The sequence below is a fragment of the Carassius carassius genome, chromosome 45 (genome assembly GCF_963082965.1).
Source record: "Carassius carassius chromosome 45, fCarCar2.1, whole genome shotgun sequence".
Lineage (NCBI taxonomy): Eukaryota > Metazoa > Chordata > Actinopteri > Cypriniformes > Cyprinidae > Carassius > Carassius carassius.
In genome coordinates, this window is record NC_081799.1 from 22,271,504 (window position 1) to 22,407,861 (window position 136,358).

Sequence of the window (136,358 nt, forward strand, 5' to 3'; positions counted from 1 at the left end):
TTGCGACAGTTTAAACCTTGACACGTTGCCTACTAGAAGCCTATTAATTTAGATTCTAAGTAAAAAGTCACTAGTGAGGAAAAAGTCAGAAATCTGAGATAAAAAGTTGCAATTCATTTTTTTTACTTTATTCAGTGCTGCAGGGTTTCAGATTAAACTATAAAACAAATCACCTAAATTAGCCTAACTTTGTTTTAAATGATTTTTAAAGTGTCTTTGAAATGAGAAAGACACACAGCTAGATATACAGGAAAAAGGTAGCCTACATAACTAAATGGTTCCTAAAATGGTCAAGTTGGAGCTTCTGGCTTCTAGCTGGTTGTAGACATCTTTAAGTGGCAACAGAACTTTGATAAACAACAGCTAAATGAACACAAAAAAGTTAGTTAACGCGGATAAACGTTCGCTTTTAAAAGTAATAACTGTATAAATAATTGTATTTACAATAATTGTAATAAGACGAAATAGCGATTAGGAGAGAAACCGGGAATTACACACACACACACAATATGAAAGCATTTCGCGCTAGTATCGGTGTAATGTGCTCTTTTTAAACAAAATAATTAATTCGCGTGGCCGTTTTACCTAAAAGGCGGTTAAATTTGCGATCCGTCAGTTATTTCTGAAGTGCTTTTACAACATAACGAAATGACCTCTTATCTTATAAATTTGTGTGCTTGTTTTGACACCTGCAGCCCTTTGTGTAAAGTGGGCTTTTCTTCTTAAAGAATACCAGGAAGACGAGGAAGTCACACTGTTGCCACCGTCACTCTGACTGAGTGATGTGCTATGATGATGTGTAGTCTTTTCCAGTGGCTCTCACTTCTGATTGGCTGTCGGGAGCCAAACTGCACTGCTGCACTCTGATTGGCTGGAGCCGTTCCTCTTTGTTGTGAGTGCTCTTATAAGAGCATCCTCCCTACACACAAGAACAGAAAACTCCATCGCTTCTCATCCTGCAGCGTTGCCAAGCGATGTAGAGATACTTCTGCTCTGAACACCTACTTTGAACAAAAATACTTTTTTTCTAGACTTTTTAAACTGCATTAAAAAAACGTTACAAAGATGATTTCTGCATGTCTGGAGATGATTGGCCTTGGCTTGAGCGTCACCGGGACCCTTTTGGTGATGGTGGCTTGTGGGCTGCCCATGTGGAAAGTGTCCGCCTTCATCGAGAGCAACATTGTGGTGGCGCAAAACATCTGGGACGGGCTGTGGATGTCCTGTGTGGTCCAGAGCACGGGTCAGATGCAGTGTAAAATGCATGACTCCGTCCTGGCATTGACCACTGACCTTCAGACCGCTCGGGCTCTGACGATCATTTCAGCAGTTTTGGGTGTCCAGGCTCTGATGATAACCATCGCTGGCGCTCAGTGCACCAACTGCATCATCAAAGAGTCCATCAAAGCCAAAGTAGTCAACGTTGGAGGGGTGATATACATCATCGCCGGCTTGTTTGTGCTGGTGCCTCTGTGCTGGATTGCCAATAACATCATCTCGGACTTCTATGACCCTCAAGTGCCTTATTCAAAGAAGAGAGAAATTGGAGCTGCGCTCTATATCGGATGGGCAGCGTCTGCCATGCTTCTGCTCGGAGGAGTGATCCTGTGTTGCTCTCGTCCACATGATGAGAAAACCTCATATCCTCTTAAATATTTATCTCCACCTACAAAAAGCACATCAATCAATGGGGACTACGATAAACGAAACTATGTGTGAAGCTCAACGTTCAACCATGGAACTGTGCATATGGACTTTCAAGGCTGTAAACTTTAATATTTGGCTAGTTCATCAATAATTGTATTTTTCATTCAAAAACAAGATATAAGGTTCAAATATATATATATATTTAGGTGCTATGTTTCGTATAAATGAGTGTGAGAAATGATTTTTTTTAAGTTCAAATATTGCAAAACTGTATGTTTAAAATAGTTTTAGATTAAATAATGTAAGTCACATAACAGTCAACTACCTAGTTGCATGCAACAGGTCTTCTACCAAACTCAGCAAACATTCAGATAATCAATTGACAGAATGTATAAACTTTGTGTATGTATAAACTATGTTTGATTATATTTTTTTCTGTCTTTAGCTCTTATAACAGTTTGTTAATAATGAATTAGATGTACACGGGTATTTTTGTCTTATTGATATTAGGGTCAGCGGCCCACTTGTTTGTGTTTGATTTTAATCACTGTGGCGTAAGGGGGGTGAAGGGAGGGTCTGTATTACTTGTTTTTGCTCCGCTTTATGAGTGTGCACTAATTAGGCATGGTCTGTGCTTCAATAAGACACTGAATAATGCCTATTGTTCTGCCTATAGACTCCAGGCTGCAGCTTTACATGAGACTGTTCTGATCATCTAAACCTCCTGATTGTAAATAGTTGTATGAAACCATTTTTCAGTAAATCTGTGCATTTTCAAAGTAATAAATAAAAGGTCTTTTGGTTATAATGTGTCCAGTTCCATAATTATGATGGTACATAAATGAGGCATGTTTCATATGCATGAAATGTCTGAAGTGTACACAAAAATTGTAGAAAATTCTATGATATTGTTTTAGATTTCTTATATTTTTCAAAATAATCTAATGCAATGTATTCATGAATGTTTTTATATATCTTTGGTTGGCCACTGTAACCAGTAGAAGTTAAAGGAATATTTCACCAAAAAATAAAATATTTCTGAACATTTAAGGCCATCCAAGATGTAGATGCTTTTGGTCTTTCACCAAAACAGATTTGGAAAAATTAGCTTTACATGACTTGCTCACCAATGAATCCTCTGCAGTGAATGGGTGCCGTCAGAATGAGAGTCCAAAAAGCTGATAAAAACATCACAATAATACACAAGTAATCCACACCACTCCAGTCCAGAAATAACATCTTGTGTAGTGAAAATCTGCATGTTTTGGGGGGAACCATTCCTTTAACCTTAGGCATTGTTTAAGCAAGGACAATAAAAGTCAGGGTCTGTGACCTTTATCCTCATAAAATTCATCACCATCATTTCAGGTCTCGGGAATTCTGGAACTCTGACCCAGTTCTGAGTCCTGTGGGAAAACCTCACATGCTCTGAAATGACTGAAACGGCACACAAGATATGATCAGCCAAGCACTCATTTCCCCATGAGCTAACAAACAGCACACACACACCAAAAAATGCATACGTTAAATAAACAGGGCTCTTTAATAGGATTCTTTAAAGTTATTTTAATTTCTGAAATGAAATATGCAAATATGAAACAAAGAAATATTCATATTAAATAAGCAACTTATTTTATGATTTGTAAACCTAAAACAGAAAGTCTGTCAAATAAATAATATATATTCTAAAATATATATATTATATATTATAATAATATATTCTGAACTTTTGTAGGTCACTAATCAAACTTGAGACTTTTCTTTTGATAATGCATTTTTTTTTTATTATTAAGTAGTGATCTCAAGACGTTTGGAGCCCACTGAAAACTGTTCATGATTTCAGCATTGTATTATTTAAGTTGGCCAAAGAAGCAACTGCAACATGTATCAGTGCATGCTGGTGGTTTTAAAACCCTCAAACTTTGCCCCACAAACCATTTCCCTTTAGCCATAATAAAAAAACAAATTGTATCATCAGAGGATCTTAGAATTACAATAAGGTGTTACAATAAACCAACTTTAAACAAATAGTAGTATTAAAATGTGATATCATTATTTATTTTAAAATGCATATCAAATAAATACAATTCATTATGGTACAATCAGATATGCATTTAAATTCCTAGTGAAGATTAGTCCTTACAGTCTGATACAAAGGCAAATGATGCAGACTCTCTACTGCACTCTTGTGGCAGTCACTCAATATGTGATACAGCAACATTAATACATCTTCAGTGACCAGTCACAGTAACACAGTCCTGAGATCTGTGACTGATCAGATCAGCCAATCCAGGCACAGTGTCTTAACAGAGCGAGTTGATGTGAACATCAGCTCTCCTACTACTGATATTCTTTGAGAATGTTGTTAGCGATGACTAATCTCTGGATCTCGCTGGTGCCTTCATAGATCTCTGTGATGCGGGCGTCACGGTAGTGTCTCTCAGCAGGCATGTCTGTGACGTAACCCATCCCGCCCAGCACCTGGATGGCCTTCACATTTCAACAAAATACTCATGTTAGTGCATCGACACAGTATGATAGCTTTAGGAATAAAAAATCTATTTGATGATTACCTGGTGGGAGACAAACGTAGCAGCCTCAGATGCAGCCAGTTTAGCCATAGCAGCTTCCTGCAGTACAAACAAACACACACATTTTTCATGATATTCACTGACCTACTAACCCCAAGTTTATGAGAAAACAGACTAACCTTAGTGAAAGGTTTCTTTGCGTCTCTCAGCATTGCAGCTCTCCAGGTGAGCAGTCGAGCGCTCTCTGTGGCCAAGGCCATGTCTGCCAGTTTAAACTGCAAGAGACGTATTTATAGAAAAACGTCAGCAGCTGAATCATCCCAGATGAATGATGAAAACACTAAAGCGTTCCACTTTCCCTCTGAATGTCACACAGGGAGTGTTTGTGGTGAGTTATCTCACCTGTATCGCCTGCAGTTTCCCAATGGGAGCGCCGAAAGCTGTTCTTTTATGAGCGTAATCAGCCGCACAGTCCAGCGCCGCCTGAGCGATACCAAGAGCCTGTGCTGCGATACCAAGCCGCCCGCTGTCCAGAGTTTGCTGTGGGATGGAAAACAGCTGTATTAGATCCCGTGCAAACAAAGCAAATGTGAAAGAGCGTTAGTTTTATAACTTGACTAAAATGAAATGGTTTTATTTACACTAACTGACAAAGGTTGAAATGGTACTGCATTCCAAATTCACAATACTGAAGAGAGTTGTTCCTCCCGAGTCCTAATCCTTCCTCCTAAGTCTCCACAATCACACAGGTTGCCAGGTTGAGGACACGCAACAGGAACATGCGCAATTGACAATAAAAGGTGATGATCCTTACACTGTAAGTTGATGAGCTGATTTATCTGCATTTTGATATGCTTCTGGGCATAGGGTTTTTTAGATGGATGCCTAGGCTTTTCATATCATGAAGAATTTGCATTGTCTGTCCGAGTTTATTTGTTCGATTCAATGGTTGCCCTACACTGTGTTTTCCACCAACTGGCAACCCGGAGGTGCAGAAATACAGGTCCTTCTCAAAAAGTTAGCATATTGTGATAAAGTTCATTATTTTCCATAATGTAATGATAAAAATTAAACTTTCATATATTTTAGATTCATTGCACACCAACTGAAATATTTCAGGTCTTTTATTGTTTTAATACTGATGATTTTGGCATACAGCTCATGAAAACCCAAAATTCCTATCTCAAAAAATTAGCATATCCTGAAAAGGCCATCATTGACTCCCTCAAGCGAGAGGGTAAGACACAGAAAGAAATTTCTAAACGAATAGACTGTTCCCAGAGTGCTGTATCAAGGCACCTCAGTGGGAAGTCTGTGGGAAGGAAAAAGTGTGGCAAAAAAGATTGTGGAGAAGGACCGATTCCAGACCTTGGGGGACCTGCGGAAGCAGTGGACTGAGTCTGGAGTAGAAACATCCAGAGCCACCGTGCACAGGCGTGTGCAGGAAATGGGCTACAGGTGCCGCATTCCCCAGGTCAAGCCACTTTGGGCTATAGAGAAGCAGCTCTGGACTGTTGCTCAGTGGTCCAAAGTACTTTTTTCGGATGAAAGCAAATTTTGCATGTCATTCGGAAATCAAGGTGCCAAAGTCTGGAGGAAGACTGGGGAGAAGGAAATGCCAAAATGCCTGAAGTCCAGTGTCAAGTACCCACAGTCAGTGATGGTTTGGGGTGCCATGTCAGCTGCTGGTGTTGGTCCACTGTGTTTTATCAAGGGCAGGGTCAATGCAGCTAGCTATCAGGAGATTTTGGAGCACTTCATGCTTCCATCTGCTGAAAAGCTTTATGGAGATGAAGATTTAGTTTTTCAGCACGACCTGGCACCTGCTCACAGTGCCAAAACCACTGGTAAATGGTTTACTGACCATGGTATTTCTGTGCTCAATTGGCCTGCCAAGTCTCCTGACCTGAACCCCATAGAGAATCTGTGGGATATTGTGAAGAGAAAGTTGAGAGACGCAAGACCCAACACTCTGGATGAGCTTAAGGCCGCTATCGAAGCATCCTGGGCCTCCATAACACCTCAGCAGTGCCACAGGCTGATTGCCTCCATGCCACGCCGCATTGAAGCAGTCATTTCTGCAAAAGGATTCCCGACCAAGTATTGAGTGTATAACTGAACATAATTATTTGAAGGTTGCCTTTTTTTGTATTAAAAACACTTTTCTTTTATTGGTCGGATGAAATATGCTAATTTTTTGAGATATGAATTTTGGGTTTTCATGAGCTGTATGCCAAAATCATCAGTATTAAAATAATAAAAGACCTGAAATATTTCAGTTGGTGTGCAATGAATCTAAAATATATGAACGTTTCATTTTTATCATTACATTATGGAAAATAATGAACTTTATCCCAATATGCTAATTTTTTGAGAAGGACCTGTAGTAGGTAAACTGTCAGTGGGTGGAATTACACAGACCAAAACAAAAACAGCGATTCCAACACGAAACGTACATTTCAAAGTAGAATAACAATTTTTATGCTTTGGTACAGTAGTACAGTAAAATAAAAATGACATTCAGCCATACCATTGCAATCTTAAAGCCCATTCCGCGCTCTCCCAGCATGTTGCCGAGTGGGATGCGGCAGTCTTCCAGAATGATATTTGCAGTCGATGAAGCTCGAATTCCCAGCTTGTCTTCTTTCTTCCCTAAAGACAACCCTGGATGAGGCATCGGCACTAGGAAGGCACTAATTCCCTTAAGTAAAATAAAATAACGAATATATTGAATAAATAATTATACAAGTAGGGATGGGACGGTATGAAAATTTAATATCACGATTATAGTGACTAAAATTATCACGATTATCAATATTATCACGGTTTTGTTGAAACGAGATGAAAGTGTTCAAAAATAGTTGATGCTCACACTGAAAACATTTCAGCAAGTTTTATATTTAATAATCAACAAACAACTAATAAAACAAGCAACTCTATGCACTTAATTTAAAGAAAGATTCAATTCTGTGGCATTTCCTTCCTTACAATGAAAAGTGTAGAAGCATAGAAAAGCATAGAAAAGTCACTGACTTTCGCCATTCCTTCTCGAAAAAAAACAAAAAAAACATTGTGCGCTGCGCTTGCGTCAGACTGTTGCTGGCTGGACATGATTTAATAGTGAGTTATTAAAACCGCGATAATCAAACACGGTTTTAATGATAATTCATTTTTAAACGATATTACTAACCTTCAGCACATTTTATCACGGTTATCAAGAAAACCGGTTATCGTCCCATCCCTATATACAAGTAAAAATATCATGTTCCCAGTTCACCCTATGAATACATCAAATCAAAACTATTTCAGCTCTTTACATTTTTATGAACTTAAAAAAAAAATACTCCATATAATAATTTGTTTTCAAATCAGTTCATTCGTGGCGAATGAACCTTGTGTTTTAAGCTCTTGTCTGTTGTGGCGAAAACAACGGTGGCGGAAGCATCCCAGCAGTTGGTTATCCAGGCTTTAGTTCCATTCAGAACCCACTCGTCTCCCTCCTGCTGTGCCAGTGTCGACGCCGCACCTGCATCGCTGCCGTTTCCTTTATAGCCAAAAACATCTGTTCAGCACAACCTTTCATACCACAAGATGAAAATGAGCCCTCACTGATGTTAGCGTAAAAAGGGCAACTCTATGGATCTATAGATGTAGAGTATAAATGAAATCATCTCAATAATCCACAACTGGTTGTTGTGTGAAGGAGTATTGGTGCACCTGTGTTTATAAAGCAGACAACTGCAGCTGTGTTTACCTGGCTCACTCAGAGCAAAACAGCCAACTTGTTCCCCCGTGGTGAAGGGAGTAATCCACTGCTTTTTCTGTTCTTCTGTGCCAAACTTCAGAATTGGACCCAGGTACAGTGACTAAAACACAGCAATTCGATCGCATGCAGAATTAAATCTCAGCTAAATGATGATGAAAAGGGCAGGTTTGATACTTAAAGTCCACGTGAACCGGAAGTTGCTGCCGACTTGATTTTAGTGTAGTGACGTATTTCCATCTGAAACAGAATATTGACTAGAGGGCATGGTTTTATGTTTGTGCTCCTCCTCTCTGTCGCTCACTCATTGCAATCTAACGGTTGGTGGGGTGTGTTTAAGGATATTCTGCCCAAGCCGTCAAGCTGGCGTCGTCAGAAAAGAAATGCCATTCCAGAGCGGAAGTACATGTCCAGATTTTGATTAAATTATTTTATATTTAAATAATTTTTTTCAGCAGGTTAACTTGCACGGATTAATTGTTTACATCAAGACTAGCAATGCGCGCTAGTAAAGTAAATCAAGTCAATTTTGATTTCATGTGGACTTCATGTGGAGATTCAGTTCAGTAATCTGTTAAGTATGGGCAATATATATAGTATATATATATATATATATATATATATATATATATATATATATATATATATATACATATAGTATATATAGTATATATATATATATATATATATATATAAAAAATCATGTCTCAAAAAATTTTTTGTATATAATTTTATTTTATCAAATCCATGGTGTAGGATTGGAAGATTGGAATTGTATATTTAGCAAAATGTGTAAAAAAAAAAAAATAATAATAAAAAAAAATAAAGGTGCACATGCACATTTGAAACAATGATTTTATGCAGTGCCATTATATATTTAAAAAAATATATCTGAAAATATATATTTTACTATAAATTGCATGAGTTATTCAGGCACTGCATAAATTCATTGTTTAACCATATATATTCAAATACAGATTGAAGTGTTAAATGTGCACTGCAGAATTCCCTGACTCATGACTCACATTATTCACACTGACGATGACTCCGGTCGAAGCACATCCTCTGCTGAGCTCTTCCACGGCCAGACAGTATGCCAGATAATCCATCCCAGCTCCACCCAGACTCTCTGGTACCTCTACAGCCATGACACCCATCGCTCCCAGCTCTTTTACCTACACCATCCAAAAACCAACCGCAATCATCCTCATGTGCTCTAAACGAAAGACAGTGAATACTGTGGAGCTCCATGGCTCAAGCTCCTTTTACCTGCTTGGCTGGGAACTTGTGATCTTTGTCCAGCTGAGCAGCGATTGGCGCAAGTTCTTTTTGAGCATAGTCCCTACATGTCTGCCTCATCATCTGGTGCAACTCTGGCAGCTCCGCAAGCTGGCTCAAACAGCGAACGCCAGGCCCTACCACCATGCCCAGAGCTGATAAATACAGGAAAGAACATGATAGTAACATATATAATGTATAGATTTGCTAAATGAATCATGATATAATGAAACAGCAACATAAATGTGATCCAGAAATAGGTTAACAATAAAGCAAGTGAAATCATAGATACATGGCAATAAATTATGCATAAACTGCAACACTAAATCATAATCTAATCAGTAGAAAATATTAGCATATTACAGCATTTAAATAGTAAAATAAAAAAAGAAAATCATGAAACTTCCATGGCTAATGTACAAAAAACGACATATATATATATATATATATATATATATATATATATATATATATATATATATATATATATATATACACACACACTCATATTGGACTAGTAGCATTGATGTGTTAGTTTAGCCTGCGCATGCGCAGAAGCTGTAGAGTAAAAGTAGGTAAAAGGTCATTGTGCGCTTTCACACTATCCAAAATAGCAATAATGAGAAAAATGCATTAGAATTGTAGATTTGTGCTTCTGTATTATGTATAATGAGTTACATAAACCAACTCTAAATGCATAACGCGTGCATTTCTTTAAGAAACCAGTAGTTTGACTAAGTGACATTTGTTTTGAATGAAATAATGTCAGCTGTCAGGGTAAAGATTAACCCCACATATGACAAAAAAAAAACATCCAAAACAACACAAACACAGCAAACTAATATTTCAGATTTCATACGTGTTAGTGCCTAGTCATGGAGAATCCATTTCAAGTGAATTTTAATAAGGTAAACTAAGCAGGTGATTATTCTAATTATATTTATTGACCAATTTATTAATGGCCTTAACTTTTGAACTAATCGAAACAACGTCATAGAAAGGAAACGATTAAGTTCTACGGTCAAATTCAATATTCAATTACCAAAAAAGATTTAGACGGTCGTGCAAATGAAGATAGGTTAACGATTGGGTTCCTTAATAAACTAGCTGCAAATGTATCCAGCTGCATATTACATGCGCATAGAGTCGCTCGTGAGCTGCGAGTGACACTGTTGTAAACATACAGTAAAACTCAGAAACATTTCTATCTCTGACCTCTTCGTGCTTTGAAAAGCGCCGCCATCTTGGCTCTGATGTATCTGCTTTTGCAAACAGGAAGCGGTGTGTGACCGGTGGGGTCATGTGATCATGACGTAACGGAGACGTTTTATTTTATTAGATTTGAAAATTAAATATACATTTGAATTTTGTGTTATTAAATTGTTTAATATTAATTTTTAAATGTCAATGTAAATCAAAGTTTCACTCTTTATTATGATAAAAAAATTACAGTACAGAAACTGTATATATACTAATCCATAATCTGATGAGTAATTGTTTTACAGATATTAAATTGTAATTTATTTAAGGCTTCACTCTTTATTATAATAAAGCAATGAAATTATAGCATAAAATACATTTTAATAAAAGCACATATAATGCATAATATGATGAATAACAGGCTTACAGATATTAGAATTTTTTTAAATATAAATGTATATTATAAAAATACATATAATATTATAAAAATTCAAATGAAATATTACATAAATGTTTATAAAGAAAAGATTTATATTTAATTGCTATATTTAAAACACATAATTAACCTAAATGATACACATTATGTTCAAATTATGGAATGTATTTCCCATGAGAATTTTGTTAAAACCAAATAGCTCTATTAGCAAAATGAAGATATTTTTAATATAAAATTTTTCCCTGGTAAATTTGTGTGTGTGTGTGTGTGTGAATTGTATATTTGTATTGTAGCCTATATTTATGTATTTTAGTCCTTTAAATGTTAGGAAAAAAATGACAAGCGTTTTTGTTTTTCCAAAACATGTTTATTATTGGCATCATAAAAAGTCAGTTAGATGTCTGGGACAATTTAAATGAATCTATTCTGGGGGAGAGGAGTCAGAGAAAAGGGGGCGGTGCGGGGATAAAAAAGCGCCATGAGAAGGCTAGTCGTTATGCTACAGGACCGCAGCGGGATGAGTTCACTGTTTAGCGGTGGTCAGATTGAAGCAGCCGCGCTTGTGGAACTGCATGTCCCTCACACGGCGCATGGACTGAATCTGAGGCTGGAAGGCACAAAACTCATTGTAGTGTCTGTACTCGCCGCACTCAAACAGATACTGGTAGCCTCTGTAGCCGGGGTACTGGTATCCCACCCAACTTCAAAAAGAGAAACAGAGTGTGTAAGACATGGGTTAGTATTGCTCTCAACCGTTAACTGAGGTTTTGATTTGGTACTCACGATCCACCGGGAACCCTCACGCTGCCCACTCTGTCACAGAAGCCATGCGCCCACAGGGTTGGCACGTCATCCTCCTGGATCTCCATCTTGTTGCCCTGGAAGTCACAATGCTCATACAGGCAGATCTTGTGCTCCATGGGGTCCTGTAGGCATTTGGACCAATTAACAACATGCAACATGCATTTGAATACAATAAGGAGAAGTTGCGATGCTCTCCCGAGTGTCCTACCATGCGGATGGGTCTGAGGGACATGAGACAATCACTGCGGTAGCTGTTTGACCAGGTGTCCCAGCGAGGATACTCGCCCTTCTCCAGGATAAACATCTCGCCACGGAAGTTAGTCTGCTCGAAGGCAACAAAGCTGAAGACATGGACAACAGGGACAGATGTGTACCAGAAAAAAAGAGGGACGGAGGGATGACAGCATGAGTATGGAGGGAAAAGGATGGTACCAACTAGACATAGATCAGAGTTATAGTTACAAAAACTGAAAATTAAAACGTGAAAATACATTTTCACATATTAGAAAAAGTATTTCATTGAGTTTAACTTGATATACTAAAATAATTAACTAAAAGAGTAAATACTATATAGGAATATTTTTAAAATAATAATAAAAACTGACAAAAACACAAAACAAAATACTTGCTAAAAGTTTAACAAAGTGAAAGTGACATACGGCCAATTAAGGTGACCCATACTCAGAATTCGTGCTCTGCTTTTAACCCATCCGAAGTGCACACACACACACACTGTGAACACACACCCAGAGCAGTGGGCAGCCATTTATGCTGCGGCGCCCGGGGAGCAGTTGGGGGTTCAGTGCCTTGCTCAAGGGCTCCTCAGTCGTGATATTGAAGGTGGAGAGAGCACTGTACACGCACTCCCCCCACCTACAATTCCTGCCGGCCCGAGACTTGAACTCACAACCCTTCGATAGCGAGTCCGACTCACTAACCATTAGGCCACGACTTCCCCAAGGAAGGAAGTCAAAATACTGATATAAACTCTTAAAGTATCTCACTGATTTAACTATAGCCTCTATGTTTTTCCAATCCACATTAGAAAATATCCATGACTTACGGGCCACACTCCACAATGATACTGCGGACTCTGTCCATTCCGCGTTCACAGACGTTCATGCACTCATTCTGGACCTCCATCATCCTGCCCTGGAAGTTCTCCTGGTCGAACAGGAAGATCTGCAGGAGACGAAGAATTATAGCATGACCAGGTCTCCCACTTACTTTCTTAATTCTACAATTTAGCCTGATTTTGTGGATACTCTTAAAAAAACCTGCAGCGATGCCACTGAAGAACCATTTTGGGCTCCCCAAAGAACCTTTTTAAAACCATTAAAGAACTTTTTCTGATATATAAGTTTCCATGGATGTTGAAGGCTCTTTGTGGAACTATAGAAGCCAATGAAGTTCTTCAGAACCTTTTTAGAGAACAGTTCTTAAAATAACTTAAATAAATCTTAAAATAATTTTCTTGGTGTGAAGTATTTTTTTTAAACTATCTACAGGATGTTTTTGTACTATAAAGAGCTTTTTGTGTAATGGAGGTTCTATAGATCTTAAGCGTTCTTCATGGAAGTCGAAATTAACTCATTTAAAATTGTCTTTATTTGTTGAAGAATCATTTGGGTTCCTCAAAAAACAGTTCTTTATAAAGCAATGGATTTTCAAGTTCTTTGTGAACCATAGATTCCAAAAAAGATACTTTACTTTTAAGAGTGTAGGTTTCAGGCTAATCACAATGTTTGTAAGTGGTCTGTCTCGCAAAATCTGATCTCTAAAACCAGTTGAACGCAGATACTTACTTTGTAGTTACCCATGAATCCGGGGTCTCCGGTCTTGGAAGCCTTGCTGGTGGCGGCAGGGGCGGGAGCTCCCTTGTCCTTGGCGTCAGTGCCCTGGTTGGTGGTGGATTTGGCGGTCTGAGACATGATGAAGGGGTTCAAGAACGTCTGTGAGAAAAGAGCAAAGGGTGGGAAAATGTAATGAGGCTTGAAACTGGTGCGTATACTCCAAAACATCCATGTGGGACTGGTGTTATGGGACGGGGTTGAATGTTAGGGATGGTACGGTTTGGGCTTCACATTTCAAATGGATCCAATCCCGGAAACACCAGTGAATCCAGGGCAATTCCCTGCTAGATCTGTGAGATGGTGAAGGGACTCAGCTTTAGCTGAATTCGTTTTACCTGGGCTCTTACCTGCTTGAGTACAGCTGTGCTGGGTTGGCTGGCTCGTGCTGGCCCCCTCTGACCAGTGCTCTAACTTTTATACCCTGGCAAGGGGAGTACAGAGGCGCTCGGGGTACAATAGAAACACGTCGTCATCAGACTTTGCCTGTGCCAAAGCCGCAGGGTCATCGCATAGCCCAGAACGCTCTCGCCGCAGCGCCCGTAAGCATTTTACTCTCAATGAAAAACCCTGACAATGCCACTTTCCCTCTTAGCCAGTGCTCTATATGCTATAGGCTACATATGGACGGGGGTCAGGGGTCACTTGAGCCTAATCCACTCTACTTTGCTCTCTAATGTGCTCTCTGACTGCCAGTTTCACAAGAACTACACGCTGTGATGTTTGCACTCTGAGTTACAATCTGATTTCAAATGCATTACAATATATAATATATATTTTGTGTGCAATTGTTATTTTCATCAAATTAATTTAGATATAGTTTTTTATATATTTTAATTTTTTTTTAGGTTTAATGCATTATTAGTATTAGTAGTAGTAGTAGTAGTAGTAAATACTAGAGAGTTTGTGATGTTTATATATATATATGAATCTTTATTTTAACATAGTGCATTATTATTACTATTGGCCATGAGAAATGTTTTTATACATTTGAAATACTGTGTTTATTATTATTATTATTGCTACACAATGTTGGCCATATTAAAATCCGTATCTGAAATCTATTAATGGTTTGATCCCAGTCATTCACATTCTCATGATTTTTAGGCCTAATATTACATTTTCAGTGGCATCTTTTAGGTCGTGTTTGTGTCTTGGTATGAGTGATGGCAGACACAGAATGAGCTTGCTATGCAACAGAAAGATCCCACATGGAGTTGCACAGAGTCTCAGAGGCACTCTTTGAACATGCGCTATGAAATATATGACTACAATCTTCTCAAATGACTGCTGCAATAGCTCTGTAACAACTGCAATGATTCTTCAGAGAGCCTCTCCTTACTCTGACTCACTGATTAGCAATAACCTTTGAAAGCACAGTGACAGAAAAAGAGCATTGTACAAACCTTAACATGCTTTATCTTTATAGAAGCCTTACAGTTTTCATCTAACTGTTATATAAAAAATGTTTTTATATTCTGACTTTTGCTTGCATTTTATGTTTGAAATTTGCTATACAATTAAATGTATTCTTTTTCTTATTATTAAAGTTGTTTCGTCACAGTAAAAAGTTTTTTTTAATATATATATATAAAGCAGCACAGCAGTTTTCAGTATTATTACAATAATAATCAATTATCTTAATTCTTAAGAAACTTATCAGCTTATTACAATGATTTCTGAAGGATCATGTGACACTGAAGACTGGAGTAATGAAGCTGAAAATTCAGCTGTGCATCACAGGAATAAATTACATTTTCAAACATATTTAAACAGAAAACAGATTTTAAATTGTAATATTATTTCACAATATTACAGTTTTTACTATATTTTTGGACCACATATTGATGAGCATAAGAGACTTATTTCAAAAACATAAAAACATGCAAAGCTACTGTAAAATTCATTAGGCTTATATTGCGTTTACATTTCACATTAACATTATTTAAGATGACAGGTGATACTTCCAGTAATTAATTTAGGTCATAGAAAAAAACCTTGAACAATATAATATAGGAAGAAGATGATAAATACATGTTTAATTTAAAAATATCTATATTGTTTGATTAATAGCCTTTTTCACTTTTTGTTTTCATATCTCCAAACTATAAAACAAACCATGACCAAGATAAATTATTTTCCTCAACATATTTAAAGGTTATCTAACAGTTTGATTTACATAATTATCCTGGGCCACAAACAAGGCATATTTTAAAACTGTATAGTATTTTACAAAAGCTAAATATATCATTGTGTAAATCCTAATACATTTGAATAATTTAGTATCTTTTATTATGTTATTTACTGTGTATGACATCTTCACAGCATCACTGTAGACCTCCCCTGCTGTCAATCATTATTTTCAACTCATCCACTGAACCAAAACAAGAGCATTATATATGGAACGTGTCCAAGACCAGCACATCTCCCCCAGCACATGCACCGTCTCAGATCTGGGCTGGCCCTTAACACGTATGTGCTTGTGACTCGCGTGCATCCAGGTCTGAGCGTCCAGGCCTGGATCCAGGCATGGATAGTGTGGTGTTTGCACTTCTCCAGCTGTATAGATTTAACCCATCCTTTGTCACCTGGACAATGACAGGCCCCTCCCTCGCTGCTGAGCTGGGGCTTTTACTGGGCCCTTTGCCAGGGGAGGCTTTAAAAGGGTACATGCACATGCCCAGCTTTCACTCTCACATCAGGACGTCCCAAGGGCATCGAAGCGAGGTGAGTTCTTCTCCGCTACGGGCCCGTTGTCTGTCCCCCCCACCTCCCTCATATGTCTAAACCTCCACAGGCCTCGGCTTCTTTTAGAGAGGCCTTCCTGTTCGGTCCGATAACTTGAGAATGAGTCAAAAACAGAGCACATAGTCAGACCGTGCTGATGTAATTCTCACTTAGTCTAATTCAGATATGCATCCATGCTTGTGGTGTTTCGTGTGTGTGAGAGATGTATAGGATGTTGATTTGTCATCACTATTATTTTTAGTGACTAATTCTATTAATCTGGAACTTTGAACTGTTTGTATCGACTTGCTCTTTGTTTTCAAGCAGACGAGATGACTCACCATTGCACCAAGTTCTCTGGCCATTGGAAGGTATGCTGTAAAAAAAAATAATAAATCTGAAGTTGTTAATGAAAAAGAAAAAATGATTGATTATTTTACAAGAAAATACTATTTCAGGTTATTTTTTACTCAGAAATGTTAGTTAATTCATTGTGTTACTTCTCATTTATTTGTAATTGTTTGTGAAATTTGCTAGCAATTTCTGAGTGAAAATTAATGGGCACCATTTTTAGTGTATTTCATTTTTTTTGTTTTAGTATCTATAAAAAAATTTTTTTACAATAAGTGCATTTTACAAGAAAATACTATTTAAGATTTTCTGCATACAAATTTCACGTTTAATTTAATGTTACTTACGATTTCTTTGCAATTGGGAAATTCACTTGAAATTTATGAGTGAAAATTGTCATTTATGAGTCAAATGAATTATAAATCACACAATTATAAAAAAAATATTGAAATAGATTTTACAAGAAGATGTTTTGAGTGTTTCTGCTTCTAAATATGACATTAATTCAGTGTTTCACTTGCCATTTCTTTGTATTTATTTGTGAAATTTCCTAGAATATTTTTTTTTTCAAAGTTGTAAATCAAACAACGATTACTGAAGTTTAACAAGAAAATACTATTTCATTTTCTCTCCTCCAAAATTTCACATTAATTGCTTCTCATTTCTTTGTAATTGTGACATTTACTAACAATTTCTGAGTAAAAATTTTCAGCTTTTTCAAAGATGTAAATCGAACAAATATGCAAACAAAAAGTACATTTTACAAGAAAAAGATATTTCCATTTCTCTAATATCATGTTTAATTGTGCTCTTTCCAATGAAATTTACATGCAGTTTCACTCATCAAGATCTCCAAAGATCACAAATTGTTGTTTTCCAAGAAATCTTACATAAGTCTGAAAACAATGCATTATGATTGCAGGTGCTTCAGGAATGTGGACGCGTTTGCTATGATTTAATAGTATAAGTCTTCAAATGTGTCCTCTGGTGTTGAGTAACTCCTGCTTTTATAGTGCTTCACATCCCATTTGGCCTTTTCCCCAACATGCAAGTCTTTAACTGTGCCCTTGAAATCTTTAAAAGTGCCCAACCTCTGTCTTCCAGATCATCGTGTACGACGAGGAGTGTTTCCAGGGTCGTCACCATGAGTTCACCTCCGAGTGCTGCAACGTCATGGAGTTCGGTTTCGAGAGCGTGCGCTCATTGAGAGTGGAGAGCGGAGCGTGAGTGATTTCTCCAAACTCTTTGTCTGATCGTTTACATAATTCCTGAGGTTTGTGCCAATTATCTCCAGTAGCTGAGACTCCAAGATCTGACCCACACTCACATAAAAAACATGCTCTATAAGGCCAAAAGCAGCATATATCACAATGTTATGACTAACAGAGCTGGTTAAGTGACAGAAGTTGGGGGTAATGGTTTGTTAAAATCACTAAGTATGAGCAATAGTATTCTTGATTCTTGGTCAGCAGGGGCGTGTCCTCATTCCATGTGGCATTTTATTTATGTAACCTTAATTTGATCAGGCAGGTCACTTCAGAATATGTTTTGATGTACATGGACTGTCTGATTTGAAACGTTCATGCATTTATCCACGATGGACACTGATGCCACAGTGTTGTTTTATTAAAAGATGATTTTTCAATGGTGTAAATAAAACATTATTTTGAGTATGTTCTTTAAGAAAATACTATTTCAGTTTTTCTGCTTCAGTCTTCAAGTTTAACTCAGTGTGTGATGTGTGATTACTTGGGAAATGTACTAGCAATTTCTAATTGAAAATTGTTTCAAAGTAAATCATATGTGATTTTTTTAAGAACTATATATATATATATATATATATATATATATATATATATATATATATATATATATATATATATATATATATTTATTTATATTTTAAGTTTTTGCTTTAATTTTAGCACAATATTTGTTTGATATTTCTTTTTAGCCTTACTTTATTTTTTATTTCACTTATAGCTATTTTAGTTCAATAAATTTCATTGTAATTAGTTGCCAAGGCATATATATTTTTGTTTAAGCTTTACATTTTTTTTCTAATCTAATATTTATAGTTTATTTTATTTCAGCTTATAAAAAAAAAAAACTAAAACGATTTTAAAAAACATTTTGTATGTTTGACAAGCATCTGATTTCAGTCTTTCTACTGCTAAATTTCATATATGTTACTATGTAATTATTTGTGAAATTTCTGAGTGAAATTCAACACCAAGTTCTTTCAGTGTATTTTTTGTATATAATATTTTGCATTCACTTTCAATCCTGTTTTCAATTTTATTTTAGCTCAAGTCTAATTAATTTTGTTATGTGCTGTCTTTTAAAAAAATATTTTTTATTTTTATTTATTTTTATTATATTTTTTGTCATTTCAGTCCTTAAACTTATTTTATTTCATTTAGTTGCCTAGGCCAAGTTTTTTCATCTAATATTTATATTTAACTTCAGCTTTATTTTAATTCACTAAAAGATAGTTTTAGTAGTCGATAATAAAAACACGGTGGCACACAAGTTCAGCCAAAGTTTAACCCGTGTTTTTCTTCAGGTGGGTGGGCTACGAGCACGGTAATTACCAGGGTCACCAGTTTGTGCTGGAGCGTGGTGAGTACCCTCAGTGCGATGCTTTTGGAGGAAGCAATGCTTACCACATCGAGAGAATGACCTCCTTTAGACCCATTTCCTGCGCTGTAAGTTCACAAAGCTTTAAAACCACATCACGCTTCACTGACCCAACCTGCCTTATCTGACCTCATTTTGTACCTAATTATAATGACCATTTTTTTGGTTTGCATTGGAAAAAAATGCTCATTGGCTGACATTATGTTTAATATGATTCCTCCCAGAACCACAGGGAGTGCAGAATGACCATCTATGAGAGGGAGAACTACCTGGGCCGCAAGGGAGAGCTCAGTGACGACTACCCCTCTCTTCAGGCTATGGGATGGTGCAACAATGAAGTGGGCTCTATGCGTGTTCAGTCCGGAGCGTGAGTATCTGTTGTGTCATTTTTCCTTCCGCATTTTTCATTCACCGCTGACTGTTCTTCGATCCGCACGTGACAGGTTCGTGTGCTACCAGTTCCCTGGTTACCGTGGGTACCAGTACATTATGGAGTGTGACCGCCACTGTGGGGACTACAAATACTACAAGGAGTTTGGCTCCCACTGCCAGACCCCTCAGATCCAGTCCATCCGCCGTATCCAGCAGTAACGGATTTCTCCTCGCCCCTCTCCTTGCAAAAACTCTCATGCCCCTTTCTGCCCAATGCAAAATAAACTGTCTTTCTTAAACCTCACTGACCTCCTGTTATAAATCTGTGTCCAAAAAAAAAAAAAATAAAAAAAAGGAGTGCATTTACTAACCTCAAAGCAATATTGAGGAATGTTGGACACTTTCAAACAAATTAAAAAAATATGAAATGCTGTGCCTTTTAGTAGAAATTCTTTGAATTTATATAACGTTTCTTTTTAAAAGGACAGTTGACACAAAAATGTAAATTCTGTCATCATTTGTCAGATGTATGAGTTTATTTCTTCTGTTGAACACAAAAAGAAAGTATTTTAAAGAATGTTGGTAACTAAACAGTTGACGGTACCCATTGACTTCTATTATTTTTTCATCCATAATATGGAAGTCAGTGGCTACCATCAACTGTTTGGTTACCAGCATTAAAATATATATTATTTTGTGTTCAACAGAAGACAGAAACTCATACAGGCTTGAAACAACCTGGTGGTTTTTACTAAATAATGACAAAATTTTAATTTAAGGAAATAAGATGCACTTTCACCAGTTTTCCGCCAGAGAGAGCAATAAGCCTACAAGCTAAATGATCATCAATAAGAAAGGCATGCAATATAAAATAATCAGGTTTCTCGAGAAACAAAATATCATAATTCTCGATGGAGAATAAACTAAAGCGGTTCATTACATGACTTAACTTGTTCCTAGAAATGGGTTAAAATATCATTGTTTGTCAGATTAAATCATACGACCAGGGACAGCAAGGAGAAACCCAAACAAAAGACGCACTATGCTTTTTTGGAGATGCACTGTTGATAAAAGATGCGCTTGCTTACACAACGATTTTTATTTAGATAACATGGCGCAGCCACTAAACTTCGCTACTATGATATAGCCACGGGTTATGAATATTAATTACGTACAGTGACGTACGCCAGTAAGCCTAGCAGATTTGCTGAAAGGTGAGTGGGCGCTATTCAGACAGCGAATGAAAAATCCTTCTATGGGGAAGGTTCGACTTATGAATATTAATGAGATAACGTGACTGGGCGCTTCAGGAAGGTTACTAAGCAACGTCAGCCAGATCTATTTAATATGCATAACTCAGCCTTCACCGTAGTACGTACTTTTTTACGCTTTTTAATTTACACTTAGTCATTTTTATAGTCAGCCGCTTTTATTTCAGCAGAGAACATGTATTGCATAAATCAATCCAGTTAAAGAAGTATAACAAAAGGGCACTAAAACAACTCGAACAAAATAAAATCAAAAGGAATTCAAGACTACACACCTCAAATACTTTGCTTTACGCGCTCCAGTTCCTTGTTTTGCGGCTCCAGCGCCGGGTTTTGCGTCGACTCGGCCGCTGGGAGGAAGTGCAGCTCTCAGAAAAGCCTGAATTTCACTTCACGACGCGCCGCGGGACTCAGCTCACTCACACACAAGCACTAAAACAAGAAAATAGCCGTCTATTCCCATCTGGATTAACCGCAGGGAATCCTCAAGAAGCACTCTCTCCTGGAGGGACCGAGCGGAACCGGACTGGAGTGTTTTATGTGGACGGATATATTGTTTTTTTTGAGCGATGTCGGAAGAGATCAAGACTTGGATCTGCGACCCAAACGCGGATGGGAACCAAAAGAGTGGTTTCTCTCGGCAGTAACATCGAAAAACCCAAAGTACATTTGAACCCCCTAAACGAATCGTGTCGGGCTTAAAAGCCACGTCGTTATTCTCATATTCTATGGTGAAACTCAGTTTCGTTCATATAAGCTTGAGTTTGAGACGCACAACCATGCATATGAAGTTCCGCAAGATCTAGCGCAGATATTTCAGGGTGAACTCTTTATTTTGTGTTTTTTTTTAATCACAACTAAAGCTTTGTTTTTATGCATATTCCTGTCTTGCAGTTTCATCTGACCACGTTTTGTGGCACCATCGCGACCTTTTTTTTCTTTTTTTTTAGAAAAAGGAAACTCGGATTTCGTTCACATTTCGCTTATTTCCTTTTCTAGCGCCCCCCTCTCTTCTGTAGGTTACAGTGGAGCAATATCTCAGTCGTTTTTTGCTTAGAGCACACCTCTCATTACATAAATACATTGACGAGCAAGCAAATCCAGTTTAAGAGAGAAACTGCATTGCACTGCACGAGGCAATGGACTTGCCACATCGAAACTAATCCAGTTTAAATTTGGCCCTTTGATGGGCTTCTAAATTCAAGACGACCAGCTTGGATCAGCAAAGAGGAGTGACAGATATCAAACATCGAACCACAAAATGGGGATTTGTTTGTGATATTATCAGGATATTCACACAAATGCATATGCTTTTTCGATCTTGAATGCTTTTTGGATATTCAGAAAACAATCCAGCCGCCCGTGTCGCATCGATAGCCATTATTTATGTTTCTCCAACCACTGGGCTTCAGATTTCCACCATCTTTCCGCCTTTTAAGAAGAGGAGGATTCACATTACACTTGTTTTATGTGGTCTGTTTACGTGCTGTCAACTGGTTAATGTGATTGAACAGGGAAATATCGGCGTCCATTTTCATGCATTGGTGATTTGTCAGTTTTGCAGCGAGCTGGCTTGCTTTATTTGAATGCCTTAAGGAGATCGTCTTATCCGCTCGTTTACGACTTATGTTCTTTATCTTGTTGGCTTTAACGGGATCGCATCGACGTTTTGAATTGAGCGTCATCCATTTGTGACACTGACTGGCCAGCTTGCATGTATTTGTAGTTAACCAGTCCGTTATTTCCATTAATCTGCACAGACAGTGGCTTAATGAAATTAACTTGCATGTCATTATTTTGACGGTAGTTACACCGGCAGGTGGGTCGTTGGCGTTAAACTCACCCAAAGGGGGTGGGTGCTGGATGGGGGGGTTCGATTAATCGATATTCTCGTTATACCCATCTAGAAATATCATTGTTTTGGAAATTTCTGGACTTGGAGGTGATGCCATGCACGTATATTTCTCCTCTCTGAAACAAGAAGCCATTTCTGCAACTCCAGTTGGACTTGAGGGTGACGTTGCTTCATAAATAAGCAACCTATAGATTTTCTATTCCGGGTGGATTTTTTGTTGTTGTTCCTCCTTCTGCTTTTTTTCGTCTATTTTCAGCCGCGATGGTTGATTTCTGAGAGACTTTTGAGGAAAAAAAGATTATAAAAGAACTGAGGCTGGGATAGATGTTCGCGCCTCTCACGCGCATCACCACCATAATCATCATCACAGCTCCCGCGCTCGTCTCGTGCTGAGTCCGCCCACCGTCCCCTCACTGCCGGTTCTGGTACCGTTAGCGACTCGGTTCGACCCAGAGGGCTCGAAGATGGCGGACCTCGAAGCGGTTCTCGCCGATGTCAGCTACCTGATGGCGATGGAGAAGAGCAAATCTACTCCAGCGGCCCGCGCGAGCAAGAAAATCATCCTTCCTGAACCTAGGTAACGTAAACGAAACCAATCTGTCAGACCGTTAATTCATACTACGTACTCCTAATATTTTGTTGTGAAGCAGTGGGTTGACATGTCAGCACATTGAAGTATTAATTTACACTGCATTTTGACTGAATATTCGTGTAATTTGGTGTTAAATAAGCGATTTTGAGTGTTCCTTGTCACCATCCCAAGCAACGGCCTCTCGTGTAACGTAACGTTAAACACAAAGATTTACTGCTTTCTTTTGCTTACAGAAAACACCATTGTATTTTTAGACTAATGTTAGCTAACGTTACTTGTATATAGCTTATTATTATACCATGTTATTTAAAAACTTAAGAGTAACATGTAAATACGATGTTATGAATATGATACTGACGACTAGTAACGTTAGTATGATACCGTGGCAGCTACAGTAACGTTACTTTTTTGTATGCGTTGGCTAAGTAAATACTCATTATTATCCTAAAAAGCTAATGTCACACATTTTGTGCTGTGTTTGGTGTTTTTGAGGTTGTTCAGCAATTACTGAGGCCTGCTGGGAAAATTCCCCCGTGTTAATCAATGGCTCTTATCACCTGTAGATTTGCACAGGGTTGAGGGTGATGTTCACTGTAAAGAGGTTCACATTCTGACATTGCCTTCACATTTGGGTTTGCATACTTAATAAGGCATACAAATGCCCTTTGTTGGGCTTTTGTGTGACTGTTTTGAATGCTTAGACCTTGAAAGCGTTGAAGCAGACACTATCTATTGTATTGGAGTTTAAATGTAATATGTTGAATGTGTTTCTTGCACCTCCCATCAGTTAATGTGCTTTTGTTTGTCTTGATTAATAATTTTTAATTTAGAGTTTTTAACTTCTGATTTCAAATCGTAAGCAATAGGTTTACATTTTAACCCATTCTTTCCACACAGCCTACATATATAAAAAAATGTTTTTAAATTTTTTTATTGCTTTCATATTGCACATTGCTTGGAGGACAACATTGGGCAGGATGTGGAATAACAATTTTGTAAATAATTGATGGAAATTATTATTTTTATTATTTTTCATCCAAATAAACTAGTCAGTTAATAAAATAATCTTTATATAAAAATCTTATATTTGTCAGATTGATTTAGTCTAGCTAATATGAATTGAACATTCAACAATTCTTGTCCCACTGAAAGCAAGGAATCTTATGGTGTCTAGAAGTACTAAACCTATACTAAAGATAATTAGATAGATGGGCCTAAAATATTGTTAATTATGGTCTTTGTTGGAGCTTATTGTACCCGTCTTCTTGGATATCATTTGAGGAGTCCCTTGTGTGTATTGGATTTTTTTTTATGGCCACCGTCCGAAAACCGTTAAAGTGATAAACTGACTATGCCGTAACATTTTATGTAGTTATTTGTCCGTTTTCTTCCCCCATCGGCTGATTGAACATTGTAAATGTTATTTAGACCTGCTTTTGAAACAAACCAAGGCCCAAGAAATAGGAAATGGTATTTCATATTTCACAGTTTGCTCATCTCATTGGATTACCGTGGTGACACGGCTGTCAGTTTACAATGTAAAGCCTGTGTTCAACACAAAGCTTTTATTGTACAGTTTACATGAGCATGTGTCTCAGTATAGCCTGCACATTCGTGGAATTGCAGTAGTTTGAATGTTTTTAAAGTTTATATAACAATTAACAACAAGTGATTAGTGATCTCTCAATGTAGATGCAAGTTTTGTTGTAAACAAAGGTAAACAGATAAGACTGGTTAAAAATGCACGGGTAGCAATGCATCCCATTCTTTGAAATATGGGCAGTTAAGGTCATGTTTAGACTTTTCTCAATGTTTAATAGGACTTTGCGATAACTCATTAAACAATGCAATATTCAATATGCAATATAATAATGCTTAAAGTGCCACATGCTCAGATTAAACAGCTTTACTCAGTTCTGTACTGCTGAGTCAGTTCTGTAAACTTCTATAACTATCTAGTGTCATATGTATATGTATGTGTGTGTGTGTGATATATATGGTGTTTTTGAGAGAGAGCGCGAGCACCCCGGCCGCATGCTCACCTTCACCGTCTTCAAACAACACGAGCGCTGTCTTGCTCTCTCTCCCTCGCGCATATTAATCAAAATCAATAGACACGATGGTGTCAAAAACAAACAAACAAAAAAAAACCTGTCCAGTGATTAAATGTTTTCTGTGTTGTCAAATCTTGTACGATATCCTAAACTGCAGAGATAATTACACAACGCGTGCTGTACACTTCTGATTCGCGAACTAATGATTCCTTTGAACCGATTCAATTTAATGAATGGTTTAAACAACTGACCTGTCCAACACTGAACTCACGAGACGTCTGAATTGGTGTATAAAAAAATCTGTAACCCTTTACAATAATGTTCTATTTATTAAACAATTTAACTACATTATATAACATTTACTATTACTAAACAGCACTTCTACAACATTGTTAATTTCAACATTTAGGCTATAGCCTTCATTGTTGAAATCAAAAGTTGTACAGTATTTGTTAACTAGGGCTGTCAACGAATATTCTAAATTCGAATATAAATTCGAATAGTTTTAAAAAAACGAATTTCGAAGGTGAAAATTAATATTCGAATAAAAAAAAAAAGTGGAAAAAATGTCCGCGGTAGTAGAGGCGTGGCTGTCTGCTTTGCGAGTGGGCGCGCTAGCGTGCCTGTGGGTTCAGGGACAGGTCACAGGAGTCGCACTGTCTGGCACAGCATCACTGCTGAAAGTTGACGCGTCTTCATGAAGATGGCAGCAAGTGCAGAGCCCAACTCGACCGCAGCATAGAGAGTGAGGTAAAATTGTCGACCACTAGCAACATGAGGTCACATCTCAAAAATGTGCACCCAAATGAGCATGGCATAATGTGTGGAACTCCAGCTAAACAGTCACGTCTTGACACTTAACGTTACTTTGCATCGCCCGCCACAAGCTCTTTGTCTGCAACACGACAAGAGTCCATAACGGATAAATAAATTTCGTTCATTTGTAAGGACATGAGACCGATCAGTATCGCGGATGGGGCAGGTTTCGGGGAGTTCTGTCAAGCAAGGGAACCAAGGTTTGATTATTCATCGTTTCATGTCAAGGAACAGTTCCATGTTTACCACAGCACAGCTCGCTCGGAGCATTCAATGTCAGTTCTATATGCTGTAAAACTTCAATTAATATTAATAATATTTGTTTCAATCACTGAATAAAGCCTGCTATATTTGGGACAACAGTCGCGACCTTAAATTGCTTGCACAAAACTCTTGATCAGTACTCAAAATGTGTTCGTTCATTTAAACCGTTATGCGCAGAGAATGTGAGGGTGAGAGAGCGTGAGGTCTGCAGTCTTGGCCATTAGTTGATTTCCTTGTTTTTGTGTAGGTAATACATTGTCAAATATGTTTAAACTTAAATAGACTATCTATACAAGTAGTTATGTCTCTTTGTATTATTTTGTCCTGTTATTGATGTAATGCGCGTCATTGACAACATGTGCAACCAGATGTTCGAATAGTTCGAATATTCGTGTTTTTTTTAGAGGGAATATTCGAACATCAATTTTGAGCAATTTTGACAGCCCTATTGTTAACATAGTTAATGCACTAGTGTTGTCACGGTACCAAAATTTCAGTATTCGGTACCGATACCAGTGAAAATCCACGGTTCTCGGTACCAATTTCGGTACCAAAGCAAAACCCAAAAATATGCTAATTAAAAAAAACTTTTTAGCACTAAAAAAACAAGTAAACAAGTTTCACCAATTCAATTTAATATGTCTTTTAATTTATGAAATTTAAACACATTTTATTTCTGGTAAATAAAGGGGATTTTCTATTAAAATTAAAACATGTAAGAAATATTGTGATTTATTTCTTTAAAAAAAATAAAGTTTTATAAATTTTTTCAACAGTAGTAGCAGTATCACATACATTTTACTAAATAATAGTAATATTTCTAGCACAATGCCTTTATGTAAAAATTAACTTTTAGGCCTAATGAATGCATATTTGTCATTTTAACTGAACTTAAAACTGGTGGTGATGCTTAAGATATTTTTGGTCATTGATGGTTTCTGTAAAAAAATAGTAATAGATCATATTAATTATTATTCATATTAATTATTATTAAAAGATATAATACTACTACTAATTCTACTATCATACTAATGTATATCCAATGCACTAAGAATTGATGAGCTGCTGGGTTCATGAATATTAATCACGTTGTCTGCGTTCGGTCAAACTGATTTGCTGAAATCAAAACAGGGAAGGTACTAAATCAGCGCCAGCCAATGAAATTGCCATTTGCGCATTAGCTCCGCCCACTACCGGATAAACCGTTATGTCTTCTGCTTGTTCAAAAATTAATATGAATAATTCTAAATGAACTCCATTACAGGAAAAGACAATAAAGAATAGTTTACATATAGCATGTCGATTCAGCGTGGTAAGACTCTCGCTCTCTCTCTCTTTTGCATGTGTGAGAAACTGAAAAGATCGCTTGATGGAGAGAGAACTCTGAAGCTCAGATGCTGAAATTGATGCAAGCGTCATGCGCTTCAGTCTATGTAGTAAACAAACCCGCACGTCTCTGCCATTCATTAATTCACACAGTGACGCGCAGAACACGGATTCATATTTCAAGCAACATTTGCGGCTTAACATTTAAAGATACTGGTCCATATGGAGATTTGATTTGATTAATTTATGCTAACTTTGACAAATTCCATGACTGTCCATATTAAAATGTAAGTTTCATTTTCATGACTGGATTTTGAGATTCCGTCTTCGTTTTCTGCTTCGCGGAAGTCATAGCGCTGAACCGGGTTTGAACGGGACCTCGGTACTACCGGTACTTAAAGAAACCTGGTACCGTCACATTTACATTTTTTTAGTACCGACTTGGTACCGAAGTACCGGGTCTTTTGACAACACTATAATGCACTGTGAAGTAACATTACCAAACAATGAACAGCTGTGTTTTTATAAACTAAGATAAACAAAGATTAATAAATATAGTAATAAAAGTATTGCTCATGGTAAGTTCATGTTAGTTAATATGTTAACAATTCAAACCATATCCTAAAGTTACAAACAAATAATTGACTCCAATTTAAGTAATACTCTGATGTTTAAATCATTTAAAATGAGAATGTAAGTGTGCTCACCCCATTTTTGTTTGTAAGAAAAAATTAGATTAGATTTCATATCGCAATATATATCGCAGAATAATAAAATATCGCAATGTCATTTTTTCCCAATATTGTGCAGCCCTAATATGTATGTATGTATGTATGTATGTATTTCGCATAAAACGAAAGCACCCCTACAACAACTTCTCAAAGTGAACAGTAGTGTTTTACTCTAGCATTGCATAAAAATGTAAATTTTCAACAATGTAATCATTTAAACATTTTTCAGGAACTGAATAATAAAAAGGAAAAATAAAACACTGCTTAGTATTTACTCTATGAATTCAACGTACACTGATTCTTATTCAAGCTACAAAAGTTATTTAGGTAAGAGAAGGAAGTGATTTTCTCTTTTGTTCATGGCCCCAAATATTGCAAGCTGTGTCGATATGCATATTGCGATATGTACATGTGATATTTTGATAATTTAGATGTATTGCACAGCCCTAATGTTTAATTACCTAGAATTTAGTGAAGGTTTAACTCAAAACTAGGACAGTATTGTAATTTAACTAATGTAAAGTATCACTTATGAAAAATTAACTTGTCATTTAAAATTATTTTGGTGAAATTTTGCAGGGCAAAAAGGTCCATTGTATATTGTCAGTAGTGTAGAGATGCATGAAGCACAACTCACACAGAAGTCACTTTCAAATCAAACAGGTCATTTTCTATCGGTCATCACAGCAAATTTTTGTGAACCATTTAAATCCGTTGTGAAATCTGTGTGGGGAAATCTTTTGCTTTCAAGCAAGCAATAAAATTATTATTACATTCAAATTCTTTGGCTGCATCTTTGCAATTGTAATATATTTTTGCCTTAGGCACATTAATAATACAATCCTGATGTTGTATTCTTGGGATGTTCATTTCCGTTATTTCTCCTAACTGACAACCAACGGTCGTTAACACTTTATTAACCGTTAACTGACAAGATTATTTTAAAATAGAATTGAATTAAATTAGAATGAATAAGTGTGTTACCCATTAAAAAAAACAACATTTGCTTTCCAGGGATTAATTACATGCATAAAAAGTAGCAAACAACAGCACATGAGAATTCACTGGTCATTATAGCTGTGCAAAATATCAAATGCTATTGTCATTTGCATCTCATCAGTAAAACCAATTCATAGTAAATCTCCATCATCTGCTTTTGAATGGAGCAGCATTTACTACAAAGAACTATAATTCACTGACAAGAAACGCAATATCGTTTTATAATCACCAAAAATTAACGTGATGCAGTGTTTCCCACAGCCTTACACTCTATTTGTGGCAGCACTCCCCCGCCCCCATATATACATGTATATGCAAATTCATTTTCTGCCAGCAGGAGACGCTTTAAGAGCAGGAGAGATAGAAGTTTCTCCGGTGACTGCAGTAAAGCAGCGCTGAGCTCACAAACGCTGCCTTATCAAGCATTACATGCAAAATGGGATGAAAATGAAATTGAAAATCCAGTTTCTAAATACAGTTTATACAACAAAATGGGCCTATACGAGAAATATATTTTTACTTAAATTAAGACGACAAAATAAAAAAAAAACTGTTTTAAAGTAGCCTAGTATGCAGAGTTTCTGTTCATTTTTGTGTTAGGCAAAAGGAAACCAAGATGGCAGAAAACAGCATGCTATTTTCCTTTAGGTCTATTTTACAAAAGCACAAAGATTTGTTTTTATTGTGAATGTACACAAATAAAAGCAAACCTTTTACAATTCCAAATGATCTTTATGACGAAAATAAGTAGTTGCTTACACTGTTAGAAGGAAAAAATTAAAGTGATTACGCTGGCGCCTCGTAAACGCGCATAGTTAAGCTTTGCTACCTTGACAGTGCAGCCTATTCATTATCATAATAAAATACAGTCTGTCAAACCTATTTAAATTGAGCAGTGTGTTTTTTTCCATATGTAGTAAAATCTGTGCCGTTAAGTGTTTAAGGGTGTTTAAGCGTTAAGTTTTTTTTTTACGTGAATTGGATTGGATATTGGAATGCAAGTGAATACATAATATTTTGGGATTCAAATACATTACGGATACAGAAACATTTGATTTTGTTGAATGAGAAACCCAGTGTTGGTTTCAGTTTCGTTTTAGCCTAAATATATTTTTCTAAATACTGTTAAATTAAAAAAGATTTGTTGTGGAGTGAGGGGAGCTAAAATAGCCTAGCTATGTTAACAGTGTTTATTATAATGTTTGTAAATTTTTCAAATCGGCATTAGGTCTATTTCTGAATTAAAAAAGAAAAAAATATGATTCATACGCAACTTTTTATATGCATAACATATTTTAACCATGCAGCAAACCTTTTAAAATATTTTGATAAATTATTGAATTATAATTATTTTTTAACCGTTTAACTGAGTGTATTAATCGGTCAAAATTCTTACACTCGGTTAATGGTTAACCGGTTAAAATGAGCATTTTTTCCCCTATTGTATTCAAATCATTTGGCTTTCTAAAAACACCAATCTGAATGTGAGACAATATCACAACTAAACTGAATTTGGTTTAAAAAGTCCATAAGCAACAAATCAGTGCAAACACTCTGTTCGGTATGATCCCTGAAATTTAATGCGCTTAACTTTAAAATGTACCATGCTCCATAGCTTACAAACGTTTTTGGGAAACGCTGGTATAGATGGAATAATTTTGTTTACCATTTTTCTTTAATTGCTTGTTAAATGTAAAGCTGCATGCATTAGCCTCAGTGTTCATGCCTCTTTTTTAGCATGCTAATAGAATTTGAAATTGTGCCACCTCAAGCTTTAAAGAAATTTTTGTTGACATTCTGAAACCTTGAACTGAGAATATCTTAAGTGTGTTTTAAGCACTCAGTTTTATTGCTGACCTGCCGATTATTTATCGAGCTTTTCTTAATTGATTTTCACGTGTAAATATATAATCCTGTAAAAACATTCCATAAGGCTTTTTGAAGAGTCTTCTGTGAGTCGGCCAGCATCAGGACACAGGCAGAGTAAACTCGTGGCAAGAATCATTTACAATTAATCATTTTCCTTCCAACGGCAAAGCTAATATAAACGTCTCACCCTGGGTCCGAAATGATGCATGTGCCGGTGGGCTATTTAGCCTCCCCGGATGAAGCTGTAATGCGCGGTACGAATCTGAAACCATAACAAGGGTTGGCTTTTCCATTCGGCAGAGTGGTAAACCATACATCCGCTCCTCATTGTGATTAGTCTGCTTTAGTGGCTCTGTTTGCTCTGAGGGATTACTGTAGTCCGCAGATCGAGTGAAAGCATTAGCCATTGACATCAGTGTCCCCATCATTAGCATTATTACAGGATCTATACGCTTGGTTCCACTCCCAGCTGCACCTTTTGACTAATACTGTTGTTTAACTTCAGAATCTTCTTGTGACACTCAAGCACTTGTTTGTTGTTCAGTAAGCATTTTTAAACCTCTGTTATGTAAGAGAACCGTATCAATATCCCATATTGACAGCAGAAATGATCCAGTGTGCATAAGAAAGCATAAGCTAAATGGTACAACGAAGGCATTCGTTAATAAATGGAAGGTAATTTTGTCCTTTGCTGGCAGAGAAAGTAGGGGCAGAGAGAGATAGCGTGGCTCTGCTACATTCTCCTCAGGCCAGTTGTGAGCCCGCTGGCAAAGAGGTGAGATTTTGACAGCATGACTGTAAGTGTTTGAGGAGCTGGTGGGATTGTTTGACAGCGAGACGAGTGGAAGAGACTGGAGATTGTTTCAGTCACGTAGACATTTGACCGTGGAAGGGAACTGATGTGATTGCAGACAGACAGAGAAAGAGATGAATGTGTCTGAATCCGGAGAGAGACAGGCAGCGAGGGGTCGCGCATGTTTTTGTTGAATGCAATATCTCCTGCATGGGTGCAATCCTGCGTTTTAAATTGTATCTATTAGTTGGTGGTTTTGAACTAGTTACCACTTTTGAGACGCTAAAGGCCAGTTAATGTGTCATAATAATGTAGACCAGGCTATAAAATGTGAATGTGGTGCGTGAGTAAAACATGTAGTCATTAATAAATGAAAAGTTTGTTTATGTCTTGAAAGAGCTCATCGCAGGCTTGAGCTTTCAGCCACTCATGTGATCCAAATATTAGATTTAGCTTTTTACAGTAATCAGAATCAGAATCAGAATCAGAAAGAGCTTTATTGCCAAGTATGCTTGCGCATACAAGGAATTTGTTTTAGTGACATAAGCTTCCAGTAAAAAGAGACAACAACACACAGACAAAAAAAAAAAAAAAAAAAAACAATTTACAGGAGAATTACAAATTGGCAAATAAATAAGTGTATAAACAATTGTGCTATAAATGATAATGGAATAGGATTGAGTGAGATGCAGGAATGTTCTAGGATGGAGGGGTAACAAATAAATATAAGGATATTGCACATTTTTGCATAAGCATACGTTTAAGTGGGAAACATTTAACTGTTCATGATTTAGATTGCCTGGGGGAAGAAACTATTCTTGTGCCTTGCTGTTCTTGTATTTGCGGCTCTGAGGCGCCGGCCAGATGGCAAAAGTTCAAAGATGGGGTGACTTGGATGTGAGGGATCCAGAGTGATTTTCTGAGTCCTTTTCCTCACTCTGGATGTGTACAGTTCTTGGAGGGTGGGCAGGGGAGCACCAATAATCCTTTCAGCAGTCCGAACAGTTCTCTGTAGTCTTCTGATATCTGATTTTGTAGCTGAACCAAACCAGACAGTAATTGAAGTACACAGGACTGACTCAATGACGGCTGAGTAGAACTGTTTCAGCAGCTCCTGTGGCAGGTTAAACTTCCTCAGCTGGCGAAGGAAGTACAACCTTTGTTGGGCTTTTTTCACAATGGAGCCAATGTGATTGTCCCACTTCAGGTCCTGAGAGATGGTGGTTCCCAGGAATCTGAATGACTCCACTGCAGCCACAGTGCTGTTCATGATGGTGAGTTGGGAAAGTGCAGGGGGGTTTCTCCTAAAGTCCACAGTCATCTCCACTGTTTTGAGCGTGTTCAGCTCCAGGTTGTTAAGACTGCACCAGACAGCCAGCTGCTCAACCTCCTGTCTGTAAGCAGACTCGTCACCGTCCTGGATGAGGCCGATGACTGTAGTGTCGTCTGCAAACTTCAGGAGCTTGACAGAGGGGTCTTTAGAGGTGCAGTCGTTGGTGTACAGGGAGAAGAGCAGAGGGGAGAGAACACATCCCTGAGGGGCACCAGTGTTGGTGGAGCAGCTGTTTGACATGAATTTCCCCAGTCTCACTAACTGTTGCCTATCTGTCAGAAAGCTGGTGATCCACTGACAGATAGAGCTAGGAACAGAGAGCTGGGTCAGTTTGGTCTGGAGGGTTGTTGGGATGATGGTGTTGAAAGACGAACTAAAGTCCACAAACAGGATCCTCACATAAGTCCCTGTTTTGTCCAGATGTTGCAGGATGAAGTGCAATGCCATGTTGATTGCATCATCCACGGACCTGTTTGGGGGGGTCCAGTAAGGGTCCAGTGATGTCCTTCAGATAAGCCAGAACCAGTTAATGTGTTAAGTCATTTACTAGGGCAGGGTACTAAAATATTATTTTAAAGCTTATATTGATTTGATATATTCCTATTTATGTATTTGATCTGAAATTACTTGGACGGGTTTCTGTTGGAATATATTTTACATTGTTATTTATTCAGGTGATGCAAAGCTGAATTTTCAGCTTCAGTGTCACACGATGCTTCAGAAATCATTTTAATATGCTGATTTACTGCTCAACAAACATTTCTTAATATTATCAATGTTGAAACCTTTGTGCTGATTAATATTTTTGTGGAAACCATGAAACATCTTTCAGAATTTTTTGATGAATCCCGAAACAGCATGTATTTGAAATATAAATATTTTGTAATATTTTAAATGACTTTGCTGTCAGTGAATAAAAGTGTCAGTTTCTGAAAAAAATCCCCAATCTCTTGAACTTATTAAAATGGTATAGTGACTTTTTTTATTTTTTGTAATGATTCAAACATATAGTTGAGACAGAGCTATGAATTGATTTCGATGAAATAACTTAATGGCTAAATATAAATTGCATTGCATCTTCATATTTACAGCATTGCTTAATTTTATATCACCAACGAGTTTTCATCATCGCACAGCACTTTTTATATTAGCAGTCCTGATATAAGCCCTGTCGGTTTACTGTAATGTGTCAGGTCACTCACTACAGGGGTGTTCATGTCTGGTCCAGCACTGCAGGAGCATGTTTGGGGACACTCCTATCTCTCCCGACTTGCACTCTGACTCTATGGGGCTGTGGTTGGGTGATAATGAGCCCTTGGAGGTGGTGCTAATTGATTCAGTCTCCCAAACTTGCTGCTCATTAACACCCTCTCCCAGGGCAGCACGGCAGTGCCCTCCGTTGGGAAGCGACGGGCAGAGAATTGAGCAGGTGTTTGTGGAGAGACCTAAACTAAGGCCGGGATCGAGGTGGAAGGGCAGCGCAGGAGGCTGGCTTAAAAATCCACTTGCCTTTCTCTCAAGGCCAGATGGCTCTTAGCTGATGTGGGGTTTGGATGGTGTTTGTTCTGCATGTTTTGATCTAAGGTCATTTTTTTCCCATTTTCTTGCAGTATTCGGAGTGTCATGCAGAAGTACCTGGAAGAAAGGGATGAACTGACCTTTGACAAAATCTTCAACCAGAAGATTGGTGAGTTTTCTCAATCTTTCATGTCGCTTTGAGCCCGATTTGCCTTGTAAAAAGGTCCAAAGTTTTTTGTCATCATTTCAGATTTGTAAAAAGGCCATTATTGCAAATGAAGTAATTCTTTGAATAAGCTTCTAAAAAAAACACCACATACCCTTGAGGAGGAAATTCTAATCACCATGAAGTTAAATAAGGATCTTGTTCTTCCTTTTTTCTTATCTGCCGAGTCAAAGACAGCTCTTTGTTCTTTGTAACCAATGGCCCTTATGTCTGCTTTTTTCTATTAGTCACCTGAACAATTAAACTCTTTGTCAGACAGCGTGTCGTACAAATGCTCATGTGTTGTGGTGTGATAAATGCATATGCCCAAATAACCTCAGGTACATAAGTGAAAGCATGCTTTTTTCCACTTGGTGCTTTTGAAGAAAAGGTGTTTGCTGAAATGTGTGAAGTGTGAGCTGTGAAGGCACCATGGGAACATGGCTGAAGCCCCAGATTTTGATTAACTTTAATTTTTACTTACTTCTGTGTCTGAAGTCCCAAGTGAGGATCTGCTTCAGTGGTTTTTCTCTGTCTTGACTACTTTTTTGCCCACATACACAATAGCACTCCGATAACGCCTCGCTAGGGTAGCTGAGATTTTTATAACCGGTTTTTACAAACAAAATGATTATATTTGTTAGAACCGGGTTTCCCCACCTGGGGTTTGAGATTTGATGGAAAAACTAGTAATTAATTAAAGGAATATTTCACGCAAAAATTAAAATTCGCTGAAAAAAAACAACTTGTCCTCAGGCCGTCCAGTGTAGAAGATTTTTTCATCAGAACAGATTTTGAGAAATTTAGCGTTACATCCTCTGCAGTGAATGGGTGCCGTCATAATGAGAAACCAAACACCTGAAAAAACATTGCAATAATCCACAAGTAATCCACATGACTCCGGTCCATCAGTTAACATATTGTGAAGTAAAAAGCTGTGTTTTTGTTGTAACAAAACTGACATTGATGCTTCAGATTATTGTGCTGATTTTATCAGCTGTTTTGATTCTCGTTCTAAAGGCACCCATTCACTGCAGAGGGTCCATTGCTGACCAAAGGATGTAATGCTAAATTTGTCCAAATCTGTTTGGTTGAAGAAACAAACTCATCTTAAATGGCCAGAGAGTGAAATATTAAACTTTGAACTTGAACTAACCCTTTAAATGTTGGTTATACTATTCTTTTAAATCATAAACATGAAAAATAAAAATAAATGTTATATTTGTTTAACTGCATGTAATGTGACCATTAATAGACCATAGAAAAGTAAACATGCAAATGTGTTAAATTATTAATGTATATGAAGATGAAAATTGTCCAGACTTCTGATAATGGTTTGTTTTCTAAAGTTCTTGGAGTAGTTGTAGGCCATTGTGCACTGATCTACCTAGATCACCTATTTAAAGACACTATAATACAGTTCCTTTTTTTGTTCCCATGGAAAAAGTGAAGCAAAAGTAGTCAGCAAGTAGGGCTGTAACGATATGCGATATGAAATCGAAATCGCCATACGCAGGTCCACGAACCTGTATCGCGATGTGAGAAGGCAGAATCGCGACACACCCCTCCTAGAGTTATCCTTCCTGTCCAGATCCAATGCTATCACATTTTTAAATTACTATAAGTATTATTTGAAGTTAACATTATAAAATACATTTGAAGGAGTCGATTAACGCGGATACGCGTTATGAGTAATTTTCTCCTGATAACCCCGAAAAGAACTTAAATTACACTTTCAGTTTTAATCGTACAGATAAGAGCAATACATCAATAGAATCTGTAAAGGGTCTATTTTTTTTTTGGATACAGACATAACAACAAAACTTTGTGCACTTATAAAATAAAGATAACAAGCAAGGTGTGCTGTCTGCAGCCTTTGTCTGCGCTGATCTTCATTTACAAACACGTCATTAAAATGAACTGTAACTCTGTGAATACTCAACGAAGAGACATGAGAGAGATATCTATAGAAAGCTTGACATGTCTACTTTTAATCTAAACAAGTGCTGCCGAAAACAAATATTCTGTGATAAAGTAATCCATATGAAAACAAGGCTATGTCCGTTTTTTACGTCTCCCTTCATTATATCTAATGTGACCACGCCCCCGCGCTGAACGCGCTATTCAGATTCAAACTGAAGCGCGCGGCTTGAATACGCCCACACAGAAGAAAAAGCAGCGAGACTGTTCAAGTTCTTTTATTTTACTGTTTGCTTCGCGATGAGAGGAATAAGACATAATTCACCCCAAAAAGATGTGATGTGGTTGAGGATTTGAGAAATGGATTTCCTCAGAAAAAAAAGAATGAAGTCCTCTATTCAGCAAAGATCATAAACATGAGTAAGTCTCTTTATATTTATTTATATACTTGTACTAGTTTTCACATAACGTGTAAACATTTTACTAGTTAGACTCCAAGCTATAATTCCTGACTAAATGTATAATTAAGTGAAATATTATGAAGTTTCAATAACAATATACAATACTATATCATTCAAAAGCTTGATGTAAATAATATAAATGTAACAAATAAATGTAACTGTAACAAATGTAACAAAAAATGTTGTTCTTTTAATTTATTCCCCCTAAAAAAACTGAAAAATATTCTCAGCTCTTTTCAACATTAATAATAATAATAATGATAATTATGATAATAATAAGAATGTAAGGGTTACATTCTTTCCTGTAACACCTCCCTCTCAGTGACACAGATGACTGAATGGCTCATTATGCAGCTCATTATGCGTGTATTTGTCTTCTCAGGTGTAAATCACAATGATATTCATGGTACAACCCGAATTCCGGAAAAGTTGGGACGTTTTTTTAAATTTTAATAAAATGAAAACTAAAAGACTTTCAAATCACATGAGCCAATATTTTAATCACAATAGAACATAGATAACATAGCAAATGTTTAAACTGAGAAAGTTTACAATTTTATGCACAAAATGAGCTCATTTCAATTTTGATTTCTGCTACAGGTCTCAAAATAGTTGGGACGGGGCATGTTTACCATGGTGTAGCATCTCCTTTTCTTTTCAAAACAGTTTGAAGACGTCTGGGCATTGAGGCTATGAGTTGCTGGAGTTTTGCTGTTGGAATTTGGTCCCATTCTTGCCTTATATAGATTTCCAGCTGCTGAAGAGTTCGTGGTCGTCTTTGACGTATTTTTCGTTTATTGATGCGCCAAATGTTCTCTATAGGTGAAAGATCTGGACTGCAGGCAGGCCAGGTTAGCACCCGGACTCTTCTACGACGAAGCCATGCTGTTGTTATAGCTGCAGTATGTGGTTTTGCATTGTCCTGCTGAAATAAACAAGGCCTTCCCTGAAATAGACGTTGTTTGGAGGGAAGCATATGTTGCTCTAAAACCTTTATATACCTTTCAGCATTCACAGAGCCTTCCAAAACATGCAAGCTGCCCATACCGTATGCACTTATGCACCCCCATACCATCAGAGAAGCTGGCTTTTGAAATGAACGCTGATAACATGCTGGAAGGTCTCCCTCCTCTTTAGCCCGGAGGACACGGCGTCCGTGATTTCCAACAAGAGTGTCAAATTTGGACTCGTCTGACCATAAAACACTATTCCAATTTGAAATAGTCCATTTTAAATGAGCCTTGGTCCACAGGACACGACGGCGCTTCTGGACCACGTTCACATATGGCTTCCTTTTTGCATGATAGAGCTTTAGTTGGCATCTGCTGATGGCACGGCGGATTGTGTTTACCGACAGGGGTTTCTGAAAGTATTCCTGGGCCCATTTAGTAATGTCATTGACACAATCATGCCGATGAGTGATGCAGTGTCGTCTGAGAGCCCGAAGACCACGGGCATCCAATAAAGGTCTCCGGCCTTGTCCCTTACGCACAGAGATTTCTCCAGTTTCTCTGAATCTTTTGATGATGTTATGCACTGTAGATGATGCGATTTGCAAAGCCTTTGCAATTTGACGTTGAGGAACATTGTTTTTAAAGTTTTCCACAATTTTTTTACGCAGTCTTTCACAGATTGGAGAGCCTCTGCCCATCTTTACTTCTGAGAGACTCTGCTTCTCTAAGACAAAGCTTTTATAGCTAATCATGTGACAGACCTGATATCAATTAACTTAATCACTAGATGTTCTCCCAGCTGAATCTTTTCAAAACTGCTTGCTTTTTTAGCCATTTGTTGCCCCCGTGCCAACTTTTTTGAGACCTGTAGCAGGCATTAAATTTTAAATGAGCTAATTAAGTGGATAAAAGTGTAAAATTTCTCAGTTTAAACATTTGCTACGTTATCTTATGTTCTATTGTGAATAAAATATTGGCTCATGTGATTTGAAATTCCTTTAGTTTTCATTTTATTAAAATTTAAAAAACGTCCCAACTTTTCCGGAATTCGGGTTGTAGTTGACGCCTACTCGCATATGACTTTTACCAACAAAAAGTGTCTTAGAAAATTTAAATCAATATATTGTTTTCTTTGAGTGAGTAAACAAGATGATTTTCACATAATTTAGAAAGAAAAATTCTAGGCTACAAGCTCCAGTTCTCAAAAATCCCGGGAACCATTGTTCTTTGTGTGTTTTTTTTGCCTTATTCAAGTGTTTTAACATTTTTAGTTTTTCACTAACCACGCATAACATTTTTTTTTCTCTCGAACCGAATCGTGGGTTTGGTGTATCGTTACAGCCCTATCAGCAAGTGTTTTACGTGCATGTGAACTTCTTCAGTACGTTTTGAGAAGCATTCCAGGATTCACCTCTTGTAGTTAAGAATCTATTCTAAAATGCAGAAAATAGTAGAAAGTGGTCATATTTATGTGTTCATATTTGTTTTCATAGGCTGCATGTTTTAGACTCAGTGTTGTTACAAAAGTGTTACTGTAGTATAAGATGAGTCACTGTTTAAGACTGTTATGCATATATAAACAAGTGGCCTATTTGAGTGGGAAACCTGTTCGTGATCTTAACAGGGAACCTAATCCGCTATGCATGAGACATGTTGAAGGGTCTAAACAAACCAGTACATTAATTAAGTGAAAGAAGGATTTTCACTAATGCAAATATCTGAAGCTTGCAAATATTTCAGGTCCTCTCTAAAGAGAGATGTTAAGCAGGAAACCGAAGTTCGCTGCTGTGGTGCCGCTAGTTCACTTGGTGAATTTGAATGACAAATGTCTCTGTTTTGCATCTGACCAGTGGAAGGAGATAATGAAGGTTGCATAATCAAATGCTTCCCTTCTGTCTTTGTCTTTTAACCCTCGTTGCTGTGGCATTTCATGTTTATTCAGTGAACCAAATGATGTTGCATGATGTAACGATATGCATTACTGCTGGCCTTTCCTGGGTTAGTTCTTTTAGGTTGTGATAGCTGTGATCTATTGATCTAGTTTTGTTGTTTTTGATGACGAAAAAAAAAGCTCATGTGCATGGTTTCTCATATGTTCAGTTTCTTTTTACTAGGCCTTCTTAATTTATTGCATGAATATGAATATGAAACTCCTTCATGCTTCCCACTATGAAGACCCTACACTCTCTGTGATCATATGAGACCTAATAGGGATCAACAAGTAGCTTTTACCAATAAAATTGCATGAGAAATTAATAGAAACAAATATTGCTTAGCAGGAGGAGATGTAGAGAGCAACACAAGGATGAAAAGCTTAGGCTCAGTGGTGTCTGTCGGCCCAGAATGACAGAGGAAAATGTCATCCTCCTCCATTGATATAATTAGGTTTGACAGTAACAGCCATAAAGAAGTTTGCATGGAAAAACGGAGCATTTGATGTCTGACTTTATTGGCGGAAGAACTCTGTATTTACTGGAACATCTGAAATGGTCTAGATCAGTGCTTCCCAAACATGTCCTGGATGCCCCCTACCCTGCACCTTTTTTATGTCTCCTTTAAGGCCCCGATATACTTCAAACGAAATCAAAGAATTAACTGATATGACGTCATTTCAAACAAAATCAGGCTGAAACAAAGTTCGTTTTGAGTTTGTTTTGGCAGTTCGAAACTTCTGACCAAAGCGAACTTTCTGAGTTCATTTTGGCTCCTAAACACCTTTGAGATTCCATTGGTCCTTGGCGGTTACGCAGTTGGTGGGTGTGTTCTGAAACTCCACCTTCTTTGACTTGCCTTTTTTTTCTGTTTGTTTCTCATTCAACGAAGGTCAGACAAGAGAGAACAATTTCTCCAGTCTAGTCACTAGCAACATGAATACACTGGAGTTTCGAATAGCTGAGCTGGCACAGATATATGCACCTGTACTGTCGCTCGCGTAGAGACTTTAAAGATTCAGAGAAAGCCTTTAATTCCTAGAAAGAAATTGCAACCAAGCTTGGTGTCAGCGACCCAGAGTTATGCAAAAAGCGATGCAGAGAAACATCCAAGTTTTCTAAAGTCATGAAAGAAAAGAGTTAAGATATAACGTAGCAAGTACCAAATACATGTTTCAAATAAATGTTACACCATACTGTTGCTGCTGCTGTTGTTTTTTCAATAAGTGAATTTAAATGTTATACAATAAATGCCAAACGTACATATAATAATAAAACTTTGTCTTTATCAAAAGTAACATCACATGTCATGTTTTCAACAGTCATGACATCACATAAAATATAAAAAGGTGTAACAATTTATCCAGTTTAATAAAATAAATGAACACTAATAAAAATAAACTAACAAACTGACTCCAATATTTTACAAAAAGTTCTCATTTCGATAATGGTTTACAGTCCTTCTGAGCTATGTGACCAATAACTGTCTGGTGCAATAGGAGAAAAAGCTTCATGTTCCTCCTTTGATTGTGCCAGACATGTGTAGCATTACACAGCTACCATTAGGGGTGTGCCATGTCATACTGTCCACGATAATACCGGTGTAAATTTTTACATGATAAGTGTCATTGCGATTTCAATAATATAGCAATGCAGTGACGTATGGCTGATATACATTCAATAGCACACACAACAACACCACCAAAACCCAATAGGTATGTTCGACTTGTAGCAGCGCTGTACATACAAAATTTTCACAAAACCTGTCTTTGCTAGTGTCCTCGAAAAATGGTTTGTTATGGCTTAAGTCAGGGGTAGGCAAGTTCGGTCCTAGAGAGCCGCAGGCCTGCGCAGTTCAGCTCCAACCTTGAAAAAAAAAACCCTCACCTGCCTGTACCGTAGTAATCCTGAGTGGATTGATAAGCTTGTTCAGGTGTGTTTGATTAAGGTTGAAGCTGAACTCTGCAGGTCTGCGGCTCTCTAGGACCGAAATTGCCTACCCCTGGCTTAAGTGAAAGTAATCAGTTGAGAAAGAAATGGCATGTGTATCATTATATTGGATTTATTATCTCTTAATACCACCTTATGACAATAGATTTACATTTCAAATTTGGTAGTCTGTCATCGATGACAGTAGCTCATTGGAAAAGGATGGAAAATGCCCTTTATTTTGTTTGCACTAATAAATGCTGCCGCCTGCCAGCTGCAATCACCAATAAAATGTTTTTCCATGTTTTTTTTCTATAAATATATAGTCATAAATATTATCACAAATATTCTTGAAATATTGTGATATAATTTTGAGGCTATATCACCCACCCCAGCTACCATTGTTCTCTGTCTACCCTCACAGGTTTAACCGAAGTCATTTTGACTAACTCTTCCATGACCTACATGCACCAAAGATCTTGCATGCCCTGCAGATCGATAAGCTTGTTGCATTGTTGCCTTTTTATAAATCTTTGTCCTGTCTGGGAAGTCACGACTGACTGTAATAAATAACGCAGGGTAGCTATGTTTAGCCAAAAGACATTGGTGAACTGGTGAATGCACGCTTGTGTGCATGTATCTGCGCAGAAACAAGACAGTTTGACCGCAAGTTTTGAGCTGATAATGATGCCCCCCCCCCTTCATGACACACAATTTATTGGTCTGCGATGTTGGTGTATCATACAGAGGCTACACTGCAGTGCAATTCTCTCTCGTTTGCAATCCCTTTCTTATACTCTTTTTCTTGTTAGCATGATTCACTTTGTGGCAGGTGACATCAATTTCATTTTATTGAGGCCAGCGGAATTTTTGGAACAAGGTCTTGAAACCTGTACAGAAATAAAATGCTATGTTTACTGCAGTGCTACTTCTCAAATATTAACAAGGAGATCAGAGATGTAGATGGGGATGTTCAAAGAGTAGTTAATTGAAAAGTGAACAATCTTTGTTCCCTTCATCATTTACTCCTCCTCATATATTATATAAAAAAGTGACATTTGTGACTCTAACCACAAAACTGGTCATAAGGGTCATTTTTGAGAAATTGAGATTTATACATATGATAAACATCATATGGCTTAGATATAGCTATTTGAAAATCTTGAATCTGAGGGTGCAAAAAATCTAAATATTGAGAAAATCGCCTTTAAAGTTGTTTAATTGAAGTTATTAGCAATGCATATTACTAACTAAAAATGAAGTTTTCATATTTATGGTAGGAAATTTACAAAGTCATGAATATATTTAATGTTATTTCAGATGTTAAATCCTGTCTCTTCATTTGTCCCATCAGGCTAAATACCGGCAATAGCCATGATTTTTTGCTGTGATTCAGTGCATTTTTTTATGAAACGCAACCATTTTTTTTAATTTCCTGGCCCAAACCATCACTTATCATGCATTCCCCGCCTCCCTCTTTATCGTCAGTAATGGTTTCACGATGACAGGCCAGAGCTGTCAAAGGACACAGCACACACCGTCCCTGAGCACATGCATCGTAAAACTATCTGCGTATCTCCACCATCTCTTTGCGTCGGTTGGCTGCAGTTTATTCTTCTGTATGCGTCTCATTGCTTTGATGCCGGAGGGAGGTGTTCATGGCTCCTTTGGATCTCCCGATCTGTTGTTATGATGTTATTCCTCTATCTGCTCTCCTCCTGCTTTCTTCATTTGTGTTCTGCCTGTTCACCCCTCCTCCCTCATTCACATCTCCCTTTCTCTCTCTCATTCCATCTGTCAGAGTTCTGGAATGGATGTTTGAGAGTTTTGTGTTGCCTAGCAACTGCTGTTGCCATGGGAACATGAAGATATCCTGTGTTTGCTTGACGACCAGGAAAATGAAATTAAAGGATGAATTAAAGAAGGAAATAGATGATTTCCATTCAAACAAAGCAACAACAACAACAACAACAAAAAAGCCCCTAACAGATTATTCACTCATATGTTTGGATAATTACACCCATCCTCTTCCTGGCCCGAGGCTGGGAGCTCTGATTGGATGGATTGATCAATGGCCGTTAATGGTTTACGTTTCATTTTCAGCGTATTTAGATGCATGTTTGACCTTTTTGTGTAATGAGAGTGAAACATATCGATATGTGTCCTTTGCGAGTGAGTCAGACCGTCTGTGCCCAGATGTGTTTGTGTGTGAGTGAGTTCATGCGTACATGCGCATGTGTGCACTAGCATTGCATTAATTGACAGTTGTTTGATCCACCAGCCTCTGTTAATTGCTTTGGGATTTGGAGAATTAATTGGCCAGTCAATGTCATTATTTCCACCCCACTCGCCCTCTCTCTGTCCCTGCACCAGGGATGCTCAAATCATGCAGCTTGAGGGACACTTTTAGAAAATGCAGAGTGACTGGGGTCAGTGAATAAAATTACTTGGTAATATTAGATTTGAAGTGTGCAGTGTCTTTTATCAACTTCATTTTTACATTCTCATTCAGTCAAAACATAATAATGTACTTGGTATGAATTCAAGGTCTTCTTGAAGTGGCAAAAATAAAGGCTGGATTGTGGAGGCGGACCGTTTTTTGAGTTTAGACCAAAGCCACTTTTTAAATTTGAAGGCTGCTTGTCTCTTCCCAGCGCTGTGTGGACCGCTGGGAGAGAGGCTCTGGAGATTTGGTGTTTCCAAACCTGCATGTTTTCTTCCTGCCAAATTCCATGGCAAAATTGCATAAATTTCAAGTTCGTGAAAGCTATCTATTTTAGATGTGGAGCGAAATGAGAGAGATCTTTGTTACAATGATTTCTATTTCAAATAAATGCTGAACTTTACTAAAAAATATATCCGTTTCCACAATAATATTAAGAAGCAAGATTGTTTTCAGAATGTTTTTAGCATTGATAATAATGAAATGTTTCTTAAACAGTAAAGAATATTAGAATGATTTCTGAAGGATCATGGGATACTGAAGACTTGAGTATTGATGCTGAAAATTCAGCTTTACATCAATGGAATAAATAAAATTTTAAAATCTAGGCTATTACTGTAGAGAAGAGATCTTTTAAATTGTGATAACTTCTCACAATATTACTATTTTAAAGGGTACATAACATACACAGTTTCACCTAATCTCATGTTAATCTTGTGTACCTATAGAGTAGTACTGCGTCCTTCATATATCCAAAAAGTCTTTAGTTTTATCATATTTATAAAAGAAAAATACAGCTTTCTGATTCTTTCCGTAAAAAGCCGAGTTTCTGGAGGCGTGCCATGAGCGGAGCTATAATACTAACGTTTCGTGTTCTTTCCATTAACATATATTCACTTATGTGCTGATTTCCAACAAAATACAGAAATCTGATGCAATTATACTTACATGAATGGGGTCTTTTATCACAGGGATGTCTCCATGTTTTAATAGCAAACGATGTGCAAATTCAGCATCGCAAATTTGTCACTCAAATGACCAGAACACACAAAGGCACTTGATACACTCCAGGAATGGAAATTAGCACATGCCACCAGCCAAATGCGGGTGATTTTGTGCTGTGGCGGGTAAACTTGCTTCACCTACCGGCCACCGTGGCGGGTAAATAAAAATAGCATACTGTTTCACCCGGCCGGATGACAAAAAATTAATTTCCTTCCCTGATGTGTGTACGACACGCAATAAAGTGTAATATCATCCGAAGCAGCTCCGTGGAGAAAGGCGGTGTAAACCGGGCTTGAAACGGTGGCGTTGTTCCCAGTACAGTGTTTGCAGCTGAAGTTAGTGCCGCCGTCGGAGTGATATATTTGTTGGTTATTTACAGTATGTTTTATAGCACGTGCTCATGATATACGAGATCACGTGAAGTTGAATTTATCGCGCACAAGTTTCCGCATACTGTCACGTCTCTGTCAAACCCCGGTAAGTTCATTTTTCTCCAGCATTCTGCAACATTTAAGATTATATGGACAGTTTGTGTTTATCGCGCGTGTCTAATAACTGCTGTCCGGGGGATGCATTTTATTTCCAGTCTTCAAGTACTTTTTCAGAAGTTATTTCTGTGGCTAGTAAGTCAACCCTCTACATTGTGAGTAAATCACTCGCATATGCGACTAAATCTTCCTTCTGGCTACTAAATGAGAAAGCCAGAAGGCTCACATAGAGAAAGAGAGAGAGAGGGGATTGACGTGCTACATTTAAGCAATATTATTTGTTGTGAGTTCCTATGAAAGACGTCAGCTTTTAAGAACAGCTGGGTTTTCCGATAGTGGGTGGAGTTAATGCGTGAACGGCAATCTCATTGGCTGGCGCTCGCCTATTATCGTCCCTGTTTTGATTTCAGCAAATCAGTTCGAGCGAACACACAAAACCTGATTAATATTCATGAACCCAGCAGCTCATTAGTAATCCTTAGTGTGTTTTATAGTTTTTATTAGTAGGAATCATATTACTATTATCAGTTTTCTTTTTTTTTTCTTTTTTTTTTTTACAGAAACACTGCATGACCAAAAAAAGCACCACCACCAGTCCAGTTAAAATGTTCAGTTAAAACGACTAATAAGCATTCAAACATGGTTATCAAGTTTACTTCTAATTACTAAAGTTCTATTCTTAAGTGATACTTTATTATTATAAAGCTTGACTGACTGGCGAGTAAACTAAAATAATTACTAACCAATGGCGATTCAATTGCCAAGGTGTCCGTAGAGGGTTGTAAGTTGTTATGTAGAAACAACATTGTATCACTACACATGTTTGAATCCTTTCCTTTGGAATTAAATACAACATTATTAATGCGTACGAAAACAGTGCAGTGTATCATCCGGTTGGGCTACGGAGTTGAGAGAATGAGCTACTTCAGCAAGAGTTGGCTGTTTCAAAACCTAGTAAGCTGCTTCGATAGGTAGCATTTTTGAGCATCACTGAAAGAGAAAATGTCAGTATTTCATTGAGACTTGAGATTAAATAAACTGCTTAAGTATTGTAGATCTTGTAGTATTAATTTTCACATGCATTTACACATTGTCGGTTAAAAACAAGAAAGTGGCTGGTAAAAACATTGAGTGGCTGGTAGATTTTGAAATCCACCAGCCACAGTGGCCGGTGGACAAAAAAGTTAATTTCCATCCCTGATACACTCCGTTGCTGCCCCGGAAAAACAAACTGCATCCACTGTTCATGTAACGCTGGGTTCTTGGGGAAGCTGAACATAGTAAACTTTCCCTCACATCAAAAAATGCACTTATTTGGATGCATTCTCAAACAAATCCTATGCAGCGCTGCCGATGATTTTGAAGCGCGTTAATGTCCGTGGTCTCACTCTCCTCTGGTTAATGTCTGTGAGGGCACGCTTTTCCGAAAGAAATGCACATATCCTCTAACACCCACCTTTGCAATTGAATCGCCATTGGCTAGTAAATATTTTAGTTTACTCGCCAGACTGACAACTGACAAGTATTATTTAAGAATAGAACTTTAGTAATTAAAAGTAAACTTGAATGATAACCATGTTTGAATGCATATTAGTCATTTTAACTGAACATTTTAACTGGACTGGTGTTGGTGCTATTTGGTCATTCAGTGTTTCTGTAAAAAAAAAAAAAAAAAAAAAAAAACTTAAAAAATTTTTGGGAAAAGCCTACAAATAGGGCTGTTGCGATAACCGCAATAGTGTAATACCGCGCTATTGACAAGCAAACTGCAGAGGAAAGATAGCAACTGCAGAAACCACGGTAGAGCTTAGATTCTCTGCCCGAGCCCGACCCGACCCGACCCGACCCGACCCGCGGGCCGGGCCGGGCCGGGCTGATATTTCCCTCCACCGTCCTCGGGCCGGGTCGGGCCGGGCCCTTGATAAAGCACGTCACGTGTCATGCGCAGCGTCTCGTCCACTCGCAGTCTCGCATGCGTGATGCATCACACCTGCTGTGCGTGCTGTACTATTCAGTAGAATAAGTGCAACATGGAGCTTGAAGAAGCAAAGAAAAAAATTAAAACAGGAGAATTAACTTTGAGCAAGTCTGGAGGAAAATCGGAGGTATGGAAATATTTTAAACTAGTCGTGGGGAGTGACAACATATGTGTTGGCTTTGTCTCGTGCATTAAATGCGGCACGCATATATATATATATATATATATATAACTGCGCAGCTCCCCCGTAGCCTAAATGATTTAGCACAGCAGCACCTGTGGTAAAAAAAAAAAAAAAAAAATCTGGCGCCGCCCCTGGTTATAACGGCCCACATATTACAAATGGTCGGGTTTAAATCGGGCTCGGGCTCATAATTACAGTGAACGTGCCGGGCCGGGCTCGGACACAACGTGCTCGGGCTCGGGTAGGGTCGGGCTTGATTTGTTGGGCCTGATCTAAGCTCTAAACCACGGCAACTGCAGTGTTCAGTTTTTTGTTTTTGTTTTAATGAGGCTGTGACCGCCTTGTTTTTTCAATTTGTCACTGTGCATTCAATGTTAAATAAATTAATGATACAATATGGTTACGACTGTAATTTTCTCGCGAGCCATGGTAGCTTTATGGTGCTTCGTTTGTTTTGAATAGGCCGGCCGAAATGATGGGAGGCGCTCGATCTCGTCCCAAAACCCAATGTCACGTCGCCAGTTTGGGAACATTTTGGCTTTCAACCCAATGATAAGGGCGAGCCAGCGAATATAGATGAGCCAATATGCAAAATTTGCTGCAAAAAGGTTCCTGTGACGTGGCAATACATCTAATTTGAGGTCATCGGGACATTCTAAAATGCTTAACATAAAAAACACTTAACGTGGTTTAATGTACTAATACAGTGATATTAACAGACCAAACTCACTAAACATCATATGAATAAAGTATACTATCTACAAAAAATCAGTTGATCCCTGAATATGAATTCAACGCGTTTAATAACACGTTAAGCCTTTTCCTCCCATAGAAAACCATGATAAGGCTTAACGTGTTCTTAAACGACTTGCATTCATATTCAGGGATCATCTGTTTTTTTTTTGTACATCGTATACTTTATTAGTATAATGTTTAGTGAGTTTGGTTTTTAAAAATCACTGTCTTAGTACATTAAGCCACATTAAGCGTTTTCTTATAACTGTTTTCTATGGGAGGAAAAGGCTTAACGTGTTATTGGAGTTGCATTCATATTCCGGGCTCATCTGATTTTTTTTATAGATAGTATGATTTTTAGTGAGTTTGGTCTGTTAATATCACTGTCTTAGTACATTAAGCCATGTTAAGCGTTTTTCATGGTTAGCATTTTAGAGTGTCCCCTGTCATCCAGCGCAGCTGCCCCCTCAAGCATCAGATCGCGGAGCAACATCAAAAAGAACAGCTGAGACCGGCCGACAGGTAGGAGTAGCTGAAGACTTTGCGAAATCTGTAAAATACAGCCGTGAAAGTAACAGGCATACCTGCTGAAGTCACGGACAACCTCCTAGTGCCCATACCCAAGAGAGCGTGAGCAGATAACGAGCTCACACGCTATGTGCATGAGGAGTGCATCTCTAACTCCAACGCGAATCCACTGTCCTGGTGGGCCAGTGGTGACGTGATAATCAGTCTAGATTTCCGCTGCTGTCCAAAGTCGCGCGCAAATACGTGTAATACATGTTAGAACTCTTTGATTTCTTCAAAAAAAGAAATCTTGTTCTTGTTGCTGGTTGGCATTTAACTCTGTCAGTTAAAAAAGCAACAATATATGCTACATAACTCAACGATAGAGCTTTGTATGCAGCAAAATCAGGATAAATTAGGTATGTAAAAAACAAACAAACAAAAAACGGCGGTAATACCGCATAGTGCGCTATTGAGCCACCCATTATAACCGCAGGGGAAATTTCTTAACCCTGACAGCCCTACCTCCAAAATTACTGATAAGATAATAATGATACGAATTCTACTAAAAAGAACTATAAAACACACTAAGGATTACTATAGATTAATGAGCTGCTGAATTCATGAATATAAATGTTTTGTGCATCCGCTCAAACTGATTTGCTGAAATCAAAACGGGGACGATAATAGGTGAGCGCCAGCCAATGAGATTGCCATTTGCGCATTAACTCCACCCACTACCGGAGAAACCAGCTGTTTTTAATATAGTATATATTATATATAGAAATATAGCTGTTCTTCCATAGGATCTATGTTATTTTGACAGGAAAATACAACAAATAATATTGTTAAAATGTAGCCCGTCAATTCTCTCTCTCTCTCTCTCTCTCTCTCTCTCTCTCAGTGTCCTCCAACCTCCTGTTGTTAACATTGTTCTTTTTTGTTAACGTTAAATGCCGCGCACAAATTACATCGCTGTTGACCGGCTTACATACGTCCTAGTACATACTGTTGGTGCAAATGCAACCCTTTAAATGGTACTGGGAAATAGTTCACGCAAAATCTTCCCAGTACTTTAGTACTGTACATTTAGTTCTGTATCTAAAGTGGTGCTAAAGGCCCTCATGCTGTGTATGTCTTTAATAATTTCGGGTTGTTTTTCTCTTTTGTCTTTCTGCCGCAGTCTCTTGTCCTCTGTCCAGTTTTGGCAGAGGGCCCTTGTGGGTTTTTACACTGTGGTCTGCCGTACACTTATTTTCCCCGGCAGACTCAGGCTGTATCTGTGCATGCATCTTTGCCCTGTAATTGCTGTTTATTTTAGTCGTGTGACATGGCTCTTTGGCTCTTTTCTTACTACCAGTTTTACCTATCAGATCCGGCAGGTTAGATCCTGTGATACTGAACATCCTGTTGACACTCGGAGAGTTTGAATGACTGGTTTAAGAGCCACACACACAGCCGGAGATGTTTGCTGCTTTTCAAATTAAGCTTGTGACCGTCCTTGTGTGCACGGGAGTTTGCCAGTCCTGCCTGTTTGACGTTGTGAGATGACAGTTTGAGGAACGAGCCACAGCTTCCAAAAGAGCAAGCTTCTGCTCCAAGTTGCTCCACCATGGGATTCTCCTGTGGCGCGGTAGATGTTTTGGCATCCAGATGAAAAAGTAATGTATTTAGAATGCCAAGTCTTAGACCAGGGAAAATGAAGTTGATATTGCATCTTTTAAATAAGCAGTAGCAATAGCAGCAGCTAGTTGTGACATGTGGGCCTTTGGATGAAAGGTTTGTGTTACATGACAGATAGCAAATAACCTGTTTGAAGACTGTCACATTAGGCAGAAAGAAAAGTTGCATCATTTTGCACTTTGCATAAAATGACAGTCATCATGGAAGCCACTTCCGCCACCTTGATTATTATTATTTTTAGCAGGAAGAAAGCAGAGTTTATTTTCTGTGTGTTTACGGCTTGGAAGTGATCAGAGCTTAATGAGTGGCTACCGTTTTGCTTTTTTTGCACTAGCATTTTTATTAGATTAGAGAGTAACACTTTTACTATGCGCATTGACTATTTAGATTTTTATTTTTGTTTTTCAAGCTGAAGTGTATTTGTCAAATGATAATAGTTGTCTTTGCATACTAAAGGAAAGCCCTGCAGAGAGTTGTGCGCTTAGCTGAGAGCATCTCAGGGTCTGCTTTCCCCTCTCTGCAGGATATCTACCTCAAATGCTTAAAAAGCAGAGCTGTTAAAATCATCAAGGACTCCATCCACCCCAGTAACCATCTTTTCACTTTGCTGCCATCTGCTAAGTGCTTCCGTAGCCTGATGGCAAAAACTGAGAGACTTAAGAGGAGTTTCTTCCCCCAGGGCATCAGGCTCCTTAACTCAAATCCAGCCTCTTAACATCTACATGGTCCCCACTTAATATTCACTTAATCAGTAAGATAATTAATCATTCTCTACCTTGCACTAACATACTGAAAGTGTCATTACCTGTTTGCACATTCGCCTCTTGCACATTCCTGTATATCTTAATATTTAAGACTACAGTGTAATGCACATTGCACATTTTCCTCTTGTACAGCCCTGTGTATCTTAATATTTAAGACTACAGTATACTTTCATGCAGATTATGTTCTATTCTATATTTAATTCTACAATATAAACCTTTTTTATATTTTATTCTTATATTTTTGTTTACTTTTATTTCATTCTTTAATACCTATATTTATGTATATTTCATCTGCTTTCATATTTCAATATGCTCTATATAATTGTGTATGTGACTAATAAAAATCTTGAATCTTGAAGAAGGCATAGTTGACTCAATTTATAATTCTCATCATTTACTCACCCTTATGTAATTCCAAACCTGCATTGCTTTCAATATTTGTCGAACACAAAAGATATTTGGAAAACTTTCTTTCTTTTTTTTTTTTTGAGTGTGTGTGTTGTTTATATATATATATATATTTTATTTATTTATTTATTTTATTTTTTTTGGCATACGAGTGAAAACTTGTTTGGCAACAATTATTTTTAATACTCTGTCTCAGAAACTGCACTTTATCAGGGGAGAAAAGTCAGTTTCCTGCACCTTTAAAATTTGGTCAGCACTCAACACGACATGTACAACGACTATTGGTCTGATTCATCGTGTATATAGTCATGATGCTCAGGACTAGAAGGATCTGTCACGGGACTAGAACCTGAACAGAAGCTCTGGCTGCGAGTATCAAGCTCACCCTCCATTCGTCCCAGCACGAGCACGGTGTCTTTTCACTTCCCGCCTCCTTCCACTCTGTCGCTGATATTGAAACTATGCATAGGGAAGTGTTTGTGACAGAATAAGAGAAGACGAGGGCGTGTGTGAAATGGAGTCATGACAGTTTCGGCCTAAAATAAACATACACTTGTTTGCTGAGTCTGCAGTGTGTTTATGCATGTGGGTGTGTGTCTTTGTGTGCTTGTGTGTGTTTAATGGGCTGTCTGATTTTCCATCTTCACCTGCCTTGTAAACATCACTAAGACACTCATGTTGTTGGCAAGGTATTGTAAAATAAAGACACATTAACTTGGCCTACTAAACTGTCCAGGAAATGGTGGTTGTTTTCCTTTGCGATGGCCCATAGTAAACTCTAATGTAGTTCCTTGTGTTTTTGGGCTGTGCGTGGGCAGTGTGGTTAGTGTTGGCCTGTGCACTTGCATGTGTATGTGAACACTCCTCCCCTCCTCTCACGGAGGCCCACATCTCCATATTGATTACATGCTTCCGGGTAGCTTGTGAAAACAACAGAATCAATTCTGTCAAACAAGTGTTGAGAAAGTCAGACCTTTTATATAACTTTAGATGCATGGAATTTACACTTTCATAATTCCATAGAAATTTCTGTAGAATTAAAACACCTGTCATGCACAAACTTCTAATTGTCTCTTTGATGTTTGTTTTGCCTTTAGGCTCATTTGATAATGCTTTCAACTGCTAATGAGGGTGTAGCGCACTCAACTACTTCATGTTATCTTCATGTTACATTTTATGCTTTGGCCAGATGCTATTCATTATCTAGTTCATTGCATTCAGAGTACATTAGAAGAGTTTTTGAGCTACAGTGAAGTCAATGTGATCCTACAGCCTTTTTTTCTTTCTTTAATGGGATAGATTTATTAAAATAGTAGGGTAAGACTTGACTTTATCTGTTGTGTGTTGATTGGATTATGAAAAGTAGACATTTTAGACCTGAAGTTGTGGAGAGGATGCAAATTTTGTCTGTAGTAGTTGTTGGCTGATATTGCAATAGTTTTGTCTAATTGTAGAAAGCCAAACCCTATAATATGCATTTGTCTTTTAAAGGGGTCATATGACATTGGTAAAAAGAACATTGCCCTTCTATTCTACTTAATTCTACTTATAAGAACAATATGAAATGCACTAAGTATTAACAAGCTGCTGGATTTATGAATATTAATCAGGTTGTGTGCATTCGTTCAAACTGATTTGCTGAAATCAAAACGGGGAAGATAATAGTTGAGTGCCAGCCAATGAGATTGCCGTTTGCGTATTAGTTCCACCCACTACCGGATAACCCGGCAGTTCTTAAAAACTGAAAAAATCCAAAGGAACAACAACAGAAGAATATAATTTACATGTAACCACTGATTTCTAGTTGTGTACTCTTTTTGAAGGCCAAAGAAAGTAGTTTTGCTTTCACAACAAAACACAGTGTGTCCATTGATGAGCCATTTTAGGAGGGCGTGGTTGACTCTTAACTTTTATGAAGAATATCTCTTTGGACTTGAGACTTTAGTCTTTACAACTTTACATATCTTCTCTATGCACCAAGAGCTTGTAACACTCAAAAAGTAAAAAATTTTATCGCATCATATGACCCCTTTAAACATGTTTGAATACCTATTAAATATCATATTTATTTTTGTATATTTGGGTATGTGTTATACAAATACATTTCTAAGCATTTATATTTTTACTATATTTAATGTGCAGATGGATAGATAGCTTGCTATTTAGCCTTTTTGATTTAATTAGGGATGTTCATTTTAACTGGTTAACCGTTAACTGACCGTTAAGAATTTTGACCGATTAATACTAGATTATTAATATAATTAGATTAATTTTTAATGAGCCAAAAAGATTACATGTCACACCTCTGTTTATCAATTTGCACTGGCTTCCAATAGCTGCTCGCATAAAATTCAAGGCATTGATATTTGCCTACAAAACTACCACTGGCTCTACACCCATTCACCTAAATTTGTTACTTCAGACTTATGTGCCCTCTAGAAGCTTGCGTTCTGCACGTGAACATCGCTTGATTGTGCCATCCCAAAGAAGCACAAAGTCACTTTTACGGACTTTTAAATTAAATGTTCCCTCCTGGTGGAATGACCTCCCCAACTCAATCTGGGCAGCTGAGTCCTTAGCCATCTTCAAGAATCGGCTTAAAACACATCTCTTCCATCTTTATTTGACCCTCTAACTTTAAAACTCACTATTCTAATTCTATTCATTCCAAACCCGTGAGACCTCCGTTCATCTTCGGAACACAGTTTAAGATATTTTAGATTTAGTCCGAGAGCTTTCTGTCCCTCCATTGAAAACATATTTACGGTATACTGTCCATGTCCAGAAAGGTATTAAAAACATGTTCAAAGAGTCAATCTTTCGTTCGTTACATCGAGTGATTCGTTCGCGAAAAGGATATCACTATACATCAGTGTTTTGAACGCGCTCACAACAGACATGGAAGAGAAGACAATGCTGAATAAAGTCGTAGTTTTTTTTCCTGTTTGACTGACTATTTTATTATGATAATAAACAGGCTGCATTGTCAAGGTAGCAATACTTAACTGTGTGCACGCATGCGGCACCAGTGCAATGAAAGGTTTACCTTTATTTGTGTACATTTACAATACAAACACATCTTTGTGTTTTCACGTTTTTTTAAATAAGCTTAAAGAAAAATAGGATACTGCCTTCTGCCGTTTTTCTTTCGCACAGCACAAAAATGAACCAAACCTCTGCATACTTGACTTGTTGCACACTTTTTCGTTCATTTTCTTAGTTTATTATTAAAGTAAAAATATATTTATTGTGTGTGTATATATATATATATATATATGGGGTGTAAGGATTTACTCGATTTATTGATGCATCGGTTACAAACCTTGATGATGCATATGCATTGATCTTGAATCATGAATCGCAGATTTCGGACAGTAATCGATTTAAATGAATTGCGTTTTCTATAGCGATTCAATGCTTTCAAAATATATACACATTCAATTACTACAAGTACGAATTAATTAAGACCCTGAACAGTGTTCGTGAATTGTGTCTCTTATCTTTCCTTCACGCGCTCCACTATTACCTCCCGAGACTGTCACAGGATTGCGCTCATGCTCCGTTTGTCTCTGATGCAGCTGATGTGTGATCTCTTCTCAGGACTCGTGGCCAGTAATACTAAAGTGAAGTAGTTTTATTTTTCTGTATTTTTTCAATGGCTCTCTGCATTTTACCTGATGGTGTTACCGGAGCAGTCGAAAGCTGCGTATTTATTGCATGGACGGAGCAGAAATGTAAGTGTCTAAATCATATGCACAGTTCCATTGAATGATAAATGTGTTTTAACAATGCTGTGATGAACTGAATGTATGAAGGAAACTGTTAAAATAACCACAGCATTAACAACAACCTTGAAATAAGAGCACAAGGTTTATCTGATAATCAGATGCGTGAAAGTAGCATTTGTTGCTATAGCAAACAGACATCTGGCGCGTTTTTTTCTCAGAATCATCATTCGATGATGGAGAGGAAAAGTTAAATAGCTACTATAGCATTTTATTTTGGGAAGTTTCACACTGAAAGAGAAGTGATCTCGCTCTCATAGATGTGCCAGGCTTTATCTGCAGCTAAAATCTAACAATGGACAAGGTTTTTTTTTTGGTTTTTTTATCTTTCTTCTAACCTATGGTTCTCTAACCATAAAGGCTGTTGTGTAATTTGCCCCCTGACTAAGCATTTAAAGAATTTAGGGGAAATTTTTTTAATAATCCTGTGAATGCACTTAAAGAATGCAGAATCGCATCGTTATAATCGAATTGAATAGTTCTAAATTTGCAAAAATCTTTTTTGAATCGAATCGCTGTCTACCCAGAGATTCACAGCCCTATATATATATATATATATATATATATATATATTAGTGCTGTCAATCGATTAAAAAGTTTAACTAGATTAATCACACATTTTTTTCTGTGATTAATCGCAATTAATCGCAATAAAAAAAGAAATGTTTTTGTACGTTTTTAATATATTTTTTAATGTAATAATTTCATAGTTAAATTTAAATACTTGTTTAAATGACATCTTTTTATGAATGAAGGCCAGTATTACTGATATTAATACAGCTACTGATTTTTCTTTTTTTTTTACATTTATTATTAGGCTTCAAAAATATAACAGTTTTCAATTTAAGTAAACGTAAAACAATGCTAACATAAACCCATAATAAATGTCATGTTTACTCCTGCCCTTCCTGTCTTTTAACAGTTAGGAAATATACAGAAATTTACAGTTTTTCTCGATTGGTTTGGCTCATTTCTTGAAACCGAGATGACATTCTCAAAACCATAAGGTCATTTGGCCAAACAGTCTTACAGTTCTGCTCAACATTATAGCTCACTAGCAAAATCAAATATCTTTCCCCAAACTCTTCTTCCATGCTTCAAAAGCAGATTCCTTTCCCATATAAAAGGTCAGTACAGTCAAAATAGCACAGATCCTTCTCAATTGCCTTGGCACATGTGCATTCATTTAGTGCTTTTGTCAAAATAACCTGGATGGTTTAGCACAACACCATGGATCCCCTGCAAAAGCTCATATCTCTCCCAAAACAGTTTATCCATGTGTCAAAACTAAATATTCTTCTCATATAAATAGTCAATGCCCCCAAAATGCATTATACCTTTGGCATTGTTTAAGCACTGCAAGTCAAAATGCTTAGACGTTTTCTCATACTCAAGGAAACTGTAAACATTTTTATTCGTACAAAGAAATGTTAACATTAGAGAACATACTGTGAAAAGAAAACATATACAGGATTCTGTAAATGTGAACAGTTATAAACACAAACAAAAAACAAAAAAAACTCTAGCCTACCATACTGTAAATAAAGTTTCAGAACTATAGTACAGTAATATTTTCAGTGGTCGCCATTGTCACCCTCTCTTTCCTGGCCACCGTCCTCATCCTCCTGGCCATCGACGCGCTGCTCTCTGTTAGGCCATAAATTCTCATCCACATCGCAACGGATATTTTCTCTTGCGATGCAGCGAGGGAAGAAACGGCGTGAATGTCTCAACCATCCCCTACATTGATCCCCTGTGATGTCCTCACATGCAGCATCCATTGCATGCAGCAGGGCCCTCTGGTCTTGAGCCTGATGCTCATACACCCTCCACCTCCAAGCTGATTGATTGTCAAGTACTGTCATAAATTTATCAAATGTTCCAAGAAATTGATATATATATATATATATATATATATATATATATATATATATATAGCCTTACTTTACTATGTTTTCTCTGCACACAGAAGCACTGCAGGTGGGTGATGTGATATGATGACCATGTGAATCCTCATGTTCTGTTTGGTGCTTTTTGTGCATGTAAAATTAATTACCGGCAAACAAATGTTAGTATTTTTTAGGGATGGGACGATAACCGGTTTTATTGATAACCGTGATAAAATGTGCTGAAGGTTAGTAATATCGTTTAAAAATGAATTATCATTAAAACCGTGTTTGATTATCGCGGTTTTAATAACTCACTATTAAATCATGTCCAGCCAGCAACAGTCTGACGCAAGCGCAGCGCACAATGTTTTTTTTTGTTTTTTTTCGCGAAGGAATGGCGAAAGTCAGTGACTTTTCTATGCTTTTCTATGCTTCTACACTTTTCATTGTAAGGAAGGAAATGCCACAGAATTTAATCTTTCTTTAAATTAAGTGCATAGAGTTGCTTGTTTTATTAGTTGTTTGTTGATTATTAAATATAAAACTTGCTGAAATGTTTTCAGTGTGAGCATCAACTATTTTTGAACACTTTCATCTCGTTTCAACAAAACCGTGATAATATTGATAATCGTGATAATTTTTGTCACTATAATCGTGATATTAAATTTTCATACCGTCCCATCCCTAGTATTTTTAATGGCTCACAGACACTTAATCTTTATAATTTAATTAAGTTCTAATTTAAAATATTCTTGTTGGTAAACCGTTAATAATCGGTGAACGAGTGTCGGTTGTGGGTTATGAAAAATAACTGAAATGAACAACCCTAGATTTAATGCTGACTTTGAATCAACAATGTGGAGGAAAAACAGTGCAGATTCCAGGCCTACATGTAATTATTCCCCAGCTGTATTCAGAGGGGCTGTCATTGGATTTCTACTTGATTATTGCACTGATGAGTTTGTGATTCAATGACAGTCCTCCCAGATCTCCTCTGCTTCAAGATGAAGCACACGCTGAGCTGTCCGTCAACAGGCTAACCCCACCTGTATTTGGGCTTGAGTGAGAATCCTGCAATCTAGTTGAGAGATCGCTTTGTGCATTCGAAGCGAGATTAAGGGTAATCCATTAACTCTGTGACGTAAACCACACCAAAGGTTGGCATACTCTTTTATTTCTATCACTCCTGCTCACTTCATCATTTCTGCTCAGAAGATAAGCATGAGGAAACCTTGAATCAGACTATTTCGTCTACACTTTCAGTTTATGTGCAGTCAACATGATGTTTATATGTGGCTGATTCAGCATTTAGAGCTGTACTGTTAGTTTTTAAACCACTTTATACCTTCCACAAGACTGTTGATTTTTTTGTCTTTGTGCATCTTTGTGCTCATTTATATGACCACTATCTGATCAGTATGATTACACTGTGATCCATGAATGTGTTTCCATACATCTGTGTCCGTGTCACCAGCTGCAGGGTTTATTTCTTTCTGGAAGGTCTATATGAGACCTTCTGACTCCACATTGCAGACAGCAGGAAAGGGAGGAAGACAAAAGATGAGTGTCCGAGAGATAAAAGAGAGGAGGAAGAGGACTGCAGGGAAGATACCGAGATGAGAAAACGATGTTTCTGAGAGGCACTTCTTAGTATCGCTACAGCTATTGCTTATACTACAGAGGTCTGATTGTGGTACAGACATGAAATCGTGTGTTTTTTTGTTGAGAGGTGTGTGAGCACTTTTCAAACTGATTAAGCTTAACGAATGAAGTATCACAATATATTATTACATCATTGTCACCGTAATGTCCATGATGCTTCATATAATTGTAGCTGTTTGTTGTATTATTTTTACCTAAATGCTTATCAATTTGTGCACAGCCCATTTTACTTCCTTAATACAACAGATTTATGAAAACCGCAGTAGTGATCGACCGATTATTATTATTTATTTTTTTTGGACTGCCGATATCTTGGAAATCAGGGGGTCCGATAGCTGATATAAAGCTGATGTGTGTGTATAAAATTATTCATATTTAAGAAATTAGAAAATCTTTTGACAATGGATTAAAAAAAAAAGTCATAAATAATCATACTTTAGATGGCAAAGTATTTTTCACAAATAAATAAATATTTAATAAAAATATAATTAAAAAGGAAGTTACCACTGTAACCAACAGGGCACTCAGTATTCTGGAAAATTTGTGTGCATTGGGAATCATATTTTCCAAATAAAGCCAAGGTAACACTCATTTTATATTCAGCACAAATGACATAAATGACAGTGGGCAAATGCATGAAGCGGTGCATAATTTGAAATCACGTTTAAAGTTTAAAGCATTCAATTAACACGGGGCGACCGTCTCACAGAGAACACGTGATCATACTGGATAAAAATGCACACATCTCACAGCTGGATTCGACTAAGTTTGCAAGGTTTGTGTAATTAAATATTCATTAGTCATTCAAAGATTTGTTTAAATGAAATAAATGTGTGTTTGCTTAATGCTGATGGCAAACAAGAAAGTATTATAATGTTTGCCTTTCTATTGCTAATAATATAAAAGCAATTGTTATAATACTTTTTGTATACATTAATACCTTTGTTTAACCATTCTATATTCGTATTAGACAGAACCGTTAACAACGACAGTAAACGAGAGAGTGTGAGCACTGTGTGCGCTCAGGCGCTGCCTTTCTCAACGCCGTCAAAATTAAAGTCCCACCTCGAACACAACGGCCAAGTAGAAAAACTTATCGGCTGGTGCCAATATTTGTATAATGCCCAATATAGGCCGATATATCTCCTTGGCGATATGTTGGTCGACCAGTAAACAGCAGGATAAGACTTGACTTTATGCATTATGAGTTGACTGGATTGCATAAAGTAGCTTTTTCAGATCTGAAGTTTACCGTTGGTTGTGGAGGGGATGACATTGCTTACTGTGTTTTATTATATATTTATAAAATAATCCACACACTTTACATTTTGGGAAATTATTTAAATGCAAAAATGTATAAAAATTAAAAAAAAAAATAGCCAAAATTACATTGTATGGGTCAAAATTATAGATTTTTATTTTATGCCAAAAATATTAGAATATTAAGATCATGTTCCTTGAAGATATTTTTGTAAATTTCCTACTGTAAATATATTAAAACTTAATTTTTGAAATAAAAATGATATCAAAGCTTTTCTGAAGATTGTCTGTTCTTTTCAAAGATGCATATAAAAGCTAGAGCCCAACCGATACTTAATTTTGCCGATATTATCGGCCAATATGAGCCTGTCCCCAATATATCTGTATCGGCGAATATGGCGCTGATATGCCTATATTGAAATTTTTTTTACACAACGTATAATGACGATTAAAATCTTGAAATGGTGTAATAACTTGGTTTGTACAGCAGAGTGCGCTCCATTGTTTGCTACTTGTGTTCGTGAGATAGTGACATCAGTCAACACTTTCACTTCAGTGAGGAGGTCTCTTGTTCAGGCAGCGGCATTCAAGCATTGTCTTATTCAACTGTAAGTGCCCTGCGAAGTGGACTCCACATGAAATTCCACCATAATTCCAGATCCAAGGGAACATATGCGTTGCATTCAAAGGGAATTAAAGTGCACGAGACGTGGATTTATAATTTACAGTGGTAGGGGAGAGCGGGGCACAGAGTAACACTTTTTGACTTTCTCAGTTTGTGCAAATCCACATGGGGTTCAGAATTTTTTTTCCACAGTAATTTTACACTTGACTTGTACAAATATGTCGCTTTGTTTCACAATTACGGTGTATACATTTTTCTTTTACCCTCAAAAAATGAAAGTTAAATGTGACAACATGCCCCGTAGGTGGAGTACATTGTAACATCTGAGGAGCACATTGTAACTTGATCATTTGAGAGCTTAAAATCTTATCTGATCGAATTTAAAAAAATACATTTACAAGACAAACTTAAAATATTTTGTTAATAAAATAATATATATTTTTTGTCAAATAAAATAATCAGATTTTGGAGTTTGACAATGAACACATTTCAACCATGCTTGGGACGGACCACATAAATGAGCTTGAAATAATAATTTCTAAACATTTAGCATTTACCGCCAGTCTTTATTCACCTGTTTCTTGTTGTTTCTCATTAAAATTAAAGTAAATAGTGTAAATTACATCGCTAATGTCATATTATAGCACATTGTGATGCAGTGTTACAAATAATAAATAACAGATCACAGAAAATTATGGCAGATTTGTCTTTTTTTAAATGAATAATAAAAACTGAGATGAAAATTTTTCTTAAGCCAGAATTAAAATTTTACTATGATAAAATAAATGTTAAAACTAACCCTGCATTACTTTGTGGCCCATGCTAAACACCCTTTTGGCCTGCCATCTTTAGCTGAAGCTGTGTGTGAACAAGGCATGGCTGCAGGGTGTAAGGTGCTCTGTCTCACACGGCCAGAGGGAGAGAGATTTTCCGGTACGGCGTTCTGCAACAATGCTTAATTGCCCACAGATGTGCCTGCCTATAAATCGGCCTAATTTCCAGTGCAACCGGCCAATGCAGTTTAATTTAAAAAATGCAAAAAATCGTCCCGATTAATCAGCCGGCATCTAGTAGAGTCCTGTTTTATTGGAAATTTAAAAAGAATAGGTGTAGAATTTGTTGTAGCTGCCCTGCAGCACCATGTTTGTGGTTTATTTTTTTGCTTTTAATCTCCCAAAGATAATTCCGTTGTGATCCAATTAACGCCTGCATTACCCTCCTATTTTAACAGCAGTAATCAGCTCGCACTAATGCTGCATGTATCAGAAGCATCCCCACTCGCTGGAATAGTCACGCCAAGCCACTAGAACAGCGTTTTTTCCTTCTGTCATCCTTTAATCAGCTCCATTTACATCACTTGCGAAGACCATACCTCTCCTTGACACCCTTGAATTGCATTTCATCCAGTGACTTTTGCTCTCTGTTTGTCCGTGCGTCCGCCAATCAAGTGCCAAGATGTGCAGCCGAGGTCTGTCCCTTCTGCTCATGATGGTGGCCCATTATTGTTGCTATGGGAACAGTCTCAACATTGCTGTCTGTGCTGATTTTCTCACTCTGCACTTTGTCAAAAAGCAAACAAATTGAAGATGAGAAAGGAAGTGCTGTAGCTGGTGGGATCTAGAGTAATGAAAGATCAAGGTGGCTGTCTGATAGAGGATTTTCTGAAATAGGAGAGTGGTGTCTGTGCTGTGATTTAAGGATAATCTTCTCAACGGTAACTAATCCGTGGTCCACTGGTTAGGTTGTTATCTCTCACAGATGCAGGTTTGCGTCATATTTCATCCAAAAGAGGATAAAGCTAAATTGTTTTACATAAAAGCCTTTTTATTATGTCATTTTCACAATAATAGAATAACATAGAAAGTGTCTTCGCAAGGATGAATGCATGTTTACGTTGAATTTCCATAAAATAATCTTTCTTGTATTTACTTCACCACGTGATATTGATTTGATTATGAAAATGCTGCTTTTTTGGAACAGCTTCTCTCTGCAAAGCAAATCATATTATATTTATTCATGGTGGTACAGCTGCTGTCTGAGCAGTCTCATGTTATTTTTTTTTTTTTGTTGCTCTGGTTATACTTTTGTTTACATTGGCTTAAAAATAACTATGACAGTTATCAATATAGCTGCTGTTTTCTTTGTTTTTTTCTATATATTATACATTTTTCTTGTATTGTGCATGCTAAAAAGGTCAAGTCGTTCATTTTCGTACCTTATCTAACTGTTCTCTTTCCTCCTCCTGTTGTCCAGGTTTCCTCTTGTTCAAGGATTTCTGTATGAACGAGATCGACGAGGCCCTTCCACAGCTAAAGTTTTATGAGGAGGTAAAATTGGTTTAAATCTATATATTCCTTTCATTGCTAACACGACAGTCTTCGTGGCATTTGTGTGGGTTTTTTGCTGAATAGTTTTCAAGTTGTGTGTTTGACCTAACCTGTCCTCATTCTGGTAGTGAACTGAAATGAGACCGCTCAGTCGTGAAGTTTTGTTCCCTTTGTGTTGACCTGAACAACACCATGTGTCCTATTAAAGAGCGTGGGGTTGTGTCTGAGATGACCATAATCTTGTTTTGTCCTCTTCAGATTAAAGAGTATGAGAAGTTGGATTCAGAAGAAGAGAGGCTAACTCGCAGTCGACAGATTTATGACGTGTACATTATGAAGGAGCTTCTGTCATGTTCACATGTAAGAAAACATTTGGCAGAATAAAATTATCACTAGCAGTCATTTCACATGCATACGGAAAAGAGCTGCATTATTAAGCAATACTAAAGATTGTCTTTGCTGATTTTGCATTCAACTACTATTAAAATGTGTCACTAACAGCATGCTATTTAGATCTTTTCTTGTTTTACTATTTTTATGTATTAACCATTTATATTGGATCAATAAATGACCTTGCAAAAATAAATGACAAATATAATAATACAATCAGAATAAATGGTATTGTAATATCTGTATAAAATTGTTTTATATTTATATTATTTATTGGTAAACAATTTTATTTATATATTATACATTTATATATATATATATATATATATTTATATTTGTATTTATATACATTCTATATATATATATATATATATATATATATATATATATATATATATATATATATACATACACACATACACACACACACCCACAAAAGGGGTGGGGGAAAATGTGATTCTTAGATGCATCACCATGTGGATGTGGACGATTCTGAATCCATTCACAAATGTCAAAAATCGATTTTCTATTTCTTAATGTTAATTAATAAGGTGACGTTAATGGAATGCAAAAGGCAGAACTCTAACTAGCTTATGGAAGAACATTGGCTTCTAAGCAGTTTAAGGGGAAAGACCCTGAACAAGAGCCACACTATTCAAGTTGTTTCAAGCCAAACTAAAATATTTTGGAAACACAAATATGAGAAACCATATTACAGAATATCTGAATTAATTACTACAAATTACTGAATTAGTTTCTTTTCCCGTTGGTTCTTTGTAACCTAGTTGTTGGCTTGCCAAATCACTTCCATTAGTCTTCTTAATAAAAGATCTTGGAAATAAATTCATTATGGATCATTCCAGATACTTTCAATCAATAATCGATTTATTATCGCATCGCAGCCCTCTGAATCGTAATGGAATAGTGAGGTGCCTAGTGATATTCACTTACAATGTTTTTTTTTATTATTATTTAAACATTATTTTTTGTAATATAAAAATATAAGGGGAAGATATGGGGAACGGGGTTCTATAATGCTGCTACCTGGAGGGACTATGGTTCTTATTGTCCATTGAAGATCCGGAGACTCCATTCGGATGTTTCTGTTGAGAAAACAAGTGTCCCATTAGCCTCTGTCAGTCTCTAGTCATAGCTTTTCAGAAACAGGAAGCCTGAATGAACCAACACAATGGCCTTTAGGACACTCAAGGCCTGTGCGATTGTCAGTGTTTTATTTTGTGATAACCGGGAATGCTTAGGAGGCTAATGTCAAACTTGACGTTTATTCAAGGGGAACAGTTCTTGTTGTTTTAGTGTTTTGACCTGTCACTTAATCTACCTTCCGTTCTCACAGCCCTTCTCTAAGAATGCGGTAGACCATGTCCAGACTCACCTAGCAAAGAAACAAGTTCCTCCAAATCTCTTTCAGGTAAGTCCCCCAACACAAAGAAAATTGAACCAATTTTTAGGAAGTAAAGTGTTTTGGTAGCAGGACTCTCAACAGATCCTGATGCATTTGTTTGCTTTGCTTTTTCCAGCCATACATAGTTGAGATCTGTGACAGTCTTCGAGGAAAGATCTTTGAGAAGTTCATTGAAAGGTGACACAGACGGCTACAAAAAAAACAAAAAACTTACCTTTCCCCTTTTTTTGTTGCATGAGAATGATTTAACATCTGAAAACCTTTCGCTTCATTCTATAGTGACAAGTTCACACGTTTTTGCCAGTGGAAGAATGTAGAGCTCAACATCCATGTGGGTTTTTTCTTACATTTGTTGCTTTTTATTTACTTGTAAGTTGTTTTTCTTTTATAAACTGGTTCTCTTTAATATTGCTCTTGATTTTGCACATAGTTGACGATGAATGACTTCAGTGTGCATCGGATCATCGGCAGAGGGGGGTTCGGAGAGGTTTACGGATGCAGGAAAGCAGACACAGGGAAAATGTAAGTGCTGTTTTAAGGATCAAACCAAAAAGAAGCCAAATGTGGGTTTGCATAAAAGCATCTGCTCATTTACTGTGTGTGTCTCAGGTATGCCATGAAGTGTTTGGATAAAAAGCGAATCAAAATGAAGCAGGGAGAAACGCTGGCGCTCAATGAGAGAATCATGCTGTCGTTGGTTAGCACCGGGGTGAGTGACACATACAAACTCAGACCACACACTAACTTCCCTCTCACATTAGTTTGACCCTCTCTATCTCTCTCTCTCTCTCTCTCTCTCTCTCTCTCTCTCTGCAGGACTGTCCTTTCATAGTGTGTATGACATATGCCTTCCACACTCCTGATAAGCTGTGTTTCATCCTGGACTTGATGAATGGTAAGGGCAGCCTTTATCTCTTTGGCCTGCTATAGGCTTGTTCACACAACGTGATTACACATTACAAAAATATAAGGCATTTTTTGCTAACTAAAACTATTTAGTTTAATGCCAAATGCTAAAACCTCAAATACATAATTTTTTGCCACCCAAAAGAACAAAAAGAAATTGGACTTTTTGACTAAAGTAGATTTTCACTGTAATTTTAGTTATTGATTTCAGTTTTTTAAAGTATAGTTGTTTTAGTATAATTTTTAGTATTTATTCATTACTTATTAGTTTATTTTGCTTTAAATGAAAATGAGAAATATTGCCTTGGCAACTTACTGAAATAAAATAGGTTTTTAAACAAAATTATTCTATTTCATTTAACATTTATTTATTTCAATTAATGAAAATGTTTATGGTTTTAGTTAACAATATTAACCCTGGTTCACAGCTCATAGATTTCAGTGGTTTTGCTTTAAATGCATGAGCATATTTTTGTGCTGAAAGTTTGAACTGAATACGTGAATACCATGAAGTGTATGACCTGAAGTCTGAATATCATCCTCAAATCTTACAGACCGAAAGCAAACACCTCCCAGTGTGAGATTGTAGAAGCCCTTTTAGAGCTATAATTTTGGCCTTCCTATATAACTTAATGTCAGCTTTAATATGGGGCGGAGCTTCCTTTCAGACACTCACACTTCCTATATCTGCACTGCAGCGTGGGCCACTTCTCTGAACATCCGTCTGGGTTTGTGAAACAGTCGCATCACTTACAAAGGTCTTCAGAAACAGAGGAACATGCTCTACAAAAACATTTGGACACTGATGAGTCCATCAATAATAACCCTTGCTACATATCAGTATTATAAACATTTTTCAATAAATGTCCAATGTTGAAGTGGCTGTTCATGTGACGCCTCTCCATTGAATTACTCTTGCAGGGTAGACTAGAAGATCCTTAACTGACCTATTATTTGTAACATAATTAGAGAAGATACGTTAAGAACAATTAAATATAAATGTCATTGGTCAAAAAAAAAAGCTGGAAATTTCTTTAAATTCAAAATGTGAATGTAATCATCAGGGTTCCCAACATAAACGCTGGGGATTTCAGGGCTTTTTTCAGTATCTTTCATTTCTTTATTTTATTATTCTTTTTTTTTTTGTAATTTTTCTTTTTTTTTTCTGTATTTTAGATTTTCTTTTTATTCCCCTACACGTGACTGAAATAGTGGTAACACTTTACAATAATGTCATTTGTTAACATTTGTTAATGAATTAAATAACATGAACTAACAATGAACAATATATTTATTGCACTATTTATTAATCTAATTATTAACATATACAGTTGTTCACTGACCACTTTGTGGTCCAGGGTCACACATTTTTTTAAAGTGTTGTTCATTCTTAGTTCATGTTAGCTAATGAAGTTAACTAATGATCCTTATTGTAAAGTGTTAACGAAATAGTAATGAAGTTACAAGGTTTGAAAATCACTGATTCATGAGATTTATTGTGATTATATTCTATTGACTGCTCGTTTACATTTATAACAGTGTGTAATTGTTTGAAATTGTGTCTTGAAGGTGGAGACCTTCACTATCACCTGTCTCAGCATGGCGTCTTCAGCGAGAAAGATATGCGATTTTATGCAGCTGAGATCATACTGGGCCTCGAACACATGCACAATCGATTCGTTGTCTACAGAGACCTCAAGGTAAGGTCATCTCCATCCCAGTTGTTACTTTTTCACAGAGAAAGAATCGTTTGTACCGTTCTCTGTCACTGAAAAGCCTGTTGATCTGTGCTTGTGATTCCCTGTTGCAGCTGAAAAGGGAAAATGAAATGTTCCATTGAGTTTGTGTATTTTGTAACGTAAGCTTGTATCTGTTCTGCATCGTCGTCTGAGGTTATTTTTTATTAAGTTTGGCTGAGCCGTCTGTCTTGGCAGCCTGTTTATTGTCTTTAAACGGAAAAGTACGTCAAATGATGGAGCGAGTCGAGGTTAACCTACAGTCCCACAGGTAGAGTGTAGCCCTCCATTCAGATGACCATAAATATCACGTACTTTATCAACCCTCCATGTGGAAGCAGCAAGAGTGCAGCTATGCGATCACTGTGAATTATGCAATTTTAAGTGAGATGTTTGGGCTTCACGCTGCCAGATTGCTGAGAATATGCAGGATCTTCCCTGGCAAGCTCCTGAAATGGGACACTGCACACGCAAGTGGGGCACATTCGGTGAGCGAACGATCCTGTTGTTTTCCACAGTACCACTGCTGTGTGTGTAGAAGAAAAACTTGTCCCTCTGAGCAACGTTGCTGAGAGCCATAATACATGGCAAGATTTTCAGTGCAGTATGTCTCTTAAAGGGATAGTTCACCCAGAAATGAAATTTGTCAGTTCACTTGGTCCTCATCTTGAATGTATGTCATCAAAAATATTCTCATTGGCTATTATTGTGTGATGCTGTGCGATTTAAATGCTTTCTGCTTTTATGTTCTGTGTAAAGTGTCAAATAGTTTTTTGCTGGTCAATTTTAGCTTCTTGCGTAAAGGTTTTACACTTGCTGTTTTTCTTCATTAAATGTACTCCATTTAAACACTGTTTTTGTAGATGTAACTTACAAAAGGACAGTCTGTTCTTTATCAGGCTCTTAAATGGATGTTTTTTTGACTGTTGGATGATGTCTTAATCTCCACATCACTTTCTGTTCCTCACAGCCTGCAAATATCCTCTTAGACGAACACGGACATGTTCGCATTTCTGACCTGGGCCTGGCCTGCGATTTCTCCAAAAAGAAGCCTCACGCCAGCGTGTAAGTTCCTCTTCACAAGGCTTCAAAACCTTATCTTTTATTAGTGCAAAATAAAAGTGTCTGTTGTTTGGGGAAGGTGTGGTTGCTTCTGTTCTTTGACGATGTTTCTTTGAGCATACACAAGCTCTTTGTTGTTTCATACTCATGCATATAGCACCAGGGAAGTTTTTTTTTTTCTTTTTTTTTTTGCAGTCAGCTATGGAATCTTATACCACAGTCTAGTCTGCTTTCTCTGTGTGCATGTATACAAATGCTTTTACCAACAAATTTCATATAAGCAGTCACATTATACATGCAAACAGTGTTTGCGCTCAGATTTCCACATACATTGTTTTGGCTATGGTGTATTTTCAGTGTCCTTTCATCTGAATTGTTGTAATGAATCTCTCTAGTTTTCAATAATATTTTTTTTTTAGAAACACTTCCCATTTGAAGGGGACAATTAAGTATTTTTTTAATAACCTCAGTGTACACTACTGTTCAGAAGTTCATTTGATAAAAAATACAGTAAAACATTAATATTGCTAAATATTTTTTACAACTTAAATGAACTAGTATTTAATGTATTAAAAATACTTAATTATTTGATGAAAAAGCTGAATTGTAAGTGTCACATCCTTCAGAAATAATTATAATATGCAGATTTGATGTAGCAGAAACATTTATTATTATTTTCAATGCTGAAAAGTTTTTCCTTTTTTTCCAGAGTCCTTTGAATAGAACAAGGATTTGTTGAAAATTGAATTTTTGTAATATTATAAATAGCTTTCCTATTTTATCAATTGTCCCTGCTGAATAGGAAACATTTTCTTTCAAAAAAGTTATCTTACTGTCCCCAGACTTTTGAATGGTGGTGTAATATGCAGACAAACCTGCACTAAAAGCAAGTTGTGGATATTACATCATAGCCCTGACAATTTTAACATGATAGTTTAGATGTCAGCACCAATTCAGTGCTCATTTCACATTCAAAGGGCCTGGACAGTTTTATTTATGAAATGTTCTCTCTTAAATATAGGCAGTGCTATCTTAAAAGCACAGTAGCGAAAACATCCCGGTAAATGCAAAGGTCAGAGAGAGAATGGAAAAGCTTTTGTGTGTAATGTAGCAGTTCTATGACTGTTTGTGTTATGTATGAGAATGAGCTTTGTTGTGTTTACAGTCAGTGTGTGCTCTGCCTGGGGGGTATGTGTACACTTTGAATTTAATGTGCATTAATTGCTGTTTGCAGAGGTACCCATGGCTACATGGCACCTGAGGTTCTGCAGAAAGGAACAGCATATGACAGCAGCGCCGACTGGTTCTCTCTGGGCTGCATGCTGTTCAAACTCTTGCGAGGGTAAGACCGCCCTCTGCAGCAGCATCCTCATGAATTCTTTATCTTTCTCTCTCTTTTAGTCTCTGTCTGTGTTTCTCACCTATTTGATGTGGAGTGTAAAGTTTAAATGTCAGGGGTTTGGAAGTAGGAGGTCAGGAGCAGACATCATAGAGAAGAAAGACACAGAGAGTGGGGGCGGAGACCTCTGAAACAGTTGCTAGGTAGAGAGTGGGGAGGGGGTGTAATGGGGAGGAGTCTGGGGCATGTATTTTCACTGAGTGTCATACGCACTTCAAAGGAGAATGGAAGCGGGTCAAAACAGGCCTGGAAACACACTCTAGTTCTCTATTTTATCTAACTTTACAAAACAAAAAACATGAATTCTATATGTATTCTATAGACTCGATGTACATGTATATATTTATCATTATATATAATTATCTGATTATAAATTAATTATATTTTATATATATATAATTTATATGCAATTTCAGTGATAATTTAATTATAAATAAATATCACTTCAGTCTTTTCAATCATTATCATTTTAATTTATATCTGTCAAATTCAAACTGCGTTTTCGCGCATTGTCTGGCACTGAGCCAGAGACAGACGTGCACTGCTCTTGTCATATTATCACAACTATGCAGTGTTATTAATCACATAATGCATATTTTAGGTTTCAGACATTTAAATACCCATAAATACTAGTAAAACAATACATTTAGAGTTTGAAAAATACACGTATATGTCTATGGAAGCAACAATAACAATCCATTAAAATTTTATTTGCAGATGTGCTTTATACATATCAGATAGAAATAGTGTAATTAACTATAAAATTCACTCTATTCACCACCCAGTTCATCCGCCACTTATTACTTGTATTCCGGGAGAGATCGATGAATTCATGTGCTGTAAATCCGGCTGTCAGGACTTTCTGAACTGCAGCGCGAAAAAACATGGTGGCGCCCGTCTCACATTACAGATCACGATCAAGATCATTTAGTTAGGTTTTTAAATGACAAAACGCACTAATTTACACCTATTTATGAATCGGAATATCAGATTGTTCATGACATGGTATGCAAGTTTAATGTTTTAAATAAAAAAAGCAAAAACTAAAAAGTGATTCATCTGCCATTCAGTGTTATTGTAGACGCGGTGTCACTTGACAAGCCTGACGCGTCGCCATGGAAATAGTAAGGGGTATGTTTTAAAATAACGGTCGTCTAAAAAAAACTGCTGGAATATTTTAAACTGACCACTGAAAAGGTTAATGCACAGGTCCAAGTCAGTTTAATCACTGTTCTATATTAATGCCCTGCTTTAATTGATACACACACAGAAAATTGTCAGCGCTTCACCATGACTTTTATTTAACAAATAGCCTAGATACTACATAGCTACATTATATTCCTCAGCAACAAGGTGGTAAAATCACTGTTTTTGAAGAAATGAAATTAAATGAAATTAAATTTAGTTAAATTAAAGTTTTCAGTTTCAATGAATTTTTTGTTTTTAATTTTTCCTGTAATGTTTCTACTTTATTTCATATTAGCATAATTTATTTAGATAAGTAACATGTTTTAGTTTTAGGTAACAATAAAACTGGTAGTTAGCCTTTCAATGGATGCTGATCCATCTCAATTGTTGCTTTACACCAAAACGATAAGACCGTAAAATGTGACCATGTTGTAAATAAACAAGCTTCCCATTCTTGTATGGTGTTAGGATGGGACAATATTTGGTAGGGAAAGTTGTCCAAATTAAGTCCTTAGCGATGCATATTACTAATCAAAAAATAAGTTTTAATATATTTACAGTAGGAAATATATAAAAAAAAATTCATGGAACATGATCTTTATTCTATATCCTAATGATTTTTGACATAAATGAAAAATCGATCATTTTGACCCATACAATGTATTGTTGACTATTGCTACAAATTTACCTCAGTGACTGGTTTTGTGCTCCAGGGTCACATATGCTTGTGTCTCTCGATCAGCTACTGAGATTGAAACTTCCTCTCATGGAAACCCCCGTCCCGCGTCACCACGTCACTGCTAAATCACTGTGTGTCCTCTCTATGACGTTGCGAGGCTAAGCATTGTGTGTTCAGTTACTTGAACTCTGTTTCTTCTCTTCTTGCAGGCACAGTCCATTCAGGCAGCACAAGACCAAAGACAAACATGAGATTGACCGCATGACCCTAACCATGGTGAGAAACCAAAGCGCCGTCTTTCTCGGTTGTTTGTCTTTATGTACCTTCATACATAATTATGTTTATATGAGAGCTCTGATTTAAGTTTCTTGGTGTAGGCTGAAAAGTTCCTTCAAAAACTACATAGAAGATTTTAGCAACCACTCAGTTCTTAGTTATAGCTTTAAAGACTTCAATTGAATCTTATCTACAAATGCTGTAGCCTACCAGTTCAAAATGGAAAGAGCTCACTTATGCTGATTAACAGATAGTGCTGTGAAACAGGAGATGGATAAATGAGCCACAGCTTTCCATGGAAGTGAAGAGGGAACATTTCATCACAGCAGCACCTGTGCATTTACACCCACTGTTTAGCAAGGGAATGCTAATGGAGAGAAATTTGCATCCACACTTTGCATTTACTGTCCTCCTCTCAAACATCACAGTAATTTAGTCCTCATCGAGCTGCCATGCTCTTGACTGTTGTACAGTCACTAGAAAGGAAGTCACTTGTTTTTAATGCGGATTTGGTGGTTTCCCTTCAAAATTAAGACACAGCTGAGCTGCTACTTGGGTGTCAATGATCTCAAGGCAAAATTGTGCTACTTTGAGACATCTTGTTTTGATTCAAAGGAAAAGCAGCCCCAGTCCAAAAATACATTGTGCAGTTTAGCGGATGAAGTCAATGCAAATGTCTGGTATGAATGCATTTTTTATTCTCAGCAGAGACGTTAAACAGTATTCCTCTGACAGGCAAGATGATCGTGTTTTGTTTATAAACTGGAACACAAAGATTATAGGCCAAGTCTGACAGTGTTCAGAGGACTTTTTTCATAATTTACAAAAGTAAATCTTTTTTTTTTTTTTATCCTGGTGAAATAAAAGCTGTTTAGTGGATGCAAAGCAATTTTGACAATCATTTAGCTATTAAGGTTTGTTTTTGGATGCCAACCTCACAGGGAAAACTATCTCCAGATTTCATTAGTCAAGGATTGAGAAGGTGTCTTGTAAAATAAGCTGTTTTATAGTATGATCAGATTGAATTAAGATAGGACTGTAAAACGCAATCATGACTCCACAGAGGTTCATTGGATTAGAGTTTAAAGTTAATTTTTTTTAAAACAAGTCTCTTATGTTCACCATGGCTGCATTTATTTAATCAACAATGCAGTAAAAATGGTAATATTGTGAATATTATTATGAAAGATTTAAAATAACTATCGTCTGTTTGAATTTATTTTAAAATATTATTTTATTCCTGTGATTTAAAGCTGCATTTTCAGCACAATTACTTCAGTCTTCAGTGTCACATGATCCTTGAGGAGTCACTCTTATATGTTAAATTTGGTGCTCAATTTAATTTCTTATTATCATCAATGTTGAAAACAGTTTAGTATTAATAATGCTTAATAATATTTTTGGGAAAACATTTTTTCAGGGTTTTCTGATGAATGAAGAGTTCAAAAGAACAGCATTTATTTAAAACTAATGTTTTATAACAGTTTACATGTATTTACTGTCGCTTTTGATCAGTTTAAGGTGTCCTTTTTGTATATACATATAAAAAAAAATCTTACTAACCTCAAACTTTGGAATAGTACTGTATACAGTGGCGCTTTTGAAACAGGTGAGAAAAAAACCCATAGACTTTGCATTGAATGAGGAACTACAGACCAAAATATAGTTGAGACTTGAAGCTGGACTCTTGACTCAAACAGACTCGCAAGAACAGCAACACACTACTACTAAAACCTTAGCCTCTATAATGCAATGCCCTGTTATTTAGTTCAGTGTTATGATGAATGTACCTGACAGCCTGAACTGAGTGAAGTTTATTGTCTGCATTAACTTTGACTTTGGTGAACGTTGACCTTGATTTGAATGTGCGGTTGGCACTGTGCGGTTGGCACTGTGCGGTTGGCACTGCCTATTACATAAGAGAATTGTTTTGGTTGTCCTCTCATTCATTTGTATGATTGTGAGGATATTTAAACACCGCTAAGCACTCTGTACTGTTAATGCTCTGTTGATCTAGATGGCTACTGGAACGTTTGCTGTTCCTGCATATTTGCATTGTACTTATGAATGTTCAGTTTGACTGATGAGGAAAGCTAATTAAACAAAAGCAAACATCACGTGAAAGTCAAACACCAGCTGACATGGAATAAAGTCATGTTTAACGAGATGTTAGTCAAGTTCATGAGCCGCTTCCTGTTCCTTTTCTCTCATCAGAATGTGGAGTTGCCTGACTCCTTCACACCTGAGCTCAAGTCCCTCTTGGAAGGACTCTTACAGCGAGACGTCGCCAAAAGATTGGGGTGTCTAGGACAGGGGTAAGTCAAAATCCCTTCCATCAAGATTAGACAGCTGTAATACTTATCAGATGTGTATTTAATTTGTAGTGAGCTATCCAAATGAAAAACATTTTTTTGATGCTGCTTGTCCAAATGAAGGGACGGTCTGAAATCTTTTAGACTTATAAAAGACAGAAGGGCATGCTGGGAATTATTTGCAGCTCGTTCTGAATTGCTGACACCTGCTGGTCAAAAGTGGTGATGGTTGATATACATCCTATTTTTCCCGCATACACACAGTATACTCATGCAAAGCAATTTATAGCTATACCTATGTAGCAAATCTCAATTTTTCTTTTGTTGCAAACGAAATACATTATCTCCCAGCTCTTTACATACAGTTTGATATACAATATAAATGTCAAACTTTATCTGCTTACACACAATATACTCATGTAATGTAATATGTACTGTCTAGCAAATTTCAAATGTGCAATCGTTTATATCATTGCAGCAGGCAAATTATATAACTGTCCAGCTCTAATCTGCTAAATGCAACTATAAGACATGCAAATGTTTAGATTTTAGAAATATAAACATTATAATTTTCTGTAAAGCTGCGGTGAAACAATGTGTTGTGTGAAAAGTTACTTATAGATGTATTTGATTTGAATGTGATCTCTTTTATGCTCTGTAGGGCATCAGAGGTAAAGGAGCATGTGTTCTTCGAGGGAATCGATTGGCAGCAGGTTTATCTTCAGAAGGTGAGACCTTCGACTTTGTTTTCGGCATCGGTCCTGCTGAAGAACTCCTTTCAGACACTCTGACAGAATAAGAGGTTTTTTGTAATTGCAATGAACTGATCTGATTTCTAGTCCAGATGATGGACTAGTCATTCAGCAATCGATTAGCAAGCCTCATATCTTTTTTTTTTTAGTGGCGCTGCTTTAATAGGAATGAATTTAGATGAACATCATCACGGAGAGTGTGTTAGAGTGCTGACAGTGGCTGTTAGCATACTAAAATCCTCTCTAGGAAGTTGTGACTCTTAATTTCATCCCTTTACAGCACCAATGGAACTGGCATCAAAGCACAAAGCCAAGCCTTCAATGATACATTTTCATAAGACCATTACTGTCAGACCTCAAATCACTTTCTGTGAGCAGTGTTCCCATTAGTGTGCACAATCTGTAGATCTGTGTTATGAGGATTATAATAGTTTTCTGAAATAAAAGGTCATTGAGCTTGTGGAGTGCAACAGTCAGGCTCTACAAGTAAAAGCTCCATTCATTTTATGCATAGGACAACTGATTTTAAATAACTTATAAGCCTTACTGTAAGTTTAGAGATTGTAATTCAGTGGTGTATGCATCAATTCACATTATTTTAATATATAGTGAGTTTGTGTTGAAAAACTACATTGGCCATGTTGCTTTACTGAAAATTGAACCAATCAGAGAGTAACTGATTGCTCCAAAAGATCCTCCCAGGAACCCTCATGTAATCGTAATTGAGTCAGACTCGTTATGCTGTTATACAATGTATATAATCAACATTTTTAAATGATTCGTTTATAATCCTCCATCATTTTGCAAGATGAACTAGTTAATTTTGAAAATGTTGTTTTGAGTTTGTGTGATATTAATTCTCAGCCTCTTTTTTTGGTTGCAGTACCCTCCACCCCTCATTCCCCCCAGAGGAGAAGTCAACGCTGCAGACGCCTTTGACATCGGCTCCTTCGATGAGGAGGACACCAAGGGAATTAAGGTAAAAACCAGTAACTGTGGGACTGAACTTTTTACTGTGAGCATGACTGCAAGCATAAACTCTGGTCTACTTTATCTCTCCCCACTTAGACCAGATGAGACTGTCTGAATTTAAAGTAATTGTAATCTTTCCCTCTCTCTTTCAGCTTCTTGACAGTGATCAGGAGCTCTATAAGAACTTTCCTCTGGTGATCTCAGAGCGCTGGCAGCAGGAGGTGGCCGAGACGGTGTATGAAGCCGTCAATAGCGACACGGATAAGAACGAGGCACGCAAGCGGGCCAAAAACAAGCAGCAGGGCCAAGAAGAGGGTGAGACACAGCACATAAATTGTATTATATTTATTGTTTTCTGCACATTTCCCCCAAATTCACATTAATGTATGATGGCTTATTATTCAAATATTATTTTAGATTTTATGCATTTATCTACTATTTATGTTTTGATATACTCTTTTAAAGAGCTGGTATTTATTGGATCAAACAAAGTAAGATCAGTAATATTTAGACTGTTTTTACTTTATTTTAAAATATAATTTATTCCTGTAATTGCAAGCTGAATATAGAGCTACTGTCACTTTGGATCAATATAGAGCTAAAAGAATGTATTTAAAAGGAAATATTTATTAAAAACATTTTAAATAATTTTCAATTTTAAAATTAAATTTAAAAACATTTACAATTTTAAAAACACCCCAAACTTTGAATAAGTGTAACTTTAATATTTTTTTAAATTATTTTTTAATATTGTATATTTTTCTTCGTTTTTTTATTGATATTGATATTGCTTTGTGAAACTTGTCCAATAATAAGCTAACAAATATGTAAATCAGAGCTTCCTGTGCAATGAATAGATATTTAGAAGATTATATTTCTCAGTGAAATCTTTTCATATACACAACATTTGTGACTAGTGAGAGGTGTCATGGCAATGTACACAGAACAGCTGGTTACCAAATCCTGTTTGCTCTTATTCAGCAGACTCTCATTTTCTGACTATATTTTGGACTTCCAGAAGGTCACGAAACCTAATGAACGGCCGCTCTAGGCGTCTTGTCGTCTGCAGCACATGGTCATTTACCCATGTTTTAAGCCGGTCCAAAAGATAATGCTTTCTAGTAGAAACTCCAGTTTGTGTTAAATCAAAGACGTCTACAGAATTGACAAGCAGTAATTTCACACAGTGGTGCCGTGAGAAGAAAATGGCCTCTGCTACGGTAGTGCTACATTCTTCAGCATGAATTAAAGGCCTGGACTGACGTCAGCTAATCGACTTCGACGGGTCCAACGTCAGTTCCGTCAGTGAACCCTACGTACTTGCCATGCAAAGACACAGAACCCATCACATGACCTACGTGCGATGGTCAGAAATAGATCTGATACAACCCATATAATTTAGGAATTCAAGTGGGTTAAATCTGAGAGAGAATCATTTATTCACTGTCATCTCTTTCCAAATGTGACTTTCTTTGCAAAAAATATAATAAATATGAATAAGTGTCCCAAAGATAATGAATTTGAAGTTAATGCAATTATTCCAAAATGGCATCGAGTGTTATGTGACTGTGTGTGTCTGTGGTGTTTGTGCAGACTATGCACTGGGGAAGGACTGTATCATGCACGGCTACATGCTAAAGCTAGGAAACCCCTTCCTGACACAGTGGCAACGGCGGTATTTCTACCTATTCCCCAACCGTGTCGAGTGGAGAGGTGAAGGAGAGTCTCGGGTAAGTGTTTTTGTGTGTTTTGTTTGCTCTTAGCACCCGTATAAAGGGTTAAAAGGCCTTTTTTTTTTGAGAATGAACATGCCTGTGTGTCCCTACGCTGTAGGAACATTGGACTAAAACATTAAAAAAACGTAAATTCAAGGTGAGTCTGGTTCATTTTAGCTGATTCCCCCCCCTCCTTTAAATTGCATTGTTCATTGCAGAGCAGAAAATATCAAAGTTTTGATAAAAATTCTAACGAGAAGGCGAGGAGGAATCACATCACTTTATGTAAACCCTACATCGTTCCTCAGCCCTGCTCCAAAATTCCCATAGTGAGGCAGGTTCACCTGCAGCCTAAACCATTGAGACACCCACCTCTCCTTTTGATATCCTCTGCTTCTTTCCACTGCTAAACCAAACCTCAGTTTTTTTCCCATCCGGAGGAAGCGTTTGTGCTCAGATCTGTGTAATGCAGAAGTAGGTCACTACAGGTTCCCTGGGGCAACCGAGTTTCTGCCCTGATCTGTAACTAAGATAAAGAAGTACAGATTTTGCCAGTTAATTAATTTCACTGGATTATACAGAAGTAGCGATTGTGACATGGTGATTTAATATTTAAAAATAAACATTGTTGTATAATTACAGTAATATAAAATTTAGCCCAACCTAAGTATTTGTAATATGTAATAATATAACACTAATAATCAGTACATTCCTTGTTTTATGTTCTAATACAGTGTATTTAAAATAATTCTCTATTCTAGCAGCTGGAAAAAATGAACAATTGTTTTTATTTATTAATTCATTTATTTTTACTTTCATTTAAATTTAAATGTAAACATTTTAATTGACTGTACGATCAATGCCATTTTATACATACTGTGTGTGTGTGTGTATGTATGTATGTATATATGTATTATTTAGTTTGTTTGTCATTTCATAAAATGTATCTGTGCATCCTTAGCTTTGTTGTTATACAGTGTTATTTGAAAATCGTTTCCTGTTCTCACAGCCGAACAGTGAACAAAAAAGCTTCTTAGGAAAAAACACTGGATATCTAAGTGTTCACACTGAAGGGCACTTTAAACCAAGGTCTTTAGAAACCAGACTGAATGTGGTACATGTCATTTAGAGGAAAAATATTTGTACAGAAGTGAAATGACTTCCAGTATCCTCCAGTCTGATGGGAATCATGTATCCGCGATCAGACGGTTACATGAGATGCTGTGTCTGCGGCCCGCTGTACCATCACTGACTCATTGAGTACAATAACAGCTTGTCATCCGTGTCTTTGCTCCCTCATAGCCCCAGACAACCTCTAGAATTTCTACCACAGTGTAAGTGACGCTGATAGATGTGTATACCTCAAGCATAGGGTAAAATCCCACCCATACAGAGCTAGCAGGTAGCATGATGTGTTCCTCTAATCTGTGAGAAGACTCTTACAGGAACGCACTAATTAATATTTCCTCCCTTCAGCAAAACCTGCTGACCATGGAGCAGATCGTGACTGTGGAGGAGACGCAGATCAAGGACAAAAAGTGCATCCTGCTGAGGATCAAAGGAGGGAAACAGTTTGTCCTGCAGTGCGAGGTAGGGCACCTTCGTGCTGTTCTCAGTCTCGTCGAGGGATTCTCTCTTCCCCTTTTGGTCTTGCATTAGCTTGCTTCACTTTTATTGTTCCCCATGCCTCTTTTTCAAACTCTTGTGAGTGTTTTATTATAAATGAATACATGAGTTAATGTAAAAATAAATCAAAAATTCTATTTTAACAAAATTCCCACATTTGCTATTTAAATAATATCAAATATGAGATTCAATTTTGTAATTAATATTAATGCGCAATTAATAATGAATATTACATAGTGAATGTTACTGTTATTTCATGGCCTTGCTTTTCTTAGAAAAGAAAACTTTGGTTTCAGTCAAAAAATAAGGCAGAAAATGTAAAACATTGCCTATGCAGTCTGCTTCTACACGATAATATTATATTTATTGAGATTTGTATAATTAATAATATACAATAATAAATGGTACCTAGTGTTTGTTATTGTAATTTTACGATCTTTTTTTCTCAAAAAAGAAAAGAAAACTTTGGTGTCAATCCCAAATATAAGACAAAGAGCAAAATCCTTGTCTCTATTATCTATTTTATAACTATAATATTAAATTATTTAATTTACTGGATTTTGCAAAAGCAAGCCATGACAACATGGTTGTTTATTTTTCATTTATTTCTGTTTTTCTTTTTTAATAAATAACCACAGTACCACAGTATATACTTTTGTCCATGTTGCCTAAACTTCCCATGTGTTCCCTTATGTTTGCTCTTGTTACTTCCTACTTTTTCAGAAAAAGTAATGCACAGCCCTTAAGGAGTTCTTAGGAATTGTATTAAATTCAAATATATAATTGACTAGATAATCCAAAAAAGATGGATTGTGCAGAAAAATGCAGGGCCTCTGTGGGTTCTGTGTGCTGCTCTGAACTTCTGTTCTTGGAAACTTCCTTTATCTTTTTGAGTCTGTTCTGTGGGAAATATTTTTTCCCATCTGCGCATGTTCATCATAAGTGCATGTTCGTGCATTTGCAGACCTTAGCGAACATTAATCCGAAATTAAACCTCATAATGTGCTGATTTGAAATGTTTTTTTGGGCAGCTCATGCCGTATAAATATCTCTCACATCGAGGCTTAAGCTCGATTGATTCCAATCCAGTTTGACTTTGCATGCTAATGATAATCTTGGGACAAAAGCATACCAAAATATTGGTGCAAAATCCATTGAATAAAATCTATTTTCATTTAACTCTGTGAAGTGGCTTTCAGAATGCAGTCTGTTATTGCCTCATCCACAAAAGAAAGACATTTTCTGCTGTATTTTAACTTTTGCGCCCAAAAGTGCTGACTAGGTACTGTAGCTCACTAGCATTTAAAAGTTATTGATATTTTAAATAAATCATAAAGCAGCTGAGACTGAATTGCTAATGTTATTTTACTTTTCACAGAGCGACCCAGAGTTCATACAGTGGAAGAAGGAGCTTACCGAAGCATTCACAGAGGCCCAGAAGCTGCTACGTCGAGCCCCCAAAGTCATTGGCAAGGGGCGAACCAATGTTGTGGAACTGTCCAAACCCCCGCTCGCGCACCGCAACAGCAACGGCCTGTGAGCCGCCCACCTCCCGCCGCCCTTGTCCAACACTCCTCTCCATCCTCTTCAATGACACACACACACACATGCTCTTACACACACTCTCTCTCTCCCAGCAAAACGCTTGTCCAGCACCATTAGGCTTCCCAATCGGCACAGCAAGCTGCCATATGGTCTGTCTCAGAAGGTTCTGCTGGACTGTGCCCTGCTGTTCCTCAACTGTTTGTCAATCAAATGCGTGCACACACACACACACACACAGTTCATTGCAACATGACACACTGGGGTGGGCGTCACTCCAGGATTATGTTAAAGAACAATTGGTGATGTCAGTACTGAATCTGGGACCTCGTTTTGACCAGTGGTGCAGGCTGGTATACTGCGCCCCTTTTGTGAGCATGTCGTTCCTTCTGTGATCCCCACGTTCTCCTTGCACACAGCGGCATGCCCGTATATTAGCAAAGAAAGAGGCCTCTGCTGTAATAATGTCCACTTGGAGCTTCTCTTTCAAGTGGCAGTGTACTAGAGCCAGACAGTATCAGTACCTCTGTTAGAGAGAAACTAGAGCCATGCGGCCTGAAAGATCTAATCAGATGGAAACAATCTCAAAAAACGATGGCTTAAATGATATCACTCCTGTTGTCTTTCATGTCCTTTGTGGGAACGCCAAGGCCACCTCACTGACTGTGCCATTCTCGAAGCATATGCTTTGCACCACTTTCTGTCAACATCGTGGGCGCATCGCATGCATGCAGTTTTTTGCTAAACAGACTCTGTTTTGGGGACTGTTGTGGCACACGATCTTCGTCCAGTACTTGTAAAGTACAGGATTCTTCGACACTTCCTTAATAATTGCCGACAGATTTAATGAGCTGCAACGGCGCGTGTTGTGTGCATCCAAGTTGAGCTCTCAGAGTACTACGTACAGTGTAAAAATTAGGGAGCGTTTTTCTTTTATTTTTTTGGTGCTCAGTCCTTGTAAACTCCAAACTTGGTTGGGTTGCTCATGTGCATTAAGTGCGTGTACTTGTGCGTGTACACAATGCAAAAAGTAGGTGTTGTCGCTTTAAAGGAAATTCCCCAATATTTTCACCAGGAAGAATTGTTTTCTTTCACCTTGAATGTATTTTTGTTTCTCTTTTTTTGTTCGTGGGTGGAGTGATTTACGCTGCTTGACACAGTTGGTAGGAATGTGGCGGGACGTTTGCTAAAACATGAACCCAACCCCTTCCCCTAAACCCACAGAAGTGCAAAAAGTGCCAATGAAATAAACATTTGACTTGAGACACCTGAGAATTCCTCGAGTCCAGGCCGTGTCACCTCCATCTCCCTGTGAACGGACCCCGAGAACAGTGTTGAAACTGAACGCACAGAATTAAAAACTGAACTGCAGACCTCCAGTCACGTACAAGGACGCCAATGGATGGTTGATGATGCATGATGTTTTGGTTAGAGGGACCACTTGGAGAAAAAAAACAGCAGCAGCAGCATCCCTGGAGTCTTTTATCCGACTGTATATATTAATCCTTTCTCTGTGCATCTACAGTATAATCTTCTTGACAATGTTTGCATATATGGCGAATCTCTGTCTCTGCCTGTCTGTGTTTGTCCCTATGTCTCAGCTTGGGGGCGGGTGGGGTGGGCAGGGTTCACATCTGTCAATCAATTGGCGGGTGTGTGTAAACCTCAGGCTCAGAACTGTGCGTACGCTCCTCTTTTAGGACCTTCAGTGTGAGAGCGGAGAGTCAGATGGTTTATCTCATAATGAGGTGTGAGGAGGTCTTCTGTCTGTCTCTCGTGTGTTTCGTCATTATCCATTCATGGCAGGCAGACCGTTATTCAGTACGATAATAGTAGGACGCTCACACTCGCAGGTGTTTGGAAAGGTGGGCTCCCTGGATCGCGGGAGGAGAGACAACTTAATGTTTGTTGTAAGGCTTGATTTAAATATAGTTTAAATTTTTATATTGTTTTGAATGTGACGCAAATGCAGATTTCTATAGATTACATCATCTTTGGAGTATATTATGTGCATTTATTTTGGTCTTTTTTTTTGGAATGGAAAAACAAGCAAAGCTTAACAGACATGAGGTGATTTTAAAGAAGTGTTTTCATGTATATTCAGGTTAATTTTTTTTTCATGCAGTCATTTTCTTTTTCTATGACTCCCTTCAGTGCATTTCGAGTGATTTGCATATGGCACTCTGCAGAAATTGCAGGGTTTTGGGAGTCGATCAGTTTTTGTAGCCTGTGTTGGGGAGGTGCCATCCTGCGGATGTTTTAATGCCCTTCAAGGGGCTTTATTTTGAAACCAAAATGGCTTGTTTTGAAATCCATATCACTGCACTTTTTCCACAATGCTTCATGAGCTGATGAAAAAAATGTGCCAAACGACTGTAGGAGAATGTCCTTGAACCAATGAAAAGCTTGCGTGATGCTCGCTGGCTGTTCCACAAACTAAAATTGGTACGTTTTAACGGGCGAGTGGCGGCATATTTGAGAGGGTACAAAAATGTGACCAAATTCAGGTGACATGGAACAAGTAAGCCACGAGGCAAACGATCCGACGTCATTGACGATATGCCTCAGAGCTACTGACCGGCGACGGCCGGTACTGTGTTTTGAAACTGCTAACCCATTTCTCAAAAATAGGGTGGCACCTCCGCCAGTCCTAAATATCCATGTTTTATTCAGGGGTTTTATATTTTATTTTAACGGTAGCTTTTCAGTCACTTCGTCAGTGTTCGCTTCATTCAGTTGCTTGTGTGTCTGTTCCGTAGCGGTGAATTTTGTGTATGGGTGAACACAGGTTTCGAAAACGCAAGAGGGCGATTGATGGGAAGAAACAAAAGAAAAACAAACAAACAAAAATCTAAGTATATATGTGTATATGAAATGAAAACAAATGAGCTTAGGTTTATTTAAAAGACTTTACGACTTAGACACAAAAAAATCGACTCGGGAAGGGATCGGGTTCGATGTTAGTTCAACTATTTGTGGTGAGAATCAGCTCAGATCTTGCACATAAAAGTTTAGATATTGTACCTACGAGTTACAGATTATTATTTTTGTTCGTTTAATACAGGTCTCTTGCGCTCTTTCATATTTATTGTCTGGTCGGGGAGCTAGTCCCTCTGTGCGTTGGTTTATCTTGGGCACGGAGCTGTCGAGTATCTGGGTTTACAGTCAACCAAAACTCTCTATTTTTCATGTGCCACAAACAAACGCAAATACTACTGTCTGGGGTTATTACCGTTACGCTTATGATGATGATGATGATGATGATGATGATTATAATTATTGATAATATTATTCAATGAATGATAATTGTTATTAAAATTATTTTCTTTTGTTTTCGTTTTTCAGAACAGCTAGGAACATGTGTGTTGGACTGCTTATAAAAACAGTTCAGAAATAAAAGCCCCTTTTTCGTGTTGCCATGTCTGTCGTCTCCATGCTTTCAAGCCACTTCATTTTGTGAATTATCCTGTTTGTATCAGACCAAGGACACTCTTCATTGTGAGATTTATAAACTTAAATCTCCATTAGCCAACTTTCAGGGCATGTTAAAGCCATTTGGAGGGACTCATCCTCACTGGAGCTCAGTGTGATTGAGCAGTGCATTAGTGTTCTGGCGTGAACAGTCCTGGACATCCTTCTCTATCCTGCAGCTTTAATCAAAGCTCAAATAATTTAAAGGCTTCTTGAGGTTTATTATCCTTGCCGTATTATAATATCTGTCCTCGATTACCTCTCTGAATGGGAAAAGGCTAAATGGTGTTTTTAACTTCACTGACTGAAACTGCACTGGCCTTGAAAGTATTTGGACACTCAAGCCGCAAATGTCTAAATGTCGTTTGATAAGAAAATCAAACCGAGTGTTATCTGTGCTCAAATGCTGCTGGACCTGTTGATTCAGTTTTTCATAAACAGCTTGTGCTTTCTGTAAAGTAAACGCTGTTATGCAATTGCAATCATACATTTTTAAAGTCAGCATGAATTCCCCCCCCAAAAAAAGGAATGCATTTGTAACTTTATTTTGTCAGTGATTCAAATGAAAACGTCTGTAATCTTTCATAAAAATTTAAACATCTGGTCACCATTTTTTTCAAGATACAGTCAATTCCTGATACATCAGCGGTTCTCAACCTGTGGGCTGGAGCATTAAAATGAGAGAAAAAAAATAAACAAATTTTTATTTTTTTTGGGGGGGGGGGGCAGTTCCTACTGCTTTGATCTGGCTATATGAGGTTCGCCTAATTTTAAAAGTGATATCTAGACCTGGATAAAGTATATTTTAATTTTATTGAAAGGATAGCCCCTTGAGATGTAACATCTCATTTTCAAGGGGGTCCTAAAAGTCATATAAATAAGTGTGTATAACTCTTTGGCCATTTTATGAAGAAAATAATTTTTCCCCTGTAGGCCAAGCTCCTTACAAGTTTAATGGTTTATTAAAAATTGATTATTTTTTTTATATATATATGAATACATTAAATCACAAACCAACTGTGAAAACCCATAAAATGATGAGGCCTTCAAATATTTTTGTGAACAATTGTTTTTGACTTTTTATGATATCTTGGGGGCAACTGGAATTTTTTTTTTCTTCAATAATACTGGGATTATTAGTTCAAATAAATAAACTTGGTGGCATAAACACAGTAGCTATGTTTAAATGCATCAAAATAAGTGGATTATAATCTCATTGATGGACTGCGAAGCCTTCATATAAACACATCAGATCAGAAGGGATGGTGTAGACCTGAAATAGTTTAATCAATATAATTTTTTTTTTTTATTGTGTAAACACTTGAATCTGACTATTTTTTCAGTTGGATTAGAAAATACTATGCACGCATTTTCTGCGCAATGATATGCAGGATAGAATAGAATATACTTGTATTGTCCAAATTTTGGGAAATTTGTCATGGGTTCAAATGACATAACCAGCAATCAACACCCACAACACAAATCACATGGTTTAATACAATACTAAATAACGAAACGATCCAAATAAATTACGGTCTACTACATACAGTACGAAGTCTTAAAAATCCCATATTTTGAAATTCTCTGTCTAATAATTCAACTGATTTTGGCACAGAAGAGTTTTGATTTGATTGATTTACACGCAGAAATTCTAAATATTCTCCTCAAGTTACAAGATTCTCATTTGAAGTTTTCTTGGCTTCTTTATTGTAGATGCCCCATACAACGAATGCATCTCATGTCATGTGAACTGAAGTGTTTGGAATGCACTTGCATATGTGAATCATTATAGTGTTTATTCATTTCAGAATCTAAAATCAAATTGTATCCATTCCAGTTGAATCTGCCTAACCAATTTCAGCTGATTTAATGAATGCGCCTTCTGAAAAAGTGAGACTTTTCGTGTGAAATTGATTTAAAAGATGATAATCAAGTCTGCTAAAGATTACATTTATAATGATGAAGATCATCTTGAGATCAAAATGATGGCTCCGCTCCACCCTTATGAAAACCGCAATGTCCATTGGCCTCCGGCAGTTCCTCCCAGAGATCATGACTGTGCTGATACGCTTGTGTCCTCTCTCTAATTCTCTCTGACACTTCCTCCCGCAGCTCACCTCCCACCCCTGCATCTCCCAGCTGAGTCTGTCCATCAAACTGTAACGCTAGTCATTAGCAAGCCTGCAGACGTATGACTTGTGTGCTTTTTCTAGCTGTTTCCAGCACTGCTTTCGAGACAGATTTCCAGCGTCCAAACTGAGTCATTCTGGACGTCCAGCCTTGACAAGGTGTTCAGAAACATTGCTGCCTGTGTAATCCAGCACGTTTTAAAATCATCCAAATCAGACAACGCATCGTCGGATCCCCAACATGTTAAAGTCGAAATAATGCCCCCCCACCCCCGTTTACTGCACTCAAGTGTTTCCCAAACAGGGTAGTATGTCCCACCTCTTCTAGCCGCGGGATATTTATAGCAGAGTCTTGTGTTAACTCAGCTGCCATGCTTATCTCTGTGTGTGTGTGTGTGTGTGTGTGTCCTGCCACTCTATTTCAGATTGTAGCTTCACCCTCTCAGGGACAGTGAGACTGTGTACCTTGCTTTTGGCCTCTTAGTTTTTCCCCAGAGTTTCACACATACATTTCTCTCATTGGATATATTCTTCCACTCCATCGAGGAACCATCACAAGGTATGCCTTTTGGTTTTTCATATTGACTCCCAAAATCTGTTCTTTTTGTAGATCCTGTGATTTATTTATAGATCCCGGACCCTCGCAGACACCCATGTCCCGTACGGTCGGTCTTGAGTTCTCCTTATGAGATTCAGGACTTCGAGCCATTCGTCTAGGCCGTGGTTTGTTCTGGTTGGGAAATGAGAGTCCTTGTGTTTGACTAAACTTGGTGCTGGCTCCTGCTGAAATCTGAGCTCCCAGGATCATTTTCTGCCTCTGACTAATTTGTTTTGTTGTTTGCCGTGTAATGTTGAAGCGGATGACAAGATGTGGAGGTTCGACAGGATTGGAAATGTGAATGCAGTGTCATGAGTGTCCTGCGAATTAAACTTCACGAGTCGGTCTTCATGTGCATTTGCATTAAAATGAAGTGATTGCAGGAAGCAAGTGTTTATATTATGGCTGTCATTTGCAAAAAGATAAATGAAAGTTTGACATAGTCCATGATATTTGATGATTAATATATATATATATGGTACTATTACTGTAGTGCATTTCTAAAATTGTGGCGTTTTCCATGGTAACAAGGTCAGAGATTAATTAGGGTAAAAAAGCCCAGGAATTAAAATTGTTTGTAATATCTGATATTTTTAATGTGTCTTATATTTTAAATATTCTATTCTAGAACTAGTTAAATGTTTCAGAACGAAAAAAAAAAAAATTAAGTTCACTCCTTTAGACTAAGAATTTGTCAATGAATGGATGAGATATCTGGCAAAAGGATATAAGGTTAGAAAAAAGTATACCCAGAAAAATCTGATTTTAATGGGACAAATATTTAACTACAGTATAGTAAAAGTTGATTTGATACTGGTAAAAAAAAATAAAAAATAGGACCATAAGTGATGGATTCTTTTAACTTATTTGTCATAGTAATACATGAACACTAGTTTTGCTTGGTTGTTGCAGTAAAATAATATAAATTGTTCATCATTAGTCATCATATTTTAATTCAAGTCATTTCATTTCATTATCAGCTGTCTGTGTTGGTTGATTCCTTGGAGTTTGCCAAATGTGAGTTTACAGCATCTTAAGTGAACAAAGTGTCAACAAAATAAATAACTGCTGGCTGAACACTGACTTGGAAATGAGTTCCCAGTCGATTCCTGCCATCCGGCCTTCATTAGACTCGGCTTCTGGGTTTGTTTTCGTCGTGTGTTTGTGTTGCTGGAGCGGGTGATCTGTGTTTATCATGAAGCGAATGTCTCACTGAAGACTGTAGAAGAACATAATCTCTTTCATTTAGTGCCTTATTGCCTGAAGAAGCTCAGCTGGATTTATCATCAACAGCCTTATTCTAGATTTGTTTTGTATATGCCTGTGCAAAACTCACTGTCATGGTGCCAGGTTGTTCTGGGGTTTAGCAGGTTTCTAGGGTGTTTTTGGTGGTTTCTGGAGCATTACTCAAAACATAACATACTCCGTTTCATACTGTACATGTGACTTAGGTTCTTCCTTCCCTCTAAATGCATGGAGTTATGTGTCGAGGTCTAATATTTATATATAAGCAACAGCACTAGTGATCCTCGGCTCCTTAGCCAGCGCCACTATTAATTACACCCAGATCTTCTGCATTACAGTATGTTTTCTGATCGATGACCTCTGTTACCTGCCCCGGTCAGCCGGCCCGCTCATTCTCTCCTGCTTTATGTCGCTCTGGGTTAAACTGCTTGTGAAAGAAGAGCAAAAAGTGAAGTTTTGTTTCATTTGAAATGTTATGAATAAACATCTCACAGCAGCAGATGAACACACAGAGATGTTTTTATGTGTCGAATAATTTGCATAATGAATCCTGTATCTGCTAATGTCTTTTTCACCAGTTTGCTCAGATTTCACACACAAATTCTGGATTTTAAGAAACCGCATTTATTTAGACTGAATCACTTGACAATTCGACCATGCAAAAATACACTTTTATATAGTTATATTATATGATTATATATATTTTTATATTTTATTTATAATTAAGAATTCATTTTTAGTTGTTTAATTGAAATGTTTTATATATAAAATTATAACTACATATAATTAGTAAGTATATATGTATAAGTAAGGTAATTATTGATTATATTTACTATACATTTATATAAGATTGCATTTATAGAATTATATTAATTGTTTGACTATTTATACAAAATTACATTTTCATAAAATGGTAATAATATTTTATAAAATCTTTATAATATTAAAATATATAATCACCTGTAGTAACTGAGTATTTTTCTAGAACATTCATGGTAAATGTAAATAGTTCATGGTAATACTGGGAAAAGAATTCCACAGCCTGCAGTTAGTAAATGTTAAAGCTATACACATTAAAGCTATAAGCCTTTTTCATACCAAGTACTTTTTTTTTTTTTAGGTTTGCATGCAGGATGATGGAATATATTATTATTAATTATTTATATAAATTTTACAGTGTTTAATATTACTTACTTTATTTGTATTAAATAGGACCCAGAGACCCATTTCTCCATGAGATTCATCCCAGTATGTTATGATTATTTTGTCTCTCTCTCTCTCTCTCTCTCTCTCTCTCCATCTTCAGGTCCACAGTGTCACTGTTTCCATCCTTTGCTGCACTTTGTGTCCTCACTCATATCACACCTGGCTGTGATCTCTCCGGCCGACCTTTCACCCCTCGTCCAGCCATGGCTCTCTCCTCACGCTTAAAACTCTGGGAACAGAAGGGAGGTGCAGGCCTGGAGCTCAGCTCAACTAACCCGACTGCTGCTTGACTCGCCGTTTATTAACCAGCACCAGTCCACCGTTTAATTACTGCTCTTTCTGAGATGCTTGTAGTCTGGCCTCAGTCTCACACAGACCACACACTGACATTATCTTTAATATGAAAGTCAAAAGACTGCCTGCGTCTCTTTAAGTCTCTGTAACCCTCCTGTTGCAGGTATTAGACATACAAGTACAGCTACTGTAAAAGAGGAAAGACTGAAATCTGTGCTTGTCAATATTAAATTATAACTACATCATCAAATCTAACAACAATAGTATCAAATGTTGCTTCTCTTGTATTAGGCTATAATTAAAACACATGAAGTTCCTGAGATTACCTGCAAAGATCAATTAGCAATTTATTAATACATTTCCTATGACTCAAGTTAGGCCATCATGTTTGTTTGCTAGCATTATCTTCATTTTCATTTGGTAGCTGGTAGTTTAATTTGGACAAAGTATATGTAGAATGTATGCTAGATACGTTGTAAAAAAAAAAAAAAAAAAAAAAAAATATATATATATATATATATATATATATATATATATATATAAATGTTCTTATTTAAAAAAAATTTTTTTTTTTTTTTTACAATCATAAAATACTTTTTCAAACTAAAGTTTGGTGTGTGTGTGTGTTTTTAAACTCACTAAAGCTTGATAGAAGAGTCACGTTTATTGCCAAGTACTGTATGAATACATGTACGAGGAATTTGTTTTGGTAAATGTAAATATTTACTAAAGGTTATTTGGATATATATAAAATATATATATATATATATATATTATAAATGATAGCGACATATACTATATGTGTGTGTGTGTATGTATATATATATATATATATATATATATAAACATTTTTAGTTTTTGCTCTCTATGGGGCTCCACTGCTTGTGTCTTGAGTCTTAGCACTGGTGCCGTAATTCTGTAAATCAAGGGTTTTAACTCGACCTGAATCTGTCATGGGGTGCTAAACTAAGCCAAATAAATGACTTTAACAATTGTTTCCAGCTGCCATGTGCACTTAACTATATGTGATCTTGGACCACAAACCCAGTCATAAGGGTCACTTATTTTTTAAAGTTTTGAAATTAAATTTTTTTGAAATTGCATTGATGTATGGTTTGTTGGGACAATATTTGGCCGAAATGTAACTATTTGAATATCTGGAATCTGAGGATGCAAAAAAAAAAAAAACTAAATATTAAGAAAAAATCCTTTAAAGTTGTCCAAATGAAGTCCTTAGCAATGCATATTACTAATCACTCAAATTTACTTTTGATAAATTTATGGAAGGAAATTTACAAAATATCTTCATGGAACATGATTTTTGGCATAATTATTATATTTTTTTAAATATAATTTTGACCCATACAATGTATTGTTGGCTGCTGCTACAAATATACCCGTGCTCCAGGGTCACATATAACAGCACACAAGTTTCATAGGCAGTTTAAGCTAGCTGGTATTGCGGACTGAATGCTCTCGGTCATGAAGTGCAGTTATTGTAGACTGTATCTAGAGTTTCAGCTCTGCTGGCCTGCTCACATGTGTTTAATATCACTGCAAGTGCTGCTAATAGAGTGGCAAGGGCATCAGTGGAAACATTCAGCGTGTATATGGGGCACTTACTAAAAATATTATGGTTAGAGTTCGCTCTCATAAACATTTACCATGGTTTTAATATGGTACAACTAGCTGTGTTTTGGTAGATGATTCATGGTATATAGTCATGCTAATATTGGGAAAGTAAGGTTATAATTTCACAATAATTTGTCGTAGCCTGTAGTTGCTAAATATTAAGCTATATCAAATACTGTTTTTGTTATATTGATTTTTACCTGTGGTCACTATGGTCGCACTACAAATTAGTGCTGTTGAGCGATTAATCGCATACAAAATTAGTTTTTTCTTACATAATATACTGAGTTTATTTATTATGTTTATAGAAATACACACACATACAGTATATATTTTGAATATATATATATATATATGTATACATAAAAAGGAAATATAAGTAAACTTATCAAAATTACATTTATATAGGTTTATATTAGCTATATTTCATAAAAACAAATATATATGCAAAATGTGCTTTTTTTTACATGAATGGAAAAATAATCATTGTTTTCGTTTTGTAATTTAAAAAAAAAAACTTTTTTTTCAGATTAAACAAAAAACATTCTTAAAACAATACTTGTGTAAAATATTATAAAAAATGTTAATAAGAAAACGCATGTCTGCAGTGTGAATGTTGTTTCCTTCTAAACATTTCTCATGTGATTTTGTGAGTTGTTTGTTTGTGTGGAGTTCATGACTGGAGCTCCTGTATTCCTCATCTGTCTTCAGATCAAGGAGGAGAAGAAGCCTCCAGCCGCTGCCACCGCCACTACACCGCCTCCTCCTCTCTCCGCCGTCCCGGGAGGATTCCTCAAACAGCTGGTGAGAGAGACCGAGAAAGAGACGCGCCACAAAGAGCCAGAGCTCAAGGAGGAGAAGACGGTGAGATTCTGATGGAAAAACCTGCTGGAAAAGTAGCTTATTTAACACTGAAGCGGGTGCTTCCATCTTCCAGGATGATTTACCAGATTCCAGACAACATATTCTTCAGGATAACATTCTTTAAAACTGCTATCTAACTTTAAGAATGTTTAAAATCCCAAAAACTTTATTTAAATGTTCAAAAGACAGAACTTAGGAATAATTTAAATTCCTGAAAGGAATGTTCTTGGAATGTGTGAATTCCTGAAAAGCTGAGTTAAATAACCTCTGGGTTCAGATAACCTCCACATTGTCTTAAATCCCCAAAACTAAGATGTTTAATGACTTTATTATTTTCAATTATTAAGCAATACAACATAACATATACAGAAGTACATGAATATAAGAAAAAAAAGTTTTTCAATCTGTAGTACACTACAAAGATGCTCTAAAGATTTTTTTTTTTTTTTGTGAACTGTTTCGAAGAATGTTGCTATACAAGCGTAACTTTTTAATATATCTAAGAAAAATGTTTAAGATGTTCTTAAAATATTCGCAAATTTCAATAATTACGCTTAAGAACATTGTTAGGAACTTGGTATATTTGAAATTTTTAGAATTCATCTCAAGAAATGTCTTAACTTCTTAAGAATAAACAATGTTCTTACATTTTTTTTAAATAATTCCAAGAATCGGAATTATTAGAATTGATATTGAGAAACATCTTACCTTTTTCCCTAAGGCAAAAAAATTATTAAAAACTTGATAATTTTTCAAGAATATTGTCATGAAATTGTTTTATCTAAAGAAATGTCTTAACATCTTCCTCAGGAAAAAAAAGTTCTTAAAATATCAGTGTTTTCAAAAATGGCATTTATGAGTTAAGAAATGTCTTAACTTCTTTCTTAAGAAAAAAAAAGTTGTTCTTAAGAAAGTATTTGCAAACTTTTAAATTATTGCAGTTGGGAACATTCTTACCAACCTTAAGAAATGTTTTCCTAAGAAGTTTCTTCACTGACTTATGATTTATTAACTCACCATTATGAGCTGGTTTACCAGCATGTGAGGGCTTGTTTTGAACTGAAGATGACTTGCATCAAGCTGCTTGTGTTTTAATGCCCCTCACAGCCCAGGAAACTCAGCGACAACCTGGTCCAGAACTTCTTACTTCCTGACCAAACTCCACCGATACTGGAAGCAGAGATGGCGCTTCGAGCGGAGCAGCTGGTGAACGGGGAACGTGGCCGCCACACCGCATTGACAGAGAAGAAAACATCCTCCCCCAGGAGGATAATGTCACCCGACCCAAAAAATCCAAAAACCAGCTCAAAGTCTACCACTCCAGGGGTCAGCCGGCAGGAGCAGACGCCTAGCCCCAGGACAGAGACAGTGAAAACTCCAGCACCACCGCTGGAAAAAGAGGTGAAGAAAGAAGTAAAGGTGCAACAGGAAGTGAAACCCCCGAAACAGGAAGTGAAAGAGCCGAGGCAAGAGCCTGAGGGTCAGATCACTGTAACCCCCATAAGAGAGAAGCCCCAGGTTCCAGTGGTAGGTAGACCATCACGAACACATCACTGCTATATTAGCGTGATGCTTTACATGTCTCTAGCACCTTCACCATCAACAAAAGTAACTGTTTTTGTCAAATTTTAGAAAATTTCTGACCATAGTTTTCTCTAAGCTTTCAGGTTTTTGTAAAGCTAAAAACATTTTGTCACATTCTTAATGTTGCCTTCTGGTATCTTATAGTTTTTTAATAATTAAATAACAAGTTTAATATAATTGACTTATAACTGACACTAAGTGAGACTTTCATGTAATTGTGACTTTGTATCACAATGTGACTTAATTTTTCACAGTTTCACAGTTTATCTCAATTCTCACAAAATTGTGTTTTTTTTTTCTTAGTTGAAACTTTCTCACCTTTTTTATTTATTACTCGGAGATGCAAGTCTGCTTAATATTCATTCAGTCAAAACTAGATTTTTATTTTGGTTATATTTTACTTTTTGGGTTATACTATACTGTGAGATTGCTGGTGCTCACTTTAACAATATTTTGTATTATTATTTTGTATTATATATATATATATATATATATATATATATATATATATATATATTACGTTTCAAGTATCTATTAATTTTTTTTTAGCTTTAATTTATCATAAATATTTTTAATTTTAATTTTAGTAAGGGTAAAATTAAAATTAAATTAAACCCCCCCCCCCCCCCCTTTGTATACAGTATAGCTTTAATTTATTTCCATTTTAGATTTAGTAATTTTAGTACTCCAACTTGTTTATTTCAGATTTAATAAATATTTTTGTTTCTTTATTTCAATTAACAAAATTTAGTTTTTTAAATTTTAGCTAATAAAACACTGGATTGTAGAAAACTATTTTCTCTTTCTCTTTCTCTCTGCAGAAGGATGTGTGGTATGAAGCTGGCAAAGTGTGGTATGCTCACAAAGACGGTTATACACTCGGTTAGTCACCTCTTACTTGATGCTTGAGCATCCACTTGGCATTTAAGAGAAAATCTGTTAAGTACGGAGCCCCGCACATGACATGCAGGAAAAAAATAGTAGGCTAAATCGTGTGTACGATTTACTAATTCGTTCCCTCAATGTACTAAAACGTGCACACGATTACTGTTGCGTTCCCTCAATTTACAATTTTGTACACTTGATTTATGAATAGTGAGCACGATTTACTATTGCGTTCCCTCGATTTGCTAAATCGTGCACACAATTTAGCAAATCGAGGGAACGCAATAGTAAATTTAGGGAACAAATTAGTAAATCATGCTAACATAATATTAATCGTGTGCACGTTTTAGTACATTGAGGGAACGAATTAGTAAATCGTACACACAATTTATTATTTTTTCTTGCATGTCATGTGCGGGGCTCCGTAGTTAAGGACACATTGTTTGGTATTTTTTTGGTAGTTGTTGAACTGGTTTATCATTCCTGAAAACATGTCTGAACACTAGACCAGCTCTCCTGTGGTGTTGAGTTACAGGTTATTATTAGCGTGTTGCTTTAGAGGATGCTATTAACATGTGGCCTTATTATTATTTTTGGTTCTATCCCAGAAGTCACTGTTTTCATACTATGTAAAAGCCACCTCATTGCTTTCAGTGTCAGCTCTTGCTGACAAAAGCACCAATAAAGTAATTCATATGAGTTGTTGCACTTTTTTAAGATGTCACAAACTTGTACACAAAATATTGGATTAACATTGAGTTTTACAGTGACCTTTGACCTGCCTGGCCTCTGATTTGTCTCATTAGCCACTCAGCTAAAGCCGGACGAAGGCACACCGGAGCTCCCTGATGGCAGGGTGAGGGTTCGACTGGACTCTGATGGATCCGTCCATGACGTTTCCCAGTATGAGATTGAAAAGGTGAACTATTTAACGCTATTAAGTAGGGGTATAATGGTACACAAACATGATGGTTCGGTACATACCTCAGTTTTGACATTATGGTTCAGTACAGAAAAAGACATCAAATTCCTTTTTTTTCATTTTCATTAAACAGTGGTTTACTGAAGAAATTACTGCTCTCTTTAAATGCAATTATAGTCACAATTTTATTAAGGATAAAAATCTAATGCTCGGAAACTATATTGGAAGCCCTATTAATCTGCACATTACTATGAAACAATTACAATGAACAACAGATCCCGAAGTATTACATTCAAACGCTATTTTAGATATAATAATAAACACTCAAAAAAAAGTATGCAAACATGTAAACTGCACATGAAGCTGTTTTTACATTGTCTAAATGTCATTGCACACATTTTTGCACGTTAGAAAATTAATACGACCTCTTGTTGTGTCAATCACATTCGTCCGTCTTAAAAATATTGAGATCAGGTTCGATTTTATGCGTTTTCACCTCCATAGCAAGCATTTAGATAGGAAAGAATGATGAATATGGAAAAGAAAATGGATATGAAAATTACGGACTCAATGTGCAAGGACCTTAAATCTAATTATAAACTTTAAGACATATTTACTTAAACATCTGTATTAAATAATTAAGGCATCACTAACAGGTTAAGTGGAATATAATGAATATATAGACTTATGTAGTGCATGTATTTAGTGAAATGCTCTTCTCTAGAATTTATCTCTTTAGTGAACTAACGAGCTGTTGACAATGAATGACTTTCCTGAGGTAAATGTAAGTAGTTGATCAGTACACATGGATGTGTGTACAGTTACTCCCCTACTTTTAAGTCATCCTGATGTGCGTGACCAGTGTTGAGTTTTGTTGGTGGCTGTGTTCAGCTGAACCCACCTGAGCTGGACCTGTGTGAGGACTTGTGCGACCTCGTGAGTGTGAACGAGTCGAGCGTCCTTCACACTCTGACCAGTCGAGCTAAAGGACATCTACCACTGACTCACGCTGGGCCCAATCTACTGGCTCTGTGGCCTCCGCTGTCCTCGCCAGGGAAGGTAAGAGCAGTGTATTTACAAACCCATCCGTGAGACCTGTATGATCACGGGTAGTTTGACATTAGTTAGAGTAGTTACATACAGCACATTAGTTGTAAATTAGTTTGCTTATTAAATAGAAAAAGTACCATTGCATTTCTGTGTTTTGTGGTCATAATACTGAGTTTTGGACTATTAAGAAATGAATTGAGAATACCTTTTTTAATTCAGTTCGGTTGCTGAATTTCTATCAAGGTATTTGTTAATTGAGGTATTTGTAACAGTCATTGTACATGAATTATGAAATATTATATTATTTATAGAATATATTGTGCATTGTTAAAATATAAAGCTTATATTATGTATTTTTTTATATTAGTGGTAAGCTATTGTTATATATACATTTATTTTCTTTACTTTTTTCTTTATTTAATCAACTTTATTTAATCAAAAATTATAAATAAATGTATTTTAAATTCAGTTCAGTTGCTGAATTTCTATTGAGGTAGCGTTCAACATCAAATTTTAATGTAATTTATGTGTGTGGGTGTGTATATACATACTGTATATACATATTTTTATGTATTTATAAATATCAGTGATAGGCTATATTTATTTATTTTTATTAAGGCGTGTATGAATGTAACATAAAAAAGACTTTATTACTCAGAATTAGTGCTGTCAAACAATTAATCGCGATGAATCGCATCTAAAATAAAAGTTTTTGTTTGCGTAATATATGTATGTGTACTGTGTATATTTATGTATATGTATACATATATATATATATATAAACATATGCAGTATATATTTTTTTAATATTTACATGTACATATTTATATTAATATAAATTATATTATATGTATAAATATATAATATATAAATATATTTAATATATAAACACATTTTTTCTGAAATATATACATGCATATGTGTGTACGTACTTATATAAACATAATAAATATACATAGTACACACACATATATTATGTAAACAATAACTTGATGCGATTAATCATGATTAATTGTTTGACAGCACTACTCAGAATGCTATCATTTCAAGATGAAGACTTTGATTCCACCACTGAACTTTTTTGTGAGGGTGTGACATGCATTTTGCTTCAGGGGCCTCGGAGCAGACGCTGGGAGTCCTGGGAGGCTCCTGGCCCGCTGCAGGCTCTGGTGAGGAGGGTGTACGTGTCCATGGTGGGTCAGCGGAGAGACCAGACGCTGGTGGCTTTGGGCCGCAGTGGCACAGGGAAGACCACTTCCTGTCAGTCATTTTCCCAGGAGCTGCTGAAACAAACGGGAACAGCGGGAGGAAGCCTTAACTGTGAGTGCATCCACTTCTGTGTCTGTAACCCAAACCTATAGAACGACAGAAAACAAAAGCTCTTGAACGTGAACTTGGCCTCACTGGTTGAATTTGCTCATTGGAGCCTTTGATGGTTACAGGCTTCTATCCTGTAATTACAAGAGCGTCTTCCTCTCACAGTGTGACGTGTTTCGCTCCATTGAATCTGTCTGAATCTGTTTCTGCTGATGTTCAGTGATAGGTGAAAGGCTGTAGCAGCAGTTTAGAGGCTGTTTAGTGTTGTTTGTCCATTGTCACAGGTTGTGAGACATGATTTGTGTGTGTAACTGCAGTAGAGCGGCTCCAGGCAGTGTTTACAGTGCTGCGCTCGTTCGGGTGTGTGAGCTCGTCTCACAGCGAGGCCTCGACTCGATTCGCTATGGTGCTCTCACTGGACTTCAACCACGCCGGACTCGCTGCTGCCGCCCATCTGCAGGTGCTCCAGTCTATCCATCTGTCTGTCTGTCTATCCATCTGCTCGTACATCTGTCTCTATCTATCTGTCTGTCTTTTTGTTTGTTTGTTAGTTAGGTGTGGGCGATGTAATAAAAATCTAATCACGATATGAGCAATTTTATGTGTCAGTAACGATATCACGATATAGATATTTTTGGTTTAAATTAGGTCTTTTGTGATTTCAAATTGTTGATTGTTCATAATTCTTAAAGAAACTCAAGCTCACTGAAGACAAGTAAACAGTCAGCAATTAAAAAAAGAGTAAGAAACTAATTGCAATCAATAGGACAAAAAAAACTACATTAGAACAAATGAATATTAAGTGATACATACAATGTATGAAGTAATCAAATGTATAAAAACACTGCATTTTCTTCATGTGTTAATTAAATATACTATACATTTCTTCCTATTGAAGTTACAAAAGTGATTTAGTCAAAGATCAGCGAGAGGTTTTCTCTCTTTTGTTGTTTGAGTAACGTGTATGACAGACAGCAGGAATATTAGACTGCTGTCACTTTAAGACCTGCCCGGATCCAATATACTGTTACACGTGTTTTCTTTCTCGGCTGTTTGCAGTCACTTAAGACCTAAATTACTGTGTTTACTTACTTTATTAAGTAATAAGCCTTTAGAACAACATTAAGGTGAGTAGTCACTCTAGTTCAAACAATTAAAATAAATTACGGTGTGTTAAATAAACTCAATATTTAGCAGACAGACGTGACTACAGCCAAAGCAGCAGTCAAATTTTAAGAGTACTGACTTTTTTTTTTTGCATCTATCTATCTTTTCATTTAGTTTAACATGATGTACTAAAATAACGAAAAATGAAATAAAAATGTACATGAATAAAAACAATATAGACATTAAAAGAAACTAAATTAAAATGCAGACATATCTGTCTGTCTGTTTATACATCGATTCATCTGCTCTTACATCTGCCTGTCTTTCTGTTTGTCTTTGTCTGTCTGTCCAAGCATCTATCCATTTGTCTGTCTAGTCAATCTGTTCTCACTAATGTTTCCTCTCTCTGTTTCAGACTATGCTGCTGGAGAAATGGAGGGTGTGTCAGAGGCCGGAGGGAGAGAGTAACTTCCTGGTTTTCTCCCAGATGCTCGCAGGCCTCAGCACAGACATGAGGTCAGTTGGGTCCCTGGAGCTCTCTGCGGTCACACTCAGTAGCATTTGCTTCTTGTATTGTGAAGCCTCTTTCTGGTTTCCTGACTTCTGTCCTTACAAGCCTGAGTGCAGTGTTATTAGATAGACAAAGTTACCCATCATTAAACCCCAGATCATTCACCCTATTGTTAGGGGTTTGTTTTTGGATTCGGTTTCCTCTAAGAGGCACGCACAGGGTCTTCAGCGAACGCCGCTTTGGCAGAAGGCCTGCTCTTTTCATAGCTTTGCCTTAAAACAAAAGCTCCAGAGAGCTTGGGGGGCAGGATCTTGTCTGATGTCATTTCCTGTTTAAATTTAAGTCTTGTTTTCTAATCACAGGTCTGAACTTCAGCTGCACCAGTTAAAGGAACACAACTCATTTGGAATTTCATGCCCAACCAAGGTATGAACTGTTTAAAAAAAGCAACAACAACAAAAAAAAATATAAGGGAAAAAAATATTTTTTTAAACATAAGTGCATCTGTTCTGACATGTTAAGCTTTGGTGAACATGTGGGAAACAAACATTTATGTCTAGCTTGTAACACTTCCTGATCCTCTTATTTCCACATCTACCTACAATTCCATCCAATAAAGAGAGAAAAAACGTAAATTCATTTAAATTAAGATTAAATTTAAACTGAATTACATTAAGTAACTCAGTTTCAAATAAATTATAAAATTAAATGAAAACCAATTTAAATACCAAACCAAATTAAATTCCTATGTTACTTTTAAAGGTGCTATATATAAAAAAGTTATCTTTATTAGTATTATTAAATTTCTGTTTTTAATTCAACTAAAAACTATTATTGTTTACATTACTGCCCAACAATGTATTAAGAGTTGGATCAACATCCAATTTTATCCACATACATACAGTATACTAACATAAACCGATATATACAATAAAGCTAATCTCAATTTAAGATCTCTGTCTCGACTTAAGATATTAAGAGACTGAATCCTTTAAACTGTGAAAAAGTGAAAAGAGCTAAAAGTGATTTTAATATTTAATAACTAAATAATGTATAATTTGCTTTAAATTTTTGTCAATATTATTGATATAATGCAACAGAAATGAGCAAAGGTGGAAAGTAACAAATTACATTTACTTGCGTTACTGTAATTGAGTAGCTTTTTTGTGTACTTCTACTTTTTAAAGTAATTTTTTAAATATGTCATTTTATTTTTACTTAAGTATATTTTGTTTGAAGTATTGTACTTCGCTACATTTTAAAACACATTATTTACTGAGTAAAAAAACCCCCAAAAACTACTGTAACTACTGTAGTAAATAATGGGCAGAAGGGCAAACTGGTGCTAAAATCACAAGAAAGATGCAGACGGACAAAACAGGCGTTAGTGGTGCAGACACTGCTGAAAATGATACCCCATCATATTCTGAAGTTGTACTCGAAGGAAATTAAGTGAACCCCTGGCCATATTTATGCTTTATTATGCAGTGTAAGCTGTGCCAAACTAGCAGCTTATAAAATCTCGACAAGACATCAACCTTTCGCAAGCATGTAGAGGTAAGCTAAATAGTTGCATCGTTACATGGGTGGTTAAAATGAACCTTTGACATTTTAACGAGAGGTTTTGCACAAATTAGCCAAAAAGACAGTGATGCGGAGTGTATTGATATCTATCGTCTGCGATAATATCATAAATTGTTGTTTTAATGATGTGCACGAGCATTCACTGTGTGATTCAGTCTGGTAAAATGCATTTAGAATGATCACAAAATTGAAGATATGGGCAGAAAATTTGTATATTTGTATAATTGCATATAGTAAATCAATATCACTTAATGAACGAGTTTTTTCCTCCAAAAATCAGCATGATTACATATAGTTTTTTTTTTTTTTTTTTTTTACAACAGTTCAGTAAACAATTTAATTAGGAGAACTGCATTTTAGACACCATATTGCCTGTTTCTGCTCTATTTCTACAGCAAAAAATAATTCCAAACACAGCCACCAAAGCACAGTTTTGTGTCTCTGAGCAACAAGATAGTGTTTAGTTCCTGAATTAATCAACTGTTTAAATGATTGATTCAATCGCAATAATTCGCTTATTAACAGTGACTTGCAGTGACTTGCTGACACATACTGGCCATTTTAATTTCACATTTAAAGTATACATAGATTTTTTCTAAGTAATTATTAATTAATTAATTATTAATATTAATTAATTTCTTATAATTTCAAATGAGTATTCAACATTTTATGTCTTGTTTTGCCTCGCTCCCACTGTTAAAATGTAACTAAGTAATTTTTACTCTAAGTACATTTTAAATGAGCTACTTTTTACTTGAGTAGATTTTTAGACTGGTACTTGTACTTACCGTATTTTTCGGACTATAAGTCGCACCTGAGTATAAATCGCATCAGTCAAAAAATACGTCATGATGAGGAAAAAAACATATATAAGTCGCACTGGACTATAAGTCGCATTTATTTAGAGCCAAGAACCAAGAGAAAACATTACCGTCTACAGCCACTAGAGGGCGCTCTATGTTTTCAGTGTAGACTACAGGAGCACAGAGCAGCATAGAGCGCCCTCTCGCAGCTGTAGATGGTAATGTTTTCTCTTAGTTCAGTTCTCTCGGTTCATGTCAAATTAATTTTGATAAATAAGTCGCACCTGACTATAAGTCACAGCACCAGCCAAACTATGAAAAAAAGTGCGATTATAGCCCGGAAAATACTGTAAGTAAAATTTCATTAATGTAATGGTACTTTTACTGGAGTAGAATATTTTTGTACTCTTTCCACAGACTGGACTTGAACCTGCTTTTCCTAAATGCGCACCAAGACTCAAAAGTGTCTTGCAGTGTCTTGTTCTGACTTCAACTTTTCTTTAATAATGTTTTAATAAAGTTGGTTTTTCATCCTTCTCTTCAGGTGGATGAAAAACAGAGAGCTTCAGTAGGTTTTGGGAAGCTACTGGCCGCCATGAACACTTTAGGATTCTCCTCGGATGAGCAGAAGGCCATTTGGCATGTTTTGGCAGGAATCTACCATCTTGGCGTTGCAGGAACATGCAAGGGTAAATCAGGACTTAACGGCTGTATTTTGTCAAGTGATAAGTATTAGTTGAGTCTTTACTCTCTGTTTTTCTGTTCTTGCATGGCTTCAGTGGGCCGTAAGCAGTTTATGAGTTTTGACAGCGCGCAGACAGCCAGCGCCATCTTGGGATGTGAGGGAGAGGAGCTCCACACTGCCGTCTTCAAACACCACCTGAGGCAGATACTGCAGAGAGCCACCGGAGGCGTCAGAGAGCGCCGCGCCGCAGAGGAACCAGAGGACGGTCAGAAATAATAAATAATAAATCTGAGAAGATCTCAGAGAGGAGCTAGAGAGAATGTCCTGGACACTTATTATTTGGATATTTACCAAATTAAATATTGTCCGTATGAAGTTTTAATTATTCAGTTGATGAGGACTGAGGCTGTTAAGCAGTTTAGCATCATTATAAAAAGATATTATAAGAAATGTTTTCAGGGTTTTTTTTGTATTTGTTGCTTGTTGCTGCTTAACATTTTTGTGGAACTGTGATACATTTTTTCAGCATTCTTCAATGAATAGAAGTACAAAAGAACAGCATTTATTTTAAATAAATCTTTGTTACATAAATGTCTTAACTGTGACTTTTGATCAAATCAATGCTTCACTGCTGAATAAAAGTATTTATTCTATCTTTCTTTTCTTTCCTTTTTTTAATCATTCTTAGTTGGTAAAGTAAATATCACTGATTCCACAAAAATATAACCATTTTCAACATTGATAATTATAAAAAATGTTTCTTGAGCAGCAAATCCATATATCAGAATGATTTCTGAAGGATCATGTGACACTGAAGACTCGAGTAATGATGCTGAAAATTCAGCTTTGCATCACAGGAAAAAATTACATTTTAAAATATATTCAAATAGAAAACAATGATTTTAAATTGTTAAAAAAAATTACTGTTTTTATTATATTTTTATCAAATAAATGCAGCCTTGGTCAACAGAAGAAACTTGTTTTAAAAACATCGTAATTATTCAGAAGTTAGCAAAATCATACACAAGCTCTATTTAATTAAGGATGTCCTGTGTGTGTGTGTGTGTGTGTGTGTGTGTGTGTGTGTGTGTGTGTGTGTCTGTCTGTGTCTGTGTCTGTGTCTGTGTCTGTGCTGCAGGTCCGAGACTGAGTGCCGCTCAGTGTGTGGAAGGGATGGCAGCTGGTCTGTATGAGGAGCTCTTTACCTCTATTGTGTCTCTCATCAACAGGTAAACACACTGTTCAGTGACACTTCTATCTCTCCAGAGTGATCTAGCAGTGTTTCCTACTGTTCCTCTGGTTCTCTCTCCAGAGCGCTGCACTCTCAGCAGCTGACGCTGGCCTCTGTGATCGTGGTGGACACACCGGGCCTGAGGAACCCCAGACACAGCGGTGACGAGCGGGCCGCCGGCTTCTCTGAGCTCTGTCACAACTACTTACAGGAGAGACTGCTGGAGCACTACTTCAGCCACACGTTCACACACACGCTGGAGAGATACACACAGGTACACACACCGCCCCCAACCACTACATAGATACGCTAGATGTTCTAGTGTTATGTCTCAAAAAATATTACTTTTGAATATGAACCTTGCTGATTTAATTTAAGTTGAATTGAATTTTGTTTAAAAAGTTATATATTAAGTGATGTATAAAACAAAAGAACATTTATATTAATATTTATAATTTCTGTATGTTTTACTGATATGTTATTATTTGGTCAATAAACTATCTAAAAATGTTATATAACCCTCAAATAATTATTATTATTAATTTAATTTCAAAAAAATATATATAAAGTGTCATTCCTATATATTTATAACTTCTATTTCTGTGTGTTAGACTGCCACAATGAACTAGATGTAAAAAGAGCATATCTGTCCTTTTTTTATGGCACCACATAATTAATATTTTTGAAATATTAAAATATGAATATGAAATATAAAAAATAGTTTTTTGTCATTGACAACTTGAAGAAACGTTGAGTATGAACCTTGCTGATTTAATTGAATTGAATTAAATAAATACTATATAAAATGACATTCCTGTCCATACTTACTCTATTGCTTTTATTTCTGTATGTTTTACTGTCATTTTTCTTTTTAGTCAAAACAATACATCTAAAAATGCCATACCTGTTATTTTTTATGGCACCAAATATAAATTTTTTTGGCAGTATTATTCACATCCTCAAACAAATATTGACTATTATTATAAAATATTGAATGTGATTAATATAATTTAATTTAATTTTAAATACGTTTGATTTATTAATTTTATAATGTAATAAATCCATATGTATATATATATATATATATATATATATATTTGCCAATTTAGATCTCTTTTTTTCTGCATGTTTTACTGTCATTTTGTTGCTTGGTCAGCTATATCTAAAAACTTTTTTTATGGAACTTTTTAGTGCATTTGTTTGGCCTTTTTATTTGATACAATAATGGGGAATTGAGAAGAAATGATATTTTGAATTTCAGGTCATTATTAACTTTGGTGGTAATTTTCACAGGAGGGAGTAGCTGTGGATTTCACAGCTCCTGAGACGAGTCCGTCAGAGGTGGTGTGTGCTGTTGACCAGCCTGGAGTGCAGGTATCACTCACTGATCCTCAGCACACTTCTTACACTCGTCAGTCACGCATGAAGTTTCACAGCGAGTGTCTGTGTGCATTCTCAGGTTCGAGGACCAGAAGGCGACTCTCGAGGTCTCCTGTGGGTTCTGGATGAAGAGATGGTCACTCCGGGCTCCACCGAGAGCACAGTTCTGGAAAGAGTGTGTCAGTTCTTCAGTGGCACAGGTACTCCAGCCTGATCCTGGCCTGCTGCTTTCATGTTTTTTTAAATGTTTCATCTTTCTTGCTTGCTTGCTCCTCAGTGCGCCAGTGCGAGCAGCCTCTGCAGTGTGAGATCGCTCACCTGATGGGTTCAGATCCGGTCCGCTATGATCTCTCAGGCTGGTTCGGTCAGGTCCAGAACAACCCGTCTGTCCTTAACGCCAGCTCCCTCCTGCAGAACTCCTCAATGTAAGAGACTGCAGATGATCACTGACGATTTTCCTCAGATAATATTCTGAATATTGAACTTTGCAGATTAAATTTTAAATAAATTGTTAAGTTATTTGGAAAGTTATTAAGGATTTAATAATCATTAGTATTAATGAAATATTCATTATAATATTAAAATATTCATTAATATTCATTAATATCCAATTTTATATAAAGGTGCCAAGAAAAATAGCAGGTATGAAATTTATAAATAATTGATAGAACGAATACCAAAAATGGTAGCAAAACATAAGGAAATACATGTAGATGTTATAAATATAGGTGATTATTAGATTTTTTTATTTTTTTTGTGCAGGTTTTGTTTTGTTTGCACTGTTGAGCTATTCCCCCATGCACAAGAGCTTTTCCTCAAATAAAATTCTTAATATTGGATCTTGCAAATTAAAATAAAAGTTAAAGTTTTTATTTTATTTTATTTTATTTTATTTTATTTTATTTTATTTATTTTTTTTTTATTTTATTTTATTTTATTTTATTTTATTTTATAAAATATTTTATCTTATTCAGTGCTGTATGGTTGACTTCTGAAAGTGCTTGCATACAAGGGCTCCTCAAGCAAAATCCTGAATATTTAATCATGCAAAATGTAAATAAAAAGTTTTTAATATAATTTGACATTATTCATGAGTATTATTAAAATATTAATTATATTAAAAAATTGAATAAGTTTGGTTCATGTGAACTAATACATGTAATAAATTGTATATTAGAAAATATTTATATAAGTTTATATAATATTTTTTATTTCAGAAAATGAAATAATAATGATTTTTTTTTTTTTATTGTCTAGTGTTTGGTTTATGTAAATTAGTATGACAACAGTCCTTTCTTAACCACAGAAGGGACATTTATGACACAGAATTATCATTTTTGCATTCTTCCACATCTCATTTAATATAGTATAATGCATTTCTCATAGCTGCTTGTCACTGAATAAATTGCTGTTGGAAAGCATCTTTTGCACTACGTCTCCAGCAGACAAACGCAAGTGCTGTGTGTGTTCAGTTTTGGTGATAAATCAAATTAAAAAACACAGTGAAAATGGTGTCTTGTTCTTCTGAACTGTAACCTAGCAACAGGGATAAACATCTGTCCGTGCTCACAATGGTATTCATGCTGATGATGCGAACGTCCCACAATAAAGACAAGTGTGAATACAGACGGCATCATTGTGAGGGCTAGTGTCGACAACTTTTAGAAAAAAAGTGTTTGTTTGCTTTCCTTTTTTGTTCTTTTTCAGTTTTACTAAAAATGCATAGCAAGCGATGAAAAGAATTCAAGCTGCTCACTAAACACAGTTCTTCTGTAGAAATGCAGCATACAACATTAATACTGTTGTAGTTTATGTGTACAAACCATTCGAGATTGCTTTCATAACAGCTGTAAACCACACTGGAGTGCACATGAACTTAAAACTAATTCTATTGTAATTCTATAGTTGTATAATTTAAAAAAATCTAATTTTTTAATTAAAATAAAATTGTACAATTAAAATACCTATTACTGCCTATATTGATAACTAATATATAACTAACTTTTTCACATTTTAATTTGCAACGTTCAGTATTCAGATGTTTGTTTGAGCAAAAGCTCTAGTATGAAAGTGTCTTTAGAAACTTAAGATTAAATGAAATAACATGACATTGCATTGAATTACTTAAATTAAAAAAAAAAAAAAATTACCAGCCATATTTATAAATTCTACCATTTTGCTTTTTGTTCTGCAAACTATATCTAGAGATGATTTAAAACGAATTTAACTTGAAAGACATTCAATTGTTTAATCTAAATTAATATTAAGATGAAAATAAAATTTTTATTAAATATTTTAAATAATAAAATATTTACTGGATGACAAGCATTTTGATATTTTTTTTCTAAACTGTATCTAGTGACACCATGTACTATGTCTTTGGCACATTTATTGCTTTGTAGTAATAGAGAGGTTACAGCAAATCAACATTTTATTAAAATGAATGACTTTTACGTTATCAGTACTGTAGTATGTTATGTGTACAAAACACACCAGTGTTCTTTCATACTAGTTGTAAACTGGACAGGAATAAATGTTAATTTGAAAAAAAAAATGTCATTGTTTAATTTAATTGTTTTAAATTTATTTTTATTTTTTTAGTTTAATTAATAATTGCCATTATTCTATGCTTTTTAAGCTATGTCTGTAAATGCTATATCTGTTTATTGTTTGTTTTTTTTGTTTTTGTTTTTTTTTTCTCGTGGCACCACATGATTTTTTTCCACTTTTATTGATAATTCACTTTTTATTAATACTAATGACTTTTATATCATCAATGCTGTAGTTCATGTGTTCTAAACATGGCACATGGCTTTCATACCATTTGTAAACCTCGCTGGAGTACACATGAACTTGAAAAAAAAAATGCTTCCTACCTAATCAAAAACAAACCGAATTATGAAGTCAAATGGATGTGGGTTCATGCTAATAACTCTCTAAATTACTTCTCTCTCTCCTTCTCCCTCTTGTTCCTCTTCTCAGTGGAGCGGTGAAGGCCCTGTTCAGTGGGCGGGCGTCCGTGCCGCCTCTGTGCCGGGGTTTGGGTGGCGTGGAGGGTGGCTCTCAGCGCTCTCTGGAGAGATGTGGCACGGTGCGGAAGACTCTGAGCAGTGGGATGGCGGCCCTCAGGAGACATTCACAGTGCATCGCCGTCAAACTGCAGGCGGTGAGAAACAAATGAGGCAGCCGTTAAGAAGTCGTTTGTCTGTAAATCCTCTTGACTCTTTCTGTGACTCTCTCTCTGAGCAGGACGCTCTGGTGAATCTGATTCGGCGAGCACGGCCGGTCTTCCTGCAGTGTTTGAGTGTGAAGACAGATGGCTGTGGCTTTGATGTCCCAGCACTGCGTGTACAGCTGCACTCCACACACCTGCTGCCGGCGCTGCAGCTGTACAGAACAGGTCACACACACACACACACACACACACTCATACATGTTTGTTTCTAATCATGTATGGGACTTCTGTTGTACTTCATTAAAGCCAATTAGTTGCAAGTATCTCTGTATCTGTTTGTTTGCTGAGAAGTTACTGACCCCCAGGCCTTTCAAGATGCAGATGAGTTAGTTTTTTCATCAGAAGAGATTTGGAGAAATTCCCAACACTTGCTCACGGCCTTTCGCACCGCCAAAACTTTTTCATAGTACCAGAACTAATTGTGGAACTACCCACTTTTGTCGTTGTCAGAGATTCTTAGTCCTTCTTTCCATTCTTTCAATCGCTTTACGTATACGTTGACATTCCATGTTCATTATTGTGAAACTGCTAGACACAACAAAAACACAGCTCCAATCACAGCGTCCTCCACACTCCTGTTGTTAACATTGTTCTTCTTTGAACGCTGCACACAAATGACATCGCTGTCGACCGGCTTACGTCACATTCTAGTACACACTGTTGGTGCGAATGCAACCCTTTAAATGGTACTGGGAAGTAGCGCAAAATCATCCCAGTACTTTAGTACTGTACATTTAGTTGTGGAACTAAAGCAGTGTTAAAGGCCCTAATGAATCCTCTGCAGTGAATGGGTGCCATGAGAATGAGAGTAATCCACAACACTCCAGTCCATCAATTAGTGTCTTGTGAAGAGAAAAGCTGCATGTTTGTAAGAAACAAATTCATCATTAAGGCATATTTAACTTTAAAATGTCGCTTTTGACCAAAACACATATGTGTGCATATTTCCCTTCTGATTCAGATGAGACGACTTTTCACTGAAAAGTCAATATTTTAGCAATATTTTAGATTATGGAATACATTATAATTTGAAGTGAAAAACATGTAAATGATAGATTTGATTCTTAAAAAAAACAGAGCTTTTTCTTCACAAGATGTTAACTGATGGACTGGGTTGGTGCAGGTTACTTGTGGATTATTGTGTTGTTTTTATCAGCTATTTGGACTCTCATTCTGACGGCACCCATTCACTGCAGACAATCCATTAGTGAGCAAGTGATGTAATGCTACATTTCTCCAAATCTTTTCTGATGAAGAAACAAACCCATCCAAATCTTGGATGACCTGTGGATAAGTACATTTTCAGTTTTGGGTGAACTGTTTCGTTAGGATTGGAAATTTTAACCATTTGTGGTAAAGTCATTATTGATTGCTCAGGTTGTGTGCTACATCTCAAACATACTGAACATATAAAGCAGTTCTCCTCGTAAAAACCAAAATCAGGTCCCATACTGTATTGTTAATTACCAAATGTCCTTTCAAAGACAGCAAGCTCTGTCTCTGTTTCTGTCTGTGTTGCAGGTTACCCTGAGCACATGTCCCTGGGTGATTTCCGCTGTCGTTTTCAGGCCCTCTCTGCTCCCATAATGAAGCGATACGGTTCTGTCTTCATTACCCCTGACGAAAGGAAGGTCTGGACGTCCTGAATCCCCATGGCGCACATGCACCTCATTACCCTCTGTTAAAATGTCATTTATTTTTAATGATATCAAATGATGACGTTATATATTTCCCTGTTTATTAACTTGTTTATTGATTAGCCAGTTTTTGCTTGAACAGCTCTCATTGATTCAGGGAGCTGCTGTTCCAGAAGTGGGCCTGAGCTCTGTCTGGTTGTGTTTGCATCCCTTTATTTCAGGCTGTGGAGGAATTATTGATTGATCTGGATTTGGACAAGAAAAGCATTGTTTTAGGAGCAAGCAGGGTGAGCCAGTCATCCATGTCTGTCTGTCTGTCTGTCTAACTATCTATCTAACTGTCTGTCTGTCTGTCGGTCACCTGTCTCTCTCTCTCTCTCTCTCTCTCTCTCTCTATCTCTATCTGTCTAACTGTCTGTCTGTCTGTCTATCGTTCTATCATTCCATCATTCTATCTGTCTATGTTTAATAATCAAGATGTACCTATAACAAACGCAGGTTTTGTTTCAATCTTCACTTCTGAAGTTTTCAGGTCATTCTCTCTCTGATGTGTGTGTTTATGAAGGTGTTTATGAAGCGTGGTGTCCTGAGGTCTTTAGATCAGCAGAGAGATCAGTTGTTGAGCGGCTGGCTGGTGCAGCTTCAAGCGTCCAGTCTGGGTCATCTGTGCCGCCAGAAATACCGCCGCATGAAGGTGAGTCTCTTTTGTCCTCTGCTAGAACAGCCAGTGTTTATAGATCTGCGGATATAGGCTCAGAGATGACTCTCTGTAGTGATGTTTCTCTTTATAGGGACCCAGTGTTCAGTGAGAGGAGGTAAAATAGACAGTCAAACAAAATTATGACATCTCTGCTGTAATTATACTTGATTAACTTAACTTAAATTCTTGGAGAGGTGTAAAATACGGCTTTTAATGGAGTTAATAGTAGGCTAATAGTGCTAAAGTCTTGTGTATAGTTGTGTCAGTGTGGGTCTGATTCAGTGTCTAATGTGAGTGCTGGTCTGGGATCAGGTTCAGCAGATGGCAGTGTGCTGTATTCAGAGAAATGTGCGAGTCCTCACTGCAGTGGCCAGCTGGAGCTGGTGGAAGCTGCTGTGCAGAGTGCGCCCCCTGCTGGACATCAACATGGATGACCAGCGGCTCAGATCCAAAGAGGTACTGACTGACATGTTCATATTACACATCATATTTAAACCTCTAAATAATCAAGCTGTCCAGTAATCATCTGTACAGTGATAGTTTTGTAATTAAAGTGTGCAACAAAATGAAAAATACATTTCTCTGTGTGCAATTGTCAAAATTTTACTTAATTTCTTTTTGATTTTTTGTTCTCTGCTATCTATCTATCTATCTATCTATCTATCTATATATCTGTCTGTCTGTCTAGACTGTGTTATGTTGTTTATCTGATTCGTTTCACTCCAATATAATCGTATCACAATCTGTTGTTCAGGAGGAGATCACTGCTCTGAGGAGACGTCTGGAAAAGTCAGAGAAAGAAAGAAATGAGCTGCGTCAGAGTGCAGACAACCTGGAGACCAAGGTATGTGTTTGTGCCATGCCCCCAGTGCCACACATGAAATGATACTGTCAGATCAGAAATCTCAAAATCACATTTTCTAGCAGTCGGTGTTCACAGTGATGGATGGAGTCTAGTTTTGAATTCTCTTCAGTGAAAGCATATTAACACAAACTCGCTTGTGATCGGCTGATGAAGGTCTAATCTCTGTCATATGACTGCCGCTGATGAATGAACAGCTCTTCTCTTGAGACATTGACAGATGATGGTGTGTGTGTGTGTGTGTGTGCAGGTTACGGCTGTTGTATCTGAATTAAGTGATGAGAGGTTCAGAGGGGAGGCCATGAGTCAAGCTCTAGACTCTGAGCGCACAGAGAGACTGCGCCTCGCCAAAGAGAACAAGGAACTGCAGGTACAGCCCACCCATCATTTGTCTCCATAGTGCTCTTTCTAATCGGTGAAATTGCATCACAAACTATCCATGATGTGTCCACGTGATGAGTGCACAGTAAGCACATTTTCTGGATCTGTACATAATATATATATATATATATATATATATATATATATATATATATATATATATATATATATATAAAAGCATATACCTTTTACCTTTTAGATAACACATACCAAAAATAATAGTTGCATACAGTATATTTACTCCATATCATAATTTATCTATATAACTAGATAGAAGGATAAATATAGATGTAGATAAATGTGTAGATAAGTATAGACAGATTATACAGTATAGATATGCCAAATTGTGCAGCATATACCAGAGTACTATATACTGCATAAAATACTGCATCCCACAATGCAATATGCTCAACCCAGGGTTGTTTTAGTATCATAAAAAATGTACTATTACTGTCTATTTTTTATGTTCTGTTTGCATTTTAATTTTAGTTTAGTTTTTTTTTTAAGTTTTTTTTTTTTGTCTATATAGTTTAAATTCATTTTACGTTATTTTAGTACATCATGTTTAACTAAATGAATAGATAGATATCTTTCATAAGATATTTTGTATTTTTTTTTATTACGTTTGTGTATAAAGACCTTTTGTTCTGACAGTCCAAATAAATAATGAGTCGAGAAAGTGATGAATCAATAAAAACTGTGGCTGGTTCAGAAATGACACTAGAAATGTAAGATAAAGTCAAGGGCATTGTGGTATAAAGTACTAATAATTTATTGTACATTGCACATTTCGGCTAATTTAGTACTGTAGGTAATGCATCCCATGCGTATAAAAATGTGCATATTTTGCACATTATACATGCTTGTATAATGCAGAAAAAGTATGATTAGTATGCTTTTCCATATATAGCCTGTCATATTGTCCTGAACGCCTCATCGCTGTGTTTCCTGTTGAATTGTGGGCGTCAGGCACATGTGTTTATTCTGTGCTGTGTCTCAGAGTCGTGTGGACCAGAGTAAAGTGTCTTTGGAGGCCCTTGAGAGGCAGTTAGAGGAAGAAAAACAGAAAGTCAAGAATAAAGAAGCTCTCAGCGGAGTGGCGACAGGTAAGACAGGCTTAGATGCAATCAAACATGCTGGCGAAGAAAGATAATGACTGTTTGCGTGGGTGTGTGTGAATCCTGCATGTGCACGCAGAAAGTGAGCTGCGGCTGCAGCTGGAATGTGCGCAGACGGAGGTGGAGTTCCTGCGCAGGCGCCTGCGTCAGTCAGAGGAAAGACTTGAGGGTGAGAAAGAGGCCCGTCAGCTACTGGATACAAAGGTATTAATGTTTTCTTATAGTTAACTTCATCTATTAAAATTTCAGTGATTGAAATGAAGTTAAAAGAAAATATGAATATTAGATAAAAAACTTAAGTAAAATCACATGATATTAAGAAATATTGCTTTGGCAACTAAGAAATTACTGAACCTGAAATAAATATAAAGATATATATATAATGACAAAAGCACAACAAAACTACGAAAACTTAGACTAAAATTTAAATGAAAACTGAAAAAGAAGGGAGCTAGTTCAAATTATAATTTTATTTTAAATTTATGAATTATTTAATTATTTTAAATGTAATTTTTAATTTTATAGTATTTAATTATTAATAAAATAACACTAAAGTCAGATTTTGTATTAAATACAAAACAAATAGAGGTCATCACCACTCACTCACACACACACACACACACACACACAAATCTATATTTCTTTCATTTTTGGTCAGGAAAAATATACAGCTCGTTTAACATGCAGTGGGGAATGTTGTCACACAATATAAGGTACAATTTGTTCATTGACATTACTTTTATAATTTTTTATTATTAATTATCTAAAGTTAAAAAGCTGTCTTATCAGTAATTTATTGTGCATTATAGAATATAAAGGGTTTTGAATAAAATATACAATTATGAAATGATAAAATCACAGTTCCTGAAGCAACAAAAATGTAAAATACATAAATAATAAAATGTAATTAATTTGTATTTTATAGATAAAAAAAGCATAAAAGATATGTTAGTGTGTGTGTGTTTAAATAATAAAATATGAATTTAAAAGAAATAAATTAAAAAAAAAATCGCGAAATACAGCGTTATTTATTATTATTAATTCACAAAAAATGTTTAAATTGAAGGCTAAGCTACTGTTAAGAGAACACAAGCATTTATGAAACTGGACTCAAATGCATACAGTTCTTCTGATGACTAGCCCTAATGTATGCCATTAATTTAACACTGACCAAGTCTATATACATGTATGATAAATCCTGTTTGGTTTGTTATGTAGAGAATTAAATACTGAATAAATTAAGAGCTCAGATATAAAATATCACAGATGATCTTTGTCTCTCTGTCTCCTCCGTGTGGCAGGTCCAGGAACTGCAGTCTCAGCTGGATCAATCCAAACGCTCAGTGACAGAGCTAAAACGTTACAGCCGGCGATTGACCTCTGACCTTCAGGACGCCCGCGTGCTGACAGACAGCCTGCAGGGCCGCGCTCACGAGCTGGAAAGGAAACAGAGGAGGTCTGTCTCATTTGCATATAATATATTAATATTCAGTGTCATGCTCACTGGTTGCTTGAATATGCATTCTCAAGCCCTGTCTGGTTTGTGTGTGTGTGTGTGTGTGTGTGTGTGTAGGTTTGACAGCGAACTGACCCAGGCACTGGAACAGGCTGATAATGAGAGGGAGCAGAAGGAGAGAGCCATCCAGGAGAATACCACCCTCGGTGCAGAGATCTTCACCCTTCGCAAGACACTTAAGGTACTGGCTGAGGTCAAAGGTCAAGTCTCCACCATCTGTGATGGTGCCCGTGTACTCCGGGTGTCCTCTGTCAGTAAACTGAACGAGTCCCCAGAGATCCCAAATATGCAGAGGAGAAAAGTTCTGCTTTGAATACATCAGATTATATAACTATACAGTATCATTATAGGAATGAATGAATGTGTCAAGTTTATACTGCTTTGATAGAGGTCAGGGGTCAATACATGGGAAATACACATGAATGCATTTATAGCTACATTATGATCTTTTATCTGTTCAGATGACTCTGTGTTTTTGGTGGTGTGTGTTTGTGATTGTAATTGTTTGTTTTTGGTGCGTTGTGTGTGTATATATGCTGTTGTGTTTATGCGCTCTGTTTGGGTGTTTGTATACATGTGAATATGTATGTGTTTATGTATGGTTATGTGTCTGTGATTGTATTTTTAAAACATTGTGCAATTTTTGCATGTGTGCATTTGATTTTGTGTGTGTACTTTGTGCATGCATGCATGTTTGTCTGTTGTATGTTTGTGCAGTATCTTTTGTGTGTGTTTGCTTGTGTGTGTGTGTGTGTGTGTGTGCGTGTGTGTGTTTGATTGCTTTGTGTTTATGCATTTGTTCTTGTTTGCATAATTGTGTTTTTGTGTGTGTAAAACTTGTGTGTTTGTGAATTTCTGTTTTTATGCATTTATCATGTGTGTGTTTAGTTTTCGTTGTTGTGTGTATTTTTATATGTTTGTGTGTATCTGTCTGTGATTGTTTTTTTGTGCATTGTTGTGTATTTATTTTCGAGTTTGTTTTTTTGGTTTTGCATTGTGATTGTTTTTGTATATTTTTGCACAAGTTTGCATGCATTTCTGTGTGTATTTGCTTTTGTTTGTTTATTATTGTTATGTGTGTTTTTGGGTTTGTGCTTGTTTGTATGATGTGTGCATTACTGTGTTTGTGCCATGTATATTTGCTTTTGAGTTTTTGTTTATGACAAGCTTGTTTGTATAATTGTTTGTGTATGTGCGTGTATGCATGTTTATGTGTGTTGTTTGTGTGTTTGTTTTATTTGTTTGTATGATTTATTTGTGATTTTGTGTGTGTGATATTTGTTGAATTCAATTGATGTGTTTTTGTCCTGCATATTATGTAGTTGATGTTTTTGTGTATTTACATTTCCATGATGTGTGTATTATTATTATGTTTGTGTGTTTCAGGAGAGTCAGGTGGAGGTCACGCACCTGCAGCAGCAGAAGGAGGAACTATGTGCTCAGATCCGTGACCTGAGCATCCCGCTCCACCTGACCTCCGACTCCATCCCTGAACTGAAGAAGAAGCTCCGTGAGCTGGAGACCAGAGACAAGGAGCGCTCGGAGGAGATCAGCCAGATGACTGCCAGAATCAAACAGCAGGAGCAGGTACAGTAATGCAAGAACATTTGACCTAATGAAAAGCTTGTGACATAATAACAATAAGCACATTAACATGTGACCTCCCAGATTTACATAAGTCTTAAAGACGCAGTAACACAAACAGGCCATCTGAACTCTGTTCTGCACAGATGCACCTTCGCTTTGAGATGGAGATGGAGAGGATGAAGCAGATCCATCAGAAAGAGCTGGAGGACAAGGAAGAGGAGCTGGAGGACGTGCAAAAGTCCTCACAGAGACGGGTGAGGGACGCAGAATGAATTACAGCTCGATAGACCACCTTACAACCGTGTCTCAAAAATAATTTCCTGTCTGTGTGTGTGTTTGTGTGTGTGCAGCTCCGACAGCTGGAGATGCAACTGGAACAGGAATACGAGGAAAAACAGATGGTGGTTCATGAGAAGCATGACTTAGAGGGGCTGATTGCCACACTGTGTGAACAGGTAACACACACACACACACACACACACACAAAACCTATACAAATGTTTTCATTAAAAATATAAACATTATATTATATTATATTGTATAAAATGTTATCATAGATAGCAAGATTTGAAACATTTGCTTGCACACACTGTTAACAACCACTGGAAGTTTCATAGCATTCCAGGCTTGAAATGTATTAACTACAGTATGTGGGTCATTTGGTTAGACGCGCTGCTTGATAGATCACAGAGTTATAGTCACATCAGGGCTTATGAGGATCTGTAAAGCTGTCATGTTCCTCTCTGTACTGATATAAGAGCACTACAGACTGCCCAGCTCTCCCCTCATCTGTCAGTGCTCTTCATTACAGTTTGTTTGTGGGAATATTAAAGCTCAGCAAACATTTTCAACTTCATGTGTATGCATGAAATTATATTAGTTATCTCATTTTACTTCTAAAATGTGACATACTTCAGAGAAGAATCTGTAGGGCAGGGCTTAGTTTTATCCTTCAGCAAGTGACTGGATGCTAAAAATTAGGACAGGGTCAAACAAAAAGGAAAGTCATATGTATGCTTGTATGTGTGTGTGTATATATAAATTAAACTTGAAATACTTGTTTCACTGGCCTTAATGTGTGTAATTTGTAATACTGTATATGTATATAGGATTTTAATATGGTTTTTCATTATTAATATTTCTAAAATATAAAAATTAGGGAAATTTTTGGAAGATATGCTCTAATGATGTCAACATTCAAATTGTTGATTTATTATTGAAAGTACAAAATACAGCTTTATCTACATTATTTGAACATGAGAAAAATGATTGGAAACTTTATTCCTTTATTCCTTTTATTTTCAAGTTCCTTTATTTAGAAGGATGTTCTTTCAACTGCATTCAGAACATATCGAACATAAAAATGAAATGTTTGAACACTGTGAGAACTTTTATCAGCTATAAATATCATAAGGGCATTCCATTGACATTGTTTTATGTTCATAACATTTATGCAGCCTTTACATAATGGGATCTTTTTACCATTAGACATGTTCTCACTCGTGTGCCCTGTGCTTAACTCAGCTAACAGCTTGTGGCTACACACTTTAGAGATACTGTACACGCATTCGACCTGAATGTCCTGCCCTCGGGCTGTCGTGAGCTCTCTAATGTTACTGTGCTCTGGACGCGTGATCACCACCAAGATCGATATGATGAAGCTACTCGTCTGCTGCTGTTAAAAACAACCCCGGTTTATGACCCGAGCTGCACGTTAACACTGCTGCTCAAAATGAGTTTGGTATTGAGTAAGAGGATGTGGTAAGCGCCTGGTTTTCATGCATGAATTGATTTTCCAGGGCATGTGCATTCACTGCCAACCCAACCTTCCCAACATATCACTTATTTCCTTGAGCATTACTTGAGATTTCAAGTAATGTTCCGGCCATTCATGAAATTTAATGAATAATGTTTTTAATACATATTACTGGACTTATTGTGCATGATGATTTTTCTCTCTGTATCTAATATTATTACAGTATATAATATAGAATAGAAGGATGATTCATTAGTATAATATTTAGTAATTATAGCCATTTAATACATTTAATGAATCATGTTGCTGTTCTTATATGTGTTCTTTCTATTCTGAAATTTAGAAAAATTGATTTATAGTTTGTTAGGATCTGAAATTATATGGCCGAGATAGAACTATTTGAAAATCTGGAATCTGAGGATGCAAAAAAATCTAAATACTTAAAATCGCCTTTATAGTTGTCTAAATGAATTCTCAGCAATGCATATTACTAACCAAAAATGAAGTTTTGATATATTTATGTTACGTTTTGATACATGTACAAAATATCTTCATGGAACATGATCTTTACTTTAATTTTTGGCATAAAAGAAAAATAATTTTGACCCATACAATGTTTTTTTGGCTATTGCTAAAAATATATAAAAGTATAATAGAACAATATAATATAATTTAATATAATATATAAAATTAGGTTTTTTGTATGTGTTGCTGATCTTATTTTGTATGATGTACTGGTAATCTTGTTTATAATGTAAAATAATATAAGAAAGTTTCATTGTTTTCTTATAATATTTAGTAAATGTTGTCATTAAGTAAATGTAATGAGTCATATTGCTGGTCTTACAGTAAATTATGTTGTCTGTCTACTTCATATTATATTATATTATATTATATTATATTACAATGGCTATTGACCATCCTGATTTCTGTATATGTATATTGGCCCTTAAAAAACACACATCTATAATCGGGCACTAATTTGAGATTCACATTCCTCAGAAATCAGATCATTTGTGAAGTCATAATGATTTCTTGAGCTTCTGGGGTTTACTCAGTTGTCCACAGGCAGGAGTTGTGTTCACATATTCAGTTCCTATGGTGTAAAAGTCACCACCGTTATCCAGGAATGCTGTCTCTTTCTCTTGATGTGAGTGTAAAGGCTTTCTGTTTGTGCTTCAGTGTGATATATAGATCTCTCTCTCTGGTCTCAGGTGGGCCACAGAGACTTTGACGTGGAGAAGAGGCTGAGGCGGGATCTGAAGCGCACACATGCCCTGCTCAATGATGCCCAGCTGCTGCTGTCCACCGTTGAACAGCCCGGGCAGGGTCACGACCCCGGTGCCAAGGAGCAGCTGGAGAGACTGCGCTGCCAGGTGCCACTGCCATCCCATAATCCACACAGCATGGCTCAAATGCACAGATTTTAACAGCTTTGCATTATCGGTGCCGGTACTGATTATCGGTATCGGTATAATTATATTATATATAAAAAAATACAAATATTGTATTTTTTCAGTATTGACCATTCTGGTTCCTGTACATCTCAATCATCCATTAAAATTTTGTAAATGCAGTCAATCAAGGTTCATCTCACGCAACCCTAGCACAGTTAGGAAAGCATCTTTACCTATAAAATGTCACTTAAAATGATGAAATAAAAGTTGACTGCAAATTTCAACTAACCTTTAACAGTATTTAAACAAAACTAGTGCTTGTACATGTTCAGTGCCCTCCAAAAGTGTAGAAATGTCCTAGGTTTCATAAATCCTTATAGCTTCATTATCATGTCAGACATGTCCCTTCAGCAGCTGTGATGTCTGATTACTTGATTAAATTTTGGCCTATGTTTATTTTTTGAAGATTACTGGGTCAAATCACCTGTATTGCTTTACAGGTTGATTGACAGTTAAGATTAATACACAACCGACCAATTAGAACACAGTTTAGACATGGATTAAAATAGTGCTAGCATTTCCCTGGTGAAAAACACCTGCCTAAAACAGCCTAAGAGGGTTATAGATGGTGGTAGATGGTTTAAACTGGTCCAAAGTAATAATAATACTTTTTTCAACACTGATAACAACAAATGTCTCATAAGCAGCAAATCAGCATTTTAGAAGGATTTCTGCTTTGCGTCAAAGGAATAAACTACATTTATTTAAAAAGAAACCAATTATTTTAAACTGAAATAATATTTAGCAATACTCCTGTTTTTACTGCATTATTTATTTTTCAAATTAATGCTGCCTTGCTGAGCAGAAGAGACTTCCTTCAAGAACTTGTTTATTCATCACTTTTTGGCAGTAGTGTATGTTTGCATAGATTGTTTTGTCAATACAAGGTCATCTAAAAAATAATAAAGATTTATGCTGATATTGTCCAACAGCCATTAGTGGTCTATTTCTGTAGTTCCCCTTTATTTGACATTTGTCTATGTGTATTCTAGCTGGAAGACAGTGAAGCCAGACGGTTGGAGTCTGAAAGCGCACAGAAGACTCTGGCTGCAGAGCTGGAAAACGCTCAGATCGAACTGGAGAGCATCTGCAAGCAGAAGAGCCTGGTGAGGCCCGAGACATGAAATGAGAGGAGCAAAGGGCTGAGCTCAGGTTTATCTCAGTGCGTCTCTGTCTGTTGTCTCAGGTGGATGAGCAGCTGGCTCAGCTCCGCTACGAGAGGACGGACCTGAGGAAGAGGCTGGAGGAAGACCAGGAGGATCTGAACGAGCTCATGAAGAAGCACAAAGCCCTCATCGCTCAGGTCTGCTGGAGTCACATCACTCTCGGGGAGTTATGACAGTCGCTCAGCTGTTTTCAAAATAGTTCAGCTTTTCCAATAACGAGCTGTTTTTTTCCCCATCACACAGTCGGGAAGCGTGACAAAAACGCTATCATTTGTCACATTGTGTTGCACACGCTCCTAAAACATCCTCGCTCTCAAGTCTGATTCATTTGAGTAAATCGGTGATTCATTTTGCTAAACGGATGCTTCATTTCAACTGGTAAAAAAAAGGTTTATCCTTTCACTTGAGTCATCACTTAATAGTGTTTCCAGTCCTTGGGCAACATCATTAGATGTTTTATTTTTATAGCAAAATAAACATTTAAATTACTGAGGTTATTGGCTATAAAAATAAAGAAAATAAATAAGTAAGTAGAAGAATTTAAGACTATCCAGTAAGATTTTATTTGGTTTGATCTCATTAGATTTGGTTTCAGACTATGAAAGGAGTTCTAGTTGCATTCATTTAATATTTCTAACTATCTTGACAAACATTTTCAAAGTAGTTGCTCCAACACTGATGTGTGTGTGGTTATGTAAAATATCCCAAAGCCAACCAAACATGTTTGTTTATCCCAGTCTTCCAGTGATATCTCTCAGATCCGAGAGCTTCAGGCTGAAATGGAGGAGCTGAAGAAACAGAGACAGACCCTACAGGAGGAGGTGAGACAGACACACTGACATCTAGATGAGCGAGGCATTAGATGTTCATTCACACGTGGAGCAGGAAAAAAAATCAACATACTACTGTAACATGGGCCGACTCACAGTTTACTACAACTATGTACTGCGCTTCTGTTAATAAAGTTCCTACTTTTAAGCAGTAACATGAAATAATGCAAAACAGTTAAGAAAGCCATCAGAAGTAAAACACTTTTTAAATGGGGTTATTTTCAGCGAATTGTGTTTTGGGACACTATGGAAGCTTGTTTCCCCCATAGAATAAAATAATAAAAAATAAAAAAAATAGAATAATAGTGCTTTTAATCTAACTATTTACATTAATGCAAACACGCAATTGCAAGAAAAATGTCAGAACTGTGTAATATAGAAACAGAATTCACAGGATTTTTTTTTTAAACACTAGATGTAAGCTCAGAATTCTGTGAAAAGTCATAATTGTGAGATGCAAATTCACAATTACAGGTTAATAACTTGAAAATATGAGATATAAACTCACAATTGCAAGAAAAAAATTTAATTGTCAGATTAAAAACTTTTATCAAGAAATTTACAAAATGTACAAAGTGAGAAAAAAATCAAAATTATGAAATGTAAATTAATTTTGAGAAAAGTTATAAACTCAAGATTATAAGTGTGAACTGAGTAATGAGTATAAATAAATAAATAAATGCAAAAATGAATAAATAATAACGTAGAAATACACTGATAAAGAAAGGAATATAGAAAAAATTAATAATTAAATGCTGCAATGAAGAAATAAATTTATAATTAAAAACTGAAATGAAGATAATGCATGAATGAATAAATGTCAAATGTTATTTTAATTGTGCTATTTTTGCACAATTTGTGTTATACTACATTTATTTATGTATTTTTACATTTAAGCATTTCTCTACATTATTTATGTGTTTCTGTGTCTTTATGTTAATAAGGTAGGCGGTCCTAACCTTTTATCAATGCAGGATTGGTCAGTTATCCAAATCAGTCAGAACAACCGTTTCTGTTAGGAATGAGCACGAGATGGCAATTAGCCTAGTTAGCCTGTTAACTGTTTTGCGGGTCAAAATGGATGAAAAGACACTGTAATAATGGCGTTTCCTTTATTTTACTGATATTTTCAATAGATTGCTGTTCACCGTAACCAGAAATATGTCTGCATACAACATAATTTAACCCTAAAAAGACCATAAAGCAACATCAGAATATTTATTTATTGCTATTTTCCATCATGGCATAAATACAATTTCAGGATTTTTTATTTTTACGATTTGAACATTGATTTAATGTTTGTGAATACATCTTAAAAAAAATTGAACATTAACATTGTATTGTACGTTTATTAATGTACATAATTTATTAACGTGTATGTATATATATAAATATGTGTGTGTGTGTGTGTGTGTGTGTAATCGATTTTAAAGCTGGTAATTAGCATTCTAATGGAGTTATTAATGAAGTTATTAGAAAGAGAGCGGGAGAGACAGAGACACACAGAGAAAAAGAGAGAGAGAGAGAGCTTGTGTGTTTAGTGGATTAATTAACTGGATAAATTCATTCAGTTTTGGTTACAAAACTAAAACCTCAGATTTGAGAAAAAACATTTCAGACATGGACATAATAATATTACAGGAAACATGGCTTAAACAATATCCTCACTTAATAATCAGGGTGACTGTGAATAGTTAATGGAATGAATAAGCAAAGCTATTATGGAAAGATTTTTTGAAAATGGGTAATGGTGCATTTGGTGGTATTTCTTCATTCATTCATTTTTACATTTATTTATTTCAGCATTTAAATATTGATTTAATTCTTCATTTATCCATATATTTCTATCTATATATATTTCTTCATTAATTTATTTCTGCATTTATACATTTATTTATTTCTGCATTCATGTGTTTATTCATTTATTTATTTATACTTAAGTCATTCCTCTTCCTCCATAGAAGTGAATGTGGAGTAGAAATGTTGTTGTATTCTGTGGACTTGTTAGCTTGTTTCACAAGCGTGGTCATAACCCAGAAGTGCTTATCTTCCCAGCTGCAAACAAGCGTAGTACGAGTGCAGTTTCTAGAGTCGTCCACGGTGGCCCGCAGCATCGTAAGCAAGCAAGAAGCTCGTATCTGTGATCTAGAGAACAAATTGGAGTTTCAGAGAGGACAGGTCAAGAGATTTGAGGTCAGTCCAGACTCATTAACAGCTTTATACTCTTTCTCAGAGAGGATCTTTACGATGTGTGTGTGTGTGTGTGTGTAGGTTCTGGTTCTGCGTCTGCGGGACAGTGTGGTGCGGTTGGGTGAGGAGCTGGAGCAGGCGGCCCAGGCCGAGGCCCGGGAGAGGGAGAACTCCCGATACTATCAGCAGAGACTGGCGGATATGAAACTGGAAATGGATGACCTGAGCGTCAGAGAACAGGAGAGCAGCCGTCGACGCATGGAGCTGGTGACTGACACACACACACACACACACACACACACTTTTCTGATGTAGCTGATCAAGCAACACATTATTCTTCACTATTAATTTTTATGATATTTAGTATATCATGACTATGGAAGTCCTAAAATGTTTTTTTTTTTGGTGCAATTACAACTTCATTTTCCTTCATTTTCTTTCAGTTTTCAAAAAAAGGTATATTGCTTGGATATTAATTTTGAGATTTAAGATTACACTTTTATTATTGTTAATATATGTGACCCTGGAGCACAAATCCAGTCTTAAGTAGCACGTGTATATTTGTAGCAATAGCCAAAAATGCATTGTATGGGTCAAAATGCATGTTAAAATTGAGTTGCTTTTGTGAAACTCCAAGGCACATTGAACGACTGTCCTAATGTATTCATACGTACAGCTGCTCGGTGCATTTTCCCTTAGTGGCCGCCCACAAGCCTGACACGTTATTACCCATGAGAATACACCGATCTCTCCTGAAAAACCTGTAAATATTCAGAATTTAACACAAAGGAAGAGGCCCTGCGCCATTACAGCACCTGCCGGCGTGTGATGCAATTTGACCTGCGTGCTGAGAGTCAAAGGCATTCAGTATTATGAATATTAGCTACAGTGTTAGCGATGCCTGGTGCATACACAAAGACTGGAGTCTGGGATGCGTTTCTTTCCGATGCGAAGACACACATGCTGAGGCTCTCCAGGTTATTGGTTATGAAAGGGAGGGGGCAACAGCGAAGGTGTGGTTGTCATGGAGATGAGAGGAGTGGAAAGGGATTTGTTGTATCAATAACCTTGAGGAGACAATGGGAATTAATCACAGACAGAGAGTGGCGACTCGTCCAGGAGAGCAAGAGACTGGGGACGAACAAAGAAGGGAAGAGGAAAATGAATCGTGTAATCACTCGCTCCGCTGGCTCTCCAGCGCTCATTATCAAATTATTCTATGAACAAGAGCTGGCGATCAATAACGCAGGATTGTACTTTAGTAAACAAGCACTTCAGAAGTAATACAATGATTAAAAAGAAATTTATATTATATATAGATATATATAAATTAATGTTTAAGTATTTTAAGTTTAATTAAAAAATGTATTTAATTAAAATGTAATTTAAATATTTATTGCATGCATGACAATCAGCAGAAGTGAGAGAAAAGTGTTTATTACATTTGGAAAAAAAAATTTGGACAAAATCACATGGATTCGCTACAGGAAGCCATCATTCACACCCCGGAGTTGTGTGAGGCATGTTTTATTATGGATGCATGCGCTTTATTTAATCTGTTTTGGAGAAACACCCGCTCACTACAATTATAGAGCTTAGAAGTGCCAGCACAATTTTTAATATTGTGTGTGTGTTTGTATATATATATGTACAAGCCGTTAATTAATTGAGCACATTTTGAGATTAAACTCTTGGGTAATGATTTCTCTCGTCGTGATGCAGGGTTTTTATTTCCCCTGGAGATCCAGCGTGACCATCACAGGTTATCTGATTTGATCTTGTCTTATCTGTTTCCAGGAAATGCAAGTGGAAGAGCTTAGTGCAGTAAGACAGACCCTGCAAGCTGATCTGGAGACATCGATCCGGCGAATCGTTGATCTACAAGCCGCGCTGGAGGAGGTGGAGTCCAGTGATGAAAGTGATACAGAAAGGTATTACTAGTGACGTGCGCCTGACCTTTTCCATTTTTTTTTGTTTGTGTTCCTCAGTCTAGCATAGCAAGGGCAAACTGTCTGCAAACCAGTTTGTATACTATAATATACAAGCTGACAAGATCAGTTTGTATACTAATCTAAATAGTATTCAAGGTTGTGATTGGTTCGTTGCAAATCATTTTGAAGTATCATCATACATTTTTATTTTGCTTTAGTTTGTTTTGTTTATAGATTTATTTTGATTTTTTATTATTTTTTTGGGGATGGAGGGGTTTAGGGTTGCATTTTCTTTTTCCAGTAACATTTTATTTCAGGTTGCTTTATTTTATCTTGTTTTTTATCATATTATCTTCTTCTACTTTGTTTTATTTTATTAAATTTAATTCAGGGTTTTTGTTTGTTTTTGTTTTATCTAACTGTACAATTGATTATTTTGTTGGAGTTGCTTTATTTTAATTTATCTTGTTTGTTTTATATTATTTAGGGGGTTTTGTTTGTTTTTTCTTTTTTAGCAAATCTAACTTCACGACTTTTTTATTTCAGTAGCGTTAGGTTTGCTTATTATGCATTTAATTTTTCTCTTTTAATGTTATTTATTTTTCAGCAAACTCAACTCCATATGTATATCCACAGTTTTTAGAAGTAACAGTTTTTATTGACTTCAAAACCTAAAGGGAAGAAAAGATTAGATATATACTGTTTTCTTCCCTTTGGGTAAGATAAGTTTTACTTCTTGCTGTTACTTTGTAATTGCTTTCATTCTTTATCAGTTGAGCTGAAAAGTGAAGAGATCCTCCTCACTGTGGAAAATCAAGGCTACACTTTCCTACTATAAACACTTCAATAATGCCTTCCTCCATCAACACCCATAGTGAAACGCAGTCCGATGTATCAGAGTTCAAGACTTTGATCTTCTCTGCCAGACTTCTTAGACTGAAAATTCGATATGCTTGCTTTGCTCGTACCCCAACCACTTTAGTTATCCGCTCCACTCCTGTGTGTCTCTGACTGTGTCTCCCTCTTCACACAGTGTGCAGACGGCTGTGGAGTCCTTCTCTAGAAGGAAAGATCTGTAAGCACTCCACCCCATATCCTGTTGTTGTTCTCTCCCATGTATCCGTGTTCATTTTCTATGTTCTGCATTTAAGAATGAGCAATCAGATGAATGCAGGCTTCAAAATAGGCCAGTGGCTGCATATAGGACTGGACGATGTAGAATTATTATTGAAATTTTTTAGGCTTTCACAGATATCAAAGTTTTGGGATATTTTTGTCAAACATTCTAATAATTAAAAACGATTTTTTTTTAAATATTATTTTAACAATTTTTTCATATATATATTATTGCAAATGTATTCCCTATATTGTCCAGCTCTAGTTGCATAACATACATTAACGTCTGCTGCAACATGAAGAAATGCACTGCTTTTATGCAGTACGGTTTCTTATTTGCATATAAATGCACGGAGTCTCTTTGTGAACCGTGGCTTAATGGTGTTGGCAGATTCTAATGCATAACCATCCTTCTCTTGTTGGTCTAAAAATTCACCATCAGGCAAATGTTGATGGATAGGCGAGCGCTGCATTTGGCTGTTGATGTTGACTGCTTAGCCTATTGCTTAGTGCTGTAAGTGTGTGTAGACTTGTGTAAGGTCACGGCTTCCTTTCACACGTCTGAATGAAGACAGACGAGAGTCTCTGCTGGACGGATGTGAACAGACACCTACTCGTCAGACACAAACCGCAACATACCCACACTGCCACTTTGCTTTGTTAAATGCAAGGAGCTTTCCTCTGTGTGAGAGAGTCCTTTTAAAAAAGTTCACCAGCTGTGATATGCTTTGTCTTCTGAATAATGCATGCATGTTAGCCGAGACCCCCCGTGTCTCGTCTCTTTCAGTTGTCTGTGCGAGCAAAAAAGGGGATAAAATGAACTGTTTCAGTTGCTCAGAACTTTGGGTCTTAAAATCTCTGTACGAATGTAGTGAGTCCAATTAGAAGAGCAGGGTAGGAGAGAACCCACGGAAAATCCAAGCAAATTAACATTTTTGTTACCTTACCCTTGTATGTTTGAATAAGAGCTTCTGAAAGCTAGAATAGGTTTTGATGCAATGGCTCTGTTCCAAAACCTAGTGATCTGCCCAGCATTTTAAGTCATCATAGGCAGTTTCTAAAAGATAGGAACTATAATTTGTTTTGAGCTAATTCTAAAGCAGAATCACATGTATCCATGAATAATTCAAATATAAAATGCAATACAATAAGCGATGTAAGCTGAATGCTATACGGTGTTAGATCAAAATTAGAAAGCAATCTATGAACACTTCATTTTTTCTGAAATATTGTTAATTTTCGTCACTCAAAATTTGAAGGAATATTAGCTATAGGTATACCACTGTACTACTAACATATTTGACAAAACTGGCAAGCAATTCCAGCTGCAGTGTTAAACCGATTCCCCATTGAGAGTCTCTATCTTATCCTGTCTTCTCATGCATTTGTCTTACAAAGACGACCAGCTTTTTTGGGGGGACTTGAATGAATTAGTGTCATTGTAAACCTGCAATATTCTAACTTACAGTGGATGAAACGGTCATCCTCCTGTTGCAGGGTTTTTCTTGTAATCTTGTAATCTCAGTGAAAAGTAGAGGAATACTGGCAGTTAAATAGGGTTTGTCATATAATTAAGGAAATTAGTACCAGGTGCCAGATTAACACCACTAACGTGGAGATATCTGTAAAGCCGGGCATACACAGTGCGGTTTTCATCCGATTTTGAGCCGAATTCTGACTCCTGCGACTCTTTTTTGGGTCATTTTGGGACATGTCAGAAATTTTGGTTGCCTCTCGTGAGGTATCGCACTATTGAAGCAGGGCTACGAACCGATTTTCCGCATTTCCCTCACTGGGCATGCGCGAAACCATGGCGACACGGCGGTGTAGTGTGGACTGAAGTGAAGGAGGGAAAACTTGTGGAGTTATGGCAGCAACATGTCAGCCTTTTTGACGTGTTATCGTCAACTTACCACGACAGGAATGCCAGAAAGAAAAGTTGGGAGGAAATACCTGCTGAGCTGCAGATGCCTGCCTGGCTTTTGTTTTTGGACCTTTCAGCACACACAATTGCGCATATCACCAAAGCAGTGCGTTTATCCCTCTATTGTTTATCCTGGGAAAGCATGTTTATTCTGAAACAGTCACAAAAATCCGGGTTCTGAGGGATCCTACGTGTTGATTCCCAACGTATAGTGTGAGCAGTCAAATTGCAATTTGACGATCGGACCGTACAGTGAGCACACATTAATCGTGAGCTTTGGCTTTACATCGCATGCGATCTATTCGTACAGTGTGAGTTGGTACCTTGCCGAAATCACACAGAAATCACACCGTGTATGCCCGGCTTAAGTGTTCTCTCATTTTGATCAGAGTTCTATTTCAAATATCTCAATCAAAAATACAATTAATTTATGAGATATGCCTAAAAACTGCCATTCTACTCCTGTTAGGTTAACTTTAAAAAGGGTTAAACAGTAACCTTGACATTTAGGAGATTATAGCTTGTTCTCTCATTTTGATCTCCACTGTATATATTTAATGCAGTACTGAAATAATGTAATACAAAATGAAATTTTATCCAATATTTGTGTGAATGCACATTTATGCTTGGTAGAGTACTGTAGCTCTTGCATCATTTAGCAACATGATGATGCAAAACTAATTAGTACTAATCAGTTTTATGTATTAGAAAAACTTATTTCATAGCACCAAAAGCTCCTTATACTGTACTTCTGTGCATTTCAGTAGAGCATGGTGGAAGCAATGCCAAGATCATGGGTTAGATTCCCAAGGAATTCATAAACTTATACCTTGAATCCAATGTAAATCACTTAAATAAAAGTGGCTGCCAAATGCATAGACGCAAATGCAAATATATGTCTATGCAGAGCGTTCCAAATCAATCACTTATTAGAATTCATGGCTATGCTCTTAAAAATAAACATGCTTTGTTGGGATGGTTCCACAAAGAAACTTTAAAGTCCATAGAACATTTCAATTGACCAAAAGTTTCTTTATAATGAAAGCAAGTTCTTCAAATTGTTAAAATATTCTTAACATTAAGAAACTAACTCTTAGAGGTTTTGTTGGGGAACCCAAATTGGTGGTTCAATTGCATTGCTACAACCATCCAGCCCCAACCTATAGAAACTTATTTTTTAATGGGATGCTCCATAAGAAGATAGCTGCCTCTTTAGGCAATAAGCAGCAAGGCAGCACACTAGCTCTTGGAAATGTAGCTTATGTTTTGGGATCTCAAGCAAACAGCTTTAGTCAGTCTGTAAATAGGCTGTGGATCAGTGAGTTATGCCCCACGAGCCCTGATAATGACAGCACTCCCAAGACTAATGAACTCACAGCTCACTGAACACACATAGCCTGCTGGGTAGCCATGAGGATATCAGAGCTAATATCACCCCCATGTGTGGCGTTACAGCACCCATGACGAGAGATCTCCTCTTGAGCCATGTGCATGATCGTATTCATGTAGGTCATGTATGCATTGATATAGGCTTATATTGATTTGATTGCTTGCGCTGTGAAAGCACGTTACACAGCTGTTAATCTTCCCAATGAAAACATGATTTTCAAACTAACATGGGGTTTGAATTTCAGTGACACCATGTCCAGCGTCGGATCCAGTGTGGGTATTGAAGACGTCGGCGAAGGGATCCGTCAGTGGGCAGGTGTACCGCGAGGAGGACAAGGAGGCAGAACTTCTTCTTACGCAGGAAGCAGCTCCGGCCGCCAGTCTGTAACCGACACCATGAGTACCTACAGTTTCAGGTAACATAGCAAAAGATGATTGATGATCAATAAGCATGAGTGAGCATCAATAAACAAGGTAACACCACCAGGTCAGAGGTCTAGGTAAGTAGTAGGTAAGTAGTCATTTTTAGCAAGCATGGCTCTAATCCTGTATTGCTGACTGACTTTTGTGAATCACAAATGGAGATTAAGCATAAGGTCTGGAATCTATAGCTGCATTCCAGTTATTTTTTTTATGCCCTTTACTCATTTCCCCTCCGTTTCATTTATTTGTATGTATGTCATTGATTATGCTGCACAAGTGTCCACTACTGGTGGACCCTTTGCAATGGGCTGATTTGGAACATCCTAAGCATTTCATCATTTGGAATCTGCTATACAGTTGATTTATTATTTACATTTTTTCCATTATGAATTCGTTTGATGCAACATTCTGTATGTATATAGATATGCTCGGGCTGTTTTAAATGATGTTTAAAAAACAACAACATTTACATATCTTTACCAGTTGTTTGGGTGAGGATAAATTAACCGAGATCTGCAATGGCATCATATGAAGTAGACTTGTGTTGTTATGTTTGGGGGTGGGTTAATATCATTATGATAACAGATCTTCATGCAACCATATGTGATTCGATCAAGATCGGCATAAATGTTAAAGCAAATAATGATGCAACAATCACGCAACAACCACACCATTTTGATAGTCCACTTCAGACATTCTACTCACTATAAGTAACTTTGATGAGAGTTAGTTGACATTTATTTGCAAAGTCACTTATAGTTAGTAGAATATCTTAAGTGGACTATTGAAATAAAGTGTAACCTACAATCTGAATTAGAAACAAGCAACTAAACATTGGATTACAGCAACTTTTGAAATCTAGTAACTACAGTATTTGCTTATGTTGCTTATTATGCTTATATGCCACAGTCTTGTTAAACATGGCTTTATTTACTGGTGGATGTTAAAAGACTGCATAATCTCAAAAAGCCGGTAGACTTTTTATTGTGCCTTATGCATCAGACACTTAACAAACAAAGTGTGACCATGACATCTGAGGCCGAGACTATGTGAGGATTAGAGTTGCAAAAAGGTGGAAAATTTCGGAAACATTCCAGAAATTTTGGAAACTTTCCAGGATTTTTTTTTTTTAATTTTCCAGTAATTTTTTGAAAGTTTCTGGAAATGCACTGGAATTGTTCCTGGCCTTTGCAACCCTAGTGAGGATTGACATTGATGATGATTAGTCATGTCTTGTCAGATACTTGAAAATGTCTCCTTTTGTGCTCCATGGGAGCAAAAAAACCATATTGGTTTGGCACGACACAAGGGTGGGTAAATGATGATTTAATAACCATCCTTCATTTTATATTCACTGATATTATTTGTCGTTTATTCCCTATGACAGATCTTGCACACAAGACCTTGATGAAGACATCAAAGAAAGTTCCAGTGGTCTTGGTAGAGCATCGTCATCCACAGCCCTATCTGAGCTCCTGGAGGGTCTGAGGAAGAAGCGCGCTGGGTGGGAAAGAGGCTCGGAGGTGGGCGAGGGGAGCACAGTGTCCCTCCCCATCTATCAGACAACAGGAGCCTCCACGCTACGGCGTAGGTCCTCAGCACTGTCTCTAGAAGCAGAGGAGGGTCTGGAGGACCTGCCTCGACCTGGCATACTGAAACCTCCCAGTCCGCACCTGCCTCGTGCCTCCAGCTTCCGCTCCCTATCCGAGTCAGGCCCAACATCCTCCACCACCACAACCACCACAGGAAAGATGAACCGCTTCAGCTCCTGTGACTCCCTCGCATCCGTGACATCCACCACAAGTTCCCGCCGCCACTTATCCAACCTGGCCATCCCTGAGGAAGGTGAGGAGGAACCCAGCTCGAAAGCCATGCCTCCTCTTGGCACCTATCAACCAGTCCGACGCCGTCTACTCAGTGGCCTGGTAGCAGAAACGGGAGAGTCACAATTGGGAAATGAACCACTTGTATTCCAGAATCGCAGACTCCTCGGGAATCAAGACAAGGAGAGGGCCGTAGTCGATGCAGGGGACACCAGCTCAGACATTCTCCCAGCCATCCGACGAGCGCAGTCCACCAGCAGCCTTGCATCTAGCAGTTCCCGAACAGGCCAGAGACGAGCCCTCAGTGTTCACTTTGGGGAGTTGCCACCCTCCAGAGCGTCACGTAGGGAGTCCGACTCGGATTCTTCAAGTTCTGGCGGATCTCAGAAGCGCCGTGGGCCTCAAGGAGAGAGGCTGGAAGCGGAGGGCAGCGAGGACGTCAACTCGGTCATGAAGAAGTACCTCAAAAAAGCAGAAGTCGACTAGAAGACTCAATGAGGTTAAGCTTAGAAATGCACTGGCCTGCTTTACATTTAAGGGGGTCATATCATGAGGAACCTAATTTTCCTTAATCTTTTGAGTTTCTACTGAAACATACTATGACTTTGAGAACTCAAAACGTCTTCCCAGTCCAAATCCAGGGATATTCTGAAATCCATGGATTTGTATTGTCAGAAGCATAATTTGATCACCCATACATAGCACATCACAAACGTCAGTTTGGTGTTTAAAAGGAAGTTGCATTTTCTGTTGTTTAACCAATTTTATGGAAGAATAATTATTGGAGGATATTAACTAGTGTCTTTTCCTTACTGTGAGAAGCAGAAGTACCTTTAAGGTACCAGTATGCACTCTTTAGGTACAAAGGTGTACCTTTTGACATGGTACCCCCTACAGTGACAGCTTTTGTACTTTTTATGAGAGTTTATGCAAAGTGAATGTTTACATGTATTAAAGGCACAGCTGCAAAGAAAAGAAGATAGTATGGAAAATGGTCACGAAAACCGTTTTGGAATTAAAAAAAAAAAAAAAAAAGTGTATGACCCGTTTAAATGACAAAAGAAAAGAAAAATAAGCAATATAAAATTAAATTGAATTGTAAAAGGATGTGAATCATTTAGTCTCTCTCTTTTTTTTCTTTCCCCTGACAGAATAGATGAAGACATGGAGAACTGACTCCGTCCAGAATGCATTGAGGCACATTTAACTGGAAGCACAAATACACTGAGGATTTATTTTGAGCACTGTTTGTACACATAAATAAAGATGTTTAAGTGAATGCATGAAATTCCTAAAATTCTCACTGTAAACATGCCCTTTATTCGAGCTGTGCTGATACCCGCGGGTGCTTCAGGTCAGGGAAATGAGTTTTTGACCAGTGAGTGCTCGCCTTCCCTCTCAGCAGTCAGTGCAAATTTGTTGAACTCCAACAGATGTAAATAAAAACGTCGAGCAGAATCATTGGTATTTGCTTCGACCTTTCAAATGAGAGGAACAGCATTACGCTCACAGAGGAAAACAACTGAAATAGAGCCATTTTACAAAGTTGTGATTGTGCTTACAAAGCAGAGGCTCTCCATAATAATTGAGACTGACCTGGTTTCTGCAATCGAATTAACCTAGACTTATTTGCCTAGGAATGGTTTGTACCAGTTTGTATTTAATTGCCTGAGCAGAATTAGAAGCTGCTAAACAGTGTCCAAATGCTTCATAATTTAATGTGCTTGGTAAGCATAAAATAGCTTAAGGAATATTCCAGTTCAGTTATACTAAATTGCAGCATTTGTTGCATAAATGTTGGATATCACAAAGAATACATTTTGACTGTCTTTCCTTACAGTTGCAATGAGGCACTGAAAATGGAAGTTAAAGAGGCCAATTATGGAGGTTATAAAATCAGAAATGTGAAATTTTAAGTTCTTCAGTTCTGCTAAAACTCTAATTTTAACTAGGGCTGCAACTAACGATTATTTTTTCGATTAATCGGATTAAAACCCCCTACTTTCTTTATTTTAATTTTACTGACAAAAACACACTATTCCACATTCTGCCCAATGTCCTTAAAACCAATGTGCCAGCTGAATGCTATGGAAACATACAGTGCTTAATTTATTAGACCACCTGTCATAAGACAAAACACAAATATTTTAAGAATCTGTCAAAATAAAATGTATTCAAAAAATGTTATTGTAATTTATGGAAAAATTAAAAACTGAAACAACTAAATAGTATTTATTCACATAATAACAAAAATGGCCTCCTTTGCCTTTGATAACAGCTCATGTGCTGGCTGGCATTGTTTATGTACTTTTTGACTAATTGGGTATCCGAATTAAAAAAAAAGAAAAACACTATAAAGCACTTGACGACTATTTTTTCCTGCCTTTCTTTCACAGATAACAGCAATAATTATATTATAGCATTAAAAATAGTTTACTACTATTACTAAAAAGCTTACACATATTAGAGGTCTAACCAATACAGATAGCTAAAAAAATATTTTGGTAATTACCAATACAAAATTGGCCAAGAACTTTACATAAATTTTTTAATCACTGTGGGCTATATAGTTTAAATCTCTAATTAAAAACATAAAAAAGATAAAGACAAATAAAATCACAGTAGTGCTCTGCAGGAACATGCGTCACATGCACTGATTACAGTAAGTCTGTACTGTAATTT

General features: G+C 36.8%; 6 protein-coding genes across 11 annotated transcripts; 4 read left to right on the forward strand and 2 right to left on the reverse strand.

Annotated features, from left to right (window-relative positions):
• Positions 1 to 917: 917 nt before the first annotated feature.
• LOC132127393 (claudin-5-like) lies at positions 918 to 2,455 on the forward strand. The gene has a single exon (XM_059539238.1). It carries the CDS (start codon positions 1,066 to 1,068, stop codon positions 1,717 to 1,719), a length of 654 nt encoding a protein of 217 aa, XP_059395221.1. The 5' UTR covers positions 918 to 1,065; the 3' UTR covers positions 1,720 to 2,455.
• Positions 2,456 to 3,408: 953 nt separating this feature from the next.
• Positions 3,409 to 10,532, reverse strand: acads (acyl-CoA dehydrogenase short chain). 3 transcript variants are annotated; one of them, XM_059539178.1, is made up of 10 exons: positions 10,435 to 10,532; positions 9,211 to 9,374; positions 8,967 to 9,116; positions 7,933 to 8,044; positions 7,571 to 7,722; positions 6,709 to 6,879; positions 4,581 to 4,718; positions 4,358 to 4,453; positions 4,221 to 4,277; positions 3,409 to 4,137 (listed from the first exon to the last, which is right to left on the reverse strand). In XM_059539178.1, exons 1-10 carry the CDS (start codon positions 10,460 to 10,462, stop codon positions 3,988 to 3,990), a joined length of 1,218 nt encoding a protein of 405 aa, XP_059395161.1. In that variant the 5' UTR covers positions 10,463 to 10,532; the 3' UTR covers positions 3,409 to 3,987. The 3 variants fall into 3 exon arrangements, with proteins under 3 accessions (XP_059395161.1, XP_059395162.1, XP_059395163.1); XM_059539179.1 differs by lacking the exon at positions 10,435 to 10,532 and adding an exon at positions 10,262 to 10,425; XM_059539180.1 differs by lacking the exon at positions 10,435 to 10,532 and adding an exon at positions 10,079 to 10,214.
• A 668-nt stretch (positions 10,533 to 11,200) lies between these two features.
• LOC132127171 (beta-crystallin B1-like) lies at positions 11,201 to 14,015 on the reverse strand. Of its 2 annotated transcripts, none has more exons than XM_059538852.1 (6): positions 13,860 to 14,015; positions 13,465 to 13,611; positions 12,723 to 12,841; positions 11,868 to 12,000; positions 11,639 to 11,781; positions 11,201 to 11,556 (listed from the first exon to the last, which is right to left on the reverse strand). In XM_059538852.1, the coding sequence occupies exons 2-6, from the start codon at positions 13,588 to 13,590 to the stop codon at positions 11,379 to 11,381; spliced, it is 699 nt and encodes a 232-aa protein (XP_059394835.1). In that variant the 5' UTR covers positions 13,591 to 13,611; positions 13,860 to 14,015; the 3' UTR covers positions 11,201 to 11,378. The 2 variants fall into 2 exon arrangements, with proteins under 2 accessions (XP_059394835.1, XP_059394836.1); XM_059538853.1 differs by having other exon boundaries at positions 13,848 to 13,926.
• A 2,152-nt stretch (positions 14,016 to 16,167) lies between these two features.
• On the forward strand, positions 16,168 to 19,903 carry LOC132127204 (beta-crystallin A4-like). 2 transcript variants are annotated; one of them, XM_059538953.1, is made up of 6 exons: positions 16,168 to 16,236; positions 16,561 to 16,607; positions 17,692 to 17,810; positions 19,154 to 19,295; positions 19,452 to 19,594; positions 19,671 to 19,903. In XM_059538953.1, the coding sequence occupies exons 2-6, from the start codon at positions 16,569 to 16,571 to the stop codon at positions 19,816 to 19,818; spliced, it is 591 nt and encodes a 196-aa protein (XP_059394936.1). In that variant the 5' UTR covers positions 16,168 to 16,236; positions 16,561 to 16,568; the 3' UTR covers positions 19,819 to 19,903. The 2 variants fall into 2 exon arrangements, with proteins under 2 accessions (XP_059394936.1, XP_059394935.1); XM_059538952.1 differs by having other exon boundaries at positions 16,185 to 16,236; positions 16,564 to 16,607.
• A 1,313-nt stretch (positions 19,904 to 21,216) lies between these two features.
• On the forward strand, positions 21,217 to 82,193 carry LOC132127279 (beta-adrenergic receptor kinase 2). The gene is made up of 21 exons (XM_059539077.1): positions 21,217 to 23,299; positions 35,110 to 35,186; positions 64,086 to 64,159; positions 64,418 to 64,519; positions 65,904 to 65,978; positions 66,088 to 66,149; positions 66,252 to 66,303; positions 66,403 to 66,494; positions 66,582 to 66,681; positions 66,789 to 66,867; positions 68,448 to 68,578; positions 69,585 to 69,679; positions 70,911 to 71,018; positions 73,152 to 73,218; positions 75,433 to 75,533; positions 76,192 to 76,258; positions 77,166 to 77,261; positions 77,407 to 77,569; positions 78,848 to 78,984; positions 80,446 to 80,559; positions 81,974 to 82,193. The coding sequence occupies exons 1-21, from the start codon at positions 23,187 to 23,189 to the stop codon at positions 82,133 to 82,135; spliced, it is 2,067 nt and encodes a 688-aa protein (XP_059395060.1). The 5' UTR covers positions 21,217 to 23,186; the 3' UTR covers positions 82,136 to 82,193.
• A 5,866-nt stretch (positions 82,194 to 88,059) lies between these two features.
• On the forward strand, positions 88,060 to 135,134 carry LOC132127862 (unconventional myosin-XVIIIb-like). Of its 2 annotated transcripts, XM_059540047.1 has the most exons (44): positions 88,061 to 88,296; positions 90,887 to 91,026; positions 93,422 to 93,576; positions 94,684 to 95,103; positions 95,982 to 96,042; positions 96,852 to 96,964; positions 97,859 to 98,026; positions 99,130 to 99,337; positions 99,652 to 99,794; positions 100,857 to 100,957; positions 101,315 to 101,378; positions 103,884 to 104,028; positions 104,119 to 104,289; positions 105,163 to 105,253; positions 105,337 to 105,529; positions 106,549 to 106,629; positions 106,715 to 106,835; positions 106,913 to 107,060; positions 109,618 to 109,801; positions 109,885 to 110,035; positions 111,392 to 111,501; positions 111,729 to 111,794; positions 112,073 to 112,201; positions 112,520 to 112,663; positions 112,962 to 113,051; positions 113,320 to 113,439; positions 114,451 to 114,556; positions 114,648 to 114,772; positions 115,870 to 116,024; positions 116,142 to 116,265; positions 117,471 to 117,671; positions 117,815 to 117,925; positions 118,022 to 118,126; positions 120,642 to 120,803; positions 121,877 to 121,990; positions 122,071 to 122,187; positions 122,788 to 122,871; positions 124,936 to 125,073; positions 125,152 to 125,337; positions 126,868 to 127,001; positions 128,035 to 128,076; positions 131,676 to 131,846; positions 133,241 to 134,175; positions 134,828 to 135,134. In XM_059540047.1, the coding sequence occupies exons 2-43, from the start codon at positions 90,990 to 90,992 to the stop codon at positions 134,160 to 134,162; spliced, it is 6,411 nt and encodes a 2,136-aa protein (XP_059396030.1). In that variant the 5' UTR covers positions 88,061 to 88,296; positions 90,887 to 90,989; the 3' UTR covers positions 134,163 to 134,175; positions 134,828 to 135,134. The 2 variants fall into 2 exon arrangements, with proteins under 2 accessions (XP_059396031.1, XP_059396030.1); XM_059540048.1 differs by lacking the exon at positions 128,035 to 128,076 and having other exon boundaries at positions 88,060 to 88,296.
• The last annotated feature ends 1,224 nt before the right edge of the window (positions 135,135 to 136,358 follow it).

Bases quoted from the DNA above. Each gene is read 5' to 3' on its own strand.
- LOC132127393 (XM_059539238.1), top strand. From the start codon at position 1,066: ATGATTTCTGCATGTCTGGAGATGATTGGCCTTGGCTTGAGCGTCACC.
- acads (XM_059539178.1), bottom strand. From the start codon at position 10,462: ATGGCGGCGCTTTTCAAAGCACGAAGAG. The intron at 7,723-7,932 runs GTAAACACAGCT...TTGGCTATAAAG, and splicing joins TTTTGCTCTGAGTGAGCCAG to GAAACGGCAGCGATGCAGGT. The intron at 4,278-4,357 runs GTTAGTCTGTTT...TTTGTACTGCAG, and splicing joins CAAAGAAACCTTTCACTAAG to GAAGCTGCTATGGCTAAACT.
- LOC132127171 (XM_059538852.1), bottom strand. From the start codon at position 13,590: ATGTCTCAGACCGCCAAATCCACCACCAACCAGGGCACTGACGCCAAG. The intron at 12,001-12,722 runs GTAAGTCATGGA...CCATGTCTTCAG, and splicing joins ATCATTGTGGAGTGTGGCCC to CTTTGTTGCCTTCGAGCAGA. The intron at 11,782-11,867 runs GTAGGACACTCG...AAATGCCTACAG, and splicing joins CCCTCAGACCCATCCGCATG to GACCCCATGGAGCACAAGAT.
- LOC132127204 (XM_059538953.1), top strand. From the start codon at position 16,569: ATGACTCACCATTGCACCAAGTTCTCTGGCCATTGGAAG. The intron at 16,608-17,691 runs GTATGCTGTAAA...TCTGTCTTCCAG, and splicing joins AGTTCTCTGGCCATTGGAAG to ATCATCGTGTACGACGAGGA. The intron at 17,811-19,153 runs GTGAGTGATTTC...GTTTTTCTTCAG, and splicing joins TTGAGAGTGGAGAGCGGAGC to GTGGGTGGGCTACGAGCACG.
- LOC132127279 (XM_059539077.1), top strand. From the start codon at position 23,187: ATGGCGGACCTCGAAGCGGTTCTCGCCGATGTCAGCTACCTGATGGCG. The intron at 64,520-65,903 runs GTAAGAAAACAT...CCGTTCTCACAG, and splicing joins AGCTTCTGTCATGTTCACAT to CCCTTCTCTAAGAATGCGGT. The intron at 77,262-77,406 runs GTAAAAACCAGT...TCTCTCTTTCAG, and splicing joins AGGACACCAAGGGAATTAAG to CTTCTTGACAGTGATCAGGA.
- LOC132127862 (XM_059540047.1), top strand. From the start codon at position 90,990: ATGGCTCTCTCCTCACGCTTAAAACTCTGGGAACAGA. The intron at 100,958-101,314 runs GTCAGTTGGGTC...TTCTAATCACAG, and splicing joins GGCCTCAGCACAGACATGAG to GTCTGAACTTCAGCTGCACC. The intron at 105,254-105,336 runs GTAAACACACTG...TTCTCTCTCCAG, and splicing joins ATTGTGTCTCTCATCAACAG to AGCGCTGCACTCTCAGCAGC.